A 115685-nucleotide genomic window follows, 5' to 3' on the forward strand; every position below is an offset into this window, starting at 1 on the left:
TTTCAAGACCAAACTCACCACAACATCAAGTAGAAGCAAGAACAATCACCTTTCATGGACTAATTTGGTGTAATCTTGTTAAATTCTTGATTTAATGGGCTATAAATATTTGAGGGATGTGTTAGGAGGTTTCTAAAACTCATGGAAATGTAAAAATACTGAAAAAATGGGGTTGATGGGGGGGGGGGTGTTTATACCCCTTAAAAGTCGGTGGAACCGACTTTCCCAAGTAGGACCCGCGAAAGCCATTTGGCAGTTTGGAGGGTTATCTTAAAATGGCCATAACTCCTTACTCCGATGTCATTTTGACGAGCGGTTTATTGCATTAGAAACTAGACTCGACGAACTTCATTCTAGGATTTTGAAACACCTTAAAACTCCTAATATACCTAGAGATATACCCCTCCAAATTTGACCTAAAATTAATCCAAAATTTCGCCAACTTTTTTTTTTTTAAATTTTCGACAAACTTATTTTCTTTGATTTGCTTGGTCCCGGAATCTTCTGAAACTCTCCATACATGATATTTATCATTAATCATGCTTGATATTGCTCACGTCCTTTGGTTCCAAGGTTGTCCTTCCCGGTTACGACTTACGAGGTCGTAATTCATCCTGTGCTTCATTGTTACGTACTTCCCATGGCTTGTACCTCCCAAAACTTCATGGGACGTCTCCGATACTCCATTAATACGGTGAAGTACGTGGCATGCTCATGGTCTAAAAGTTCGAGGTGTAACATTGTTCATAATTGACAGGTTCGATATTAGGCTCCTCTGGGATCCTATCATAAGATTCTCCCAAGAACGTTTATCGAACAGGTCATCGTATTACTCTCCTACTGCGACTAAGTACTACACCAGCAGGCATTGCTACACCATTATTATCTAGTGGTAGAACCACATCATTTTCAGGAACTTGAGTCTCCATGTCATCCACAAGGATATCAATGACTCCTTCCTGTAGTGTAATCTGCTCAACATAACTCCCACTACTTCGAGGCAATGGATTTTCAGGGACTTGTATTTGTGAGACTTCTTGTCTATTGACATTTATCCCACTATTATAATGTAATGGTATGTCACTTTGACTTTCAAGGTTTGTTCTCGATCGTTTTGATTTTAGATGACTCAGTTTTCATTCCTTTGCTCAATTCTTGTAAAACAAATTTACTTCTAGGAACATGATTTGTTAAATAGTCCTCTTCTAGATATCTAGCATTTGTGCTAACAATTACCTTATTTTCTTTAGGACAATAGAATAAACCACCTTTAGTTCCCTTTGGATATCCAATAGACATGCACACATTCGTTTTTTACTCTAATTCATCTGTTTTGCCCTTATAGCACATGTGTTGGACAACCCCATACCTGAACATGTCGTAGACTAGGCTTGCACCCGGTCCGTAGTTCTGTAGGCATTAAAGGTACTAAATTGGAAGGGACTAAATTCAGAACGTAATTTGTTGTTTCTAAAGCATATCCCCAAAAGGAAGAAGGCAAATTAAAATAACTCATCATTGATCTAACCATCTCCATAAGAGTTCTATTTCTTCTTCCTGCTACACCATTTTGTTGTTGTGTTGCAAGTGTAGATAATTGAAACGTAAGTCCACATTCTGATAAGAAACTAATAGACTCCACAAAAAGGTACTCACCACCACGATCAGATTGTAATATCTTGATGTATTTATTAGACGCTTCTCCATTTCTATCTTAAATTCTTTGAACTTTTCAATGCATTCCGACTTACGGGTCAACAAATAGATATATCCATATTTTGAGTAGTCATCTGTGAAAGTCACAAAATACTCAAAACCACCTCTTTCCTGGACGTTTATTGGACCACACAAATCAGAATGAATTAATTCTAATTTATCACTTGCTCTATATCCTTTTGAAGGAAAATGTCCCTTGGTCATTTTACCCTCTAAACAGGTTTCACAGGTTGATAGTGCCTCCACTTTTAATGAACCTAAAGGTCCATCTTTGACCAACCTCGAAATTCAATCTAGATTTATATAACCTAGATGCAAGTGCTATAAATAAGTTTCACTCAATTTAGAAGGACGCTTTCTCTTATGTGAAAGATTAATATTGTTCAGTTTAATTGGTTGCAGCAGTTTAGAAGAGATATCAACAATAAAAAGACCGTCAATCAATGTACCCGAAGAGATAAAATATTTGTTATAGCTAATAACACATCTGTTATTAGAAAAATTAACGCCATACTAGAAAACATACTTCCTCTTGATGTGTCATTAAGATTGATCTACAAAAAGCATACGATTCTATCGAATGGGTATACTTAGAACAAGTTCTTACAGAGCTGAAATTTCCTACCAAGTTTCTGGGTTGGGTGATGGAGTGTGTGAGGACAGTCAATTCTACGATCATGGTCAATGGGGAACCTTCTGAGCCATTCGATGCTTGCTAGAGGACTTCGGCAAGGGGACCCATTGTCCCCTTACTTATTTGCCATAGCGATGGAGTACTTAAGCAGACATCTGAATGCACTTAAGCACTGTAAAACTTTCAAATACCATCCCAGATGCTCTAAGCTTGGAATCACCCACTTAAGCTTCACTGATGATTTGTTACTATTTTCTAAGGCTGATGTGGCTTCAGCATCGCACTCCAAAGATCGTTTCAACACTTTTTCTCAAGCATCAGGACTCCAAGCTAACCTAGGGAAGAGCTCTGTATACTTTGGGGGTACTACTCAGACTGTGCAAGATGAGATACTAGCTATGCTTGGTTATTCATGTGGAGAACTTCCATTTAAATACCTCGGGGTTCCTTTATCAACCAAGAAGTTAACTATGGTGCAGTGGCTGCCACTGATTGAAAAGATAACAGCCAGGATTTCTACCTGGACAGCAAAAAAATTATCTTACGCTGGTAGAGTCCAATTGGTGCAAGCTGTAATCTTTGGAATCCGAACTGTTATTGGGCTCGACTCTTTATCGTTCCTAGCAAGGTCTTAAAAGCTATCGAATCATACTGCCGAAGCTATGTTTGGTCGGGAACAAATGTCAACACAAAAAAAGCCATTGTGGCATGGGAAAGGGTGTGTACTCCAAAGTCGGCAGGGGGACTGAATTTGATTAACCTTCAGCAATGGAACAAGGCTGCCATAGCCAAGACCTGCTGGGACTTAGAACACACGGAAGATAAGTTATTGATCAGATGGATCCATGCTTTCTACATCAAAGGAAAGCAATTTCATGAGGTAAATATACCACAGCAGGCGTGCTGGATGGTGAGGAAAATATTGGAGGCTAGAGCGTTAACTGCCCAGATCCAACATAATGCCACTGTCGGAAAATCCCTTATCCGAGCCATTTACTTGCAGCTGATTGGGTCGCAACAAAGGCCACCTTGGAAATGTTTAATGTTCAATAACCGTGCCAGACCAAAAGCTATCTTTACTATGTGGTTGCAATTGCAAGATAGACTATTAACTTCTGATAGACTACATAGATAGGGTTTGGAAGTGTAGGAGGAATGTGTCATGTGTCAGCAACATATAGAATCTAGGGACCACTTATACACAAAATGTGACTATGCACTAGCTATATAGGACAAACTACTACACTGGTCACAGAATCAATTTGGTGCTACTAATAGTTGGGGACAGTACATATAACAAGTTATACAAAAGGGGAAGGGAAAGTCAACAAATGCCCGCATTTTCAGAATGATTTATGCTGAGTTTGTATATGCTGTTTGGCTAGAAAGGAACCAACGAGTATTTGAAAAGAGACGACGGGATTGGGAGCTGGTTGCAAGGGAAGTAGCGTACATATGCAGTGGACGAGCTGGACCTGGGATTGCAGCTACTATTCATCAATTTATATTTTAAGTCTAGTAGGCATATCCTAGTATAGGTTCCTGTAGTTTCTTTTAAAGAAATAGCAAGTGAGTATAAACTTGCTATAGTTTTGTAAAAGCTTTACTGGTGATTAATAAAAAAGTTAATTACCAGAAAAAAAAAAAAATTAACACCATAACCATTTCTCAAAATTCTAGAAAGCGAAATCAAGTTCCTTCTAACGGAAGGTACATATATAAATTAATACTTTATTACTTTCAAACGATATTTTAATATTTCCTAATGCTAGAGCTGGAGCTGCCGAACCATCCGCTTGAAAACACTAACTTAACCTCCACTTAGCTGCCCCATTCCTGAAACCTCTGCAAAGAAGTGCACATATGATTAGTGGCTCCCGAATCTACAAACCATGACATGGTAGATATCACTGCTAAAAATGTTTCAACGACAAGTAATTGTGAATTAATTACCTTGTTTGTTCTTCAGCTTGGCTAGATAGATTGGGCACTGTTTCTTATAGTGCCCAGGTTGTTTCCAGTGAAACACATTTGCCCTTAGGGTTTTTCACACCAGCAGCTGCACCTCCAATACCCAAAGCCTTATGAGTCATTTTCTTCTTCTGTCCACCTTTCGGCTTAGAAGAGGAACATTTATCAAAGTTAAGTGCTACAATTGGAACTTGTTGCTTGATAATGGTTTCTGCCGCTTGCAGCTCATTCAACAATTTCGCTAAGGATAAATCCATTTTATTCATATTATAATTAAGGCGAAACTGCTGAAAACTGTCTGGCAGAGTCTGTAGTATCATTCAACTTGTGTATCCTTATCAATATTAGCTCCAAGGACCTCCAGTTCATTCAGAAGACTCAGCATCTTCAAAGCATGGCCCCTAACTGCTGAACCTTCTGCCATCTTTGAGGTTAGAAGAGCTTTCATGGCAGTCTGCTTTGCCGCACGAGTCTGGTCTCCAAACATCTCTTTGAGATTTTCTAGAATGTCGTAAGCCGACTCCATAGTTTGATGTTGATGTTGCAAAACATTTGACATAGAAGCCAGAATGTAACATCGTGTCATCTCATCTGCCTTAACCCATTTCTGGTGAGCTTTCAATTCATCATCTGTAGTATTTTCTCCCGGATTTTCTGGACACAACTCATTAAGTACAAATTTATACTCCTCAGTAGTTAGGACAATGTCAAGATTCCTTTTCCAGTCCAAATAATTCGGACCCTCAAGTTTCTTTTGATTGATAATAGCAGTAAGTGGGTTGAAAGCAGTCATAGTTAATCTGAGAGACCAGTAATTAAATAGCTCATAATTAGTCATGTAATATTAAAAGTTAAAATTTAAAACACATCACTTATATATATTTCACGCACCTTGAATAGCAAATTTCGATGGGAAAAGAACTACTCATGCAACATATATATGTAATGACAGATTATTTACTCCATAAATTTAACAGACCCAACTCAGATGGAGAGCATACTGTTAATTTAAGTCGAGTGATTATCAATATTTAAGAACCTAGTTTCATTGAACCAACATGCAAACTCAAATGGAGAGTTAATACAAGTAATCAACAACTAGCGATTAAATTGCAGTGACTGCCTGTAATAAATTGATCTGATAAGGAAGAAGTCTTACAGTCAACGTGTAAATTTATTATATCACCAATATTTAATCGTGGAGACCAGAGTGATCCCTTTCATCACTGGTGCAATAATCGCGTACTTTTTCTTCAATTTTTTTAAAAAAAATTATTTATTAGAAAATAGAAAAAGAAACAGCTAAAACACCATCTAGATGATCCCATTTTAAAAAATAATCATGGGAAAAGTGATAAGTATTGCTCATTGGGAAATTTTTTATGGGACCCACCGAATGTCAAGTTAATAGGAGTACGTCAAAATACTAACTTTTAAGGTTGTGACTAACTCAGCTATTTTATTTAAGGGAAAACTAGGTCCTAAATGCGCCCTGCTCAACACTTTAAATTACGGGCTAAAAATATCCTATGTAATTGTTATTTTGAATAGTGATTATATATATATAGACTTATATATTATTTCAAAACACGATTAATATAACATTGTAATTATCCCCCAAAATTTTATTATATTAATATTTGCTACGAATACAAAATCGGCAAATTTATTAATATTTTTTAAAAGAAGAGAGAGAGATAACCCATTTAAAAGGAAACTATTTTCCTCTCTTTGAAATAAAACCAATAGCAATATTTAAGCATCGGAGATATTTTCAATTTAATTCTTAATTTAAAGGTGTAAAATACTTATTATTTTTTTATCAAATTTTGATTTGGATAATTCTAATTCAAATTATTAAATTAATTTTACATGTTTAAAACGAAACAAAATAGAAATTGATTTTCTATTTAAATGATGAAATACTATTTTTTAATTTTTGATAAATATTCTCGGTTTAGCTATTTTACTTGTCATGTTGTCTTTTGCATGGTTTTTTAAGAAAACGTATTTTTAATTTGACTAATTTACTTTATTCAATATATGATGTCTATTTGATTTTTTTTTACGACATTAAAAATTATATCTTATTTTAAAATATAAATATTTTAAGTATATTTATATTAGTGAAAAGGCAAATAAATGACATGGCGGAATAGCAAATACAACGATTTTTCATTTAGATTAGATCTAAACGTATAAAAAATCCGTATGGTTTGACTCCGAACTAAGAAAATCGTGTCATTTGAACCCCTCAATGGTGATACGCACGTGTGAATCCATCATTATTGACTTAATAGATACCAAATTAGTGTTTTTTAAAAACAAAGTCCTTTTTTTTTTTTGCCATTAAAAATTTTTTTTTTTAAAAACTCTATTTTTTTTTTGATAATTAAATTTTGTTAAACCCAACCATTTTTTATATTGCTTGGTGTTGTTAAGTATAGCCCACCCTTTTGGACAAAATTTTAGTTTCATATTTTTATGCATATAATATAAATATATATATATATATATATATATATATATATATACACACACACTATTTAAAACACGATTAATATAACATTGTAATTTGTATCCGTATCTAAAACTTTATTATATTAGTGTTTCTTGCTCCGAATACAAAGTCCGCCGTTTTTTTACATTGTTTGTTTTTTTAATATGGGATTCACTTTTTTTTTTATATTGCTTGATTTTATTAATATGGGATCTACTTTTTTTTTCCCCGAGTTTGGAGATAGTGGGTTCCACCTTTTTTTACTTTATTTTTTTTAATGTTCAAAACACGATTAATATAACATTATAGTTTGTGATCCGTATATAAAACTTTATTATATTAATAATTTGTTAAATACAAAATTTGCACCTTTTTTTGACATTGTTTGTTTTTTAATATGGGATTCACTTTTTTTTTATGTTCTTGATTTTGTTAATATGGGGTCCACTTCAAAATTGCTAGTTTGGAACAAATCTCCTTGCACTTTTTTTTTATCTTTTTTTTTTTTTTATAATATTGGTTGGTTTGTGTTTAATATGTGGGCCCACAACTAAATTGTAGTTTATGTTCAGGGGGCTAAAACTTTATTATATTAGTGTTTGCTACGAATACAAAATGGGTACGTTTTTTTTGACATTGTTTATTTTTTTAATATTGGTTGGTTTGTGTTTAATATGGGGACCTAATTTTTTTTTTTTCAAAACACGATTAATATAACATTGTAGTTTGTGATCCGTATATAAAACATTATTATATTAGTGTAGGTCTATTTTTTGGTTAAACCAAAACCAAGTGAAAATTTAACCAAACCGAATAAAAAAAACCGCAAATTCTCCGGTACATTTGGTTTGGTTTGGTTTGGTTTGGTTTTAAATTTGAAAACTTAATATTTGGTTTGGTTATGGTTATAGTAAAAAATAACCGAATAAATAACCGAACCAAAACCGATAATTATATACATAAAATTTATAATTATTTATATGTAAATATTATTTTCATAAATAATTAAAGATATTTTATACCTTTTAATTATTAATTTAATTTTGGTCTACTTATTTTTAAGGCCCACGTCTTAAAAGAATATGTCCAAGTCCAACAATCAACATCTAATAAGTATAGCATAAGGGTAAAAAAAAAATCCTACTATCTCTTTTCATTTAACATTGCTAGTTATCTAATTAGATGTAAGTTCGCTCTTGTGGCCATTGGAAAATAGCATGCTATAAAATTTGAAGAATGTAGAGAGAGAATATTTGAATTGTCGAAGCTAGTCATAATTGAACAACCAAACCGACAATAACCAAACCGGTTATTATTTTACTTGGTTTGGTTATGGTTTTAGAACAAAAGCCGCTAAATTGGTTTGGTTATGGTTTTAACCAATAACCGACCCAAACCGAACCATGAACACCCCTATATTAGTGTTTGTTACGAATACAAAATTTGCACCTTTTTTTTGACATTGTTTGTTTTTTAATATGGAATTCTTTTTTTTTTTATGTTGCTTGATTTTGTTAATATGACCACTTTTTTTTTGCCGTGAGTTTGGAGACGGTGGGTTGCACTTTTTTTACCTTTTTTTTTTTTTTTTAATATTGGTTGGTTTGTGTTTAATATGTGGGCTCACAACTAAATTGTAGTTTATGTTAAAATGTATCTAAAATTATATTAGTCTTTTCCACGAATACAAAATAAATTTTTTTGACATTGTTTATTTTTTTAATATTGGTTGGTTTGTGTTTAATATGGGGACCTAATTTTTTTTTTTTTTTAAATATTAGTTGATTTGTGTTTAATAATATGTGGGCCACAAATTTTTTTTGGGGCTCCTTAATTCGGACGACCAAAAAGTGCACCAAATATATAGTAGTAATATACTTTAGGATTCAAAAAAAAATCTAGAATATCCCAACCACATATCATCATATATGAAAAGGCTCTCATTAAAACCTTTTTTTCGTTTAGACCCTCCAGAAAGTTGACCATACCAATCAATTAAATTAAATTTAACCCCTATTTTAAACACGTGATTAATTCAGCACTTTAAACAAAGCGTGAGAGACCAAATTTTTTGTTTTTAAAATTTTTAATCATTAAAAATTAATTTTAACAAAAACTCTATTTAAAAATCTATTTAAATAATTAAAAAAATTGAAAAACCCAATCTCTCAGACCCACCTCGCCACATGGATTCTATCAACTAACTTTGTTTTTTAAAATTTTTAATCATTAAAAATCAATTTTAACAAAATCCATTTAAAAATCTTATTTAAATAATTAAAAAAATTTGAAAAACAACACATCCTCTCATAGTAATTATATCGATTAAGAGTATAAGTATATTTAATGAACAATAGAGTTTTTTTTTTTAAATTTTTAATGATTAAAAATTATTTAACAAAAACTCTATTTTAAAATCTATTTAAATAATTAAAAAAAAATTGAAAAACCCAACCCATCCTTCCCATAATCAAGATAAATTGTATTTAATCTTGTACTACAATCATTCCCGATGTTGTCCAATTAAAATCTATTTAAACAAATCTCCTACGAAAAACGAACCATTTTTTTAATTATTTAAATAGATTTTGAAAACTCTATACACTAAATCATTTACTATATAAGTAAAGCTACACAAATGAATAAATGATTTTTAAATTATTTAAATAGATTTTTTAAATAAAATAAATTTTTTTGTTGACATTTTTTTTTTTTTTTTTTAAAGAATACTATAACAACATGCTTAGTTTTATTGGTATATTTTTTCATGTCAAATTCAAGTGAGCTTCACGCATGTGCCCGGTCAATGTTAACCAACATCTTATATACAGTCCGATGTTAACATTTCTATATAGTAAATGGAAAATCGTTGTCAAGTAAATCATCTAACGACTTTGGCCCATGAAAATGATATTCATGATTCAAGAATGCGAAAAAAATTCCGGTTCAAATTTTTCACAAAAACAGTTGTGCTAATTAGATGTAAGTAGGCTCTGATGCCAATTATTGAAAAATAGCATGCTATAAACACGGAAGCAGTTCAAGAGAAGCTTATATGTAATCTAGACAACTAGTAATACCGAGATACATAAAGCATAAACCGATATACCTGTTGAAGCTTGAACAAAAGCCGTCAGTGATATGACCCTCCAATTCTACGATCTTCTGTTGTGGTACCCGAATAATTCTTAGAATATGTAGTACTTGTGTGGGCACGTACCTTTTTATTGTCTGGAAATTCTTATGAATTAAAGATGGAAGAAAGACCCTTTGTATAGAAAAGCTTTAGGGTCTTAAGACGGTTTTACAAAACATAACGGTTTCCCAACCATAACGGTTTTCCTACCATAATCGTTTTGTCTTTTCCACCAAGAAAACTAAATTTCAGTAAATTCTAGTTATTTAGGCACAATAGGGACTACATAATTAATTAACGAGGTTCCCTATTATGACATTAATTCGTTTCTTGCTGAATTAATCCTACCATAATATATTACGAATTATTCCACTAAAAATTTGTAATTGTACTCCTCAGTTCAATTTCGAATTCTTTCATTAAAACCTTATTTGACTCTCCATGTTAAGATTACAGATACCAATCAATTAAATTAAATTACTGACATTTTAATCTATTGATTAATTCCTTTAGATTTTAGCGTAACTTATTTCATGTGTCGGATATAAAATCCACCTGCAGGGTTTACACATGAAAACTTATAAGCTTTCATAAGGGGGTATCATCAATCTCTAGACCGAGACATGGATTCTATCAACTAACTATTGTTTCAAAAACGCATATTGTCATCATCCAATGTACTAGGCATATTGATCCATGAAAGAATCTTACCTTTTAATAATCAAAATAACAAACAACATGAACTGCTCATAGTAATTATATCAAGATTAAGAGTATAAGTATATTTAATGAACAATAGAGTTTATTTTATATAGTCAGTATAAAATACTTATCTCCACTTGTTTTATTCAATACGTTCAAAATGTACTAGTACAAGAAGTTGAAACTGTACCATTCCCATAATCAAGATAAATTGTATTTAATCTTGTACTACAATCATTCCGATGGTTTGTCCAATTACCATCTTAGATTCTAAACATAAACTTTATAACTTATAAGAACTAATGATTTAATCTTCCATGTATAAGCGAAAACTCTATACACTAAATCATTTACTATATAAGTAAAGCTCACACAAATGAATAAATGATCTATTTAAAATAAAACTTTATTAAATCAAATAAATAATTAAATAATTATTCCATAAAGAATACTATAACAAAATGCATAGTTCGTAGTATATCCTAACATCAAATTCAGACGCAAGAACATATTTTTTGTCAATGTTAACCAACACCCCTAATTACAGTCCGATGTTAACATCCCTCTATATAGTAATTCTTAATGTTGTCGTAAATCATCTAACGACTACCCATGTTAACTCTTTTGTGCAATTATGTAACAAGGTGGATTTTTCCAACCTTCATTATGTGGGTGAGTGAGGTCAAAGTCTATGTCCTTCTCCGTGTAATTATTATTTTTGGTATATATAGATAGGAGACCTTAACTCCTCCGTCATAACTCAAAAGGATGGATTATTAAACTTAAAAAAAAAAAAAAAAAAAAAATTATGGCTATGAGTGCGCCTAATCTCCTGATATATTCATTGCGTGCACAAGTGAACGGGTCGTTACTGGCTGATCCGTATTTCGTAATAAATATGGTCAATCCCATATAATTACTTGAAAAAGAGTCAAATTTGATTTGGCTTCTTAGTTTAGGGCTTTAGGCACCACTTTCCTTTATTCTACTTGGCCTACAAGGTTCTCTTCTAAAATGGGTAAAGGTACAGATTGGTCTTCGACCTACCGGAGTGGATTCAAAATTTAAAATTTTATAAATTCTTATAACTAATATACAATTATAATTGTTTCATAATTAAATATTTAATAAAAATTTTAATACATATGGCATGAAAATTATTGAGTTCACGTAATGTGAAAATACCATTTGTGACACTCTAGATTAATGTCGGATTTTTTTTCTCTTTTGAAGTTCTTGGAGTCTAAAATCAGTTGCAGATTTATCCATGAGTTTGCGAGTTCAACAAAACTTAATGCTTTGAAATTGAGTTCGCATGAAAAAATAAGTAGAGATCGATATTCATTTTAAAACTCACTCTCTCTATTTATAATTCAGTAAATTCTAGATCCGCAATCGTCTAAAATTCTCTTGATCTGTCGAGTATATAATCATTTCTTATATAAGTGCCACTTTATTTCTTAGAAATAATTGCCCTCGACTGATTTAGCCGGTGAAAATGACTACACACTTTGTTTGCTGCGTCCCTTCAAGATAACCTGCAAAAAATGCCAATCTTTTTTTGTTTCCACCCCCATATTACTCAAGTTTGTAAGCATATGGTAAGTGGGCGAATCACTTCAATGAATGAACATGTGTATGCAAGTGGACTATGTGTAGTATAGAATCAACAGAGGAAAACAGATAAAGTAAGAATACGTGGCTGCTTTTGTCTGCACCAACATATGTATCAAAGAAAAAAGTCTACTGCTGACTCTTCATCACTTCTTAAAAAAGGAGTAATAATAATGACTGACCCTTTGGAATCAACAAGGACTAACACAGAGGTCCCCTCACTAACTGAAATGGCCAACTACTTATTTTCCTCGACTTAAAATACTCGTGCAATATTTGTCGCTTGATTTCTTTAATTAAACAATTCTTAAAAAGTGGAATATGGGTGATCACCTATTATGTAACATGGCCTTGCATCATTGCATTTAATTATTCATCGTGGCCTTCCATCTCTTGACTATTTTTATATACTTCTATACAATAGTTGGCTATCGCACTTAGTGGTGTACTCAAAAAGTTCGTTAAGAGTATTCACGATTTAATGTATATACGTATAAACAAGGCTACATCCATCGTAGCTTTTTTTTTGGACTTCTAAACAAATGTTTGGTCTAAATCTATATATTTTACTACCGATTGGTTTGAATTAAAAATATATCTTTTAAAAATAATTTTGTCCAGTCGCCACATCTTGACAATTCGTCAATCATTCAATTTTTTAATTAACTTATAATTAATGCCATGGACTAAGACACATCCAAGTTATACTAAAATGGCCAACTAATTTGAAAAGCTTATAAGCCAAATTTTTTTTTTTTTTTTTATATAGTTAAAATCACCCATTATGTAATAAAGCCAAAAAAAAAATTCTCTTAGTGGTGTACTCAAAAAGTTCGTTAAGAGTATTCACGATTTAATGTATATACGTATAAACAAGGCTACATCCATCGTAGCTGCCACAAATTATTGATCCTGGACTTCTAAACAGATGTTGTAACTGGTGATAGATTTATCGACAACCTGAACCTGAATTCTAAATCTATATATTTCTACTACCGATTGGTTTTGAATTAAAACAAATATATCTTTTACTGTCAATCCAATTTGGCAATTTTGTCCAGTGGCCACATCTTGACAATTCGTCAATCATTCAATTTTTTTAATAAACTTATAATTAATGTCATGGACAGTGCAAGACACATCCAAGTTCACTACATGTCTGTTAAACAAATAGGAGTATCTTTTATTATCAATCCAATTTGGCAATTTTGTCCGTTCGCCACATCTTGAAAGTTCGTCAATTGTTCAAATTTTATTTTTAATTAATTTATAACGTCATGGACAGTATAAGACACGTCCAAGTTCAATTCATATCTCTGCATCTCCCTCTTTTTAATTGTCCATTTGCATTCGATTTCTTATGAATAAATTAAATGTGCCAAAACATAGTTAATTACCAGCGGGAGTTGAACTTTTCGGGGCAATTATATAAAATAAACAAAAAGGGGAAAGAAAAGAAAATAAAATCATTATTTTAGTTGAAAATTAATCATTTTCCAGAGCATAATCTGGTTTAACGTATTTTTAAATTCTAAGCCATGGGTGTATCTTGTACTTCTATTCTTTATTTTACATTCAGGGGGTAAGTGACAAAATTATTTGCATGTTAAGGACAATGAAAAACTAACTGCTACTACCAACTAATACTCATAATTTTAATTAATTAGTCTTTTAATTATTGCTAGTGTCTCACTTTTATTTTATGTTAATAAATAGTTTATTATATATTCTCTGGCTTTGCCACCTCCATTGGTTACAATGTAAGTCAACAACGTTACATTAATTCCAAGCACATCGTAATTGGTTGGTGTAAGACAAAAAAGAGCAAGTAATTTATAATTTCCGTATTTCATTTCTCTTTGAATCATCCAGAATCTATTTTCCTTGTTTATTTTAATCAAATTAAATTATACTTATGAATTTAAGATCCATTGAGCATTGTGATTTAGCTGTAGATCTTTTTGATAGGTTCGTTTCTCTGCAACTTTATTCTATTTTAGTGGATTCCTCTCGATTATAACGAACAATTCATTTTGGGGATCTTGATAATGACGCCGTTAAAAAAGCTTAATTTTATTTTTAATACTTATCCGTCATAATTGGTGTTTATTCTCTGATAAAAAGATGAATAACAGATTCCCTTGTATGGTGAATTGGCCACGATTAATAGTTTTGGTTATATAAAATAAACAAAAAGGATAAATCATATTTTAGCTAAAATTTACTAGGTTCGGATATGGAGGCAGTTTAACGTATTTTTAAATTCTACCATCTTTCACCTCTGAATTTTATTAAGTGACAAAATTATCGTTTGGTTGAAAAACTAACTGCTACTACCAACTAATACTCATAATTTTAATTAATTAGTCTTTTAATTATTGCTAGTGTCTCACTTTTATTTTATGTTAATAAATAGTTTATTATATATTCTCTGGCTTTGCCACCTCCATTGGTTAGATGTAAGTCAAAAACATAATTCCAAGCACATCGTAATTGGTTGGTGTGTAAGAAAAAAAAGAGCAAGTAATTTATAATTTCCGTATTTCATTTCTCTTTGAATCATCCAGAATCTATTTTCCTTGTTTATTTTAATCAAATTAAATTATACTTATGAATTTAAGATCCATTGAGCATTGTGATTTAGCTGTAGATCTTTTTGATAGGTCGTTTCTCTGCAACTTTATTCTGTTTTAGTGGATTCCTCTCGATTATAACGAACAATTCATATTGGGGATCTTGATAATGACGCCGTTAAAAAAGCTTAATTTTATTTTGCTACTTCCCATAATTGGTGTTTATTGATAAAAAAGATGGGTAACAGATTCCCTTGTATGGTGAGTTGGCCACGATTAATAGTTTTGGTTCGGATAAATTACTTCGCTAAAATTTACTAGGTTCGGATATGGAGGCAGTTTCAGTTTTTACCATCTTTCACATCTGAATTTATTAAGAGTCTAATTATATCTTAATCCATCTACGTGGATACAAATATGTGTATAAAAAATATCTTGGTTGGTGTGTAGTTTAGGTACCTTACCTACCTCCATCATTACTCCATGATAATGATATATTAATAACATTTTTAGTTCTTTAAATATCTCAAATAAAATATGTGGTTAACTAATTAAGAAATTCGGCATGCAGATTCAAAGTATTTTCTGTGTGCTGCTAAATTACCAAAAAGAAAAAGTAAACAAAATAGGAATAGTTTTCAATCCTAAATAAAACAGAAAAAACGGTATATTTAAAAAATAGTAGATTTATGTACTGCTCCTCTCTCAATTTATGTGATATACTTTCTCTTTTAGTCTATCTAAAAAGAATTATACAGTTTTATATTTAGAAATAATTCAACTTAAAACTTCCCCTTATATCCTTAATGAAATGATTTAAAGCCACACAAATATCTATGACTTGTTTTAAACCATAAATTTAAAAAATCTTTCTTTCTTTCTTAAACTCCATGCCTAGTCAAACTATTAGCTTATTTGGCCAAACTTCTAAAATCAATTTATTTTAAAAAGTACTCCCTCCGTTCACTTTTACTTGTCCACTTTTAACTTTTCATGTTGTTTAAGAAATAATAAATAAAATGTGTATGTTACAATGATGCCAATATTAATTGGTATATAATGGTATTAGTTTTGAAAAATGATTTGGAATGAGTAATTAATGTTAAGCGTAAAACAGGAAAAAAGAATTTATCTTATCTTGATATGTGAGAAATGACAAGTAAAAATGAAAATCTATTTTAAGAATAGTGGACAAATAAAAGTGAACGGAGGAGTATTTTTATTTTCAAAAGTGCTTTTCAAAAAAGTACTTTTGGTGAAAAACATTGTGTTTGGCCAATTAACTTAAAAAACACTTTTGAATAGCAATTAGTATTTTGCCAAGCTTTTAAAAAGTTCTTCTAAGTGTATTTTTTCAAAAGTGTTTTTGGGCAAAAGTTATTTTTTTTAGCTTCTGAAAAACTGCTTCTTCTACTCCCCAGAAGTATTTATCTTCTTCCAAAAGCTTGGCCAAACATCTCACTTATATAAAATAAGCATTTATTGAAAGAAAAAAAATAAGCACTTTTGGAAAAAAATATGCTTGGCCAAACATGCTATATAACTCATAAATTGGACAGAGAAAACACCAAATTTAAGATTGTATATTCTTTTTAATTATAGTTGATAATTTATCAATCTGACAAAGTATAGAAGTCTTTCACTAACTAAAGTTTCATGGACGATTCTAAAAAATGTGCTACACGAGTTCTAAAGTTTCACCAACTCTTTTATATCTTAAACAATCCACTAACTAAAGTTTCATAAACTGTTCTAAAAAATGTGTTACACGAGTTCATGTAACTTTTCTTTCTTTCTAGGGGTACGGCGGAGGGGGTTTGGGGTAAAGATAAAAGAAGAAAGAAACGTGGCTCCATTATATCCAGTCAGTCAGAATTTGATTTATCGTAGTGGAGGACCCTGTTGGGGTAGTTAAAAGAATTGCAAGAAAGGAACATTTCATACCACTACTAGTACTATCTTAAAACGATTTATTTAACCGCTCCTACTTTGTTCGCTTTTATTTTATTTTCTTTCGTTTAATTAGACATGTAACTTTAAGAAAATAAGGATTTCCGTTAAATTTATAGTTTTAAATAAAAGATGTGTGTAATGTATCAAAAAGTCATTTGTATTTATGATCTTAAGCATCTCGTATAAAATATGTGAATAAAAAAGTTATTAAATATAGAAAGTGATATCTTATTTTAAACAAATGATTAAAAAAAAATACCACACATAATCTACAAGAGTGGAAGTAATGTTTATGGAAGGTGTAAAGAATTTTAGTATTATCGTATTACTTTTATTTGTTATAGCAAGCAATCCGCTTTATTTTTAAGATTACTAATCCATTTTTTACTAGTTGGATGTTAAATAAACTTTAAAAACTCTCTCTCTCTCTCTCTCTCTCTCTCTGATATATATATATATATACTGTCACGAACTATTTCACGAGTCAAGAGGGCACCCACTATCCCCTCGGTGGGCGAACCCTTCCCTTAATCACATCATTTAAAAGTAAGCCATGCAGAAATGAATACGAAAATTATATTAAAAAGACTTACTTTATATGAATAACAGTGCGGAAATATTTAAAAGTGTTACAACCCCAAAACCTGGTCTTAACTTGTATAAGAGCTTCTAAAAGGAAATACATTATCCGAATACTGAAATTACAAGTCTCTAAGTAATGGAATAAGATACTGTCTGTAAAAAGAAAATAGACAGAATAGCATAAGAAGAGATCTAGGGCTGCAGGTCCGGCTAGTAGCTCACCTTAAGTCTCTGATAGATAGCCTCGGTATCAGTCACGAGGTCTCGAACAAAACCTGGATCAACTCGGCACTCCACAAAGAGTGCATGAAGAGTAGTATGAGTACAACACTAGTACTCGCAGGCATCATAGGCCGACAACGATTAGATAACGCATATAATATGAAAAAATCAACAAGTAGAGCAAATAAGGCAATCAAGTACAGTCACGAAATCAATCTTCAGTTGCAGTTTTAGAATGAATATATATTTCATCAAATAAGCAGTCATGAATGTAATGCAATACAAATGCTATGCAATGCCGCCCAGACCACCTCCCCAATCCCGTACACACATGCTAAGGGCTATGCTTCAAAGTCATGACCCATGGGGGACCCGTGAAGTCAATGTACCAAATGCCACACAGGCTATCATTGTTCCAAGTTTCCACACAAGCTCTCATCACTTTCTCACCATCGTAACAAATCATGTATGTAAATGGACGATGTGTCATGCATGGAACCAAATTCAACAACATCGCAAATCATGGAACCAATAGATGCATATCATGAATGTCGAACACAACTCAAGTCATTATTATATAATCCTCCCCTTTAAACGAGTCTAACGATACCCATATTGTTATACTTCTATTCGAAAACCCAAAACGAACCCAAAATAGTCACACCCGAGCCCCAAGGGCAATTTCATTGCAAAATTAGGTCCAATATAGTCAAAATAGTAAACGAGTCCATTGATACCCATATTGCAATACTTTGATTCGAAATCCAAAAATGAATTAAAAAAGGTAAACCCCTGCCTGCAAGGACAAAACTGGAATTTTATTTCAACATTAGTTTACCCATAGCTTAATTAGTCTAGATCCAGAAAACCCATTCAAAAATCCATCATCTTGATCCTCAAATCCATGATTTACAACTTTTCAACTTTCGGGTTCAAAACCTCAATCTTCCCCAACCAAACACGGATAAAATGGATAACCAACGGAAATAATCTTGAGGAAACATAAAAATAAAGGTTACCCCCCCCCCCTCCCCCGGCTGAGACGAGAACAATGTCGCGAAAATCACCTCAAACGGAGCTCTAAAACTCAAGATATGCTCAAAATACTAAATGGACGAAGTATGATTTTTTTAAACACATTGATTTCTGATTTTTTTAAACACATTGATTTCCGCATCCGCGGCCAAAAGTCCTCACCTGCAGCCTGCCATGTGGCATTTTCATACCTGTAGCTTCGCAGGTGCTCCCTTTTTTCCGAAGCCGCGACCACACCAAACACAACAATTTCTCCGACACTAAAATGGGCATAACTCCTTATATGACATCGAAATTTGACGATTTTTTTTTTGCTATGGCTTCGTAATTATGATACAAATCTAATGGTTCAATAGAAATACAAAACAAAGGCCGTTTTATCAATATGGTGCCCTTTATGGCCCAAGAAACTACGTCGAAAACATTGAATACGAGTGCGACACAACCCAAATGCATCTGAAACTCATTGAAATCTCACCAAAACTTGCATACAAGTCCATAATCATTATACGAACTTGTTTGAACTTTCAAAATATAGACATGGGGTCGTCTTGACCCGATGTTGACTGTGGTCAACTCCAATTCCTTTCCTCAACTAGTTTCTCAACCGATGACCCAAATCACACTTGAACCTTCGGGAACCAAACCAACAACTCCACTAAGTCATAAATCACCTTCCGGACCTAATGAAATCGACGAAATTTCGAAAAAGACTTATTTAAAATCTAATGGAATCGGTGTTGACTTTGGTCAAACTTCTTCCTTTCTTAACTTAAGCATTTCCAAATTACCCTTTTCCTTACCCAAAACTCATCCGAAAGCCTCAGGAATGTGCCACCATTCCCTGCAAGTTATAAACATTAATACGAAACTAATGGAACCAACGTTTCTCCTATAGATAGTTGTCTTATTTCTTTACAAATGACCATCTTTCACCATAAATAGGCATCTTAAATACTAAAACCGACTAATTGTCAAAAACCAACTAAGCGAATTCTAAAATTAGCTCCGTCAATTTCTAAAGGTCATAAATAATATTTAAAATCTAATGGAATCCTCAGATAGCCAATCAGTGCACGTTTTTCCAAAATAACAGTTTATACAAATAATTGAATGGAGAAATTTCCAAAGTAAAACATTCTCTCAAAGTAAATCAAATGATATCCGTTTGACTTCAAATTTTACTCTATAAAATAAAAAAATTCAAAAAACACTTTCGACGAAAGATATTTTTTTAAAAATAAGCTGAGCTAATTATTTGGTCTATTATTCTCTTTAACTAAAGCTATAATACAGACACTGATGTTTTGGTTAATTCAGAATAGAAATCAAAGAACATGGATAAACGCAAAACAAAGTATCGGTTCTCAAAATGACCGACCGAGTCGTTACATATAAGTTAACTCTTACGCCTATAATATTAGGCAATAAGATTTCGTTTTCATCCTATAGATAGTTGTACTATATGAGTGTGATAAGTTACAAAAAAACTTACCGTTGGGTCCACCCACCTTTGAGGTTTAATTGATCTTTTAATTGCTTTGATACTTAATTAATTAATCACATAACTAAAAAGAAATAGCTACGGGAAACTCACTACTAAGTACTATAGAGGAAATTTATTAATCACCATAATGAATCCAACTCTGTTGTTCAGGCAACTATATAATGTTACAAATACTGATATACTTAGCTTCATAAAAAACTATCATGGACACTGGAGAGGCGCAAGCGTTTGAAAAAAACTGATGAATCCAGTTTTTTAAATTTTTAGAATTAGATTTATATTCAAAATAAAGTTATGTCTTGATTAAAAATAACATTTTGATTTAAGCAAATGCATATAATTATTATGTCGGATTGGACCAAACTTTTGAATAAAAGTAGAAGTTTTTTTTAATAATTATTTTTGAAACTTTGGTTGAACACAAATTGCTCCTCTAATATGGACAAATGTGTTTTTAAAATTAATTCGCCAAACACAAATTATTACTCTATAAAATAAAAAATTCAAAAAACACTTTCGACGAAAGATATTTTTTTTAAAATAAGCTGAGCTATGAAAATGCAGGCACTGATAAGTTGATGACCCTTAAAAAGAAATTTAATAGAATCCGAAAAGTAATTGGTCTATTATTCTCTTTATTGGTCATATTTGAGAGGCATAAAGCTATAATACAGACACTGATGTTTTGGTTAATTCAGAACCACATTTATCGCAATCAAAGAACATGGATAAAATTTCCCTTTTTGGATAAACATGTTGAACTTTCTACGAATTGTTTGATGTCCAGTTGTCCACAACAGTGTCTCAGCACCTTTTTACACGTCCCGCTGCAATTTGTAGTAGTTCAAAGTACCTTCCTTTTCCCTTGTTCCATATCTCATATTCCAGAATCACATGTGAACTCGATTCCTTTTTATTTATAAGTCGAATATTTAGACTTTTTTCTTTTTCTTTTGGGTAATGATGAAATTTGAACTTGTGCGGGATACTTTACAATATTAATTTGTTAATTGCTTCATTTAAAAATTTATAGCAACTGTTAGAAAATGTGCAATTTAATTACTTAGATATATTAGGTGTCAACAACTAAATGAAGTGACATTCAGAAAAACAATGTGATGGCAAGTAAGATAGTTTGGGATCTTGGATTGCTTATCAGTGATGTCCAAATTTCAAGAGCAGGGATTTTCAGTTGATAAAGATGTCTCATTTGGATTCCTGTTTGTACTTTAGGCGTTATTCTCACCATTAAGTGGAAAAACAATTGCGTAAAATCCACGCTAATTAGGTGCTGATAAGCAAGTTTTATCCCAAAGCGTATCTATAATATTCTTTAATCTAATACTTTGTTTTATCTAACTGATGAAGTGACCGTGAATCAAGGCCTCAATTATTTGTAGAAAAAGCGATTTTCACTAATAACCATGTGGCCCCAAATACAAAGTGCATAACCACAAAATAGTTATCTATCAAACTATTATTTTCATGAGAAACATGTATTCTACTACTTATTCGAAAGGTGTTCAAAATTAATTAACAAAAAGAGTACCTAGGTAGTTAAGATTGCGTTAGGTGTCGGTAGTATATCTTCGCATTATTTTCCTGATCGTGGTTAGTAAAAATATGTTAACTGCTGAAAAGTAAGAGGCGTGCGGAAAATGTTTTTAATTAATAGATTTATGAAAGATACGTCCTTCCATCAATCATCCTACCCATTTAGTACACTTCGATTTTAATGTTAAGTTAGATTTATGTCAAGTTGATATATCATAAAAATTGTGTAGCTTTTGCCCATGTATTTCTTTATATTAATTTACTCGTGAAAATCAGAAGATCAGAACAGAGGACTACTCACGGGATGAATAAAGTTAGTAGTATTCTAGAAAATAGAAATGAAGTCAAATGGCTCTAACTTTCCACAAGGAATGGGACCCCCTTAGGCTTAAGTCTTTGGACGGCTATTTTCACATAATGCAGCCATGTGAGAGGGACGGTTTGAGTACTAATGGAGTGTGTCTTATATGCCCATACACTCTCTCTAACCAATATCTAAAGTCATTGATGGAACTTGAGGGTCTAATAGTCAAAGAATTAGAAAAAATTATGGAAGATCAGACTTTAAGTATCAAATATAAAATAAAAGAGATATTTGGCAACCTTTTCTCATCTTTTTAAACTTCGGTAGCAAATTTACTCGGTATTTATGGTGAAAGATAATTGACGGCCGATGAAATACACGAAATAGGCGCAAGCAATCCAGATACCAGCATTTTAATAAAAAAATTTGATCCCGAAATTGCCTAAGATATTATATTTTATGTAGTATAATTTGGGGGAAGAACTTAAATAACATTAGATGATTTTTTTCACTGAGGCTTTTGAATTGCAGTCCTATACTATTTGGATGATTGTTATTCGTGCGCAAGGATTTTTTTTTTGTGATTGAGGGCTACGTCACATGGTGAGCTTGCTACATTTCACAGTTGAGATGGAGGGTTAGAACCTTATCAATACCAAAGTATTCCCTTTCCCCTCCCCCCTCCCCCCTTTCTCGATGTAATAAGATAGTTCAAGCTTCATTAATTTTTCCTGAAATTTGAACCGTATATTTTAATTTTTTGAAATATTTTTGAACTCTAGCACGTTGTGTTATCAATAAATTTTTTCTTATTTTAGCTAGAAATATATTTATTCAAATTTTATTTAGCGTTTAAAAGAGGCTAAACATTGTTGTTTTGGAACATTGATTAGATATTAATTAGAGGTCTGAAAGAGTTTCAATTTGCCCATTCTTCGGAAAAAGATTACTATTTTTAATCCAAAATATACGTTTCCATCATTGAAATAACATTTGAAAGTCCATTTGAAAAGGCTACTCCAAAAAGACATGTTTTGAAGCTATAATCCCATTTTTCTTTATCCATCCTAGTTTCTTCATCAAAGAAAAAGCAGCAAGAGCCGACAAGCATTGGCCACATGGACCATAAGGAGTTAAGGACCACAAAAGTGGCAAATTCAGCGGAGGTTGGGAAATATCACTTTTTCTTCTTTATCCGGTGTGAAGTATCCGTATTAAAATTACGGTAAATTTGAATTTGTGTCGTAACCATTAAAATGTGAATTGCTTTCTACCATACTTATTTATATCCAAGTCGAAATCAAAATCTTTAATTAAAGATGAAAGAATTTTATTCATCCCACACAATCTTTGATTACTAAAATGTCAATGGGAAATGTCACTACTAACTCTAGCTCGAGCTTCACAATTTACATAGACTATTTTGAGACCAAAAAGTACACACGGTCATTGTTAAACCCTTTAATTTTGTCCCTCACATCCCCGTCTTTAACACTGAAACGCCAGGACCAGTACTTGTGGATTAGATACTTGATATCTTATGCCATACTTGTATTTTGTACATCTGTAACTTCTGGCCCTCGGTAGCTTTGCTTTGCTAATTTGACGTTATGAAAAATAAAAAAAAGGACTAGAGGAAGTAACATCTATCTTCTGAGATATAATTCCACGTCATAATTTTGTTTGCAAATTTTGGTAAAGCGCTAGCAAATCAATTTTACTGTTTGTCCTCACCAAACCCAAGTTGGTTGGTGTGGGAGAGGGACATAGGACAGATACTCGGCACTCATTTCTTTCTACAGACCCCACTGTTTAGATTCCCAAACGAGAAAGTAATAAAGCAGTTTGATTAGTGAATTACCAAAAAGATTCCAAAGAGAAGAGTATTGTAAGTAAACTTTCATTGTTTTGACTTTTCAACACAGAGCTATCACTTCATACTGCCGAACGTGGAAAACAAGGCCACGAGGCCCTCCGTACTTCTCACTCTTGCCTGATAATCCCGGTGTCTTATATAAGGAGAAAATGACTAATATAATCCCGATAAGAGGTAGGTGTATACTTGTAATATAATCTTTTCAATAAATTTCTTTAAAAGTTTATCAAATTGAAAATTGTAAAAATAAAATAAAAGGAGAACTCATATTTGGAGGTGCAATTTTTTTTAAATCGATTTCTAATATCTAGTGTAATTTATATTCTCTTTAATCTATTTGTAATGCATAATGCAATTTTTATTATTGTAGTTTACTTTAGACTACTTTGAGACCCCCCCCCCCCACGCACCCACACACACTGCTAAAGCAACTGAAACAAGGGGCGGGTCTTTACCAACTTTCAAATATTCTATTTTAGGGAAGCCAAAAAAGGTGAGCGCCTAGCGCGAAAGGTTGCTTTACTAAGTAAGATAAGGCAAGAAGCAAGGGGTGAAAAAAGCCAGTGTTCGGTTTGGGCGGTATTAGTTAAAACCATATAACCAAACCAATTTAGTCGGTTTTTAAATGTCTAAAACCATAACCAAACCAAGCAAAATAATAACCACCGGTTTGGTTATTGCTCGTTTAGCGCTTTGATTTTTTAATTTATGACAGTGCGATCAAATATTCTCTCTCTACATTCTTCAAATTTCTTATGAAGCTCTTTTTTCCCCACACATAGGGATGAACTTCCGATATTTGCCCCCCCCCCCCCCCCCCCCCAGATAGTAGAATTTTTAAATTTTACCCTTATTTTACGACTTATTAGATTATTGGATTGTTGGACTTTTATTCTTTTAAGACATGGGCCTTAAAAATAAGTAGACCAAAATTAAATTAATAATTAAAAGGTATAAAATATCTTTAATTATCTTATGAAAAGTTAATATTATACATATAAATAATTATAAATTTTATGTATATAATTATCGGTTTGTTCGAGTTATTTATTCTATTTTTATATATATAACTTATTATGTTTTTTCAAATTTAAAACCAAACCAAACCAAATGATTTGAAAAATAATTATTTTTTGGTTTTAATAATAATCAAAAATTATGAATGTCTATTTATACAAGCTCGTTATATTTCTCGAAAATCATTTCATAACATTTAAAATCAATGCAAGTAACAAAAAAAAAAAAAAAAATAGAGGTATATTCTATAAAAAAAAAATCCTAAAACATTAGCTATTTATATTATAAATGAATTTTAAATTATAATTTAAATATTCCATTAATGACAACCAAAAGCAGTTTATATATTGACAATAGAGAATAAGAGAGAAGTGAAACTTAAATATACATATACAAAGGTATGTAAAAGTAACAGGTAATATGTGAGTGTGATACACACACACACGTACACGTAATGTATACTTAATGCAAAGAATATTAAAATAACAATCATAAAAATTGCATTAGATTTTGCAATAAATTCATAAAAGAATTATTCTACTTATAATGTTAATGAATTTAAATAAAAATCTATAAATATCTAGGTTAAAAAAATAAAGTTTATATAATATAAAAAGGTATTATACAGATGGAAGATTCAAGGGTAAAATAGGCATTGTATAGGATAACAGGGGAGAATATCTATTGTTCATAGTTAAAGGAGGAGTTTGATTTTTAAAAGCAAAGTTGGGGGGCGAAAATCATTTTCACCCTATTGTATTACCATTCGGTATTACTTATTAGAGATGGATTAATTTAGATTCGTATAATGTAAAGCCCATTTAAGAGGATTGCTCCAAATCAGGATTCTCTCCATTTAGAAGATTTGAATTCGAGATATCTGATTGAAGATAAAGAGATCTCATTCATTTCATTACTTCTCTGGGTGGTAGTGTAAAGATCTCATTCATTTCATTACTTCTCTAGGTGGTAGTGTCTCCATTTCTTTACACACTAATTTTAGCGTATGTGTGTTGCACGTGTGACGTGTGCATCATGTCAATCAATATAAAATATATAAAAGAAAAATAAATTATTGAAAAACAGCAATTAACTTTAAACAGATCTATTTTATCTTATTCAACAATGAAAACGAAATTCAAGACCTTTTTTTTGTAAACTAAATATAATAATTCAGAGTTGTAGATTAGCATATAATATTTTTGCAATTTTCATTTAGACTTCACCTTTAGAAGATGCATTATATGTATATATTTTAAGGTTAATGTTCACATAAGATATTTACATACATATACACACACATTAATACATATACACACACATTAGCTGATTATTGCAATAGTATTATTTGATGTACCAACCTATTATAAAGAATAAAGCAAAAGGTTTAATGCAAGACGAATATTTAATACTTGTAGAAAACGTTGAAAAGGCATTTTAATATTGACTCTATTTTTTGTTATTCGGCTTTTAAAGTTCCCTAACCTTCCTAACTTAAACAGAAAAAATATTCTTAGTGATTTCCAACATAAATAAGCCATATATTCTGGATCATATATACACTGATCCACATAATCAACACATTAACTTATTAAAAATCAGGAAAGCAATAACATATCAAAACAACATGTACCTTTAAATCTCTGACCAACCCAATCTTTCGTTGATGGTAGTCCGGGTCTTATGAACATGTAAGAATATCTAGAGAGGCTCCCAATATATACAACTCTTAGTTGCGTAATATATAGGGAGGGTGTTTTAGAATTTGATCGTAATAAGAAAAGGAATAAAACATCAGACACATTCATCTTACAGCTTTAGAATTCTAATTTCACAATTGGAGTCAATTTTTCAGAAAATATATATTGTTAGTGTTATATTCATACATTAGTTTTATGTCGGCAATTTTATTTTGTCAGAGCTCAAAAAGGCTTCTATGGTCGTTATTATTTTGCCTAAAATAATAGTTCTTACCAAAAATTGAAACCAGAAAAAAAAAAGAATAACTCCATGAGATTTATTAAAAGAGAAAAGGCAGCAAAAGAATAGGTTCATTATTCCAAAGAGCATAACAAAGATCCAAAATAAAGAGAAACATAATTCAATAATCATGATCAATAAATCCTTATAGTAAAAAAAAAAAAAGAAGAATGAAACTGATCTTAAATTATAAACAAACTAAGAGGAAAGTTGTGTATGTTCACTATAAAGCTGAATCACATTTAAATTTATGTTATTAACAGTAATATGTATAGCGACCAAAAAGTCAAGAAGGTGATGGGTTTCCCACAACTTACAATTTTCTCCCATTAAATTATAAGATTCTTAAAATTTTAGGGAAAAAGGGATATCCAGACAGATAAATATTTTAGAACAATGTTAACTTCACTCCCAAGTAAGTTGAGATCGGCTAGATAAATCCTCACTTAAGAAAAATAAAAATAAAAGATAAGCATATTAACATGCCTATAATGGCAGTAGAAAACATGAAGGAATTTTTAGCTTACCAGCTTTTTCAATTTGACTTGGACATGTTGATTACTGAACAAAGAAGATCTTGGTCCATTATAAGATACTAATTACGGACGGTCGAAGTTTCAAGCACTAAATCGGCAGAGGTTTCGTTTGATATCCCTCCATGTGCATCAACCTGAGAAAAAGAAAACGTATTAGAGCACTCTTTGATCAATTACAAATATGTTAATGCTTCAGCAAAGTTTTCCTATCCAAAAACTGTGAGAAAAGCACTATATATAAATAGGCTCCAGGCAAACATTGTATTCGCATATGACGTTGCATGTATTAGTGTTATACTCAAAGCCAAAAAAGGCTCATGGGCGTATAAATCCAAAAAAGACTCCTATGCCGATTATTATTTTGCCATAAATAAAGGTGGATTTTTTACTTTTCAAAAAATATTTGCCAAAATAAAAAAGGACTCCAAAAATAACCTATGGCAGTTATTATTTTTCCAAAAATAATTGTTTTTTTTTATTTACTTTTCCTTTTTAAGGTAATTTCATAAGAGGAATAACTTTCTAAGATATTAACCTTTAATTCACGTATAAAATTTGTTTCTTTTTTCCATGATAAAAGTTTGTTTGACATAAAAGAGTCATTGTTGATATTTTTAAAACTTCTACAAAAACTGAACTTGGGAAGATAATTAACATTACTCATCTTTCGTCATTGTCTTTTTACAATTTTTACAAAAAATAAACTTGGAAAAATAATATTACTTATTTAAAATCCTAAATATTAGGGCTTCTTACCTAGTTCAAATAAGGAAGTATTTAATAATTATAGATTTTTGCTTGTTCCAATGCCGAAGGTCTACAGGAAACAGCCTTTCTACCTTGGTAGAGGTAAGGTCTGCGTACATTCTACCCTCCCCATACCCCACTTTATGTGATTCGACTGGGTATGTTGTTGTTGTTAATAATTATAGATTAGTTGATTTACAATTCCCAAATATTAGAGAAATAATTAAATGACTATTATTTGAGAAAATTATGAAATGACTATTTTGTCTATTGTTGAGTCTTTTAATGAAGGACAAAAAGTTCAATCAATATTTCGAAGGTCCTTCATGCTTTTAATATAACATAGATAATTAAGGCTAACAAAATGTAATTCAATTCAAAACATACTTCTTCCGACCAATATTTCAGCTTTATTTTACGTGTATTTTTGAAGATTTAACTTTAATTTCCCCCTCTATTTCGGCAGATTTCACTTCTATTTTCTGTCTATTTTTTGGCAGATTTCCCTTTTTTTTTTTTTTAGCATCATCATTTGAACGAGATAATCATATTATACATATTTTTTTTTGTCTCTTTGTAAATTTAGATAATTAGCAATACTAAAAATACTTAACTGTTTAAAATCTATTACTATCTATTATCTATTATTAGAATACTTAACTGTTTAAAATCTATTACTATCTATTATCTATTATTATTATTATATATATAAAGGGAGGACATAGCCCGGTGATGTGGCGCTCTCTAACACAAGGATTCTCATTTATTTTTTTTCTCACATTTTTCAAAATTTCCCTTTTATTTAGTCTAATAAATCTGGTCTCTTTAGTTTCTAAACAAGATTTTTGACCATTCATGTCATACGTTACACCTCTTTAGCCAAATGTTGTCTGCCTAACAGTTTACAGGAATCCAAACGTTGCCTCTTTACTTCCTAAATAACTATCCCATAAATGCCTTTCATAACATAGGGATCGTTTCATCGCATTCTTTTATACCGCATGGAATCATGAGCCGTTCTTTAGCACAAATATGCAACAATATATGAATATGCTAATCAAATCATCTATATAGATTGGTAGGAAAATACAGATTTTACAGAGTTGCAGCCAATATCTTTTCAGACCAGGTTTCTTCCTTTACCCGCTGGCCCTCCTCTGTTCTTTCGCTTTTGATCAAGATGTAGAGATTAAACTTTTGGTTGACTTTGGTTTCAATGAGTCCTTCCCACAGATGGCGAAACAAGAAGAAAAAGAAAATTCATTGAAAAAGGAGGTATTCAGAGTCGTACTACTGATTATAAATCATCAATTTTGCTTTCAGAGTAAGATTTGAAATGTGATTATTCAAGTGCGGTATTTACGTTACGTAAAGGTCTAATGAATTTTGGACTTTTTAGGTTCGAAGATTCAGAATGCGCATTCAGATTAAATTTTTTTTTTCCCATTCAATGGCCATTTGAAAAGAAATAAGTTTTGAGACTTTCTGTCCTTATGGTATTTCTATCGGCTCCTTTTGCTCTCTGTCAAGATTTCTACATGTTGTCTACTTTTGATAGGTAGGTTTACTGTAATTTTAATACTGCATCAATATAAAGCAACAAAAGTAAAGAAAATATAAAGTAAATTAATAGCATTTTTTTTTGTCTTCCTGGATTTGGTTTTGGTTTTCTGTTGGGTCAATTTGACAGAGTGTTCCTTTAATTGTGACGAATTTCATAGTGCAATTCACAAATAAATGTCCGATATTTATATAAAGTTGATCTTATATAGTAAAGGTAATACGGCTCTTTCTAACTCTTTTATATTTTCCTACCTTTTTTCATTTTCCTTCAATTTAGGGTCATAATGTATAAAAGTGACTTGACACCTTGCTTAGGTCTAATTTTCCCTTTCCCTCATTATTGATATATTCACAGAGTAAAATTGGTAATACTCACAAGATCAACACTCTTTTCTTTCCACTTTCGCATAATTGGGACGGAGTAATTTGAGATTTTGGGTTATTTTCTACGTTTACTTGCTTTCTTGAATTCCTTTTGCTTGTGTATTTCTTTATTTAGATGAAGTGTTTGTTGCTTTTTTCTTAGTTATCATGATACAATAAAAAAGTATCCATCTCTTATGAACTTTTGAAACAACCAAATGTACCATTTCATCTTTTCTTTCCCTCTTAAAGTTTTTATTATTGTGCTGAAAGAGATATTTGTGACTGATAGTCATTAGTCTTAAAATAATGGATCGATAGAGTTGTTTCCAATGTTTAGAAGTGAAACTATATATTAACCTTTCAGAAAGGTGTTATAATAAAGTTTTAAATTACTACTATATTTTATTTTAGGAGTGGGTTTTCTATTTTATCATTGTATCGAATGTTGCAACTTATATTGGAGTTATATGTGTAATTAATTTCTAAATGCTGGAAAATTCTTATGCATAGAATTTTGTATTTTTCCCACCGGATACATATTACCATCCTTTAGATCATTACTTCACAAATAGAATTTATATCTTTTAGATTACTTATATGATTTGATTTTTCTTATAACATTTATTTATAACAATAATTATTTAGTCATATTTTGATTTTTTTTAATGACCGCGCAAAGCGCGGGCAAATTGACTAGTATACCATAAAACACGAATCTCACTTAATGATTTGAATATTATTCTTAATCCCGACATTATACTGCAAAGTTCTACATATATATATATATATATATATATATATATATATATATATATATACACACACACGTATATCATTTTTTTTTTTAATAGCTTGTTTCATCAAGATTCTGTGGGGAAAAATGTGTTTATTATTTTTTTTTGCTTGCGGAAATTAAAAGTGAAAATGAAATAGCTTTTCGTTAGAAGTAGAACCAGTTTCTAAATTTTTAAGACATATATATATATATATATATATATATATATATACACACACACGTATATCATTTTTTTTTTTTAATAGCTTGTTTCATCAAGGGCCAAGCTTCTGTGGGGAAAAATGTGTTTAAGTAATACGTAGAAGGAGCAATTTTTTTTTGCTATGCGGAAATTAAAAGTGAAAATGAAATAGCTTTTCGTTAGAAGTAGAACCAGTTTCTAAATTTTTAAGACAAAAATATTTTTACCGAAAGTTTATATTTACCAAATTATCAAAGACAATATGGAGACAGAATTCATAAACAAAAGACTAATCCTTTACTACCCTTCAATTTAGTTCTTCTCAGCATTAGCCTTCATAATGCAGCCCACGACCAACAAAACGCATAATAAAGAAAAGACAAATGCGAAATGAGATGTGAAAGCTACAGGCCAAATCCATCAGCATTCCTCGTGATCGTTAAGATTTTTCACTTAAACACCTCAAGATTTCACGTTCCATTTTAGACTTTAAGTCAGATGGTCCATACCATTTAAGCACTTTTTACACAATCAAACTTAATTACGTAAAATGTGTAACACACTTTATTTCGACGATAGCGACAAACGACAAATTAAATTAGGACACGTGGCGTTACGTTTGATCAAATAATAATATAAAAAATAAATTTTGAGAAAAAAAAACATATTTCAATACAAAAAAGAAAAAAAAAACATATTTTCTAAACCCTACCCACCACCCAACCACCCTCCGTCTCCTTTCCTTCTGAAAAATTAATCTTATCCCGCTTGCAAGGGAATCAAAAACAAAAACAGTCATTTCTTCACTCGACAATCACGAAGGCTTGATTCAGAGTACGATATGAGCTGGGCAAAGCCGCCGCTGCCACCAGTGTGGCGGCCAACGCCGGGGACTTTAAGCTCAGAGCTTCAGTGGCCGATGCTACTATTGTTAAACCTCAAATGGGTTTCCTAAGGATTTTGTTGAAAGGTTATTTTTGTTTTAGTAATTAACTAAATCGAAGATCTACTCCCTCCACCTTGGACTGATGATTGGAAAGGTGCTTCTAACTGTCTTGCTGGAAATAATGGAGTTATGCCAGAAAATTATTTAGAATCCAAATTTGATTTTTCCTTTTTTAATGATCTCTTTTGATTTTTCTTTTTCTTTTTAATGAGACAGAGAGAGCAAGAAAATGAAGTTGAATTAAAAGTGTAATTTTTGCTTTTTCCGGTGGAAATATCAGCGGCAACATCTTGATGATGGTAGAGAAAAAGAATGAGGAGGAAGAAGAAATAAAAAGAAAAAGAAATAATCTATTTTTTGGGCTTTGTCACGACTGAAAATCACTCAAATTGTCAAGTCAGCCAAAAGTGTTTAAATGACACACCCTATGATATGTGTCTAAATGAAACATGAAGTACTTTCAAGTGAAAAATCTTGACGAATACAACCGCTCGCCCATAGATTTGGCGAAAGCTAAAGTTGGACGAAAGTTACAAATGTGGATGTCGAGGCTCTGACTTTTTCCTGTAATAATAGTGCTCCTAATACTTGTACTAAAATCATCTAGAGTCTAATGAATCTTCGAAAATGCGTGTAATAGAAGAAACATCATCGTTTCTTTTCAACTATTGGAGAAGAAAAAAAAATTTCTTTTTAACTGTTGGCCGCATAAAACTAACGGCACTTTCTCCCTCGTGCAAACCATTGGCCGCGTCTTTATTTATTTTTTTTTTTTTTAAAACTGATTTTATTCATTTCGTCATCGAGCTCGTCACCTTTTGTCAATTACGTGTTTCTTTAAATTGTGAAAATATTTATAGTACTTATCTCACCACTAACGCAAAATTAGCAATTGCGAAATCAAATAATTTCATGGATGGTGTTCAATATTTATATTTAATACTCTCTCCGGATAAAAAAGAGTGTCCATTTAATTTTTTATTTTTGAGTAATAAAAGTGTCCACTTATCAAATCAAGAAAGAATTAATCTTATTTTTTCAGATTTATCCCAATTAAGTGTTATATTATCAAATCTCAATACCTATTTAATTAGGGAGCAGTATAGTCAAATTATCTATTTTTATCTAGGAGTCAGTATTATTATTTTCTTAAAGGGTGTGCAAATGGCTAAGTGAACACTCTTTTTGATCCTCAGGGAGTATATACATACACTTATATAAATATTTATCTCTATAAATGTGCAGTTGCATGTTATTCCCAAACAATTTCAATCATGGTAAAAATTATTAGATAATTTATTTTTAATTATATACATTTATTTTATGAGTTACAAAATATTTAACTTTAAATTTTACTCTTAATAAAATGACTTTTTTTTTCTTCTTTATACTCCGTGTCCAGTCAAAACACTATCTCATAAATTAGAATCAATGGAGTGCTATATTTCCAAGAATGAAAAATCAACGACCTAAAATTGTTAGTACCTTCAACGTACCTTAATTTCTCTAGAAGGAGTTAAAACTCGTCTATACAATTTTCTAAAGCAAAACACGTTGAAATATCACTGGCTCCTTATCATGTGTTGATATATTAGTATACCAAGCTCTCTTTAATCTGAAGTGCCTCCTCACCATGTGTTGGTGTGTTAATATACTCCGTCTGTCCCAAAAAAATTATCTTACTTTCCTAATTAGTTTGTCCTAGAAAGATAGACATATATTTATATTTAAAAACATTTAACTTTATGAGATGATTTATATCTATACAAATATCTAAGGCTTGTTTTGAACTATACATTTTAAAAGTCTTTCTTTATTTGTTAAACTCCGTGCCAAGTCAAACTAAGATAATCTTTTTGGGACAGAGAGAATTGTATTTTCTCTTTTATCAGAAGTTGCATAGGTGAAGGTTTCCTATCCTTGTGTTGTTCAGCCGTATTAGACACCAGTTATATAAGAGACTTAATTTTCAATACTTTTACGTTTTTGTACATTAACATTATAGAGATAGATAGATAGATATATACACATACATATAAGGGCTATGACTTTTTCGATGAAACGACTATAATTAGCATTAAGAAATGATTAGTCATCAAGCCATCATCGGCTGTTCCGTTTACTACTATCCAATCCCTTGATTGGCTCAAACGTATACTAGGTACCCAGCGGCTAACTTCTTTGTTTGCTCATATCTATAAATTAAAGTATGCTTTATCTTTTATGTATATCAATATCACAATTCAGAAGTGGTTAGAGATTTCTAAACTTTTCTTTTGTTTTGTTTTTACTATTATATTTGGAAGTTGCGAATTGTTATAGCCTTTCATAATTTTAGTTTTGCTTAAAGCAGATAAATAAGTATTTTCTCTAATACATTTAAATCAATTATGTGAATGTGAATTATAAAACTAATTCCCGTTGGATGTTCTTATATTGGTATAATGGAGTACGTACTGTTGATATGTTCAGTCTATGTTAAACTGAAAGTTTATTGTTCAAGCTAAAAATTGACTGATTATTAATTCAAAGCTAAAGAAACTATAATTCGTTGATCTTATTAGTAAGAACTACTGTAGAATGTAATAATTAGGAGTACCGTGCTAGACGTCCCAGATGTGGCACTTCGTACTAAAAATGAATTTTGTACAATTAAATGTTCTAGGTAGACAATAGGGTACAATCATTTCATTCTAATAATCTGATCGAAAAAAATAAAAAGTAGGAATCGATTTTTACAACTTTATCTACCAATGAAAAATCCAAAAAGAAGATGATGCAATGCTTCGTAAATGTAATTAATTAAACTAGATTAATAAATTAAGAAAACACTACCAACTTCTTTTTGGTAAGAATTTAAATGACCTAAAACCTTCCCAACGGTCCGTTGGTCAAGTCCCACGTAGAAGGTTTCAGTCATTTTCACCTGAGAAAAAACATCGGGTCCCACAAAGAGAAAAAAAAGAAGCTGAAAACATGTCGACAATCAAATAAATTACCGTGCGGAGCCACGGAGGCTTGGGACCGAGCCTAGAGGCGGCTATAAATAGCATTCTATTTTAACCCAACACCGCAAACCTCAAAGGCAAGTCGCGGGCAACGGTGAGGCCCCACCATGAGCGGTTGTCGCGTGCCGCATAGGAGGGCTCCTCTTTGAACACGTGGCAGGAAGAAGTTTGAGTAGGCGTTTGGCTGAAAATAATATTTTTTAATAATAAATGTTTTGTAAAACAATAGTATTTGTTTCTACAATTTTGTTCATTTTTCTAATTTTCAAATTGAAATTAAAAGTTTGAAGTTGAAAATCTAATTTTAAGGAGTATTTCAAGTAAATAAGATTAACTAATAAAATTATAGAAACTGATACTGTAGATAAACAAAAAATTTATCTCACCAAATTTCAATTTATGTTCAAGTGAGATTGTTTATTTCCGAACATAAAATACTTAAAGTACTAGCTTTTTATTTTTATATGATATTATCCAGACAGCCCCTACTTTTATTGGGGTAAGGATCGACAAAAATATTTTACATTCCATCTACATCAAATCATACATTAGTATCCGTAATATATTTTGAAACGTAAAAAATGAATTGATGGATACATAGTAAGTTATAAAGTTTATGGATAAAAATAATTTATATCTCTCAATTTCACTTTTAAAAATCAAAATGTCTCTACGAATAAATAGACATTCTCTTTTATATCTCAACCGACTTTCTAAATGACTATTTATGTTTTATGTTATTAACCTTTATCTTTTTCTTATTTTAACATATGTTATGAACTTGCCTATAGAGCAAATAAATATTATTTTTAGTTTAAAAAAAGGTAAGAAATACTAATCAAACGTATAAAGTTAATGACGTTCAACAATGAAAAAACAATGGAATAAAAAAAACTTGCTTGTATCAAGGATTTTTATGAACAATAATCAAACCTCAAAACTATATTTATTTAATAGAGAAAAAAAAGGCGTAAGAACTTTGTAAACATATAGTCAACGTAAGTAATACAAATAATTATATTATAAATAGAGGTAAATTTCATAGTAAATTTCAAAAAGATTCTCTCTATGTCTCTGCACACACATACACACACTTTAAATGAATTTTTAATTACACTTTCATTTTTTCATTAATGACAATTAGAAATTAAAATTCTATATACATGATAAAGAATATGAAAGAATGAATTTTAACACACACATATACACAGAGAAAAGAAAGTGAAATACATATATACGTACATTTTTTTGCATGTAATATTAAAATAACACCAGTAAGCTAATACTTATTATAATACTTTTTTCTCTTTGTAATGTTAATAAAGTTAAATTATAATAAAAATATAAAATTATTTGAAATATATCTAGGTAATGTATGATATAAAAAGACATTAATAACTAGGGATTAAAATTGTAAAAGGTAAAATAGACAATTAGAGAAAAATATCTATTATTCAATGATGGAGGAAAATTCACACTTTTTTTTTAAACGGAAGGTTGTAAGTGATTTTCATCCCAAAATTTGCACATAAGATACATATCATTCATTACTCCGCATTTCACGAGTTAAATAATAAAGTTGACGATAAGAGAAACACACTCCTCGTTTATCATCAGTGGTAGATTTGGTTTAAAACACGGAAAAACGTTTTTCTTCATATCTTCAAAAACAAAAAAACAAAAATAAAACATACTCAAGTGGGACCCATTTCAACCCGCCACCCTACTGCCAACTTAGTCCTATCTCTCATCTATAAATCCAAACACAAAGCCAACTCGCCCATCCCCCAAAACGTACAAGAGTGCAGAGCTCCGCCACCTACCCTGTGACGCTGTGGTCTCTCTCTCTCTTTTCCCCCATTTTCATCTGTGTGTTTTTTTTTTTTTTTTTGTAAAACAATCCCTTTTCCGGCTACTTCTTGAAAAGTTCGACTACCCTTTTTTATGCTATATATCCACCGCCAACCTTTTTATTTATCCGTCTATCTTTCACGTGATCTGCTAAAAAATCGACTGATTTGATCTTCCTAAACAACGGATCTGAGATTTTCCTTCACGCTTTGAGAATCTTGGTTCCATTAAAACGCTTTGTTTATTCATAAAGATCTCAACTTTTTCTTTTTTCTGGGTAAAAAAGTATCTGTACCTCTATATATAAAAAATCTATCTTAAAAGACTGGTTAAAAAACTCGAACTTGGTGTTTTAAACATGTCGATTGCTTCAAGTTCTGTACTTCAGACCAAAAACAATGGCTTGGTTATACCATCACCGGTTAAGAGTCTTGTGGGCCATCAATTGAATGCTATGCCTTTGGGCCGGGTCGGTCTTGGTATGGGCCGAACCCTGGCCGCTAGAAGCTCGGTGATTAAGAGGACGACTACCGGTTTCGAGAACAAGTTTTACGGAGCCAAACTTCGGGCTGAAAGGTTGCACCTTTGGCAATCAGACGGGCCGGGCCGGGCTCCTAAGCTAAGGGTCGTGGTGCGTTCTGCATTGTCTCAGGTTCCGGAAAAGCCTCTCGGGCTTTACGATCCGTCGTTCGATAAGGACTCTTGTGGGGTCGGTTTTGTTGCTGAACTTTCCGGTGAAAGTAGCCGTAAAACGGTAAAAAAAAAACAACTACTTTAAAGTCTCCTTTTTTGATGTTTCTGTTTAGGTCTGTAATAATGTTTATGTTTTTTGGTGATGTGTGTAGGTTACTGATGCTGTTGAGATGTTAGTGAGGATGTCTCATAGAGGCGCGTGTGGATGTGAGACTAATACTGGAGATGGTGCTGGTATTCTTGTGGCTTTGCCTCATGACTTCTACAAGGAGGTAATTTAGTTTTACTGCTCAGAATTACTGCTTTTGTTTAAGATCATTTTTACTCAATTGATCTTCTTGAAACCTGTTATGACTTATTAATTTGATGATTTTTGATGGTTGCTTCTTTGTTTTTGTACTATTCATGGTTGGTGGAATTGTCATGGTGGTCTGCTAATTATTATGTTTTTTTGGTGCTATTCTAAATATTTAATATATAAATAAATATTTCATTCTTCTTTTTAATTAATATGGGGATTTTAATTTTAAAAACTTTTTATAATTTAAATTAATACAACGAAAATAACAAGAGAGAGATTGTTAATTTTTGAGAGGCAAGGAAAGAGATTGTTAATTGAACAAGTGATAATAAGAAGGATATTCTCTTCATTATGTGTTCTTTTTGAAGGTGTTATTGATACATATTATTTTATTTGACAACCAGAAATGGAATATTAATGAGAATTGAATACTGAAAGCATTTGTAGCTTGAAATCTGAACTAACCCTTTGTTGTTGTGTGTATCTTTGCTACTTTCATCAGGTAGCTAGTGAGGCGGGATTTGAGCTACCACCAGCTGGGCAATATGCAGTTGGTATGTTCTTCCTGCCTACCTCTGACAGCAGAAGGGAGCAAAGCAAAATTGTATTTACTAAGGTGAACTCCGGCTCTATCGATGATTTAGTGAAGGACTTGGTATTTAGTTAGGTCAATTACGTTATTATGTTTTCTGATTATCTTTTTTGATTCTTTCTTCAACAGGTGGCTGAGTCGCTTGGACATACAGTTCTTGGATGGCGTCCAGTCCCTACAGATAATTCAGGACTGGGTAAGTCTGCTTTGCAGACGGAGCCCATCATTGAGCAAGTATTTCTGACACAGACTCCTCGGTCAAGGGTGGATTTTGAGCGTCAGGTAGCTGTCTGTTACTGAAGTAGTATATTTGTTAGTACTTAATATTTATTTAATCTATCAACTATCATCCACCGCCCATTCTGAACACGTTCCCTCTACAGATGTATATTTTGAGGAGGGTCTCAATGGTAGCTATCCGAGCTGCTTTAAACCTCCAACATGGTGGCGTGAAAGATTTCTATATATGCTCTCTTTCGTCAAGGTTTGTTTCGGAGACTCAGAATACATTACTCTTTGCTGTCAAGTGCTGTGGCTAATTTTTGAAATTGTATATCCTTTAATGCAGGACTGTTGTTTACAAAGGTCAGTTGAAGCCGAATCAGTTGAAGGAATACTACTATGCAGATTTGGGCAATGAAAGGTTTACGAGCTACATGGCCCTGGTAAATATTTTATCCATTCTCTTTTAATTTGTACACTGACTCCATACTTCAACAACGAACAGCATGGGATCAACCAGTAAACTGAAGAGATGCAAGGTTGAGGAATGACTTCTGAGGCATTGAAGTTTGTAATGATCTCTTAAGTTCTTCCACTCCCTTGATCACAATTTGAATTTGGATGCCCGTTTGGACTCTTTGGTGAGTTGGTAAGGAAACTCATTATGAAGTAAATAATGTGCCCTGCTCTCTGCCATATGTTGTTAACGATAAAACCTCCACTTAAATCATGTGGAGGAATTTGTGTGTGCTCAAGGTTAGACTAGGGTTCAATGTGACGTGTCCTGTCACTGCCACAATCTTCAAAGTGCCTAAGCTCAATTATGTCTGCATTCAGAAGACATATCTCGGCATCTTTGTTTTTCTTTTCTGAAAATTGGAACTTCCAAATTTAATTCTTTTGGGTGTTTCTGGTGTAGGTGCATTCTAGGTTCTCTACAAATACCTTCCCTAGTTGGGATCGTGCTCAGCCAATGCGTGTCTTGGGCCATAATGGTGAAATTAACACACTTCGAGGCAATGTGAACTGGTAAGTTCCCTGCAGAATTGCATTTTGTAGTATAGCATATACAGAGCTTAATGTATCTCATTTAAGATTGATCTCGTGAACTGCAGAGATAGTTTAGATAATTTGGTTTCACTGAAGGATGCACATGATTGATTCCTCCCTTTTGCATCAAATATCTTCTGTTGTTCCCTTTGTGTTCTGGAGTATCATATTGACTGTATATTGGCTCGCATGCCTTCCCAGGAGCTGAGGAAGAATCTTACATAGGATTTTGTTATTTTACTTATATTGCTTTGTTTCCTGTTAATTTGTCATCTGCATTGAATTTAAACTTTGTTCTGGGCTTTGGCTATTTTGTTTGACTTGTTACTTTTGTCTATTCAGGATGAGGGCTCGTGAGGGTCTTCTTAAATGCAAAGAGCTTGGCCTTTCAAAGACGGAAATGAAAAAACTCTTGCCCATTGTTGATGCCAGTTCATCTGACTCAGGTTCATATACTACCTCTCTGCACCTCAGAACAGTCAACATCTGAACCTGCTGTAGTTAATTTTCCTCGTAGCAGATATTTGTCTTGATTGTCCAATATCTGATTTTGATCTCCATTTATCAGGAGCTTTTGACGGTGTACTTGAGCTACTGCTTAGAGCTGGTAGAAGCCTCCCAGAAGCTGTAATGATGATGATTCCTGAAGCCTGGCAAAATGACAAGAACATGGATCCATCCCGGAAGGCATTGTATGAATATTTTTCAGCCCTCATGGAACCATGGGATGGACCTGCTCTTATATCATGTATGTAATAGACCTCAAGGAATTAGCAGATTTCTTATACGAATGAGGTTTTCCATTATAGTGTTTGCTTAATGTGGAAATCTGCCTTGCAGTTACTGATGGGCGCTATCTTGGAGCTACGTTAGATCGGAATGGACTGCGTCCAGGTCGCTTTTATGTCACATATAGTGGCAGGGTTATTATGGCAAGTGAAGTTGGAGTAGTTGATATTCCACCTGAAGATGTATCCAGAAAAGGTAGACTAAACCCTGGAATGATGCTTCTGGTGGACTTTGAGAACCATGTTGTTGTAGATGATGATGCTTTGAAGCAGCAGTACTCTCTTGCAAGACCTTATGGACAGTGGCTTAAAAAGCAAAAGATAGAGCTGAAAGACATTGTTGACTCTGTAAATTATTCCTACAGGGTCCCTCCACCCATTGCTGGAGTTTTGCCTGTAAGTGTTGTGTCTCATACTAATTTAGTTCTCTGGATCTCTTGTTATTGCCCCTTTCTCTGCTGTTAATTGTGCTTGTTGTTATTAGTTGTTCTTTAAGTGCCTTTTTATTTATCAATCTGTTCTTCTAAAATTTTAGGCGGCAAGTGATGATGACAATATGGAAAATATGGGTCTTCACGGTTTATTGGCTCCATTAAAGGCCTTCGGGTATGTCTCTTTTGCCAAGGACTGAAAATACCTCAGAATTTTTTTTAACGTAGAGAAAGTAGTCTAATCACTGACCTATTTATGCAGTTACACTATAGAGGCCTTAGAAATGCTGCTACTCCCAATGGCAAAAGATGGCGTTGAAGCTCTTGGTTCAATGGGGAATGATGCTCCATTGGCAGTGATGTCTAATAGAGAGAAGCTTACATTTGAGTATTTCAAGCAGATGTTTGCTCAAGTCACAAACCCTCCTATTGATCCTATCAGGGAAAAAATTGTTACCTCTATGCAATGTATGGTTGGTCCTGAAGGAGATCTGACAGAGACCACTGAAGAACAATGTCACCGCCTCTCACTCAAGGGGCCTCTTTTGTCCATAGAAGAAATGGAAGCTGTGAAGAAGATGAACTACAGAGGGTGGCGCAGTAAGGTTCTTGATATTACCTTCTCCAGAGACCGTGGTACAAAAGGTCTAGAGGAGACCTTAGACAGGATCTGCTCTGAAGCGCACAATGCAATTCAGGAGGGTTATACAGCAATTGTACTTTCTGACAGAGGTACCAATCTTTTCAGAAAGCTACTCTTATTCTTGGTTTCTTAAATCTGTCATTCCGCTGTATGTAGGTTCTTATCTCTTTTATCACATAGCATTAACATTTACTTCTTAACCTTCTTAGCATTCTCGCCGAAGCGTGTTGCTGTGAGCTCGTTATTGGCTGTTGGTGCTGTCCATCATCATTTAGTTAAAAAGCTTGAGCGAACTCGTGTTGCATTGATTGTTGAATCTGCTGAGCCACGAGAAGTACACCATTTCTGTACATTGGTAGGATTTGGTGCTGATGCTATATGCCCTTATTTGGCCGTAGAAGCTATATGGAGACTACAGGTTGATGGAAAAATCCCACCCAAGTCAACTGGTGAGTTCCATTCCAAGGATGAGCTTGTCAAGAAATACTTCAAAGCAAGTAATTATGGCATGCAGAAGGTTCTTGCAAAAATGGGCATATCAACATTGGCATCGTACAAGGGGGCTCAGATTTTTGAGGCAGTTGGCCTTTCATCAGAAGTGATGGAGCGGTGTTTCAGTGGAACTCCTAGCAGAGTGGAGGGTGCAACTTTTGACGCACTTGCCAAAGATGCACTCAAGCTGCATGAACTTGCATTTCCATCACGAGCCTTGGCTCCAGGGAGTGCAGAAGCTGTGGCACTCCCTAATCCTGGTGATTATCATTGGAGAAAAGGTGGTGAGATTCACCTTAATGATCCACTTGCCATTGCAAAATTGCAGGAGGCTGCACGATCTAATAGCGTAGCTGCCTACAAAGAATATTCTAAGCGTGTACAGGAACTAAATAGACAATGTAATTTGAGGGGACTTTTGAAATTCAAAGAGGGAGCGGTGAAAGTTCCTCTAGAAGAAGTTGAACCAGCAAGTGAGATCGTAAAACGTTTTGTCACTGGAGCCATGAGCTATGGATCAATCTCCTTGGAGACGCACGCTACTCTTGCTGTGGCAATGAACAAACTTGGGGGCAAATCTAACACAGGTATGTTGTGCTTATATGGAATGTTGACAATGATCTTTCTTTTGTGAGGGCACCAGTTCTTACCCTTGGGTAGTGGAATTTCTTTACTGTAAGATGAAAGCTGTACCTAATTTTGAACAGGCGAGGGTGGTGAGCAGCCTTCTCGGATGGAGCCTCTTCCTGATGGTTCAAGGAACCCAAAAAGAAGTGCAATTAAGCAGGTTGCAAGTGGTAGATTTGGAGTCTCAAGTTATTACCTCACAAATGCTGACGAGCTACAAATAAAAATGGCTCAGGTACACTTTACATGCGCACTGCAATATATTTCATTTACGGTTATTTTCCTTCATCGTCATGTTTGTATTATGTGTTGGTCCATTCCTATCAGATCCTGTATTCCAATTGGAATAGAGGTTTCTCTTGTTTATGAATTTATGTTCATGGACAGATGATGCTGCATCTGCAAAGCACCTATAGGTGTCTTTGCCTCTTTAACTGAAATCTGCATTTGGCATTTGGTGAGATAAATATGAACAGTAAAGTTTTCCGTGTATGTGTTACACATCTATTCACTTCTCGTTGTATTTTTCAGGGAGCCAAGCCTGGAGAAGGGGGTGAACTTCCTGGACACAAGGTCATTGGTGACATAGCTGTCACTAGGAACTCCACAGCTGGAGTTGGACTAATTAGTCCTCCTCCTCATCATGATATCTACTCGATTGAGGATCTTGCGCAGTTGATTCATGATCTTAAGGTATTAAAATCTCTCGTCTTTGTACGATGAAAGTATTTCCTGATTTATTATTCAATGATCCTGAGATATTGCCCTTTTATACCTACAGAATGCAAATCCAGGGGCACGTGTTAGTGTCAAGTTGGTTTCTGAAGCTGGTGTTGGGGTTATTGCCAGCGGTGTTGTCAAGGGACATGCTGATCATGTCTTGATCTCTGGTCATGATGGAGGGACTGGTGCCTCAAGATGGACCGGCATCAAGAGTGCCGGGCTTCCGTGGGAACTTGGTCTTGCAGAGACACATCAAACGTTAGTGGCTAATGACCTTCGTGGCCGAACAGTGCTGCAAACGGATGGCCAATTGAAAACTGGAAGAGATGTAGCTGTTGCTGCTCTTCTTGGTGCAGAGGAGTTTGGTTTCAGCACTGCTCCCCTCATAACACTTGGCTGCATAATGATGCGAAAATGCCACAAAAACACTTGCCCTGTGGGGATTGCCACTCAAGATCCAATTCTTCGAGAGAAGTTTGCTGGAGAACCAGAACATGTCATAAATTTCTTCTTCATGCTGGCAGAGGAAGTGAGAGAAATCATGTCTCAACTTGGTTTTAGAACACTTACTGAAATGGTTGGCCGTTCAGACATGCTTGAAATGGATAAAGATTTAGTCAAGGACAATGACAAACTGAAGAATATTGATCTATCCCTACTGCTTCGACCTGCTGCTGATATCCGGCCTGAAGCTGCCCAATATTGTATACAGAAACAGGATCATGGTTTGGACATGGCTTTAGATAACAACTTAATTGCCCTTTCCAAAGCTGCTTTGGAGAAAAGTCTTCCTGTATATATTGAAAGTCCAATCTGTAATGTAAATCGTGCTGTTGGAACTATGCTAAGTCATGAAGTGACCAAGCGTTATCACCTCGCAGGACTTCCTGCAGACACCATTCACGTCAAGCTTAATGGAAGTGCAGGACAGAGTCTGGGGGCTTTTCTTTGCCCTGGCATCACGTTAGAGCTTGAAGGAGACAGCAATGATTATGTTGGTAAAGGTTTATCGGGGGGCAAAGTCATTGTTTATCCTCCAAAAGGAAGCAAGTTTGACCCCAAGGAAAATATTGTGATTGGAAATGTAGCTCTTTATGGAGCAACAAGTGGGGAGGCATACTTTAGTGGGATGGCGGCAGAGAGATTTTGTGTTCGTAACTCGGGGGCCAAAGCTGTTGTAGAAGGTGTTGGTGATCATGGCTGTGAGTACATGACTGGTGGTACAGTTGTAGTACTTGGAAAAACTGGAAGAAACTTTGCTGCTGGTATGAGTGGTGGCGTTGCCTACGTTCTTGACTTGGATTCCAAGTTCCACTCTCGTTGCAATTCAGAGCTGGTTGATCTCGATAAAGTTGAAGAAGATGATGATATCATGACTTTGAAGATGATGATACAACAACACCAGCGTCACACAAACAGCCTACTGGCGAAAGAAGTTCTTGCTGACTTTGATAATCTTTTGCCTAGATTTATCAAGGTCTTCCCCAGAGATTATAAACGTGTTCTTGCAAGCATGAAAAAGGAGGAAGCTACCGAAGCAGCAAAAGAACGTAAAGAACGTGCCATCAAGGAAGCGGAGGAGCAAGAAGAGGCAGAGTTGAAGGAGAAAGATGCCTTTGAAGAGCTGAAGAAGTTAGCAGCTGCATCTAAGGATGAATCCAGTCAGGTTAGTTCATCTATGGAGTATTGGTGTTTCTAATAGAGCTGCCTTGGAATTCCCGTTGTAGTATTTCATCATATTCCAGAAAGATTCTATATTATTTTCTATAGATTGCTCATGAATGCAGATATATATTATATATTATATATATTAACGCATCTTTGCACTTTTTATTTGGGAAGAAATTTTGTGTATTGGAAACCTGACTTGTCCATTAATTACTTTATTGTCTTTAGCATCACATGTGGATATCTAGATGCTGTGAGATGCTTTACAATATGTACTGCAGCCTTATATATGTATGGTCTTTGCAGGTTGAAGAGGAGAAAACATTGAAGAGGCCCACCCAAGTTGCTGATGCAGTCAAGCATAGAGGTTTTGTCGCTTATGAGCGAGAGGGTGTGTCATACAGGGATCCAAATGTTCGGATGAAGGACTGGAAAGAGGTTATGGAAGAGTCAAAACCCAGTCCACTCCTTACGACACAGTCTGCTCGTTGCATGGACTGTGGAACCCCTTTTTGTCATCAGGTAATTTTAATGATGAAATATGGGGTGATTGATACACATAATGAAATACAAACGGCCAAAATCTGAGCTGACTATGTTATGTAAAATATTTTGCAGGAGAACTCCGGATGTCCTCTTGGAAACAAAATACCAGAATTCAATGAGTTAGTGTATCAGAATAGATGGCGTGAAGCACTGGATAGGCTTCTTGAGACAAACAACTTCCCTGAGTTCACTGGTCGGGTGTGCCCCGCACCTTGTGAAGGGTCTTGTGTGCTTGGTATCATTGAGAATCCAGTTTCTATTAAAAGCATTGAATGTGCCATTATTGACAAAGCTTTTGATGAAGGGTGGATGGTGCCACGACCTCCTTCTGAGAGAACCGGGTATGGGTTCATCACTTGCTTGCACTGTACCACACAAACACACCCCCATCCTACTTTATGCCTGAAAAAAGTTGTGCTTGTACTGTCCGATTTTTATAGTAGTTATTTGATAGCTCACATTCTAATTGTTCTCATTCTGACAGGAAAAGTGTCGCCATTGTTGGAAGTGGACCCTCAGGCCTGGCTGCTGCTGATCAGTTAAATAGATTGGGTCATACTGTCACCGTGTTTGAACGTGCTGATAGGATTGGTGGTCTGATGATGTATGGAGTGCCCAATATGAAAACTGACAAAATTGATGTCGTTCAGAGGCGGGTTGACCTTATGGAAAAGGAAGGGGTGAAATTTGTGGTCAATGCAAATGTCGGAAATGATCCTGAGTACTCCTTGGATCGCCTTCGGGAAGATCATGATGCACTTGTTTTGGCTGTTGGAGCCACAAAGCCAAGGTGAGTACCATGGATAGTATCGTATCAATTTTGGTTCAGCGTCCTATCTGAATTAGTAATTGCTCACTCAAACTACTTGTTGAATTATTGGTAGGGACCTTCCCGTTCCTGGACGAGAGCTCTCAGGAGTCCATTTCGCCATGGAGTTCCTTCATGCAAACACAAAAAGCTTGCTTGATAGCAATCTGCAGGATGGAAAATACATTTCAGCCAAGGGCAAGAAGGTGGTTGTTATTGGTGGAGGTGACACTGGAACAGATTGCATAGGAACATCTATTCGCCATGGCTGCACCAGTGTAGTTAATTTAGAGCTTCTCCCTCAGCCACCAAACACTAGGGCTCCTGGAAATCCTTGGCCACAGGTTTGATCTTGTTTTGGTTAATCTGGAGCCTCTTATTCAGTTAGACGCTTGCTTTATGATGCTTTTATACTAACTCAGGAAAGTTTCTAGAATTGGCTTTATAGTCCGAGTTAGGATTATAAAGTGTGATCATGGAACTTTCGTTCACAATTTTTTCATCAACTTCCTGAATGTCTTTGTGACACGTCCTTTGCTTTTCTTTGTTGGCAGTGGCCTCGTATCTTCCGTGTAGATTATGGGCATCAGGAAGCTGCTGCAAAGTTTGGTAAGGATCCAAGATCCTACGAGGTTTTGACCAAGCGCTTCATTGGAGATGAGAACGGAAATGTGAAAGGATTGGAGGTGATACGTGTACAATGGGAGAAAGATGCCAGTGGAAGATTCCAATTCAAGGAAGTAGAAGGCTCTGAAGAAATTATCGGGGCTGATCTGGTTCTGCTAGCCATGGGGTTCCTGGGTCCTGAATCGGTAAGTATTTAATGTGACTTCGATTTAATTTCCTCTTTCTTCGTGGTTCTCGGAGGATATTTTAGTAAATATCAACTGGTTGTTCTCGTGTTTGATTTTTGTTCAGACAATAGCAGACAAACTGGGACTAGACAAGGACAACAGGTCTAACTTCAAGGCTGATTATGGACGCTTCTCGACAAGTGTGGATGGAGTGTTTGCAGCAGGAGACTGTCGCAGGGGACAGTCTTTGGTGGTGTGGGCCATCTCCGAAGGGCGGCAAGCAGCTGCTCAAGTTGACAAGTTTCTCATGAAGGATGACGAGGACGTTGATGTGGCTAGCCAACAAGAATTGGTCAAGAAGCAGCAAACAGTCGTGACATAAGACACTTGCAAAAAAACAAATTAATAACGACATTATGGGGTAGAGGGTCTTTTGGGATTTTCCTTCAAATAATATCCCAAGAAAAGAAGCACATAGTTAAATCAAAAGCTGAGGCAAGTCAGCTGTGGAATATAGGATAGGGATTAGTTGAGAATTTCTAATTCTTTTTTTTTTGGGGGAGTTCGGGGTTGGGGGATAGTATTTTGTTTTTTGCTGCATCTTGGTTGTTGATAAACTATATTATTGCCGTTTTGGTGTTTGGAGGGTAGCTCCAGCTCAGGCTACAGGAAAAATAATATGTACAGTTCGTTTGTGCAAAATTTCCTTCTAAATTAATATAACGGGGGTTTTTAGTTATATTTTGCAAGTTTTTCAATTCTCAATTATTATTCTCTTTGAAAATTTACTTCATTTTTAGGAAAATTAGAGCTTACATACCAATAGGCAGGGTGTCAATGGTACGGTTCGGGTGGTTATTTTATAAAATTTATATCATATCAATTTTTCGGTTATTTCACTTTGTAGAACCAAAATTAGACTTTTTGAAACCGTTTCATTATCTCGGTTTTTTTTTGGTATCGGTTCGGTTCGGTTAATTTTCGATTTTTTTTAAAACAAAGCAACATCATGTCATAGTCACTAGTAAAAATTAAAGATTCGATATCATGCATACTTCAAAAGGACTTTGGCTAAAGTTCTAGACATTTTTACTGTTTAAAAAGTGATGAATCAAGAAAACATGAAAGACGACAAGAATAAAGATTGATCTCATTATTTTACGGTAGTGTAAAATAATGTTAAGCAAAGATAAAAAAATATAATTTATATTGCATGAGGGGGCAAAAATCAATCAAGATGGGAGTGAACTGGGACTACTAAGATTAAGTATCCAATAAGAGTAGCTGGTTACTATTCGAGACGCTAGAACTAATTTAATTTCAATAGGAGTAATATAATAGGTTTTAGAGTTGGAACTTTAGGTGTTAATTATTTCATCATCCCGAACTCAAGATGAAAATTTTAATATTTATTATATTTAAATCTAATATATAGAATATATTTTACACATATAAATGTATTCGGTACGGTTCGGTATTTTTTCGATTTATTTTTATAAAATTTAAAACCAACCCAATTATTCGGTACGATTATAAATTTGCATGAAAACCGTCGGTTTTATTAAAGGAAATCTAAAATCAGTTCGGTACTGTACGATTCAATCGGTTACGTCGGTTTTTTGAAAATCATTGACACCCCTCCCAATAGGAGCCTCCTACACAATAGACGTGGACTTAATTTTCACTATCCTAAGCCCTTTCCTTTTCCTAATCCCCAATATAATAAAAGAAAAAACATATTACGGCAAAGCTTTTGGAGTTCTGCTTCAGTTTATAAGGTGGGATTTTAATGAAAACAAGAAGAGGAAAATTTAACTAATTCAAATTCTTGTCACTAGTTTTTTCTTTCTTTTTAACACGACACTACATATATTTAGAAGGTGACTTCTTGCCAACCAAAGTTAATTTCTAGTCACTTCAAACCGTCAATCATTTGTTTTTTGTTTTGATAAGGATAAGAGAACAATCAATCATGAAATCTCAAGTTTAAATCTTAACGATGCAAAAAAAATTAGATAATTTCTTCCCATTTGCTTAAACTTGAATAAATAAAATTATTTATATCTATACAGATTATATACATGTGCTGGCGAAAGGTTGTAAACCACCGTCGTGGAAAAAAAAAAAAAAAACTTTGTAACTTGTTGGATAATAAACCTTTACTTCACTACACAAACTAAATAAAGAGGCTATATGGGCTCAAAATTACATTCGTTGAAATTAGGCTAAACAGCACAAGTAAGGAGTGTGGCTATTTGTGAGACACGCGGTCATCAGTATTGCAGTTAGGCCTGCGGTTAAAACCCATCACCATTTGTGTTTCCATTTCCCCAAAAAGACAAGGCGACGAATAAGATTGAAGGCGCAGCAGCATATTCAAAATCAATCGTCCAATTGGTATTTCTAAGCTTTTCTCCCTAGTTTTTTATTCGTCCAATTTCTTACAATTAAGCTTAATTACTCACCTTCTTATATGGAGATTGCTTATTGTCAGCTCTTGGGTTTTGCCTAATTATTGTTATATCTGATAGTTTACAAAATTCAAAACCATTTCGTTCTTTGTGATTTTAGGTCAAATAAACCTAAATAATCACTACTGGTCATGTGTCTTTATGTTCTTGTTGTTGATCCAATAAACATATCACCTTGTAAACATATTCGACCAATTGTGATGTATTTTCTATTTTATTCCGTATTGGTAGTAACGTAGAATGCCGTTAGACAATGTACTTAAAACCGTTAGCCAACTTTGTCTTGGACCAAGTAATTCCGTAAAGAAGGAGATTCATTGTTCTGTGACTCTTGACATCTAATCTTCGCATTTTTCATCAGTTTTAGATGGCCACTGTAAAAACTTCAAAGCGGTGAGTCAATAATTTGCGCAATTGACACTATCTTCAAATGATGCAGCACGTATTAAAAATGAGCTTTACTGTCTTCAAGCCTACTTGTTTATCTTTAATTTATGTACTTCCCTCTGTGATTTTGCTATAATTCATTTCTTTTTTTGATAATGTGCTATAATTCATTTAAAAAAAAATAAAAATATAATATACTTCAGCATTTATCATTGCTCTCGTGTTGCATTATTTGCTATGATTACAATTTGCTACTTCAATGCCAAAAGAATATTGCATTAGTTGGCACTACTATGTCGCATGCATGGGACTGTGAAATTCAATTTCTAAGATTGTGGAATAAAATATATGATTCTAATGACTAGGCTCGTAAATATATCTTAATTCTTGAAAGTTTTCATATCATCATCCTTGTAGAAAAGTTTTCATATCATTATTCATCACAGTTTAAGATTCATGGAAAAATGATTGAATTTTTACCTTGCTGGAATTTTTCTACTAAATCTAGTGCTTTCTGTAAGGAACATACTTCCATGGATATGGTTGATTCATTACTTTTGTACCCGAACTTATGATGTAATTATGGGATGAACTATTCTTGATGCTTGTTATGTCCAAAATGGGTGTCTGAAAATGAAGGGTTACGGGTTATGGATGAAAAGAAACTGAAATTTTGAAATACTTCAAAATGCATGGTGTTTGGCCTTCTATAGGGCCGTTAATTTACGAATTATATAATTAGAGCGAAAAGATATACGGCGTATTTTGCAGAATATGCGCAAAATCCTAATATTATATTACCTGTATAATTGATGAAACAAGAAATGCAACACTATTGACCACTACTTTAGACAATCCTCAGCTGGATGAGTATGATTCTACTGAGAGTAGTTAAACAATTGCTAAAATTCAGACTCGAGTGGAGAGAGATGGCTAGGTCCCCGGAGGGCTTTCAGGGACAGTTGTTAAACGCAAAAACCAAAGGATGAAAATAGAAAAGAACCTAGGTCCAACTTTATTTCCTCATGAATCATGATCTATAATATTCTTTTCGAATAATTAGGAGATCCTCATGGCTCTTGGTGACTTTTGAAGACATAATTTTTCTAGGAAAAAATTGTTTTGCCGGGATGACTAGATGATGTAGTCAAGGTGCCAGTTGTAGAACCTAAGCACCAGAGTTTGTCCGAACACCTTTCTGGTAGCACCTTTGTGCATCCATGTACTTCTAATTGTGCTTAAGCGCCAACTGATGGTGCCTAACCGGTAGTGTCTCTGAAGTTTTTGTTTCAGATTCATCTGTTAGCGCTCAAGCACTGTTATGTGGAGCCTAGACGCTATACACCTAGGATGTACTAGTTTAAGGGCAACAACTACGCCTTAGTCCCAAACAAGGTTGGGCTGGCTAGGTGAATCCTCGCTGACCATATTCCCCATGTAAATTCATCTCAGACCAACATTATACAAAATAAAAGTGAAAAAGCATCTCTATATTTCCTACTAGCATAAGAACCTCTAATAAGGTTAAAGGATTTCGAGAAAGTATAAGACCTAAAGTAAACATACTAACATGACTGAAATATATTCCCAACTAATTGGTATCATCTATATAAATTTTTTTCTAACATTGTGCCCAATCTTTCACTAACATTGAGATTGTAGGTCTTTTTGGAACAAATTCCTTCCATGTGATTTTAGGCCTGTCTCATTCCATTTTAACACCTTCACTCACTGTGGTTTCACATCCACGAACCGGTGCATTTGGAGGTCGATGCAAGACATGACCAAATTATCTCAAGCGATCTTCCCTTATTTTATTCTCATTGTGTGTTACTTGCACCTTCTAGCGAATGTGACCATTTTTTAATCTTGTCTAATCTTCTATGATTACACATCCATCTTAGCTTCTGCATAGCTACAACACTTTTAACTTTGGTAAGCATCGTCTGATCACATAATACTTCGGTAGCAGTTTTCCATTTCGACCATTCAATTTGTTTCTATGTGATAGATCTTCATCTATCATTTCTATTCTTTAGGAATAACGAACCTAGATATCGGAATTGTTTGCATTTAGGCATCACAATTCCATCCAATCTCACCTCACCTATACTCTTCCTATGGTGATTGAACTTTTAATTTGTATATTCGGTCTTGTAGCTGCTTATCCTAACCTCGCTCTCTAAGGTACTTCTCCATAGTTCAAGCTTTTGGTTGACACCCTTGTTGGTTCCGTCAGTTGGCACAATATCGTCAAGTAATAACATACATCATGAGACCTCATCTTGTATTGTGTTGGTTAGCTCGTCTATAACTAGGGTAAACAAGTATGGCTCAATGTTGAATCCTGGTATAAACTCATGGTTATGGAAAGCTCCTTTTTATCTCTTATTACTGTTTTCACGTTCCAGTGACGGCTCCTTTCTACATGTCTGTTATGACATTCATATATTTAACATAAATTTCTTTTTTCTCTAACACCCACCAAAGGACTTTTCTTGGTACTCTTGCCATATGTTTTTTAAACACCATATGTAGATCTTTCTTCCTCTAGATGTAAATTTTCATCTATCTTCTTAGCAAGAGTACAGATTTTGTTGTAGATATATTGGGTTCAAATCCAAATTGATTCTCAGCCACTCTTGTAGTGTCCCTAAGTCTACATTCTCTCACTCTTTCCTAGAGTTTTATTAAATGACTCATAAGTTTAATTCCACGATAATTTGCACAACTTTGAATATCTCCTTTGTTCTTATAAATTGGAGTTAGACTACTCCTCCTCCATTTGCCAGGCATCCTACCACTTCTTAGTATCACATTAAATAGATTGGTGAACCATACTACTCCCAAGACACTTCCAAACCTCTCCTGAGATACCATCTGGACCACATGCTATTCTGATCTTCACATTTTTCATGGCATCCTTTACCTCTGTTGGCCTAATTCTATGAGTATAGCTAAAGTTTCTATCGTGCATAGATGTATGTAGATCCAAATTGTTATTCTAATGGTTCGAGTTGAACAATCGATCAAAATAGCCTCTCCATCTCTCCTTGATCCTGTTATCTCCACATTTTCCCAACAATTATGTCATGCAGTTGGCCTTTACGGAAATGTGAACAGATATTGCTTTTTATGATTTAGGGGATGATGGAAGAGTCTGGCAGTGCGGTTCTGAATTGCATCTTCTCTATGTGAATATTGGATACATGTGTTAACTTCTCTTTTTATTTTCTTTTCTTAATTAAAGAAAACGAAGTCTTTGCCATAAGTATATATAATGTTCAACTATTTGCTTATTTTTCGCTAGTTGACCTTCTATTAACTCTTTTTTTTTTTTTTTTTTTTTTTTTTTTTTTGAGATTTTTTTCTTCAATCACAAATCTTATCCAGATTAACAGTCTTTAAAAGTTAAAACGCACTTGAGAGAGGGGGGAGAGAGAAAAACATTTCAAGCTTCCAAGTTTTACAAGAGAAAAACATTTCAAGCTTCTAAGTTTTACTTTCCACTGTGCTCTCCCTGTCTATCTCTGCCTCTGGTTCTCTTAGTTGTGCCATGGTAGGGTTACTGTATTTTGCTGTCGTCATATCTGTATGTGCTTTCTTCCCAACAAATTCCTTTTTAAATTTACTTGAACTGTTTTATTTAGGTGGCAGACAAGGTCTAATGACACAGTTAAACGATGATTTTCATATGCTTTCTTTCTTTATACAAGTTTTGTCATGATTGCCTTTTTCTCTTGTTGCTATTTATCTCATGATTTACGCTGGGAAAATTATGGAAGCAAGAACAATGATAAGAATCATTTATTGACCAACTAAATGTTGCATCTTCTTGTTGAATGTTGTTGTCATGAAGGAACTTATACTTGAAAGTTTCACTATAAACTTTCTCAAACTTTCAAATGTGAGGATAGAAATTTCTCATCCTAAGATATGTCTTAAAATTATTGCTATCAATGATCATGGAGCATCTTCTCTGCATGATAGGATAAGTCTTGCGTTCAGATGAATACAGTGTGTATTCATTTGTTTCCTTTTTGGAAGGAACTGTTGTCCTGTGAGAAGTTGTTGTGGTATGAATCTCTATTGAATTGCGACTTTGAATGTCAAAAGCATATGCTCGTGACATTTTAAGTTGGCAACATTTTCAAAATGATTTTTGGTGATAGTCAAGGAGAGAAGATGGAATTGCACTTGTAAGGAGCCAGTTTACATGTTAACTGCAATCTGATCAGGCACTATTTTTTTTTTACTGTTTCCGAAGGTTTCTGGTCTCGGTCAAGACTCGGCAAAGCAAATAGGAAATGGCAAGAAATATGGGTCATCTCTTGAGATTGATGATGGAGCTTCCAGCATCCAGAGTTGGTTTTTCTAAGCACTTAGCTAGTCGACTCATCTGCTCTACAACTCAAGGAGTGCAAGTCAAACAGGATCGTCCTGGAGAGCATGATGCTCATACCTCGGATGAGAAGGAGAAGGTTGATAACAAAAATGAAGGGAGTACTGAAGTTGAGAGCGACAATGATGAAGGGGACAATGGTTACATTAATAAAAAGACTGGTGAGATTGGAGGCCCGAGAGGTCCTGAGCCCACCCGCTATGGCGACTGGGAGAAGGGTGGCCGCTGCTCTGATTTCTGATCTTCGTTTCTGCTTTTGATTCAACTGCCCTATTATAGGTAATGGCTCACTTATTGGGTATGGGGGAGACGAATAAATAGTAATGTAGGTGCCAGTCAAAATAGTCATGTTATTTTTTCGAAGTTCTTTTTTTTCTTTTTCTTTTCTTTTCTGATAGGTTACCCCTCTAATGCTTGAATGTTGCAATGAGCATTGAATAAGAGCAGCTGTTACATGATTGTACAATGCGAAGTTTCTGATAATATGGGTACCTAATAGTCTTCTTAATTACCAATTGTTGTCTCTATGATTATAGGACTTGCTATCTGATGCAAGAATATGCATTGTCTCAATTAATGATAGCAGCTTTTAGAGGATTAGGGGTGTGTTCGGTACGTAAGAAAAATATTTTCCAATTTTTTCATGTTCATTTGGTCAAAATTTTTGGAAAACATTTTCTTTAGGAAAATAAGTTTCTAAAAAATGAGAAAAATGACTTCCCTAATTAAAGCAGGGAAAACAAGTCCACAAATGGCATTTCACCAACCACCAAACCCCAACAGTTCCTACACCCCCTCCTTTCCCCCAAAATTATTATTATTTTTTTAATAGGTTTAATTTTTTTTTTTTTTTTTTTTTGGATTTTCTACACCACCCCATCCCTCCTCGGACCCCCAATGCCCTTCAAAAAATATGTTTTTCTTAAATAAAGTTTTAAAAAGTTCTATGTTTTTTGGTTTTGTATTCCAGCCCCTCCAATTTTTATTTATTTATTTATTTTATTTTTTTGAAAAGTTTGCGTGGTTAAATTTGGTGTGGGGTGGGTTGTGGTGAGAGATAGCGGGTGGTGGGTAAGAAAAAATTTCCTATTTTCTGTAATTTTTTTATAAAAGTAAAATAAAATATATGAAATAGAAATTTGGGAGGGGGTGGGTAGGTGCGAGGGTTGGATGGAACGGTGGGGTTGGGTGGTGGTGTGGGGTGGGTGAAGATGAAATGTGTTCGAGGGTAGTGGGTGCTTGGGGTGGGTGGGTGGGTGTGTGGTATGAGGTGGTGGGGTTGGGGTTGGTGGGCTTGGGTGGATATTTTTCGAAAAATGTTTTCTACCGACTAACCGAATGAGAAAATAAGTAAGAAATTCACTTATTTTTCACTACTCAATCGAACATGAGAAAATAAGTAGAAATTTATTTATTTTTCAAGAACACATTTTTTAGGAAAATATTTTCCTCCATACCGAACGCACCCTAGATGATTCTAAGTTTTCTGATGTTTGGGATATGTTTAAGATGACTTATTCGTCTATTCGTCCAAGTAAAGGAGTTGATAAGTCTCTTGCACTTAAAATAACTGTGCCCTATCGTCTTTGATGGTGACTTGAATCATTCTGTGTAATGAAACGTTCAATTAACCTAGTTACAAAGGCATTGACCTACTCTATGACTACAAAGTCAAGATTCTATACAACAATATCTATTTCTAATTCGGACTTGGTAAATGGTGGTCATTTTCTTTATATGAATGATTTTTCTCCTTCCCTCTTCCCCTCACCCACCGCCCCCCCTCCTCCTCCCACCACCCAATTCACAATCTTAGAAAGGAGAATTTGACTCTACTAGAATAATTTCCTCCATTTTTTTTTTCTACTGGCCAGTTTTGAGTAAATACGAGCTTTTCTTTTCTCCCTTCTACCCTAGCTCTCTACCTGAAGTATTAGTTGTAAGGTTACAAGTAACTCCCCAAACCTGACTATCAAATGGAATCAGTAACGTTAGTTGTGCTTTGGCCTTTACCGTGAATTATTTGCTTTGGCCTTTACCGTGAATTTTTTTTTTAGTGGGACATAAAAGTAAAATTACTTTTCCTCTGTTCCATTTTATGCCATATATTTTCGCTTTTACTTTGTTTAAAAAAGAATGACATAGTTTTCTTTTATGAAGCTATTTAGTTTGTAGTCTTATTTTACCTTTAATAACATGACTAGGATCCACTTATATAAAAGTTCAAGAAAAATAGAAATGAAAAGACACATGAGCTTTCATCGACAATCATTTGGAAGGAGTGCATATATTTGACCTTCATGTAAGAAAAATTGGAAGTTCTAAAATTAAGTGCTCAGTTAATCACCTTCAAATAAAATGTGACTAGGAGTTATAGTTATATACAATATTACAAGTTGATACATAGTCCCAGATGGACGAAATTAGATTAGATGGAACCAAGAAAGAATTGACGAGGAATAAACTTAATTAATAAATTCGTTTACTACTAATACTTACCGAACATGAAACTAAAGTAGTAGCAATATTTATGATTAGGTAAAGAGTAGGAACGCATTCTCTTTCTGCCTTACTGTAAACCATACTAGGAGAAAAATGATCCATGAATTATTATATTTGAATAGAAAATTAACTCATATGAGCGACAAGCAACGCTATTAATAACTCTCTCATGAGTCATAACCTTGAGAAAGTTCCAAGTATATTGTTGTTGTAATACTAGTTGTAATAAACTACTATTGTTTCTTACCAAACAAAATAAATCAACTCTTGGTCCGTTAACATACGATATTGACACCCTTTATCATGACAAATAATAATGATGGTTATTTACTCCTACTATGTTTTTAAAAGTAGTATCCATTAACAATACTATAGTACTTTTTACAAACCAACACTCTGTTTCTGTTTTATCCCATGGAATTGCAGAAAACCATTGCTCTGTTTATTCTCTTCTGTTATTTAATCAGTAGCACAGTCGCAAACACAGAATTTTGCTTCACATCTGCATGTGGCAAAAATGAACCACTTATCCGATTCCCTTTTCGTTTACGAAATTTCCAATCCGTAGATTGTGGCTATCCAGGTTTCAACCTGTTGTGCGATGCATCAAATGAAACAATTCTTCGACTACCAAATAAATCAGGAGAATTCACAGTCCAAGCCATAAATTATTCGACACAAGAAATATGGCTTAACGACCCCAAAGACTGCCTTCCTCAGCTACTCCTTAAGTTAAATCTCTCTGCTTCTCCTTTTTCCGGAGTTTATTATCAAGATTACACTCTGTTCAATTGCTCCTTAGATTATACGATGATCAAGCTAAATCCAATAGCTTGTTTAAGTGGTTTGCATTATACGGTATATGCTACATCGTCTATGAGAGGAGTTAGCTTGTTGGAAAGACCAGAGTGTAAATTGATACGAACTATAGCTGTACCAGTACAATGGCCTTTTTATGAACAGGTGGTCTCGTCGGATCTTAGTGGTGATATTCTTCTGACATGGGCTAATCCATATTGTAAAATGTGTGAGTCAAGGGGTGGACGATGTGGTTTGAAGAGGACCATGTATACTCGAGAAATCATTTGTGAGAATGTTCGTGGAAGTGGTAAGATCCCTAAACATCAATCTTTTTCCTTCTCTTTGAAATTTCCTCTTATTTTCTCTGATTTTCGCTTTCCTAATCAAACGATAAGCGAGCACCCCTTCCCCCGAAGTTATAAGGGCTTGTTAGCTATTGAATTCCAACTAAAACTCTTTCAACTCTAAACTGTGCGTTTCTTAAGATTTTTTCACAGTCAAATTTAAAGGTTTGTCGATGACAAGATCGACATGCCTTCTAATTGTAGTTGACATAAAGCACACCTAAGCTACCTATAGTTGTTTATTTGCGAGTTCACACTAAGTACAATTGATTGTTTTCATGCTTTCTATTGCACACAGTTTCTGTTATTTTAATGTGACAAAATAATTTTGCGACTAAAAATAGTTCCAAGTTTTTACTAGTATAGTATTCCCTCCGTCCCACTTTATGTGAGACGATTCAGAATATGAGGGTCAAGATATTCAATTGTGTTACATAAATCGGGACAAAAGGAGTGGTAAATTTGAGTTACCTTAATGTGACGAAAAATAATTTTTTGACTTTATTATTACAATGAATAAATTTGTACAACCATACATGAAATTTATGCTTTCTTTCCTTTGAAATTTCTCTTCTTTCTTTCTTACTCTTTTATATAGATTGCACTTCTTCTTACACAACAATCTGATAACTGAATTATGAGTGCTTTCCCCGTTTTACTATTCAGAAGAAGAGTCTTTCTTCTCCCTTTCTTGCATTGACCAAACAAGGTTTCAAATATTAAACATTCCATAGGATAAAAGTTTCATGTTTCATGCCATTTAATAGGGTATTAGGCTTAAAATTCTGATTTGAAGTCTCCCATCCTTGTGATTATTCAATCTTCTCGAAGCTTGCAATTCGTAGCTCTTTTCACATGTTTAAGTCAACAGAGCCTCCCTGTTGAAGACTTTGTCCATTTTCACGTCGTTGATAGATAGTCCAATTAAAAAGTTGCTAACAATATAATGTTAAAATTGTTGAATATTAGAGAAACTAATTGGTATACTTACTGTTTCTAGTATCTGAATATACTCACCCTAGCTAGGTGTTACTATAATGTGAGAAAATTTAGTTTTAGTTTAAAACACTTGGTAGACGTTTGGACATGACTTGGTTGAGATTCTAAAAAATATTAGTAGAATTTGAAGTCGAAGTTGTATTTAGACATGAAATAACAGTTGAAACTTTGTGAGTGAAAAGTTGAAAAACTTCTAAAATTTGTTTTTCAAACTTCACATTCTATATTTCAAGTTTGGAATTGAAATAATGCGCCAATTTAATAAAGAAACACTTATTTGAAATAGTCTCCAAATATTATTTTAAATATGTGAAAATTGCTACAAGAAAAGGAAAAGGGAAAATTGACTTAAGATTGGACATTTGGTGTTACTAGCTGCAACCTGGAATTTATGGTAAGCGTGCTGAAGTAGAATTTGATGCTACCAACGATTAACTCTACTAAATCGAATACTATAAAAGACAAGTAAAGAGAAGAAGATGCAAGAAATGATTATTTGGATCAACTTCATCCGACTTTTAAAGCCATTTTCATTATTTTAGTGGCTTTTATTTTTGTGGTTTTGTATCTTTATGTTTCCTTGCACTTTATCTCTGTGCTCTGTTACTCAATAGTTGTATGGGACACTCTTTTCTTCCCTTTGCACTCAAATATTCTAAGTTTGACTTAGAAATTGGAGCATTAAAGCTTTGAGTGAGTCAATAGTCCCCACATACGCAAGCACACACTCTTTCTTCTACGCTATAAGGACATGCATAGAATGTTGCCTTACTTTTCTCTTTCCTGCATTATTTTAATAGAAAAAGTGACGAAGGAAAGATGTTGAACCAAAAAGGAAAAAAGAAAAGAGTGAAATCAAAGCAAAGGCCCCGATTATTCATACTATAATCATTTTTTGAGTCAGAGATTAAAGTTGCAACAACTCAAATCGGGCGCAAATTGAATTGAAGGGCTGAATTGAACCTTCATATATGTCAAGAGTTTTTGGCTCTTTAGAAGTGAGCACCATGTCGTATCCGGAGAGTGTGCCGTTATTAGTTACTTCCTTCGTCCCAATTTATATGACACCTTTTTATTTTTAGTTGGTCCAAAAAAGAATGACACCTTTTATATTTAGTAATAATTCATTTTTTTGCGCGGATTGTTCTTCTTTTGGGGTGGCCTTTAATTTTTGCCCCTTAAATTGGTGGTCTTTAATTTTTGCCCTTCGCCTACAATAATAGAAGATTCTGTTGAATCTTTCGGCTAAAAAAAAAAAAAATTTCGCATGTAAGTCAAATTCTGCCTTGCAATTTTTTTTTTTAATTTTTTACTGAATGGGGGTTCAAACCCGAAACCAGGGGTTCTAACGAAGGACAAAAATTAAAGACCACCCCAAAATAAAGGTATTCCTGCAAATTGCCCATAATAATTTAACTTTAAAATACACATTTTACCCTTAGTGAAATAATTTACAACCACACAAATTCTATGACTCATTTTAGACCACAAGTTTCAAAAGTCTTCATTTCTTTCTTAAACTCCGTGTCAAGTCAAACACCCTCACATAAATTAGGACGGAGGGAGTACGTTAGTACCAAAGTGATATAATTTTTTTTTTGTGGAAAAATTACTTGTTATAACGGTTTAAAATATATTGATATGATTAAAAAAAAATTACATTATCAGTATATATAGTTAAATCTTTTAAAGTAACCATTTTTCCCCGTTATACTACCCTTTCTTTAATAGACTCCTATAAGGTAGTTTTAGCTGCTCTTGCAATTTAAAATTATACCAACTTATTAACTGAAAAATGATTTGAAATTTTTTGCAGGGTTTCCTAAAGGCGCACAATACGCTATAATTGTGGGAGCTGGGGTGCCAGCAATGTTATTTTTTGTTGGGCTTTTGTGTTTCATATGTGGAAGGATAAGGTCTTATAGGAGGAGAGCCGCACCAGTACTAGAATTCAGTTCAACCGTAGCACCACAACCCATTGCATTGGTTGGTTTAGATGAGCCCACAATAGCATCCTATCCCAAAACTATATTGGGAGAGAGTCGACGTTTGCCCAAGCCAAATGATAATATCTGCCCAATATGCTTGTCTGAATATCAGCCCAAAGAGACCTTAAGGACCATACCTGAATGTCAACACTGTTTCCATGCAGACTGTATAGATGAATGGCTTCGATTAAATGCTTCTTGTCCAGTTTGCCGCAATTCTCCTAAGTGTGTTCATGGTACCGTATAATATGCTTTTCAAAATTTTGGTTCGGTATGGCTCCATTTTGGTTTGTGATGTATAGTACTGAAAGACTTTAGGTTGAATTGATACTTCTATCGATGATCATTCACAGTGATACACCATATATTTTAAATATACAGATGGGAGAGGACTTAGAGTCCTAAGAGAATTTGAAGAGTAATCTAAGCTCTATATCTACATAACTATATTTAGATATTCACCCATCGTTATCTAGGATTATTTGATATTCTAACAGGTACGTTGGTAACTACGGTTTGTTCGACTTCACTTACATACAGCGGAGAATGTGACTTTGGCAATGGTGGAAACTCTTTCATGCTTGAAATGAATGAAAACTGTCTCTAGTATATATTGGATGGAAGCGATACACATATTTATTGAGAGATTAATTTGTAATGTATATGACTATATGTAATTAGGTATTTACTTTACTAGTCATTTGGCCCGGGCTTACCGATCTCACAAAATTCAATTTATAGACATTTTGTAAATTTTTTCTGCTATTGTTTCTTTGTTTTTCTAACATCAATTTGATACTTTCAATAGACTTCTATCTGAAAGTTAAGGGAAAACATTTTTTAGTTTATATATTAGATTTTAAAAAATAAATAAACCAAACATTGGCTTTTCTAATTGCTACTTTACTTAAATATTTTTAGACTAAAATCTCCGATGATCCAAATTCGGCTTGTCATATGTTAAATTAATTTCATTTGTTTTTTGAATTAAACTTACTTATTTTTTACCAAAAAACATTATAATATTCAATTAATATCAAGAATATTTACTGCGAAAAAATATTGTTGTATGATGAAATCATTAAAGATAACTTATAAATAATTAAGACCCTTGATATTATAAGATATTTTTGTTGATGTTTTCTCAAATTGAACACAAGAAAAAATATTGAAATGTCCATAAAATTAAATTGTTCTCACTTTAAGCTTTCATTTTCCTTCCAAAAGATGGATGTTAAAAAATAACATCTATTTCTTTTTCTTAATTTAATAAATCATTTTATGAAATTCACATTGTAATAACGTTTTTATGTTGAATTTAGCTATTTTGTCTTTGATTATGCGGTATTTTGCAAAATATTTTAATATTAAAAGGTAAAAATTATTCTCCACTTTTTGCAATTGTTTAGTATTGCTACTGTTTGGTTTCTTTAACTACAGTGTTTTTATAACCATAATATTTTATAGTTCCTCTTTTAATATAGTAATTTATTAGATAAGTTTTACGTTGAAAGCGTGCGCACGTAAAATTTGCATAATTAACAAACATACTTCGGAGGATAATTTACAATTTCAATTCATTTTTAAGTATATTTAACAATGATAGTCTATTTGTATTTATTCTTTTGATTTTAAACCTAATCTTACCTTAAGTAAAATCTTTGTTAATTAATTATTTTTTCCAAAGATGTACGATACAAAATTACAGGAGAAAATAAAAAACTTTATCTATCACCGGACGAAGAAATTTTTAAATAGCAAATGATAATTGGTAATTAACATAAAAAATAATAAATAGTATTATAAAGATAATATTTTAATCCAATAATTAAGCTATATTATAGAATTTGATTGACATGATAATTATATTCTTTAAGTGTCTATAATAAATTCTTAAGGAAATATATAATTTTAAACAAATTTAATATATTTCTCATAAAAGACTCAAATATTTATAAGCATGTTTTGTAGGGACCATTAATCTTTTCCATGACATCATCATCTTTAGTGGCATAAAAAAAGCCCTTAAGATTCTCAAAATTTACCAAAATTTGTAAGAGTTTACAAAGTAATAAAAACTTTAATTAGGGGTAAAAAGCGACAAAAAATCCATGTGAGGACTACAAAAAATTGGTATTCTCCCTTATATATAGTAGTAATATTTAACCGCAAGAAGATTTCGGTCTAAAGGATTTTAGGCCTTTTATTAGTTTATATTTAGACTAATTAAAGGAAAGGGGCAAATGTACCCTTCAACTTTGTGATATAGAGCGGATTTATCCCCCTGTTAAAAAAGTGGTGTATATTTACCCTTACCGTTACACAAATGGTGCATATTTGCCCTTTTGAACGGATGGAGCTCATTTACTCAATTTAAAAATACTTTTCCTGATTTTTAATTTAATTAATGAAACAAAAATTATACCCCACCCATCTAGTTGGCCCTAAACGGACCCACCAAAATATAAGTACCTTCTCCCTCATTTTTTAAATTAAATAAAAGCTTATGAGTAACAGGAGAAACCCCATGTATTCCGATTAGTTTTCCAGCAAAGAAGAATGGTACTTATATTTTGGTGGGTCCGTTTAGGGCCAATTAGATGGGTGGGGTATAATTTTTGTTTACATTAATTAAAATTCAGGAAAAGTATTTTTAAATTAGGTAAATGAGCTCCATCCGCTGAAAAGGGCAAATATGCACCATTTTTGTAACGGTAAGGGTAAATATACCCCACTTTTTTAACGGGGTTAAATTCGCTCTATATCACAAAGTTGAGGGGTATATTTGTCTCTTTTCCCTTAATTAAATTATTATTTGTATAATAATATATATATGAATTATATATGTAATTAAGTATTTCGGTACGATATTCAATATTTATAGAAAAAAATATCAAATACCGCACCAAACACTAATTTGTTTAAAAATACATACTAAAACTGTATCAAGTACAGCAAGACCGAAATTGAAGAGCCGAAATTTTGGTTTCAATACGGTAATATGTTATTTACCAAAGTATGTATACATGACCTAATTCCCCCCGGGTCCAAGCCATTATCCATTAGTGAGGCTCCGTAATCAGACTCTCATTTGAGTGTACACTTTGTTCTTTCAATCCACGTTATCGCTACACGAGATGAACTTAGTTTAATGAATTGAAGTCGTCCTTAATAACAAAAGGAATTCCAGTTATCGCGCAATATGTATGTATGATGAAATGCTCACTCTTGGTTGGCTTTTGTTTTCCGGTGAAAGAAAACAAGTGGATCGTATCCAATCCTGAGAACTCTATAATGAGCCCGGTTCAGAGTAATAGTGAGTGCGGGTAAGGCACAAATAAGCTACAAAGATAGGTAAACAATGATTCAAGAAGCTCAAAATGAGTAAATACTAAACTCGTGTATATTGCCTCCTTGAGAAAAAAAAGTAAGGGTTATAAGAGTGTGAGCAAGATGATGTCTTCCTTCTACCTTAAGCTGTCTCTATATAAGCCAAGTTTAGACTTTTGAAACCCTAAAGTACGGGTGATGTGACCTCTCTACTACCCCAACGTGTAACACTTTGATCGAGGTCTGTGGACGTGACTTGAGTTAGTAAGAGTGGGAAACGGTTGGATGGATTCCCCAGACTTATCGAGCATCCGGTCTCATAAGCTAACCCCAGGTGCACCTTTCACCCAATACAACTTTTATTTTGCATAATATCTGGTTGAAAATCATACTCAATGTTATTGAGTAAATTAGACAGAAATATCAATAATTTTCTCTCTCTCATGGTTTTTGGAGGACAGGCTAATAGTGCAATCATCCTCATTTTACATGCCAAATGGTCATATTGCAACTTGCAAGTCTCACTTTCTGGTTTGTGAATTAAATTTTCTGTTTGAGAAATCCACTTTAGTCAAAGTTCTTTACACTTATTCATAATAACCAAATTGATACAAATATACACCAAAGACATACTAGCTAGTAGGAACTCATTCTCGTTCAGCCTTACTGTAAACCATACTAGAAGAAAAACGATCCATGAATTATTTGAATAGAAAAAGGAAAATCACAGGAGCGACAAGCAACTGAATTAGTAAGTCTCATAACTTTGAGAAAGTTCCAAGTAATTTGAAGTAGTATTACTATTCTTATTTCTGACCAGAAAATAAAAATCAACTCTTGTTCCGTTGACATACGATATTGACACTCTTTATCCTAACAATTAACAATGATGGTTATTTACTCTTACAATGTTTTAAAAATAGACTTCTTTAACATATACTACTACCATTTTACAAGCAAATACTCTGTTTTATCCCATGGAATTTCCAAAAACCATTGCTCTGTTTCTTTTCTTTTATAATTATTTCATAGGAACTATAGCTGTTCCAGTACAGCGGCCTTTTGTTGAACAGGTGGATCTTAGTGCTGATATTCGGCTCACAAGGGTTAATTCAAATTGTGGGTGGTGCGAGTCAAGGGGTGGACGATGTGTTATGATGGACACCAATTTTGGTGAAGAAATGTTCTTTTGTGACTATTTGCCTGCACCGCCTCGCGATGATAAATCCGGTAATATCCCCGAACATCAAACCTTTGAAGTTTCTTCTCTTTCTTTGCTAGATTTTCTATTATGCTTTCCTTACTTCTCCAAGAAATTGGTGTTAGATTCTATACATATTGTTATCATTTAATAGAATCTTGAATCATGAGTTTTTAGTAAACAATCTCTATCCCCCTTATATGTGTCGCTTCCTTAATCGAAAAAGCAAGAGCAGAGCTAGAGCGTCCGCTATGCGTTTTGATGAACTAATGAATAGCTTTTGCTTAGATATAGTATTTGTATCACAAAATTCATTAGTATGTATAAATATATAATCGCATTTGCTTAGATATAGTATTTGTATCAAAAAATTCATTAGTATGTTATATGTATAAATATGTAATTGCAAACTGAGTATCTAAGATGATCTATGGGTTCGTGGCAATTTCAGAATTCATAAATTTTACATTCTGGCTCTGCCTCTGCAGAAAATAGGAGAGCATCCCAGTCTTTACTGGGGATTATTACTCATTTTGTACTTGCTGTTTTATTTCCCAAATAATTTCTTCAATTAAGAAAACGAAAGACATAAATAAGATTCTCTTAGCTCATTCGGAAGGATCTCATACTTTAATTATCCATGACTGTTTTTATCTCTAGCATGACCACTTAATGATATCCGGCGGAAAGTAGGGAAATGGCATTCCTTCTCCCAAAGTTGAGGGGTCATTTTGCAGGGAGGAGTCTTATAGATTATGTCTAAATTACCTTATGTTTAATTGAGTCTTTCACAAACAAAGTCAAACATTTGTTGGTAGCAAGATCGACATACCTTCTAGTTGTAACATTAAGTACATGTAAACTACCTCATAGTCATCTATTTACCGACTTGCACTCAATAGTCAATTAATTCGTTTTTCCACTTTCTATGGTAGATTTGTTAGTTTTATCGATATTTTAACGTGATAAAAATTAATTTGTTAATTTTAATATTATATTGGTGTAGTAAATTTGAGTTTCTTTTATGTAATAAAACTAATTTTGTGACTTTACTATTTAAGTAAATAAAATTTAGCTACCATACTTGAAAGTAAGGCTTTTCTATCCTATGAAATTCCTCTTCTTCTTTCTACTAATTTTTTCCTTTGTATAGGTAGCATTTTTTATACAAAAATCATACAACTGAAATTTGAGGCTTTTCCCGCTTTTTTGTTGAGAAGAGAAAGTGTCTCTCTTCTCTCTTTCATGAATCCTGACAAAAAAAAGGTTTCAAATAATTTTCCCACAGGACAAAGTTTAATGTTTCGTCTCATTAAAAAGGGTTTTATTTGATCTCTCAGTACTACTAATTTCTGTTAATTCCAATCTTCTCTGAGCTTGCAATGCGTAGTTCTTTTCACTTGTTTAAGTCAATAGGGTCTCTTGGAGACTCTGTTCATTGCATGAGGTTCATAGTCGAAGAGAAGATGCAAGAAATGATAATTTGGATCAACTTGATGTGTAGCACCTGGCTCCATCATTTGAATATTATAAGCCATCTTCACTATTTTAGTGGCTTTTGTTTTGGTGGTTTTTTTTTTTTTTTTTTTTTTTTTTTATCTCTATGTTTCCTTGCTCTTCATCTCTAAGCATATACTCCTTCCGTCCCAATTGTTGTGACATCATTTGATTGGACATGAAGTTTTGAAACTTGTGGTTTTAGACAAACACTTTAATATATTTACGTAGTTATAAATCATCTCATTAAATGCAAAATTAAAATATTTCATAAAAAAATGATCATCTGTTTAAATAAAACTAAGAAGAAAAGTATATCAAATAAATTTTAACCAAAGGAGAGTATATAACTACCCTTTGCACTAAATGTTCTGAAAAAGTTTGACTTAGAAATTGGAGCATTATATAATATGGGTTTGGGTGAGTCGACAGTCGTACATACGCAAGCAGAGATCCATTCTTCTTCGTTATGTATAAGGACATACGTGGAATGCTAACCTACATTTCTCTTTCTTGCTTAATTTTAACAGGAAAGTGACAAAGAAAAGGGTTGAACAAGAAAAAGAGGAATAATAAATTAAAGAAAAGAAGAGTAAATTCAAAACAAAGCCCCCATATTCAATTTTTTTTTTTTTTTTAAATGGAACAGGTCTAGTTCGCGCATCACTATTCAACTTGCTATTTCTAAATAGCTTATGTATAAGAGCCCGTTTGGATGAGCTTACGACTTTTAACTTATTTTTGTTACTTTGGCTTAAAAACAAGTGCTTAAAAGCACTTTTTTATTTTACTCAAACACTGTAAAAATGCTTTAAAACAATTTTGGCTTAAACGCACCTAAAATAAGCCAATCCAAACAGGCTCTAAATAACTTTGGTTGTCAAAACTTAGGCAGATAGAAATAGATAAAAAACTAATCATCAATTATTTACTTTTCTTCTGCTCTTGTATTTTAGGTTAGACCAACTTATTAATTGAATTTGACTTAGAATATTTTGCAGAGTTTCCGAAAGGCGCAAAGTATGCCATAGCTGTGGGAGCTGGGGTACCGATAATGTTACTCCTGATCGTGCTTCTATGTTGGATAACATCTAGCAGGAGGAGAGCCCAACCAGTACTAGAACTAAGCGCTACTGTGGCACCACAACCCATTGCATTGGTGGGCCTAGATGGACCCACGATAGAATCCTATCCCAAAACTACATTGGGAGAGAGCCGACGTTTGCCCAAGCCCGATGATAAAATTTGCCCAATATGTTTGGCTGAGTATCAGCCCAACGAGACCTTAAGGACCATTCCTGAATGCCAACACTCTTTCCATACAGATTGCATAGATGAATGGCTTCCATTAAATGCTTCTTGTCCAGTTTGCCGCAAATCCCCCGGGCCCAATCCATTATCCCTTAGTGAAGCTCCTTAATCAAGTCTCATTTGAGTGTTATACTTCATCTTGTAATTTACTGAATGACTACACGAAATGAACCTTAGTTTAGTGAATTGAAGTTGGTCTTGTATAATGGGGACTCTCGGTTATTGGGCACTATATATGTACAATGAGGTGCTCCCTGCCGGTTGTTAGAGAATATCTGGTTGAAAGTCATACTCAATGTTCTAGTGAAAACTAGACTGAAATATCCATAATTTTCTCTCTTGTGGTTTTGGAGTACAAACTAGTAGTGCAATCAACCTCATTTTACATGCCAAATGGTCAAATTGGAACTTGCAAGTCTCTCTCTCTCTCTCTTTTTTTTTTTAAAAAAAAGAGGGTTGGGGATTACAAGGCCGGAAATCAAACCATCACCAACAAGGTGAAAGTTCAGGTAGACAACCAACCGAGCCACTAAGATTCCTTGAACTTGCAAGTCTCGCTTTCTGTTTTGTGAAGTAAATTTGCGGTTCGAGAAATCAACTTTATTCAAAGTTCCCTACAATCCATAGCAACCAAATTGATACAGATAAATACTAAGGCTTACTAGCTAGTAGGAACTCATTCTCTTTCAGCCTTACTGTAAACCATACTAGGAGAAAAATGATCCAGGAATTATTTCAATAGAAAAATAAATCATAGGAGTGACAGGCACGTAATTAATAGCTCTCTCATAACGTTGAGAAAGTTCCAAGTATATTGTTTTAACAGTAAATTACTACTCTTATTTCTGACTAAAAACGATTCATGATTAATTATTTGAATAGAAAAATAATCATAGGAGCAACAAGTAACGCTTTTAAGAACAATCACATATCCTTGAGAAAATTCCAAGTATATGTTGTAATAATAAATTACTACTCTTATTTCTGACCCAAAAAAAAAAGCAACTCTTGTTCCGCTGACATATATACGATATTGACATCCTTTATCATGACAATTAACAATGTCGGCTATTTACTCTTAGTCATGCATTTAAAACAAGACTTCTTTAACATATACTACTACCATTTTACAAGCCAAGACAATGTTTTATACCATGGAATTGCAAAAAATCATTTGTCTGTTTCTTTTCTTGTATAATTACTTGATAGGAACTATAGCTGTTCCAGTAGAGCGGCATTTCACCGAACAGGTGGATCTTAGTACTGATATTAGGCTCGCAAGGGTTAATCCAGTTTGTGAATGGTGCGAGTCAAGTGGTGGACGATGTGTTATGATGAACACCAATTCTGGTGGAGAAATCATTTGTGACTATTTCCGTACCCCAAACAACCGTGAACGGAAACGCGGTAATATCCCAAACATCAATTAATCCTTTTCTTTACTTTTGAAGTTTCCTCTATTTCTTTGCGAGATTTTTCTAGAGATTATGCTTTCCTCACTTCTCGTACCAATACCTAAAGAACCTTTAAACACGCCACTTTATTCAGATTTCTCTTAAGCTATAGTTGGTCCTAATTCCTCTCCGTATTTGACGTTTTACTAATTGGTATCATATCAAACAATAACTGATCCTAACTATCCTTATACTTAGTTTTTGTATAATCTCAAATGACGTTTGGCGCATGAGAGTATAAAATGATAGTCAATCGCATTAATATGATGTGTGAAAAAATAAATTAAAATATCATTTTCTTTTATATTTAGCCATTACGGTGGTTATTTCCTTATCTCCTTCCATATATCTTCTCTATTCCTCCATTAAAATACAACTATTGATTTTTTATTCTTTTAGTATTTTTCTTTTGATGGGGTAACAATCATAGAAAAATCAAGTATGAAAGGATAGTTTTGGACCAGTTACTGATTGATGGGTAACTATTATAATTAAAAAGAAAAAAAAAACAAGTACATAGAGGTAATTAGGATCAAGTATAGTTTAAAGGGATCTGAATAAAGCACACCAAAATTTAACAGGGTCTTTAAATATTCTGTCATTTTAATATAAGTCATCACTAGTCTCCTTATATATGTGTCGCTTTCCTAATTAGAAAATAGGACAATGCCCCTTCTCCCAAAGTTACAGGGTCATTTTGCCCGGAGCGGTTATAGACTATCTAAATTAGCTTGTGTTATATTGGAGTCTTTCACGAGTAAAGTTAAAGGTTTGTTGATAGCAAGATCGACATACCTTTTAGTTGTAATATTAAGCTCGCCTGAACTATCTATAGTCATCTATTTACTGACTTGCACTCAATAGTCAACTAATTAATTCATTTTTTCACTTTCTATTGTAGGCTTGTTAGTTTTGTCATTATTTTAACGAGATAAAAAATAGTTTCGTGATTTTATTATTACTCCCTCCCCCCAATTTAAGCGTCTTAGTTTGAATAAACACGGAGTTTAAGAAATGAAGAGAGACTTTTGAATCTTGTGGTCATAAATTAAAGATGTGTATAATGTACTAAACTTTCCTATGAATATTGTGGTTATAAACTTATCATGTAGAATGTTTGAATTATCAACTTACTAAAAATAGAAAGAAACACTTTTTTTCCGGACAAACCAAAAAGAAAAGTAAGACACTTAAATTGAAAAGGAGGGAGTATAATAGTAAATTTGAGTTTCTTTTAATGCCATAAATTTTTTTTTATGACTTTACTATTTAAGTAAATAAAATTCTGCGACCATACTTGAAATTAATTAGGTTTTTCTTTCCTATGAACTTGCTCTTCTTCTTTCTACTAGTAACTTTTCTTTTTATTTGTACAGGAGGCATTTTTTTATACGAAAATTGGATAACTGAAATTTGAGGCTTTCCCCTTTTTATTGTTGAGAGAGGAAGTGCCTCACTTCTCTCTTTCATGAACACTGAACCTCGAACTCTAAATTTTGAACCCTGGCCAAACAAAGGTTTCAAATGATTATCCCATAGGACAAAATTTAATGATTCGTCTCATTAAAAAAGGGATTTAGGCTTAATTAAAGGTCTGTATTTGAAAATTTTAATGTTTCGTCTCATTAAAAAAGGGATTTAGGCTTAATTAAAGGTCTGTATTTGAAATGTCTCAGTAGTCAATATTAGTGTTTTAAACAGCGTTTTCAGGGCTAGCCCGGGGCAAGGCGTACCAAAAACGCCATGAGGCGTACAAGTAGGGCGTAAGACTCGTGAGGTGTAAGCCCAAACCTTTCAAGTGTTCGTGTAGGCGTAAGCCCCAACCTTTTAGGCGTTTATTTAATTTGGGGCGTAAGCCCCAAGAACTTTTCCAAATTTGAGCTAAAATTGTTTAATATTTTTTTTTAAAAAGTTATATATTCAAAAGTTAACTCATAGTAAATTCTCAAACTAAAAATCTCAAAATGTCAAAAGTTTTTTCTAATTGTTTATCCTAATTTCATAATTCTTTTCTCCTTATTGTTTACAGAGTAACAGATACACTTTATACATTTGTATGCAAAGTGCAAACTACAAAGCAAAGAGTTTTGTACTCCAATTCTTATAGCATGTTTGGCCAAGCTTATATCCTCCCAAAAGTATTTATTTTTTCCAATAACTGCTTATTTAAAAAAACATGAGGTGTTTGGTCAAGCTTTTGGAGAAAAATAAGTACTTTTGGGGAGTAGCAAAAGCAGTTTTTTAGAAGCTAAAAAAAATAGCTTTTCCCCAAAAGCAGAAGCAATTTTTATTTTTTGTGTTGGCAATAATACCCTTAGTAAAAGAAGTTATATATATATCACAATAACCCTACTTATTTTTCCCCCAAAAGTACTTATTTTTAAAAAAATGCTTATTTTAAAAAAAGTGAGGTGTTTGGCCAAGCTTTTGAGAGAAAATAAGTGCTTTTGGGGAGTAGCAGATGAAAAGTACTTTTGAGAAAAATATACATAGAAGCACTTTTTAAAATCTTGGTAAAACACTAATTGCTACTCAAAAGTACTTTTTAAATCAATTGGCCAAACATAAACTGCTTTTAGCCGAAAGTACTTTTTTGAAAAATACTTTTGAAAAAAGTACTTTTTAAAATAAGCTGTTTTTAGAAGCTTGAGCAAACAGGCAATTAAACCTAATAATAACATGTGATTTTTGGGGTGATTCTTTTTCCATATATTTGTGGACTGACGTTTGATATATTTAATTACGTTGAATGAATTAAGTAAATTTTATTTTATTTTCATATTACTTAAATAAAAATGAAAGTTTAATCACAGTCTTTCATAATAAATATTTAACGTATTTATCAACTTAATAATACTATTATTATTAAGTAAATCTATTCATGTCCTTATTCGTAATTTGACATTTAAAAGTACTTTCTGAAAATTTTGGTCAAACACAAATTACCGTACAAAAGTGCTTTTTAGATTGATTGGGCCAAACACAAACTGCTTCTCACCAAAAGTACTTTTTTGAAAAGCACTTCTGAACAAAATACTTTTCAAAATAAGCAAATTTTAGAAGTTTGGCAAACAGGCTATTACTATGCTTCCATTCTTGCATTTTCCTTCTTTATGCTATATTTTCTTCAAGATTCTTTTAGCATTGTTCAACTTATCCTTTTTTAAGATAGTTTTCAGTTTTAGAATTTCTTTCGTATCCCTCTAGTTTAGATAATATTTTGAAGACTCTATTCTAGCTATTTGTATTTTAATGAGTATTAATTGGTTATCTAGTTTTAGTTTTTGAAACAATAACTTTATATTCTTGTCATTTTATCTTTGAATTATTAGAATATAGTATCACTTTTACGACTCTAATTATGTTTTATCATAGTCATGTTATTTGTGTGGCTATAAACACTCATTAAAAAGAAAATTAAATTTTTAAGATTACATTATTTCATAATAAATGTAACAATCTTTTTAAAACGGATTAAAAAGAAAAAAATAATACGTAAATTGGGATACTAGGAGGATATAATTCTTTCCCTTGCATTATATGTTCTGTCAAAGTTTGACTTAGGAATTGGAGCATTATATAATATGGGTTTGAGTGAGTCAGCAGTCGCACATACGCAATCACGGAGCCGTTCTTCTGCGTTATAAGGACATGCGTGGAATGTGATTTATGTTTCTTTTTAACAGGGAAAGTGACAAAGAAATAGGTTGAACAAGAAAAAAGAACAATAAAGAAAAGAAGAGTGAATTCAAAGCAAAGCCCCCATTATTCATACCCTTTAAAAAAAAAAAAAAAAAACCTATGGAATGAGGCTAGTTCGTGCGTCTCTTAATATTCAAATAAATACCTGCTACTTCTAACTAGCATATATGTATTGAATAACTTTGTGTGCCAAAACTTAGATAGATAGAAATAAATAAAAAAATTAATCATCTCTTATTTACTTTTCTTCTGCTCTTGTACTTTAGGTTAGACCAATTTATTAACTGAATTTGACTTGAATATTTTGCAGGGTTACCTAAAGGCACGCAAAGACGCCATAAATGTGGGAGCTGGGGCACCGGCAATGTTATTCCTGGTTGGGCTCTATTTTGTGTATGTAGAAGGATAACGTCTTGCAGGAGGAGAGCCCAACCAGTACTAGAACTAGGAGCCACCGTGGCACCACAGCCCATTGCATTAGTGGGTCTAGATGGGCCCACGATAGAATCCTATCCCAAAACTATATTGTAAAACTTACACAAATAACTATTTTTTAATAGCTTCTAACTAGTTATAGCTATAAGTTGAAGATTTACAATTCATAGGCTTTGGTCGTATTTCGATTGTATCTCGCATTTTTGAAATACGGTGAAATACGACAAATAAATACAAAACACGTTAGAGTAAATTTAGGCTCTATTTTTGGAACATATTTTTAAAAAAAATTATGAGAGAAAAAATAGGCTATATTTTTTTAACATAATATTCTTTTCCTTTTTAAATAGTAAGTCAAATTAAATCAACCATATTTCACACAAATCACTGAAGAGTAAAATCATGCCCTATTTATGGAACAGTTTTTAAAAAATAAATAAATTATGGGATTCAATTTAAACCTTCCCATAAATCACGCATAACGGTTGTTTTTCCATAAAAGCTTACGAATCTCTCTCAACTTTTATCACTGAAAAATATACATTGAAATATAATGAAATATGGTTAATTGTTTAAGAAATATAGAGTTATAGTATGCGTCTATACAATGGAATACAATGAAATATATTAGAAACTGTTTCATAAATTAGAAATACAAAATGCAGAAATACATTGAAATACAGCGAAATACAAAAGTCGTGAAAACAAAGTGTAGTAAAAATCGGCTCTATATTTGGAACATTCACTATATTTATACCAAAAAAAAGATAAAAACATTGAAATGCAGCGAAATAATATACTGAAAATTAAATATATTGTTTGTTAATACACAGAAATACACTGAAACATTTTATCAAATACTTGGTGGGCATGAAGCTCCACAACTCTCATCAATGGTGTTCTCATGGGAAAGAAGCGAGTTGTCTCAGATTGCTACAAAAATGACGTTATCCGGAGATAAAGACTTTCAATTGGACTAGTTAGAGGCGTGGGATGACTTGAGTGGATGTAAATTCTGATAGCTCATATCTACTATGTCCATCAACTGTTTTGAACTCAAATTTACCTCAAACTTTTCCCAACAATCTCTAGATCTTTCTATCTTTGATAGAAGTCCAGAGAACTAGAACAATAAAAAGAGGAAGGCCTTGACACTTTTCTGCAATTATGTATCCAATTTCAATTAGTTCTTCCAAAGGACAACTTTCTTTTGGGAATATCTTCAACTGGAGCAATTCCCAACATTCTTCTTTTGAGAGGAATCGAAGGAGATGAACGCCATCGCGATTAACTTGTGAAGCCACGTCTTGGAGTCTGCTTGTGAAGAGAATTCTACTTCCATAATCTCTGTGTGCGCCAACAGAGAGAGAAAGAGGGGTGAGGGAGAAAATAAATTTGGTAGGTGAGAGAAAATCAATTTAAAAGACTAGGAGATGGAACGGAGAGAAAAAGAGGGGTAAGAGAGAAAATAGATTTGATAGGTGAGAGAAAAATATTTGGAAATAAAAAGATTGCGGGGAAGTGGGAGAGAGGTACTTATTTTTAGGGAAATATACTGCAGTTACAAAAACAAGTTATAGATGGTAATTTGATAAATAATTAAGCTACCAAATATAATTAAAAAAAAAAAGATAATTATTACTAATACATAAGTCTCAGAGGTAGTTATGGGCTGTAAAATTCCTTGGGAGAGAGCCGACGTTTGCCCAAGCCCGATGATAATATCTGCCCAATATGCTTGGCCGAGTATCAGCCCAAAGAGACCTTAAGGACCATTCCTGAATGCCAACACTGTTTCCATGCGGACTGCATAGATGAATGGCTTCCATTAAACGCTTCTTGTCCAGTTTGCCGCAATTCCGCCGGGCCCAATCCATTATCCCTTAATGAAGCGCCTTAATCAAGTCTCATTTGAGTGTTATACTTCATCTTGTAATTTACTGAAGGACTACAAGAAATGCACCTTAGTTTAGTGAATTGAAGTTGGTCTTGTATAATGGGGACTCCCAGTTATTGGGCACTATGTATGTATGAGGTGCTCACTCCTGGTTGTTGGCTTTTATCCATATGTAATCATCCTCATTTTACATGCCAAATGGTCATATTGCAACTTGCAAGTCTCACCTGCTGTTTTGTGAGGTAAATTTGCTGTTTGAGAAATCAACTTTATTCAAAGTTCTATCAAGTACAGGTTACAACAACCAAATTGATACAAATATATACCAAGGGCATACTAGCTAGTAGTGTTAATTATCTTTAATCTTCAGTCTAATACTGTTCTTTGTGGTAAAAACTATTATGCATCATATCTTCTCAATTCGAACTTGCACCAGTTTCAAAACTGCTTCCAAGATCACTGCTAAATTGCCTTCCCTCTGCAGTAGTCCTCATGTTTGGCGAATTCATTGAACCGAATGGATTAGGGGGCATGATGGGAATGTCTTCTCCTTCTAGCATTTGAATCACAACTTTCATTGATGGCCTACCAGCTGGATACCATTGAATGCACCAAAGTCCTACAATTGCTAGTTTCTTGATTATGCTGCTCTCATCTTCATTCTCAATTTGGATTGTTATTTCTTCTCCTTTCTCCAGTTGTTTGTACATCCACTCCGGGTAGTAAATCTGACTGCTACTGTTCTCCTCATTTGCAGCATCATCAAATTTGTTCCTTCCACCAATCATATCAAGCAACAACATACCGAAACTATAAATATCTGCTTTATATGAAACATTTCCATAGCTCCTGGAGAAAACTTCAGGGGCAATATAGCCAATGGTGCCTCGAGCAGCAGTCATTGACACAGCACTTTGGTCCTTGGAGCACAACTTTGCCAGCCCAAAATCCGCAACTTTTGGATTGAAATCTTGGTCTAGCAAGATATTATGTGGTTTGATATCAAAGTGAACAATTCGTTGATTGCACCCTTGATGCAGATACTCGATTCCCTTCGCGATTCCTACAGCTATTTGTTGCATCTTCTCCCAACCTAGTGATGACCCTCTTCCATTCCCTGATGATATGATCTTTTGAAGTGTGTCGTTTGATAGATATTCATATACAAGAGCTCGTCTGTAACCATCAGCACAATATCCAACTAAACGCACAACGTTTACATGGTGAATTCTACCTATGCTGCTCACTTCATTGATGAAGTCTTCCCCATCACCCTTCAAATTGTTAAGGACCTTAACCGCAACAAGAATTTCATTTGATAGCTTCCCTTTATATACTTTCCCATAGCCTCCTTGACCTAGTTTATACTTGAATTGCTGTGTGATTTTCTTAATATCTGCATAACTGTATCTTGTAGGTCTCAGAGCTTTATACTCCTCCAAAAACCTCTCAATCCTTTTCTGATCCTCTTTCTTTAGTTTCAATTTTACAATCTTGTAGACTGCTAGAATGATCAACACAAAGGCAAACACGCTACCTAGTACAATTGCAACAACAATTCTCTTTGATGGCCCTGTAAAATGAGGATGATAACATTATTAGCTTGCAGTAATTGCTATTTAGAAAAAAAAAATGCTAACAATCTTGATCTCTTAAGCCAATGTTTATCACTTCTATGTTAAGTTGCTGATTCTTATTCAGAGAATAGTTTGAAAGGTAAAAGGATGTACCAATTTAGAGACTGAAAAGGGAAAATCAATTCTAAAGATGTACCTTTGCTAGGATCTTTTGGAATGTCAACACATTCGGTTTCACTACCTGAACCATTAGATTTCAACTTGCAGTACTTCCCATCATCTTCACAATTCCCACAAAATGGTTCAGACCAATGCAGATAAATCTGTGTTTGACTATATTGTGATGGCCCAAAAAGTACCTCGTTTGGAACATCTGAAATGTTGTACATCTTTGTACAAGAAGACGGAAACTGAGAGATACTATAGTAAGAGCGAAAAGCAAGGACGTCATAATGAGGTCCACTAAGGCAATTGATCCGACCAGACGATGAGTACGTTTTGTTTGAGGAACAATTGAATAAAGTGACACCACTATATGCGTTCGGATCAAAGGTAAACAGCGAAGCAGACGAGTTTATGCTTGAAATCTGCCTGGGAAGACACGAAGCATTGAGGTCTGATAATTTTATTTTCTGTGACTTGTAATCAATTTCCTGAACAGAAACATTAGTTGATATCGGAATGTCAATGTTGTTGATAGATGCCTGTACTGGAAATTGGAGCTTGAATTGAGTAACATTGTCTGAAGTACAAGATAGTTCGAAACCAGGGTAGCCGCAGTGAGTTGGCTGACGATTTTTCAGATAAAAAGGGAATCGAATAACCGGACCAAAATCGCCACATCTTGTTGGCGAGCATTGATCTTGGTTTATTACTAGTTGTCCTACAGCTACTCTCAAGAAAATTAGATGAAGAAACAATTGAATAAGCATATGAACCATTAGATGAAGAAACAATTGAATAAGCATATGAACCATTCTCCTCTTGGAAAGAGAAACAACAGTCTCTAACAATGGTTGCTGAGTTGCAAATTGCTTAGTTGCCAATTAAAAATCATTCAAAAGAGTGGTCCCTTTGCAATGAAAACTAATTGTGCTTAAAGGTCAACACGCTAGTTGTAGGATTTTTCAGTAACTTTGACTTTCAAACATGGCGACTAAAATAGCACTTCCCCTAATTTATCTTGAAAATGTCATAATTCCACTCTATCATATTGAAAGTGGCGTGGCCCGTGGGCTGATTGGGCAAAGTTTTCCAATTAATAACAAAAAATTGCGCAGATTGCCCTTCTTTTGGGGTTGTCTTTAAATATTACTCCTTATATTTGTGGTCTTTAAGTTTTATCCTTCGCTTGAAAAATGATCTTATACTTGAAGTTCTGGATTCGAACCTCCACTCATGCATAAACTAAAAAAAATCGCAAGGTAAGGCTTGGGTCTTGTGTATGCCGGTTCCGGCATACACTTGTTAAGGAATAACCAAAGTTATGCCGAATCCGGCATACTTATGCCTTATGGGCAAACTTTTAGTTAAATCTTAACTAAAAGTCTGCCCATGTTGGAATTACAGAAGGTTAAAAGGGAGTGTAACGGCCATAGTAAAGGAGGGGTTTTAAAAGTGAGAAGATGAGATGGTGTAATGGCCATATGCTGCTTTGGAACACACACAGTGACAAAGAAAAGCTGATGGAACACGTGAAAAAAAAAGCATAAAAGAACATGTCTACACAATGTGGTACTATGTGGAAAGTAAAAGCGTGAAAGCATAAAAGCACGTGACTTGCATAATGTGGCATTATGGGCTGATGTAAATATTTTATTTTTGTACCAATAGAATATTTTATTTTAGTACCGAGAGAATAGTGATGGGCACATGACTTGTACAATAGCCGCTTTGTGTAAATATACACAGCAGATTTCCTTACACTGATAAATAGCGGTAGTGTAAATAGAAAAGGACAGGCTTCGGTCCAATCTCTTTATTTATTTTTTCAAGATGGTATCAGGGCATTCAATCTGAATCCCTCTGTTGTTTTATTCCAATTTTTGTTTCCTTCTTGTTTACATTCAATCTGAATCCCTCTGTTGCTTTATTCCAATTTTTGTTTCCTTCTTGTTTTATCTGATTCATCTCTGTTACAATGACAGAAAATGCTGATGCTGCTGTTGGGACCCAAGTTTCCAATTTAGGCGCAGCAAAGATACGTAATGAACTCATTGATTCCTCTCATCCATTCTTTATTTCACCATCTGATTCTCCTGGCACACTGTTAACCAATACAGTGTTTGATGGCAGGAGTTTTGGTGGATGGAAAAGAGGAATGTGGATAGCCTTAACAGCAAAAAAATAAATGCGTTTTGTTGATGGATCTACCCGAGAACCAAGTGCAGGAACTGATCTGCACAGAGCTTGGTCTAGGGCCAACAACATGGTCATTTCTTGGTTATTAAACTCTTTATCTAGGGAAATTTCAGAAAGTGTCTTATACTATTCTACTTCTAAAGATATTTGGGCAGAATTGGAGGCAAGATTTGGCCAAAGCTCAGGTGCTAGGCTTTTTCAACTCCAAAAGGAGCTTAGTGACCTTACTCAAGGTGCATCTGATATTGCAACCTATTTTACCAAGATGAAACGACTCTGGGATGAGTTGGATACCTTGGATTCTTTTTCACCATGTCTTTGTGAATGTTCATGTGGAGCAAAAGAAAAAAATATCAAGTTTAAGCAAGATGAAAGATTACTTAAATTTCTAATGGGTTTAAATGATACTTCTTTTGTGGTGCAAGAGGAAACATTCTAATGATTTCACCTCTACCTACTGTGTCAAATGCTTATGCACTTTTAATTCAAGAAGAAAAACAAAGAGAAGTCCAGAACACACCAAAATATCCAGGGGAATCCTCCTCTTTTGTTGCTACAAATTCAAGTAATGAACAGAGGACTTTTTCTACTGATTTTAGGGGACAAAGGATTGGTTATGATAACAAAAAATCTTCTCTCATTTGCAAATATTGCAAGAAAACTGGACACTTGATTGATAAATGCTATAAGCTACATGGTTTCCCTCCTAATTTCAAGTTTACTAAGCAAAAGAATTTTCAAAACAGTGCACAAGGAAATGCAGTTTCAACAAATGATTATGGAGAGACTTTTAAAGACACGGAGGTGCAAGGAAAATTGCTTTCCAATGAGCAGCTTGCCCAGGTGATGCAGATGTTACAAAGATATAAACAAAAGTGAACAAGGTTCTGTTTCTGAGGCCACAGCTACTGCAAACTGTGCTGGTATGAATTTCAGTCCTAGTCCATTTTCTTTGAATTCTAAAGTCAATCAGAAGATCTTTTCTAGACACACCTGGATCATAGACTCAGGTGCAAGTGACCACATGAGCTATAACAAGAATTTCTTTTTTAATCTTACACCTCTACCAAAACCTATCTCTGTTAAGTTGCCAAACTCTCAACATGTTAAAGTGTCTTACTCAGGTTCCATAAAGTTGTTCTCTAATTTTGTTATACATAATGTCCTTTTTGTTCCAAGTTTCCACTTCAACCTTTTATCTGTGTATAAGCTGTGTAAACAGTTTTCTAAATTCCTTTTATTCACTACTGCTCATTGTTTTATGCAGGGCCCTTCAATGAAGAGCCCAATTCTGCTTGGTGAGAGTCAAAATGGACTTTATATTCTCAAAGATAGGATTCCAACAGCTTCCACCTTTGCCAGCCTGAATTCTAGTACAAGTTTTCATTCCAAAAAGGATGTTTTATCCAAAGTTTGTAGTATTCCTAGTTCTAGTTTCCATTCAATGAAGGATATTTCATCCACTGTTTCTTGTTATTCTGCTTGTAATGCACAAAGCCAGTTATGGCATGTAAGGTTGGGCCATATTCCTCTTTCAAATATGAGAAATATCAATGGAATCCCCTTTAATTTGTGTTCACAACTTTCTGTTCCTTGTTCTGTTTGTCCTTTGGCTAGACAACACAAACTTCCTTTTCCTAACAGTCATATTTCTACTAAACAACCTTTTGATTTAATTCATATTGATACTTGGGGACCCTATAAAACTCCTACCTATGATGGATATAAATACTTCCTTACCATAGTAGATGACTTTACAAGAGGAACTTGGACCTTCCTATTATCCACTAAAAGCAATGCTTTTCCCATTCTTAAGAGTTTTTTGGCAATGACAGAAAGACAGTTCAACAAAAGGGTCAAGATCATTAGATCCGATAATGCATGGGAGCTAGGATCCAGTTTTGAAAGCTCTAGTTTTCTTTTCTCTCAAGGAATTTTACATCAAACCTCATGTGTAGCCACTCCACAACAAAATGGTGTTGTGGAGAGGAAACACAAGCACCTCCTAGAAGTTTGTAGAGCCTTGCTTTTCCAATCAAATTTGCCTCATAAGTTTTGGGGGGATGCACTCATGACTGCAACTTACATTATTAACAGATGTCCTACTAAAGTATTGTCTTTTAAAACACCTTATGAAAAACTTTTTGGTGTCTGCCCCACTTACTCTCATTTGAAATGTTTTGGGTGTTTTGCCTTTACCTCCACTCTTTCACAAGGCAGAAATAAATTGGATCCTAGGGCAGAACCATGCATTTTCCTTGGGTATCCTTTTGGGAAGAAAGGATACAAGATGTTTAGCCTCAAAACCAAAAAGTTTATTATCTCCAGGAATGTGATTTTCTATGAATCAATTTTTCCATTTTTTTCTAACCCCATCACAGTGCCTACTTTTCCTTTAGATGAACCTAATGAACATTTAGCTCATGATCAGCTTGATACTTCTGTACCTTCTTTCACTACTGAAGATGATCCTAATCCATCTCCACCTACTGCAACTGATCAACCTCCCTCTCCTCCTAGTACCACACATTCTACTAGTCCGGCAAACACTGATTCTCATGGTCCTATGGTTCCTCCTACACCATCTACACCTATTCTGAATCCTACTACTCTTAGAAGGTCAACCAGGTCAGTCAAAACACCAGCTTACTTGAAAGATTATGTGTGTGACAGTATTCACCCTTCTAATGTCTCAGAATCCTGTTTCACCTCCTCTCTAGAAGTGTCTCCTATTGCTTTCTCTGCTTTGTCTACCTCAAACCAATCCTACATTAATTCTTTGTCACATATTCAAGAACCTACCACTTTTTCCCAGGCTGTTTTATATCCAGGTTGGCAGGATGCTATGACTAAGGAACTAGAAGCCTTGATCACTAATGACACTTGGGAAGTTGTCTCTTTACCACCCGGGAAAAAGGCTTTGCCTACAAAATGGGTTTACAAAGTGAAATTGAACTCCAATGGTAATGTGGAAAGACTCAAGGCTCGGTTAGTTGTCAGAGGTGATATACAAAAGGAAGGCATAGATTTTACTGAAACTTTCAGTCCTGTTGTTAAGATAACAACTATCAGATGTGTTCTAGCATTGGCAGTTAAGAAAGGTTGGGGCCTTTTCCAGTTGGACGTAAATAATGCGTTCTTACATGGGGAATTAGACGAAGAAGTGTATATGCAATTTCCAGCTGGTTTGAAAGTTGTTGATCCTACTCAAGTTTGTCGTCTTAAGAAATCGTTATACGGCTTAAAACAGGCATCACGACAATGGTATTCACGTCTAACTGCAGCTTTGAAGTTCAAAGGTTTTACACATTCATTGAATGATTATTCACTGTTCTACAAAGTGCACAATTCTTCTATTTCAATTTTAGCAGTTTATGTGGACGATATACTACTTACAGGAAACAACAAAGCAGAACTCGATGAATTAAAATCATTCTTAGACTCAGAAATTTAGAATCAAAGACTTGGGTGACCTACATTTCTTCTTGGGAATTGAGATCATCCGCGAGCCACGGGACTAATCCTCGATCAACGCAAATTTTTACTTGAACTCTTCTCCGAATACAAGCTGTCTCGGTTTGAAACCAGTCTCATCCCCTTTGGACCCTTACCACAAGTTACAAGCAAACATGGGTGAACCTCTTTCCGATGTTACTGCTTACCGGAGGTTAATAGGACAACTCAATTTTCTTACTCATACCCGTCCCGACATCTCATTCTCCGTTCAACACCTTAGTCAGTATATGCAAAACCCTCACAAAGCTCATCTTAACGCTGCTCACCATGTTCTCCGGTACCTTCTCAACGACCCAAGTCTGGGCATTTTCTTAAATTCTTCACCTTCTCTCTCTTTACTCGCCTTTTGCGATTCTGACTGGGCCACTTGCCCGGACTCACGCAGATCTATCAGTGGCTTTTATGTCACGCTCGGTGGATCTCCCATTTCTTGGAAATCTAAAAAACAAACCTCCCTTTCCCTTTCATCTGCCGAGGCGGAGTACCGATCCATGCGCCGAGTAGTAGCAGAACTCACATGGCTTGTTCGTCTCTTCTCCGACCTAGATCTACCCATTTCCCTTCCAATTCCTCTGTTTTCCGATAGCCAGGCGGCGATACATATCGCTAAAAATCCCGTCTTTCATGAACGGACGAAGCACGTCGATCTTGATTGCCACTTCGTCCGGCAACAGTATCTCAATGGTTTGATCTCACTCTCTTTTCTTCCATCTTCGTCTCAACCCGCCGATCTCTTTACGAAGCCTTTACCCGCTTCTTCTCATCGTTTCTTGTTAAGCAAATTGGGTGTTCGTTCCTCCCCTCCAATTTGAGGGGGGGTGTTGGAATTACAGAAGGTTAAAAGGGAGTGTAACGGCCATAGTAAAGGAGGGGTTTTAAAAGTGAGAAGATGAGATGGTGTAATGGCCATATGCTGCTTTGGAACACACACAGTGACAAAGAAAAGGCTGATGGAACACGTGAAAAAAAAAGCATAAAAGAACATGTCTACACAATGTGGTACTATGTGGAAAGTAAAAGCGTGAAAGCATAAAAGCACGTGACTTGCATAATGTGGCATTATGGGCCGATGTAAATATTTTATTTTTGTACCAATAGAATATTTTATTTTAGTACCAGTAGAATAGTGATGGGCACATGACTTGTACAATAGCTGCTGTGTAAATATACACAGCAGATTTCCTTACACTGATAAATAGCGGTAGTGTAAATAGAAAAGCAGAGGCTTCGGTCCAATCTCTTTATTTATTTTTTCAAGAGCCCATAAGGCAGACTCTTTCCTTAAGACATAGTTTAGTTATGCCTTATGGGGCAGACTTTTAGTTAAGGTATAACTAAAAGTATGTCCCATAAGGCATAACTTTTCCTTAAAACATAGATTTTGCTTTATAAGGCAAACTTTTAGTTATGCCTTAAGAAAAATTTCACCTTAACGGACATACTTTTAGTTATGCCTTAAGAAAAATTTCACCTTAACGGACATACTTTTAGTTATGCCTTATGGGGCAGACTTTTAATTAAGGCATAACTAAAAGTATGTCCCTAAAACGGAACTTTTCCTTAAGGCATAAACTTTGCCTTATAAGGCGGAACTTATAGTTATGCATGGTCCGGCATAATTTTAGTTATTTCTGATCCACGCATATTCATATACATGTTCCATAACGGGCATAATTTTAGTTATTCCTTAAAAAGTGTATGCCAGGTCCGACATACACGCGTGCGATTTTTTTTTTTTTTTAACTTATTCTTGAGTAGAGGTTCGAACCCAGAACATCGTGATTTCTACGCGAAACTCAGGATTGTAATGCGAAGGGTAAAAATTAAAGACCAACATTTTGAGGGGAAAAACTAAAGACCATCGCAAAGGAAGGGCAATTCGCATCCATTAGTAATCCACTTTTTTGTTTTCACGATGGTTCCTCTTAATTTAACAATGAATAATCCTGGGACAAACTCATACAAGTGAAATCCAGTCAAACTTCTTCATCTTTCTATAGTATTCTGTGTATTCAATTGAAGAAACTAAACTAAATAAATCATTTCACGAATATCTAGGGTCGTTCAATTTGAGTTGGTTTTACCCTAAAAAGAAATCAAACTAATTTAATTGATTTTTCAAAACAAATGATTGGTGTATATCACTAAACTAGCAATACATGCCCGTGCGATGCACATGTCGAATATGTCTATTCACTTTAATTAGCTAGTCTTTAAGGTTTGTATTTTGAAAATAACTTTTAAAAACATTCTAATTGTTATTATATATCGCAACATATACAAAATGTATTTTAGGTACCATCACTATAGATATAATTTTAATATGGAGTTTAAAAATTAAAAACATATGATGAAATTAAGTCTTTGAGATGGGGAGAGTCGGACCTTTTTCTCATTGTCATGACAATAAAAGTTGTTCATCGATGTGAAAAAGAAAATTAGTAATAATATGAGGGAAAATTAATATTTTGATTCTAGATTTTTTCTTTTAAATTCTTTAATATCTTTAATATTTCTATTTGTTGTATATATTGGATTTTTTAATAGCAAAACTAATAAAATATTTTTCTTGAATTAATTAAAAATATATTATAATGTTTTATTAACAATTATAGATAAAAAGAATTGTTACAAAGAAATTAAAATTAGAAAGATATATGTTATATCATAAATCACCAAATTTTAAATCTAAAATGAAAATATAAAGTAATACATTTTATAAATGTAAAGAAACAATAATCAGAGAATGCAAAGGAGAGTAAAATAAGTAAAATATTGACAAAGAAGGAAAACTGTCACGACCCAACCCCGTAGGCCGTGACTAGTGCCCGAGCTGGGCACCCATACGCGCTCATTAACCAGATTCGGCACACAAACGACTCATACATTTACGAGTTTCAAACGTGGCCCCAAACTGACGCATACAAACCAATATACTGTACAAAAGCCGGCAAGGCTATCATAATATACATAACATATCAAAGCATACATACGTACGTGCACTCGATAAGGTCGCTTACGGCGGATGGGCCGCCCAAACACAGCTCACACAATGCGTCCGAACAAAACTGTACATAACCCACATCTATGTCTACAGACCTCTAATATAGAACAACAGAATCAGATGACGGGACAGGGCCCCGCCGTACCCTGAATAAACATAATCATATACATCGGAAGAGTATATACCCAAAATATTGGCTCCAGAACAAAGGGAGCACTGCGAACGACGGAGAATGGGAATCCTACGCCGGTGGATCACCAAAACGCGTATCCGTACCTCGCGGGCATGAAACGCGACCCCGAAGAAAGGGGGGTCGATACGGAATATGTGCCGAGTATGCAAAGCGTAAGATATAGTAGCAAATCGAGTCATGATCGAAACGGAGGTACGGAAAGTACACATAATAACCGAGAATACCAAAATGCGTCATCGACACGCGAAGTCATGCAACGAGAGGCACAGAAGACAATTATAATAATCAGAATGCCAACACGCTTACTCCTGAAATACAGATCATGCATATACATACCGAAGCGCATCATAACATCATACCTTATCATATGAGATGCCATTAGCCGATGTGGGATTGGCCTAAATCAATGTGGGATTGGCCTAAACCAATGTGGGATTGGCCTAAACCAATGTGGAATGTTACCTCACTACTGGGTTTGCCCCACCATTAGGTTTGCCCCACCACCGGCTCTGATTCCAACTGAGTATATTCCAGAACCCATATATATAACATATAACGTAGCACATATACGCTGTACCAGGCCGAAAGGGGCTCGGCGTACCAAACACATCAGAACAACATAATATATACACGGTTCCGGCCGAAAAGGGGCTCGGCGAACCGGACACATCATACTTCGAGAATACGGCATAGTGCGCATAATAACATAACCGACCGGGACTTGGCGAAAAATGTAACAACAAAACACACGAACGAGTTATGAGTGACCAAATACAGTTTAAAACAATTTCAAAGACTTAATATGGTAATCACAACGAACCAGCATTTACAAGTCAAAACAGTAGTCAAATCAGATTTTTCTTCCGAATATCACTCGGGAACATATCAAACCGAACTTCAGAAATCATAGTCACGTATCAAAATCACGTACATAAAAATCCTTGTTTCAGACTCGACCAATAAATAAGTAATCATATTCGGGGGTCGGAAGATAGTCGTACTGAATTCTTTCAAAAGCCATCAGAACTACACAGAAGAAAGTCGCGGGACCCACGGACGAGCGTCAACCCAATCCGGGCCCGCCTACGAAAATCATAGTCATCATATATTATCGAATCATTATTACAAACTCAAAAGATAAGTAAACTGATCGTACTTGAAATCGGAATACTAGTCATGTCATATCCTTTCAAAAGTCATCAGAAGTACATAAGGAAAGTTGCGGGACCCACGAACGGGTGTCGACCCGAGCCGGGCCCGCCTATGGAAAACATAGTCATCATACATCATGGAATCATTTTTGAGCATATCGAAGCGATCCGGTTACGCCGTGAAAGTTACGGACTTTCGTAGTTTTCGGAATCATTTAGGAACAAAATTCTCTTAAAAATCAAACTTTTAGGCAACTTTTGAAACTTAGTCATACAAAAGACATAAGGGCCAATATTTCATCTTATCAAGCATACGAAGACCAATAAATAAATAAGAATCACAGACATGGTCGGATCGCGAGAGTAAAATTTCCTCGAGGCTCGTGTCATAGCCTATTTACGATTAAGGCATGCCAAAAGAAGGAAAGGCCAAGCTTTACATACCTCGTCTGCTCTCCAAGCTAATCCAAACTCCAACCTATGTCTCGGACTCCCCGAGGTCTACATAACATCAATAAATGCCAATGTCAACTATAAGTATTTAAGAGTTCATTTCCAAACTAAGACATAATTCTACGGAAATTTGGGCAGCATTTCCCCTGTAAATAGGCCAACCCCGAGAATTTAACTCGGCCAAATCAACAATAACAATAACAACAACCAACCTAGCAACATCAATAATCAATCCGAAAGGCAACATAACATTAATAACCCTCTTATATATCATTCAACGACATTCATAATATTCAATTCAACGGCTTACCTTCAAGCCAACATCAACGCTTATACATCCAAATACTAACCCGAACCCATACCAACAATATTCAAAGACGTTTTAAGCAATTCATACAACATTTCAAACATCCCAAATAATACTCCAACTCACCCGAAAACAGTCCCCACCCGAGAACACAACTACGATCCATCCTCACTTCCAAATCATGATTTGCACCAACAATCCACATTCTAACAATGTCATTCTCTTAAATATAAAAATTACATCAAATGCATAATAATCTCCAATTCAGCCCACAACGCTTACGATATCAATTTGAGTCATTCAACTACTATCGTCAACATAGGACTCATAACGACAACAACTAAAATACTAATTAACATTAATCCATTCATTGTCATATAATATGACCCATTTTAAAACCTAACACATACACATACTAACGATTCTCATCCATTTCTTCACTCTACAACAATCAAAACATGCTAACTAGACTTTAATTCACTACTTCAACACAACACAACACAACAAAACACACACACACCTACACGGCCACACTTCCAACATACCATATTTCATGATTTTCATCCAATTTAACATACTACAACATGCATACAACCTTTATAACACACAAAACATAATTAAATCTCACCTTTCTTCTTGACTCGAGAATTTGCCTAGGGTTTGCAATCGACACAACGAGTGGTTGGATGACCCGAACAACACTTCCACATTACTTAGGGACCTCAACTTAGTGGGTTTGCATCAAAGAAATAATTTTTGGATGGCTAAAATTGGACTTGAAATTTCCAAGGGTTGGCCGAGAGCCTCTCTTGTGCTCTTCAACTTCTTGTCTTTTTTTTTCTAAGTGTTGGATGATGAAGAATGAGCTAGTAGTCATCTTTTGCATACTAGTAATACTTATACATGTGTCCATGGCCCACACACATGTGTTGGAGCAATTAAAATTGGACACAAAATGTGTGGGACCATTTAACAATCCACACGGCCAAGGGCCAATTTTTGCATGATTTTCAACTTCCAAATATTCTACTTTTGGTCCCAAATTTTCCTAAATGTTCCATGCCAACAAATTCATGAACAACTTATGTCTCAAAATCAAATCGAAGGTCAAAAGTCTCGACTTTGCATCCCGGAATGGTTTTGTCTCCAACCTATCATAATGTGCAAAAAAAAATGCGGGACATAACAAAAACGGGGATAAAACTCACTCCCTCTCTTCACTTTTACTTGTCCACGTTAAGATATCAAGGGACAGAAATTTTTCGTCTTCTTATTTTACCCTTCACATTAATTACTCATTTTCAATTCATTTTTACGAGGCTATTGAGACTATACCTCAATAAATATGGAAATTATGATAAAATATATACTTCATTTATTAATTCTTAAAGAACGTGAAAAGTCAAAAGTGGATAAGTGAAAGTGCACGGAGGGAATAAATATGTGTAGGAGAATTAAAATTGAAGTGCATACGTGTGTACATGAGAAAGGAATAAATACTCAATACTATTACATATGTCCAAGCGGGATAAAAAGTAGTTAGTTAAAGTGTACAATTTATATAACTTTTATTACAAATTTGCATTCGTCTTCTCTTCACGTTTAAAGTATTGACAAAGAAGAAAAATGGGGATAAAAGTCACTCCCTCCGTTTACTTTTACTTGTCCACGTTAACATATTAAGAGAGAGAAATTTTTGTTCTTATTGTTAATTTTAACCTTCATATTAATTACTCATTTTCCAAGGCTATTGAGACTTACACCAATAAATATGAATATTACGGTAAAATATATACTCCCTCCGTCCCATATTACTTGCCACTTTCTTTTTTCACGCTCCTTAAGAAATCATAAATAAAAGATATATTTTACTATCTTACCCCTATCTATATCCAATAAATATATTCTAATCAAAATTGACTATTTTTAAGAACATTTACTACTAAGGGAAGATGGAAAAGATTTAATTAATTTTATTTTGGTTTTGTAAATGAACAAGTAATTTGGACATATATTTTTAGTAATGTGGCTAAGTAATATGGGACGGAGAGGGTAAGATGAAAAAGATTTAATTAATTGTTATACCCCATTTAAACGGGTTAAACTAGGTACAACATATTGGAGATTCCTATTTTTGCTTATTTTAAGGAGTCGCCACCTAATGATTTTAAGGTGAATTAGGGCACCTATTTTATTAACTAAGGTAAAGCTTAATTAAGCCTCCGTTAATAGTCTGCTTAATCTTAATTCTAGGTAAGGGTTCTAGATTATCCTAAAGGGAAGGGGTTAGGCATCCTCTAGGATCCGCTAACTACGGTTTACCGGTCAAACTTAGGTTAATTAATTAAAGTTAAATATGATGCTTAAATTTAAGAAAATAACTTATAATATTACTAAAGTTTGAAGGAAAATATAGTAATGCTTATTTAAAATAAGACTTAAAAGTGTAAACAAAAAAATGCTATTTTTAATCAAGACTTGGAGGATAATTTGCATAAAAGAGAGAGTTCAAATGCTATTTAAAATAAGCTATAAATATTGCTAAACTTTAATAAAAGAAGCTTGCAAAAATATAATTATTAGCCAATTTAAACTTGACATAAAATTATATTATATGTAGAAAATCTAGACTTGATATAAAGATATTAAAGATAATGCAAATGAAGCTTTAAAAATCTATTGATTAGATATGCTTTGTTTAATCTGAACTTTTTCTTTTTTATAAATAGAGTGCAAAGGGCAATGAATTTACTTCTATTTTTCTAACTTTATTTACTAGGTTTGTATAAAATATGTTTAGTTGGATGGACTTTGAAAGAAACAACGTTTATAAAATATACTTATTATTATCTATATTAATGATGGTTCGAAATCTTTTAAGATAGTCGATATGAATTATGATTCCTTATAGCTTAAATATATAATTATGCCATTTTATAAATCAATCATTTTAAGAAATATAAATATTATAGGTATTATAAATAATCTTAATGTAATGAAAGAGAATGGGACTCGGGAATTAGTTATTAGTTTTCCTAACTACCCATTACTAAAACTAAATCTCATTAATTCTTCTAAGGTTTTATCTAAACTAATAAAACAAACTAAACAAAAGAGTTAGTTGCATGATACAAATTAATATGCACAAAACTAGATAGAGGAATAGATAATTTAAAACGGGTTCAACCCATTTTAAAATAGAGCTGTTGCAATCGGGCATGAGCTCAGCCCCCATTTAAAAATGCTAAGGTCTGTTTGCTGCTGATGGGCCTCGGCCCAGCAGAAATTTAACAAATTGCTGCGGATAGTTTGGACTCGGACAGAGTTGATTCGAGCGAGATTATGTTGGGCTTTCAGCCCAACACCAAGTGCGGAGGAAGAACGAGTCCCTCGGACTCGTATACGATGGGAATGCAAAAGAAAGATAAGGAAAAGGATTAGTATACACTCAACGAACAAGGTAAAATATATAAAACATGAACTAATCACAACTGAGTCATGGAAAACTAATTTCTAAAAAAAAGCAAAAATCACATGTACGTAGGTTGATGTCAACAAACTAATCTATATTACTGCTTAAATAAAAAAAACTGAGATGAGGAGGGAAATGAACATGAAAGCTGTACCAGACAGAACATCATAAGAGAAGGTTCGAGCAAGAATTCAATTAACACTCAAGCTTCAGATTTTGATTCCCCAAAAAAAAAAAAACACAAGTATCATCTAACTAACACCAATGACATAGAGCAGGACTAAGTACTTTCAACACTTAACCAAGCTGCCAGATCATACAATGAATGAAAGGAACCAAACTGAGTTAATTCGGATGATATTATTGCTTAGCTACTATCAAACATAAATGGGTAGTTAGGTGAATTCAAAACCAATATTCAAGAATATATGATCCTGTCACAGTTAAACCTGTCATACACCATTTTTAACTAGTAAAGATTTAACCTTAATCTCGAATCAAACAAGAACTTCCCTTTAGTCATACTATGTCACATTAGATTAACAATTCAATCAACATAACAATCCTCATACTAATTGCAGATGACCTATAGTCCATTTGACTAACATTATCCAATTAATCATACCTCTGTAAGCTCACTAGCAAATAGATTCATTAATAAGTTAAGCATAAACACGTAATTAGAGCACACAGACTTATCCATAGCACAAGTTAAACTCAAATAGGATGAACAATGTCTAGACATGGCCTAAGACTGAGTTTATACTTAAAACAGACTAGTCTAACATGGCAAGGATTAACCACTAACTTGAAGAGCAATCAAAGCTAAATAGAGTACTGACATTTGTAACATGCTTTAATAGTGTTTGAACATGGAAATATAACAGAGACCAACACATTGATTAAGAATATGAGCAGAACTTAAGCAGGACAAGTGAGATCTAAACATGGCCTAGACATGAACTGATGTTTTGATCCTACTTAACAGCATAGGCTTGATTCATTAGAAACCAGCAGAAATATGGCTGAACAGGATCTAAGATTAACAACAGACCAAACAGGAGTTAAACAAATTCATGATCGCGCACACACAGACCAGCAGATTTTTAACTTCATACGCAGCCTATGGCAGTCCTAAATCAATTAGCGAACGCATGATGTTCATAGAGTAAGCTTATACCTAATCCTAATCGAATAGATTAGCCTTTAATAATGCTAATGGATCAACAAGTATCCGATCGGAAACAGGGGGTTTTAGACAGTATTCAGGCCTAAATAAAAGCGATAGACATCTTAATGAGAGAAAAAGAAAAAATTTGATTTAACTCATGTTCAATTGGGACAGGAACTAAACTGGACTAAAATGAGATCACAAACTGGTAAAAACAAAACAAGATTAACACGATTTTGAGACTGATCAGTGCACATGAGCCTAATAAACAGGGAATAGATTGGACTATGAAATGCCACCATACCAAAATCACACTTAACTGATGAGGCAGAAAACAAGCTAAATAAATTCATACGATGTATAAATGATTAAACTAAACTAACAGGCAGCTACACTAACGCTACTACTAACTAACAACAATAAAAGAAAACATGACACATAAACATGCTTATACAAACGAATGACTAAACTCATCTAACTAAGCATGTGCAAATGCGTTAAACTAGATATGAACATACTAACATCTATTAACGCATAACTAAACTAAACTAACGAACATGCAAACAAATCAGAAATTAAGGAAAGTAGTTAAAAGGAAGAACAATTACCTTTTCCAAGTGCAGCGAACTGAGGCGTCGGGTCCCGAATCTACACTCTAACGCGACGAACTCCAAACCCACTCGAGTCTCAAATCAGAAGAATAGAATAATTTATTTTCTTAATTTATTTTTGTTTTCTTTTATAAGGCTACGGCTACGAGCTTCCTTTTGTATCTAATTTTAATCTCTATTTCCTCTCCTCTCCCCCTTTTTTTTTTAATCTGGTTTCCTTCCCTCTTTCAATCTCTTCTTTTCTTTTGTAAAACTATAACTATTTTATGGAATCAGACCTCGCCGTCCAAAAAAGACCCCCTTTTCCTCAAACCAAAACAACATATTTATAGGACAAGCTTTGGGTTTTCTAGGGTTTTCGACTTTTGGGCGGGATTTTAAGTCAACAATGTTCAAATCAAAACGAAGGCCTTCTGCTGTTGAATCAGAAATCAGGAAGAAAGAAAACAAAACCCATGAAGGGCCTTCAGATTGTCACAGAAAAAAGGAGGAAGAAAACAAACCTTCCGTCCTTGACCACTGACCGAGGGTACAAAATATTAATGGCCTTCCCCGAAATGGCTATGCAAGGCCTGGGGAAGGTGAAAGGCATCTGAGCTTTTGCCATTCTTGGCGTTGGAAGAAAGACGAGGGAGAGAGAGAAAGAGGGAGAAGAGAGGAGATGGGGGTAGGCGGTGAATGAGGAAAAGGAAAGAACCCTAGTGGTTCATTTGAAAAAGAAAGCGGGTCGGGTCAGACGGGTAATGGGCTGGGTTGGTCAATTTGAAATGGGTTAATGAATTGAAAACATGGACTGGGCATTGCTGGCCTGGTCCGAAAATAATTATAAGTTGGTTGGGCTAAAATATATTCTTCTTGTGCTATTTTGGGCTTCTAAATTTGCATAAATGACCTCCGTGTGCGAAAACACGAAAATATGTATTTATTAGTGCTCAGATAAAATTATATTGCCTCGTAAGCCATGTAATAATATTTTAAAAGTCAATAGTAAATAAATGCTGTTATTTAATTATGCGAAGATAATTGCGATGCGTGTGCATAAGATGGCAAAAAATGCTGAAATGATAAAATGCGAATAATAATAATACTGGTAGTAATAATAATAACAAAATAATAATAATAATAATAATAATAATAATAATAATAATAATAATAATAATAGTGATAAGAATAATGACCTCTGGTGATTGTAATAGAACAATGAAACGCTGTTAAAATCTAATAAAAGTCAATAATTATAGCAAAATATAAATAATTATTTGCCAAAAAATACTAAAATGTAAATAAATATTTGGGAAAGGCGGGACAAAATTGGGTGTCAACATTAATTTTATCTTGGTTTAGTAAATGAACAAGTAATTTGGACATATATTTTTAGTAATGTGGAGTGCTTCATTTATTAATTTTTAAAGAACGTGAAAAGTTAAAAGTGAACAAGTAAAAGTGCACGGAGAAAATAAATATGTGTCGGAGAATTAAAATTGAAGTGCATATTTGTTTACATGAGGAGAGAATAAATATTCAGTACTATGACATATGTCCACATGGGATATAAAAATAGTTTAGTAATGTGGCCAAGTAATATAGGACGGAGGGAGTACTTCATTTATTAATTCTTAAAGAACTTGAAAAGTCAAAAGTCAACAAGTATAAGTGCACGGAGAAAATAAATGTGTCGGAGAATTAAAAGTAAAGTGCATACGTGTATAAATGAGAAGAGATAAATATTCAGTACTATGACATATGTCCATTGGGATAAAAAAATAGTTGGTTAAACCGTACAATTTAACTTGAAAAGTCAAAAGTCAACAAGTATAAGTGCACGGAGGAAATAAATGCGTCGGAAAATTAAAATTGAAGTGCATACGTGTATACATGAGAAGAGATAAATATTCAGTACTATGACATATGTCCACATGGGATAAAAAATAATTGGTTAAACTGTACAATTTATATAACTTATGATATAAATTTGCATTGCTGTGTTGGTCCTCTCTTCACGTTTATATATATATATATATTAATTAAAGAAGCATAATTTGTATCATATTTTTTTATTGCATAATTAATATAATCCGATAACATGTTAAGCATGCATTGTTGATAAGTCTTCATAATTATAAAAAAATAATTAATAAACTAAATAGATAATTTATATACAAAAAATTATTTATGAGAAGAAAGTTAAGCAGGAGAACTATCAAATACCAAAGAGATACAAGAGACTCGACATTCTGTAAAGTAACATGAGCTAAACTATATAAATAATTACAACTCACATAATCATAAACCATATGGACAATTTTGTGAATTTGTGAGTATATAATTTCTTTATTTTTATATAAAAATAGATTTTTGGTATTTATTAAGTTTTAATTTCACCCATGATATTTTATGCTACAAGAGTTTATGTTAGTTCATTTTCTTATTTAGCTTAATTTTAGACGAAATTAAGAAAAAATTAAATTCATTAAATGAACCTCAAGAATAAATTTAGTTCTTCATATATAGTCTATGCTTAAAAATATCAACCATCAGTTAAAATTGTACTTAATTTATACTACTTTAATTTTAATTTAAAATATTAAGTTGATTTAATATAATTTAGCTTCAAAGTTTAGTAAAATTAACTCTTCAAAAATGAAAAATGCCACATAAATTGAAATGAAGGGAGAGTAATTAGTAAGACCTAATAAATCCAGTTAAAAACGAAACCGTGGCCCCACAATTGTCTAAATTTTATCAAAATGTATAATAAAAATAATGTAAAGGGTAATGTAATACTCCCTCCGGTTCATATTACATGGTATTTTTAGGTCGGGCACACTCCTTAAAAGATTACTTACCCTACAGAGTAAGAAACATTTTCACTAAATAACCCTTAATTAAATAGTACCAATTTAATATAATTTCTTGATTATGAAAAACTAATTTATCATAAAAGGATAAATTTGAAAGAATAAACAAAAAAGCTACTCTAATATCTTTTTCATTATGTGAAAACTATTTATTTTGAATTTAAGTACAAAAGCCATACCATAAATGTGATAGAGTAAGGGGCAAAAAGAAGATTAACAAAAACTTGCAGGGGCCCACATCTAATGGAAAGAAGAAAAAAAACTGTGTATTAAAAGTGGGATTGTTAGGCAATGAAATAGCAGTGTAGCAGCCACGTGTATATAATCAACCAATCAAATTCTAGAAATGCAATGTGAGGACGACAAATTTTGGAGATTGCCCCTTATATATAGTTAAGCTTCGTCAACTTGTACCATGAGCTTGACAACTTGTACACGCAATGAATACTTGTACCATAAGCTATATAACTTGTACACTTTGTCCAACTATTTTTTTATCTCACGTGGACATATGTCATAATACTTAATATTTATTTCCTTCTCATGTATAGACGTGTGCGCTTCAATTTTAATTTTTCGACACATTTATTTCCTCCATGCACTTTTACTTGTTCACTTTTGAGTTTTTACGTTCTTGCTGAATATTTATTCTCTTCTCATGTATAGACATATGCAGTTCAATTTTAATTCTCCTACACAAATTTATTTCCTCCGTGCACTGTTACTTGTTCACTTTTGACTTTTTACGTTCTTTAAGAATTAATAAATCCCACGTGGATATAGGCCATAGTACTGAATATTTATTCTCTTCTCATGTATACATGTGTGCACTTCAATTTTAATTCTCCGACACATATTTATTTCCTCTGTGCACTTTTACTTGTTCACTTTTGACTTTTCACGTTTTTGCTAAATATTTATTTTCTTCTCATGTATTTCTAGCCATAGTACTGAATATTTATTCTCTTCTCATATATACACGTGTGCACTTCAATTTTAATTCTCCTATACATATTTATTTCCTCCGTGCACTTTTACTTGTTCACTTTTGACTTTTCACGTTTTTAAATATTTATTTTCTTCCCATGTATTTCTACTTCTATTTCTTCTATTTTTATATATTATACATAAGTGCCAAAGGAGGACCAACATAGCATTAACAAATTGTACATAGAGCATTCCATGTTGTACCCATCTATATCTCCGACCCATTTATTTCCTCTATGTACTTATACTTGTTGACTTTTGACTTTTCAAGTTTTTTAAGAATCAGTAAATAAATGAAATATAAGTGTGAAGAGAGGACTAACACAAAGAATACAAATTTGTACCACAAGCTATATAAATTGTACAGTTTAACCAACTACTTTTTTATCCCACGTGGATATATGTCATAGTACTGAATATTTATCTCTTTTTATGTATACACGTATGCATTTTAAATTTAATTCTCCGACACATTTATTTTCTCCATGCACTAAGACTTGTTGACTTGTTGACTTTTCACGTTCTTTAAAACTTAATAAATGCAGTACTCCCTCTGTCTCATATTACTTGGCCACATTATTAAAAATATATATCCAAATTACTTGTTCATTTACAAAATCAAGATAAAATTAATTAAATCTTTCCCATCTTACCCTCTCCGTCCCATATTACCTAGCTATATGTTCAAATTACTTGTTCATTTACAAAACCAAGATAAAATTAATCAAATCTTTTCCATCTTACCCTTAGCAATAAATGTTCTTGAAAATAGTCAATTTTGATTAGAATGTATTTATTGGAGAGAGATAGGGGTAAGCTAGTAAAATACATCTTTTATTTATGATTTCTTAAGGGGCATGCAAAAGGAAAAGTGACAAGTAATATGGGACGGAGGGAGTATATATTTTACCATAATATTCATATTTATTGGTGTAAGTCTCAATGGCCTTAGAAAATGATTTGAAAATGAGTAATTAATGTGAAGGGTAAAATTAATAATAAGAACACAAATTTCTTTCTCTCGATATGTTAGCATAGACAGTAAAAGTGAATGGAGGGAGTGACTTTTATCTCCATTTTTCTTCTTTGACAATACTTTAAACGTGAAGAGAGGACAGAAAATAGCAATGCAAATTTGTCCAAAAGTTATATAAATTATACACTTTAACCAACTATTTTTTTATCCCACTTGGACATATATTGTAGTACTTGGATATTTATTCTCTTTTCATGTATACACATATGTACTTCAATTTTAATTCTCCTACACATAACTTGTCCACTTTTGACTTTTTACATTCTTTAAGAATTAATAAATGAAGTATATATTTTATCATAATATCCATATTTATTGGTGTATAGCCTCAATAGCCTCAGAAAATGATTTGAAAATGAGTAATTAATGTAAAGAGTAAAATAAGAAGAAGAAAATTTTCTTTTTCTTGATATGTTAATGTGGACAAGTAAAAGTGAAGGGAGCAAGTGACTTTTATCCTTGTTTTCCTTCTTTGTCAATACTTTACTTATTTTACTCTCCTTTACAGTCTCTGATTATTGTTTCTTTACATTTATAAAATGTATTACTTTATATTTTCATTTCGGAATTAAAATTTGGTGATTTACGATATAACATATATCTTTGTAATTTTGATTCTTTGTAACAATTTTTTTTCTCGATAATTGTTAACATAAAAAATTATAAAATATTTTTTAAATTAATTTAATAAAATATTTTATTAGTTTTGCTTTTAAAAAATTCAATATATACAACAATGGTTCTTATGTTTGGATCTGAATAGTTAGCTAATTAATGGATAGCAACCTGTCGGTATACATATAGGATATTAAAGAATTTAAAAGAAAAAATTTAGAATCAAATTATTAATTTTCCCTAATATTCTTAGTAATTTTCTTTTTCACATCGATGAACAACTTTCATTGTCATGATAACGAGAAAAAAGTTCGACTCTTTCCATCTCAAAGACTTAATGCCATCATATGTTCTTAATTTTTAAACTCCATTTTTTAATTATAAATAAAGTGATGGTATATAAAATACATTTTCTATATGTTGCTATATATAATAACAATTAAAATATTTTTAAAAATTATTTTTAAAATACAAACCTTAAATACCGGCTAATTAAAGTGAATAGACATGTGGGCATATATGGCTAGTAGTAGAAATAAGCATGAAAGATGGATGAACACAGCTTTTCCAACTTGTACCGGAAGCTTTACAAATTGTACACGCAATGAATGCTTGTACCATAAGCTATATAACTTGTACATTTTAATCAATTATTTTTTCATCCCATGTGGACATATGTCATAGTACTTAATATTTATTCCCTTCTCATGTATAGACGTATGCACTTCAATTTTAACTCTCCGACACATTTGTTTCCTCCGTGCACTTTTACTTGTTCACTTTTGACTTTTCACGTTCTTGCTGAATATTTATTCTCTTCTCATGTATAGACATATGCAGTTCAATTTTAATTCTCCTACACAAATTTATTTCCTCCGTGACTTTTACTTGTTCATTTTTGACTTGTCACGTTCTTTAAGAATTAATAAATCCCACGTGAATATATGTCATGGTACTGAATGTTTTATTTCATAGTACTGAATGTTTATTCTCTTCTCATGTATACACGTGTGCACTTCAATTTTAATTCTCCGACACATATTTATTTCCTCCGTAAACTTTTACTTGTTCACTTTTAACTTTTCACATTTTTGCTAAATGTTTATTTTTTTCTCATGTATACATGTACGCACTTCAATTTTAATTATCCGACACATATTTATTTCCTCCGTGCACTTTTACTTTTTCACTTTTGACTTTTCACGTTATTTAAGGATTAATAAATGAAGTACTCCCTCTGCCCCATATTTCTTGGCCACGTTGCTTGATTTTTCATATTCTTTAAGAATTAATAAATGAAGTACTCCCTTCGTCCCATATTGTTTTGCCACATTACTATACTCGACTTTTCACGTTCTTTAAGGATTAATAAAAATGAAGTACTCCCTTCGTCCCATATTACTTGGCCACATTACTAAAAATATATGTCTAATTTTCTATTCTATATTTTTTTTCTTCTTATATATAAACGCCCAAGGTGGACGAACACAACAACAATAAGTTATACAAAAAGCAACTGAAATTGTATTCTAAGCATGGGCTAATATGTGTACATTTCAGAAGTTGAACATTAATTTTACCTCTTGTGTATTTACTTTTTAAGTCCCACAGGTCCGCCGTGTCTTAATTATCCTTTCATTTTCTTCATTTGGCATGTACTCCCTCTGTCTCAATTTAAGTGTCTATGTTTGACTAGACATTGAGTTTAGGAAATAAAGATAGACTTTCAAATCTTGTGGTTTTAAATTAAAAATGTGTATAATATAATAAAATATTCTTTAAATCTTGTGATTATAAATTTGACATGTAAGATATTTGAATTGTCAACTTACTAAATGTAAAAGAGGCGGACATAACCAAAATAAAATAATTTTTTTTAACAACAAACGCCCAAGTGGACGAACACAACAATAATAAGTTGTATAAAAGGCAATTGAAATTGTACTCTAAGCCAGGACTAACATGTGTACATTTTAGAAGTTTAACATTAATACTACCTCTTGTGTGTTTACTTTTAAGTTCCCATGTGTCCGCAGTGTCTCAATTGTCCTTTCATTTCCTTATTTTGGCATATACTCCCCCTGTCTCAATTTAAGTGTCTACGTTTGACTAGATACGGAATTTAAGAAATAAAGATAAATTATCTTGTGGTCCTAAATTAAAAATTTGTATAATATAATAAAATATCCTTTTAATCTTGTGATTATAAACTTGACATGTAGGATATTTAAATCGTCAACTTACTAAATATAAAAAGAGGCGGACATAACCAAAAAAAGATAAATTTTAACAACAATTGAGAAATTAAGGGGAAAAATAAGACTAAAAGAAAAAAAAATATAGAGACTCACTAAGGAGAATCGCGGTATCCTTTACATATAGAGACTCACTATGGAGAATCGTGGTATCCTTTGCATATAAAGACTAACTAAATTAAGTAATCAAATTAATCATGTTGAGCCCCGTGCATCGCGTGGGCATAGTTTGCTAGTATATAGAAAAGATGTGACCTAGGGTGTGTTCGGTATAGAGGAAAACATTTTCTGGAAAATATTTTTCAATTTCCCATATTCGTTTGGTCAAAATTTTTGGAAAACATTTTAACTTTTAGGAAAATAAGTTAAAAAATGGAGAAAATAGGCTTCCCACAATAAAAGTAGGAAAACAAGTCTAAGTGCATTCCACCAACCACCCTACCCACCCCAACCACTCCTACCGGCCACCACCTCACCCCTTCGCCCACCCCAGCCCTACGCCTTCCCACCCACCCACCCCCGCCCCACCCCCCCCGACAAAAAAAAATTAATTTTGTTTTTAAAAAAAATGTTTTGAATTTTTTTTTATTTTTTGCACCACCCCACCCCACCCCCACGCGCAATCAAACCCCACCCCTGTCCCACCCCCCACGCATCCTCACCCTACCCACCCCTGCCCCACCCCCTCCTAAAAAAATTAATTTTGTTTTGAAAAAAAATTTTTGATTTTTTTTTTGATTTTTTGCATCACCCCACCCCTACCCCACTCACCCTGCCCCCACCCCACCCCCACTCCCCTCCTAAAAAAATTAATTTTTTTTTTAAAAAAAAGTTTTGAATTTATTTTTTTTGGTTTTTTGCACCACTCCACCCCCTGCCCCACCCCAACCACCCCTGCCCCACCCCCGGGCAAAAAAAATTAATTTTATTTTGAAAAAAAAGTTCTGATTTTTTTTTTTGATTTTTTGCCCCACCCCCACGCCCCTTTCCCGACACCGCACCACCCCCTCCAAAAAAATTGAGGGTGGGGGGTGGGTTGTTGTGGGGGTTGGTGTGGTATGGGTCCACATCGGGGGAGGGGGGGAGGGGGAGTAGTGGTGGTTTAGAAAATCCAGAAAAAAATTAAATACTTCAAAAAAAAAAATTAGGGGTGGGGGTGGGGGTGGGGTTGGGCTTGGGGGGTGGGGTTGGGGTGGAGTTGTGGGGCTTGGGTGGGTATTTTCCAGAAAATGTTTTTTTACCAACCAAACGAACATGAGAAAATAAGTTAAAAATTCACTAATTTTTCGCTACCCAAATGAATATGAGAAAATAAGTAGAAATTTGCTTATTTTCGAAGAACACATTTTCGTTGGAAAACATTTTCCTGCATACCGAACACCACCCTAGTTGGCAATAAAATAAGTCACAGAATTATGAGATTTTGGCTTCAATTCAACCATTGACGATTTCTATCTCACGTGCGTGCCAGATAGCGCCAAAACCACTGCTATAAAACAATAGGTAAGTGTATTATCCTAGTCAAAGCACTCGGTCGAAAAATAAACCAAACAGTACGTTTAATTATAGACAAACTTTTGACTTTTAGCCTTAATTCTACCAACAATTGATTCAAGAAAGCAACCTCCGATGAACAAACTCACCATAGTCGACTTGCAGATAAGATGTTTGTAAGAATGCTCTGGTTTGCTACTATTATACTAGTAATCTGCACAGCCATATCCGAAGCCCAAAACATTACTCTGTGTACTTCTTTTTGTGGTGATATTCAAAACATCAAGTTTCCTTTTCGATTGAGAGCTGATCCTGGGAACTGTGGAGATTCAAGGTTCCAGCTAGATTGCCAGAACAATCGTACTATCATAAGTTTGAATTCAAGAAAGTACAACGTACTGGAAATCAACTATGAAAAATACTTGATAAGAGCAATTGACCCTGGTTTGGAGAATCAGAGCAGGAATTGTACTTCTTTTCCCAATTATTTCACCACAACTGATCCTAGCTCCTCAACTTTTAGTTATGCGTATCCGATTATTCCCGTTATATATGTCAATTGTTTAGCCACTGTAAATTCTTCGCGCTATGTGGAGACTACTTTCTGTGGATCACAGAACAAGACTTCTTCAAAAAGTCTTAGGTATGTGGCCATAGGACAGGGCATGTCGATTTCGGATTTGGCAGAGAATTGCACTGTGGAAATGGTGGCCTGGGCCTCGGCACGTGGGCTTTTGGGGGACAATGCTTCTCTATCGAGCATTGTGGGTGCCTTGAGTTATGGATTTGAGCTTTCTTGGAAGCGTACCTTCTTGTGTAGAGAATGTGAAGCAAGTCAAGGCTCCTGTTTTGCTGAAGGCGACGGCTTTACTTGCAGCCACCGCTGCTACGATGACACCGGGATGGATCTTCCCCTCCCTTGTAAGTCAAGATTCATTTTTACTATGTTGTATTTAACTGATTACTAGTTAGGAGACTTACTGGTTTCTCCTTAATGGAATCGAATCTGCAGCAGCCACAACTCCTGTCACCAGTAGAATTATCACAAGATGTATGAATTCCTTTGTTTCTACAAACTTGATATCCTGTAGGAGATGCAAAACATATTTTGTGTAAACATTAGCCGTCATATTATAATGGAAAAACTGTCTTCTTCCAACACCCATATTGGTGTATTTATACATTATAGTCTAAGGTTTAGGAAGAGGACAAGCTAATGGGCTAACGGGCTAATTTGCATCCCTTATGGGTGGACCCGACCCAATAGCTATTTACAACGTTACATTTCACCATGTTCAACTAACAATCCCTTTTCGTAACAATCTCTTTTCGAATTATCTGTTTTATAAAAGGCCCCATATCTGAGGCTGAATATTTGGTTTGTTCATAGTCTAATTGGTGGTAACTGGTAATGAATTAACTTCTATGGTATTTGAGGATAGAAATATCTCCTACAATGATGCAACTAGCATCTGAGCAATTTAACTGTACTTTCAAGTTTCAAATTTATTGCGTCATTCTTTACCAAAGATGCTGTCAAGTTTCATTCATTTACTATATCCACTCTTTGTGAGGTCTGTTGTTTGAAGTTATAAGAAAATTTGAATCTTTTTTGCTTTCAGTTCTGCACTCTTTTTATGCTTGTCAGTTACCCTCTTTATTATAAGTTTCAATTCTCAGCAACTTATTTTAGGATGTAGCATCTGTATTTCACTCATATTCCTATACTTGGATAATGCAGGCAGCATTCACTACTATGGCGGTACGTATGTGAGTTACTGAAGTACTATAACTTCATTCCACTCAGCATTCCTTTGAAAAGAGACCATTAAAGCAATATGTCTTCCAATTATAATCCCTCTTCAAGTCTTTATACAATTTTTTTCCTCTAACATAATTTCCTTTGTGATTTGCCTATTTTGACAGTTCTTACTATATTGTACGGTGGAATAGTTGTAGGTGAGCCTTCTTATCTTGTTAGACAAAGATAAGCATTCTTGGTTTTCTTTTGAAAAAAAAAAAAATAGCTTTGAAGCTTTTACTCATGCCCCTTTATTCTGGGAAAATGGATGTGGTTTTCTTACTAATGCCTTCCATTTTCTTTTTCAAATTATGCAGTTTCACTTCTGTCCTTCCGATTTTTCTGTGGATTTATTTTCCTGATTGCATTAATAGTGTATAAATGGAGAAGACGACATTTATCTATGTATCAATCAATTGAAGACTTCCTGCAAATCCAGAGCAATCTCTTGCCAATTAAGTACTCTTACTCTGAGATTAAGAAGATGACTAATAAATTCAAGGAGAAACTAGGAGAAGGAGCCTATGGAACTGTCTTTAAAGGAAAGCTGCGAAGTGGTCCTTTTGTTGCAGTGAAGATGATGCACAAATATATGGCTAGTGGGCAAGAATTTATCAGTGAAGTTTCCACAATTGGAAGGATTCACCATGTTAATGTTGTGCAGCTTGTTGGATTCTGTGTTGAGGGCTCAAAACGTGCTCTGGTATATGAGTTCATGCTCAACGGTTCCTTAGACAAGTACATTGTTCCGCAAGAAGGAACTGTTTCCTTGACTTACAAGCAAATGTTCGACATATCTCTTGGAGTGGCCCGTGGAATTGACTACCTACATCGAGGCTGTGACATGCAGATCTTACATTTTGATATTAAGCCTCACAACATTCTTCTTGATGAAAATTTCAATCCCAAAATATCTGACTTTGGGCTTGCAAAATTGTACCCGACAGATGATAGTATCGTCAGTATAACTGCAGCAAGAGGCACAGTGGGTTACATGGCTCCAGAGTTGTTCTATAAAAATATCGGAGGAGTGTCATACAAAGCCGATGTATATAGTTATGGCATGCTTTTGATGGAAATGGCCGGCAGAAGGAAGAACATGAACCCATTTGCTGACCACTTAAGCCAAATTTACTTTCCTACATGGGTTTACGACCAATTTAATGCAGGAAATGATATAGAGATTCAGGATGCGAGTGAGGAAGATAGGTGGTTTGTCAAGAAGATGATGATTGTGGCTTTGTGGTGCATACAAATGAAGCCTGCTGATCGCCCTGCCATGAACAAAGTTGTTGAAATGCTTGAAGGAGATGTTGAACTCCTGCATATGCCCCCAAGACCTTTTATAGCTCCACGTGATATTAATGTTGGGGATGTTATTGAGACAATAACAATATCAAGTGACGTCTAGATGTCTAACTCACCATGTTGTGCAAGCCATGTTGTAAGCATTGTTGTAACTTTATCTAGAACATGAACCAATCTTGATTTCTAAGGACAAGAAATTAAATTAATCAAATTGATTTGTCAAATACACTAGTGATTTCATTAGTGCTGTATAGGCAATAAAGTAAGTTGAAAATTGATAACTGAGCTTCAAATCAACACTTATCATTTCTTTTGATGTGTGTGCAAGATAGCTCGAAAACCACTGCAATAAATGCTTAGGCGTATATGTTGATGGAAGAGCAAAAATAAATGGCCATTTCCTATCACGCCCAATTCCCAATCAAAGCACTAAAACTTCCATAAAACCCAGTCGACAAATAAAACAACAAAAAAAACCACTGAACGACTACTCATAGACAAACTTTTGATTTTTAGCCTTGATTCTATCTAATTCCTGACAAAATCAAACATCAGTTGTGGATAATTAGCTTGTTTAACCGCGGCCTTGCTCCTCCTCCAACTATTGATTCAAGAAAGCAACCTGATGAATCTTCTCTGACAAACGGGTTGCTCCAAAGTGTTCATTATTCTCCACTTTAACTTTTTGTGTGTGTTGTTGTTGTTGTTGTTGTTTTTTTTTTTTTTTTTTTTTTTTTTTTTTTCAGATTTGGGTTTAAATTTGATCTGGGTTTAGAGTTGCGAATTCGGGTCGGGATTACTGATTTAGAAGTTGGGTGAAATATTTTTAGGCATAATACATAAACAGTCCCTCAATTTGTGTTTACGTGTTCAACGTTATATCAGTTGATGGAACAGGAAGAAAAGGTATTGGAGGAGGGTGGTGAGGTGGCACGTGGGTTTTATTGGCCATGGTGGAAGGGGTAAATGGCCGAAGGCATATTTTTTACAACTTTCTTGACCGAAGGATAATGTAAACTATTTTTGAAAGTACCATTACAGAATAAATTAGTATAGAACTGACTTCTGACTTTCCTGATATATCCTGCTGTTATAACCAGAACAAACATCAGCTTTGCATAATTAGGCAGTTGACATTGCCATGCTGAATGTTCAAATATTGATGATGAATCTTCTCGGAAGAAATGGCTGCTCCATGGTATAGAAAAAATGACAGAACAATTGCACCATAGTCGATTTGCAGATAAGATGTTTGTAAGAAAAGAAAGCTCTGGATTGCTACTCTTTTACTACTTGTAATCTGCACAAACATATCCGAAGCCCAAAACATTACTCCGTGTTCTTCTTGTGGTGATCATAACATCAATTTCCCGTTTCGATTGAGAGCTGATCCCGGGAGTTGTGGAGATTCGAGGTTCCAGCTCGATTGCCAGAACAATCTTAGTATCATAAGTTTGAATTCAAGAAAATACAACATGCTCGAAATCAACTATGATAATTTCTTAATAAGGGCAATTGACCCTGGTTTGGAGAATCAGAGCAGGAACTGAACTTCTTTTCCCAATTATTTCACCACAAGTTATCCTAGCTCCTCAACTTTTAGTGATTCCGATCCGATTATTCCCGTTATATATGTCAATTGTTTAGCCACTGTAAATTCTTCGCGCCATGGGGAGACTACTTTCTGTGGATCACAGAACAAGACTTCTTCCTCAAATTATTCACAAAGTCATAGCTATGTGGCCGTTGGACAGGACATGTCGATTTCGGATTTGGCAGAGAACTGCAGAGTGGAAATGGTGGCCTCCGCCTCAGCTCATGGGCTCTCGGGGGACAATACTTCTCTATCGAGCATTGAGGGTGCCCTGAGTTATGGATTTGAGCTTTCTTGGAAGCATACCTTCTTGTGCAGAGAATGTGACGCAAGGCTAGATACCTGCTTTGCTGAAGGCGATGGCTTTGGTTGCAGGGACAGCTGCTACGATGACACGGGGATGGTTCTTCCCCTCCCCTGTAAGTCAAGATGCATTTTACATTTCACCATGTTCAACTTGGAATCCCTTTTTGACTTATTTGTTTTATAGAAATCCCCATATCTCAGGTTGAATATTGTTAGAAAAAAATCAGAATGGTATCTCAAAAGGAAAAAGTGTTCAGATTCCTCCTCTGGATATTAGTATGAAGGAAATGTCCACATTCACACCAATCAGAAAATTAATGTGTCACAATACCATATAAATGAGCCTTTATACCTAGCCGTTATTAGAGTTATGACAGTTATTCACTCATTATAACAGTGCTGATTATTTAAGCAATATAAACACAAATCATTTCCTTTTAGATGTAGGGACCAGAATAGAAAAGCTATTCCGCCTTCCTTTCTAACCTTAGTTGGGTTCTCTTCTTGAGTTACTCTTTTTGTTTTTGCTCCTAGTTTATACTAGAAGAGTCTGTTGAATCCCGAGGATACACCTTTACCGGTGAATATCCTTAAGGAAAGGTGTCCTTGACAGGCCTCAAGTTATACTCTTTCTAATCTCCAAAATACTATTCTGAAATTTTCCCAACAATCTTGAGGTTTGTTCAGAGTCCAATTGGTGGTAATGAATGTAGAACTTATATGGTATTTGAGGATAGAAAAATCTCCTTAAATGATGCAACTAGCATCCGAGCAATTTAACTGTACTTTCAAGTTTCAAATCTAACGTGTTGTTCTTACCAAAGATGTGATCAAGTTTCATTCGTTACTAGATCCACTCTCTGTGTTGTCTGTTGTTTGAAGTTATGAGAAAATTTGGATCTCTTTTGCGTTCATTTCTCCACTCTTTTTATGCTTATCAGTTACAGTCTTTAATTCAAGTGTCAATTCTCAGCAACTTGTTTTAAGATGTAGTATCTGTATTTCACTCATATTCCTATAGTTGGACAATGCAGGCAGCATATACATCTATGGCAGTACGTATGCGAGATACTGAAGTGCTATAACTCCATTATACTAAGCATTCCTTTGAAGGAGGGCCGTTAAAGCAATATGTTTTCCAATTATAATCCCCCTTCCAAGTCTTTATACATTTTTTTTTGCCTTAACGTAATGTTTCTTTGCCATTTGCCTATTCTGACAGTTCTTACTATATTTTACGGTGGAATAGTTATAGGTGAGTCTTCTTATCTTACTCAACGAGGATAAGCATTCTTCGCGCACTTTTCAATTCTGAAAAAGGATTTGCTTTTGAAGCTTTTACTCAAACCCATTTGATGTGGTTTTCTTACTAATGCCTTCCATTTTTTTTTCCTTCAAATTATGCAGTTTCACTACTGTCATTCCGATTTTCCTGTGGATTCATTCCTGATTGCATTAATAGTGTATAAATGGAGAAGATGACAGTTGTCTATATATCAATCAATTGAAGACTTCCTGCAAGTCCAGAGCAACCTCTTGCCAATTAAATACTCCTACTCTGAGATTAGGAAGGTGACTAATAAGTTCAAGGAAAACTAGGAGAAGGAGCCTATGGAACCGTCTTTAAAGAGAAAGCTGCGTAGTGGTAGTGGTCCTTTTGTTGCAGTGAAGATGACGCACACACCTAAGGCTAGTGGGCAAGAATTTGTCAGTGAAGTTTCCATAATTGGAAGGATTCACCATGTTAATGTCGTGCGACTGATTGGATTCTGTGTCGAGGGCTCAAAACATTCTTTGGTATTTGAGTTCATGCTCAATGGTTCCTTAGATAAGTACATTTTTCCACAAGAAAGAACTGTTTCCCTGAGTTACAAACATATGTTTGATGGAATGGCTCGTGGCATAGACTACTTACATCGTGGCTGTAACATGCAGATCTTACATTTTGATATTAAGCCTCACAACATTCTTCTTGACGAATATTTCAACCCAAACATATCCGACTTTGGGCTTGCGAAATTGTATCCAACAGATGATAGTATTGTTGGTCTAACTGCAGCAGGAGGGACAATGGGTCACATGGCTCCAGAGTTGTTCTATAAAAATATTGGAGAGGTGTCATACAAAACCGATGTATATAGCTATGGCATATTATTGATGGAAATGGCAGGCAGAAGGAAGAACATGAGCCCGTTCGCACACCACTTAAGCCAAATTTACTTTCCTACATGGGTTTACAACCAACTTAATGAAGGGAACGATATAGAGATGGAGGATGCGAGCAAGGAAGATAGGAGGTTTGTCAAGAAGATGATCGTGGCTTCGTGGTGCATTCAGATGAATACTGTTGATCGTCCTGCCATGAACAAAGTTGTTGAAATGCTTGAAGGAGATATTGAACTCTTGCATAATCCCCCAAGACCTTTTATAGCTCCACGTGAGATTAATGCTGGAGATGCTATTGAGACAATAAGAATATTCAGTGATATCTAGGTGGCCAACTCACCATGTTGTACAAACCATGTTCATAATTAACTTAAGCTCTTTCTCTTGAGCTGGTGATTAACCTTTTCGAGGATAACAACATTGCTTTTATTTTGTTAGAGAAAATGAACCAATCTTGATTTCTAAGCATTGTGTAATTGTATCAAGAAAATTAGGAACCATATTGGTTTCTAAAGGATAAGAAGCATCTGTTTGGCCCTGTGAATTTAAGATAATGATTGTGAGCTTATGTACATTATATTGCTGACTGCTGAGTGCTGATTGTTATTCAAAAAAATTATTTTTAGGAAAATGTTTTGTCAATTTAGAGCACTTAAAAGGGAAGGTCATAGCTACCGCCGCATATAGAAGACTATGGACTGAAACATACTATTATATCAGAGAAAAAACAAGCAAAACAACCCTAACTTTTATCAGTGATTTGAAATCACAAATGAGGGAAACAAGAACTAACATGATTGAAAATGCTAATACTAATCAAGACTAAAAAATTGGAATCATCAACGATCAACCTTTTCAAACTATCTGGATTAATATCCTAGTCTACATAATATCATCTTCTTATGGTTGTAATGAGCAAAGTTTTAAGGCTAATTAGTGCTTCCACCCTCTTCTCAGCACCAACAATTTTCACAAGCTTAATGACTTTATCTTTCCCATGCTGTACCGTCACAGGCACTGGAATTGTATCCCTCCCTACCACAACTTCACCAGTAGAAGTCCCTGGATCGTCATAGCAATTTTCGCGAACCACGATCAACTTCAGTTTCTGATCAACAGGATAGCTATTGAAACATATCTCAATAGTCTCATTCCACGCTGGCACTGATGTCCATATTTTCCTACTTGTGCTGAACTCTCTCCCGCTCTCGTCGCTCACGGTCACGCGATAAATCCTGTCCGAAGAATATGGGAAAGTGTCATTCAATAGGTTAATATTTGAAGCTTTTGCAACTAAAAGCTTAATCACATACTCTTCTTCGCAAATATAGTTGTGGTCATCGTGGTGAAACTTATTGTTGTATCTTCTTCGTATAGTTGTTATATCATCGTGATCGAATGTCCTCGGATGGTAAAAACTTCTTCGTGAAAAATCCATAAGGAATTATAATTAATGGAAAGAGTACAAAGAAAGAGATAGAGAGACTTTCCATAGGTATTTGGTGGCACCACACCAATTTGACCCAATTTTGACCACACTTATGTAAAAATCACCATAACCTCTATTATACAATTTTAAATTAAGATAAACCTTGAGAAGAAAAGATAGAAATGACATTAAGTAAGCATAAATTATTAAATTTGACCTAAATAATCATATGAATTTATCCCATTTGGGTCATTGTGGCCAAAATAGTGTGGCCAAAAGAACTTTTTCATGCACTAGACTTTTATACAGGAAAGGTTTTAGTAGTTATTCAAATTAAGGTAATTTAGGGCATCTCCAACCCATTGCACCATTTTTTGCACCAAAATGGTGCAAACACTAAAATGGTGCAAATTAACTCCAACCCATTGCACTATTTTTTACACCAAAAAAGAATATTCCTTTTATATTCTTCTATCTCTTCTATATTATATTATTTTCTTTTACTTAAATTTTCTTTTTTAATTTCATAAAACAAATCCTTTCTTTTTTTTCTTTTTTACATATCCATCCCATGTAATTCATAATCCTTTGTTATATAACCATTTAATATAAAATTATTTTATACCATAAATTTTTAAATAATATAAATTGTAAGCAAATATTATACGTTATACATATTAATGGATAATTCAAATAAAAGTGAAATCATTGATAAAATATAATTAAATAAATATTACATTAAGGTAGAATTTATTTTAATTTCTACATAAATATTCAACTTCCATGATTAGTACGTTGCTCCCATAAATGCTCTATTAATGCATTACGAAGTGCAAAATGAGCACCTTTGTTCTTAATTTTTTTGTGTCGAGCTAAAAATTATTCAAATCGGTAATTTTCATCTACTACCATTTCTATTGTTGGAGTTGGACCTTCCCAAGCATTTTGAATTGGTGCATTAAGATCACGCTCATCCTCGATTATCATGTTGTGCACTATAAAACATGTAGTTAATATATCATGTAGTACTTCTTTTCTCCAAAAACGCGATGGCATATTATTAACAACATATTATATTTTATATTTGCACTTTTCATTTTTGTGATGGTTATATTTTTTTATACAATTATAACTTATAATAAAATTAACTCACAATTTTATATAAAAAATAATATATACGAAAATTAATTTATAAAACTTACACTCCAAAATTAAGATGTAAAATTAATATTAAAAGATATTACATAAAAAATAATTAGGTATATTAAGAATCTAAATGTAAAAATTAAAATTTATAATATGTTAAATTAAAAGTGTTATATAATTAAAAAAAAAATATTAATGAATAGTAATGGTGTAGATGAACAGGTATATTAGGAATCTAAATGTAAAAATTATAATTTATAATATGTTAAATTAAAAGTGTTTTATAATAAGAAAATAATAATAAAATATTAATGAATAGTAATGGTGTAGATAGATATAGTGTTGTTAGCTTTAATTTGGTGCAGCTTACTATTCACATCACCATTGAAATGGTGCAAAAAATAGTGTAAGGTTGAAGCTCCAAAACACCATTTTTATATCAAAATAGCATTTAATGCAAAAAATGATGCAAGGTTGGAGATGGCCTAAGTGTCCCTTAAAAGTCCGTACACATCATAATGTTTCTCTATTTTATTTGTATCCGAAGTCTTCAAATCAAATGCCAAAAGTTTCTGGGCAAAATACATCAAAACACCCCTAAACTATACCCAAAATGTCGATATCACACCTAAACTATACGAGCGATTTATTACACACCTTAACATCTTAAAAGTGAATTTAATTCCCCCTACAAGCTGACGAAGGGGTACAAAATAAAAAAATAATTAATAAGTGGCGTTTTTTATGTGTAAAAATTTATTTTTTTATTCCATTTTTTATTAAAATAGATATTTTTGCATCAAATGGGAAATTTTAAATTTTAAATTCTTTTTCTTTTCTTTTAGTTAAAATTTTATTTATTTTTTCTTTTTCTTTTTCTTTATTATAAAATATATATTTTATATCCGCTCAACCTCCTCCTTCTTCGTCATCTTCTCAATCTACCACCGTAACGCCACCACCATCCCTCCTCCAATAATCACCATATCCCCCACCGCGAGAAGCGAATGTGCGTTCCATCTATTGAAATGAAAATAACTCCAACAAGAACACACACTCGGTGCAAGAACCCAGGCCGAGCATTTTTTCAACCATTTCCGGAGAGATGCTTTCCAAAAAATCTCCTCTTATCTTACAAATTAATGGTTAATGTATATTCCCTTGTGGGAATAGCATCCGCCACTCGCTCCTTGGCTCTTATCTACGTCCCTCTCGCCCCTCGAGAAAGAAAAATCAAGAAAAGGGAGATTTCGTGAACTATTAATGGTAGGCCTTTTGGGGTACTAGTAATACGATTTTTTTTTCATTCTCTCTCCTCCCTTCACGCACGCCGCTGCCCTTCTCTCCTCTTCCATACCCAGTAGAACTCTTTTTTTTTTTTTGCCTTACAATTTTTAAATTTTTCTTGAAGAGCTATGATGAGATCTGAAGAAAGTCATGCACCACTCTTACAAAAATTAATTTTTTGATTGATGACAAATTTCTCATACCATTTTGCTTCTGAGCTCTTATACATGCTTTTCAATTTTATCATAATTTTTTTTTCATAGAAAGTGATTATCGGAGGAGCCGTGATTATCGGAGGAGCAATGAAGAATTGCACGAATCGCCGCTTCAAATGGGCAACAATTAAGAAATACGAACGTCCTTTGGGGGTGGTGGAAGGTGGTGAAATGGGGCGGTGGCAAATTTGGTGAGTAATTATGTATCGGATATGAAATAATTAGTATTTAATGGAGGTGGTGAGGTTTTGTGCAAGATAGAAGAAAAGGAAAAAGAAAATAGTACAAATTAAAAAGAAAAAAGAAAAAGTATTGAAAATAATAAAATTTATTTTATTTTCATGTGGCGCTGACGTGGCATGCGCGTGTGGATTTTATTTCCACGTGGCGCGCGTGTATGCGCGTGTGCGTCTCCATGTATTTGTGAAAATGGTATAATACCTGTGTGGTGGTCTTAAATTCACTTTTAAGATGTTAAAATGTATATAGGTATTTCGTATAGTTTAGAGTTACATATCGATATTTTATATATAATTTAAGGGTAAGTTTGATGTATTTTGCCAAAGTTTCTGTCTCTTTACTTTTCCAAGGAAATACTTAAATGACAAACATTTAATTGTGAACGTGTGCGCGCTCGTGTGCTGTCGTATATGATTGTGTTTGTGTCCCTTAAGATTACGTCAAATTATATAGCACTTTCTTGCAAAACTATTAACTCAGTCCCATTTTCACTGGTTTTAGCTGGAAAAATTTATCATTCAATAATTGTTACTTTAGGAATTCAAGACAAAAGTTGATACTCTCTTTGTCCCATATTAGTTAGCCGCATTATTAAAATTATATGTCCCAAATTATTTGTTCATTTACAAAATGAAGATAAAATTAATTAAATTTTTTCCCTCTTACCCTTAGTATTAAATGTTCTTGAAAATAGTTAATATTGATTACTCCTTCCGTTCACTTTTACTTGTCCAGTATTCTAAAAATAGATTTTCACTTTTACTTGTCACTTTTAGCATATCAAGACAAGACAATTTCTTTTTTCCTATTTTACCCATAATATTAAATGCTCACTTCAAATCATTTTTTAAATTCAATAAAAATATGCACCAATTAATATGGGTACATTGGTAAATTATGCACTTCATTTATTATTTCTTAAGGGATGTGCATAGTCAAAAGTGGACAAATAAAAGTGAACGGGGGGAGTAGAATGTATTTATTGGATAGAGATAGGGGTAAGATAGTAAAATATATTTTTTGTTTATGATTTCTTAAAGAGTGTGCAAAAGGAAAACTGATCAAGTAATATGGGACGGAGGGAGTAATTTTTTCCAATTATTTCCTTAACATTAAAGAAGTGTGCACAATATTTAGGAGGAACAAATTAGTCTACCTTTATT

General features: G+C 33.8%; 9 protein-coding genes, 1 long non-coding RNA gene, 1 other non-coding gene and 2 pseudogenes across 15 annotated transcripts; 10 read left to right on the forward strand and 3 right to left on the reverse strand.

Annotated features, from left to right (window-relative positions):
• Window positions 1-719: 719 nt before the first annotated feature.
• On the reverse strand, window positions 720-1920 carry LOC132057639 (uncharacterized; annotated as a pseudogene).
• Window positions 1921-4137: 2217 nt separating this feature from the next.
• LOC132058290 (uncharacterized) lies at window positions 4138-5114 on the reverse strand (annotated as a pseudogene).
• Window positions 5115-36990: 31876 nt separating this feature from the next.
• Window positions 36991-47962, forward strand: LOC132056441 (glutamate synthase 1 [NADH], chloroplastic). 3 transcript variants are annotated; one of them, XM_059448649.1, is made up of 22 exons: window positions 36991-37624; window positions 37716-37835; window positions 38367-38480; window positions 38586-38738; window positions 38840-38940; window positions 39025-39121; window positions 39598-39707; window positions 40071-40174; window positions 40297-40476; window positions 40569-40912; window positions 41052-41122; window positions 41210-41679; window positions 41800-42669; window positions 42790-42944; window positions 43241-43402; window positions 43491-45098; window positions 45407-45622; window positions 45719-45987; window positions 46131-46436; window positions 46531-46798; window positions 47009-47266; window positions 47373-47962. In XM_059448649.1, exons 1-22 carry the CDS (start codon window positions 37229-37231, stop codon window positions 47628-47630), a joined length of 6630 nt encoding a protein of 2209 aa, XP_059304632.1. In that variant the 5' UTR covers window positions 36991-37228; the 3' UTR covers window positions 47631-47962. The 3 variants fall into 3 exon arrangements, with proteins under 3 accessions (XP_059304632.1, XP_059304633.1, XP_059304634.1); XM_059448650.1 differs by lacking the exons at window positions 36991-37624; window positions 37716-37835; window positions 38367-38480; ... (1 more) ...; window positions 38840-38940; window positions 39025-39121 and adding an exon at window positions 39188-39327; XM_059448651.1 differs by lacking the exons at window positions 36991-37624; window positions 37716-37835; window positions 38367-38480; ... (1 more) ...; window positions 38840-38940; window positions 39025-39121 and adding an exon at window positions 39295-39319.
• Window positions 47963-49470: 1508 nt separating this feature from the next.
• Window positions 49471-55019, forward strand: LOC132056442 (uncharacterized). Its single transcript, XM_059448652.1, has 2 exons — window positions 49471-49645; window positions 54374-55019. Exon 2 carries the CDS (start codon window positions 54414-54416, stop codon window positions 54747-54749), a length of 336 nt encoding a protein of 111 aa, XP_059304635.1. The 5' UTR covers window positions 49471-49645; window positions 54374-54413; the 3' UTR covers window positions 54750-55019.
• Window positions 55020-57269: 2250 nt separating this feature from the next.
• LOC132056443 (putative RING-H2 finger protein ATL21B) lies at window positions 57270-61477 on the forward strand. The gene is made up of 2 exons (XM_059448653.1): window positions 57270-58118; window positions 60971-61477. Exons 1-2 carry the CDS (start codon window positions 57425-57427, stop codon window positions 61387-61389), a joined length of 1113 nt encoding a protein of 370 aa, XP_059304636.1. The 5' UTR covers window positions 57270-57424; the 3' UTR covers window positions 61390-61477.
• Window positions 61478-64757: 3280 nt separating this feature from the next.
• Window positions 64758-68864, forward strand: LOC132058291 (putative RING-H2 finger protein ATL69). Of its 2 annotated transcripts, XM_059450841.1 has the most exons (3): window positions 64758-65223; window positions 65514-65702; window positions 68172-68863. In XM_059450841.1, exons 2-3 carry the CDS (start codon window positions 65627-65629, stop codon window positions 68588-68590), a joined length of 495 nt encoding a protein of 164 aa, XP_059306824.1. In that variant the 5' UTR covers window positions 64758-65223; window positions 65514-65626; the 3' UTR covers window positions 68591-68863. The 2 variants fall into 2 exon arrangements, with proteins under 2 accessions (XP_059306824.1, XP_059306823.1); XM_059450840.1 differs by lacking the exon at window positions 64758-65223 and having other exon boundaries at window positions 65265-65702; window positions 68172-68864.
• A 696-nt stretch (window positions 68865-69560) lies between these two features.
• Window positions 69561-74168, forward strand: LOC132057640 (uncharacterized). Its single transcript, XM_059450264.1, has 2 exons — window positions 69561-69888; window positions 73948-74168. The coding sequence occupies exons 1-2, from the start codon at window positions 69624-69626 to the stop codon at window positions 74166-74168; spliced, it is 486 nt and encodes a 161-aa protein (XP_059306247.1). The 5' UTR covers window positions 69561-69623.
• Window positions 74169-74340: 172 nt separating this feature from the next.
• On the forward strand, window positions 74341-75255 carry LOC132056445 (uncharacterized). The gene is made up of 2 exons (XR_009414773.1): window positions 74341-74670; window positions 74756-75255. It is a non-coding gene; the product is annotated as an uncharacterized LOC132056445 (long non-coding RNA).
• Window positions 75256-76216: 961 nt separating this feature from the next.
• On the reverse strand, window positions 76217-78482 carry LOC132056444 (rust resistance kinase Lr10-like). The gene is made up of 2 exons (XM_059448654.1): window positions 77743-78482; window positions 76217-77542 (listed from the first exon to the last, which is right to left on the reverse strand). The coding sequence occupies exons 1-2, from the start codon at window positions 78476-78478 to the stop codon at window positions 76386-76388; spliced, it is 1893 nt and encodes a 630-aa protein (XP_059304637.1). The 5' UTR covers window positions 78479-78482; the 3' UTR covers window positions 76217-76385.
• A 1414-nt stretch (window positions 78483-79896) lies between these two features.
• On the forward strand, window positions 79897-80346 carry LOC132057641 (uncharacterized). The gene has a single exon (XM_059450265.1). It carries the CDS (start codon window positions 79897-79899, stop codon window positions 80344-80346), a length of 450 nt encoding a protein of 149 aa, XP_059306248.1.
• A 22674-nt stretch (window positions 80347-103020) lies between these two features.
• On the forward strand, window positions 103021-106363 carry LOC132056446 (rust resistance kinase Lr10-like). Of its 2 annotated transcripts, XM_059448657.1 has the most exons (5): window positions 103021-103951; window positions 104772-104792; window positions 104957-104989; window positions 105149-105667; window positions 105779-106363. In XM_059448657.1, exons 1-5 carry the CDS (start codon window positions 103201-103203, stop codon window positions 106240-106242), a joined length of 1788 nt encoding a protein of 595 aa, XP_059304640.1. In that variant the 5' UTR covers window positions 103021-103200; the 3' UTR covers window positions 106243-106363. The 2 variants fall into 2 exon arrangements, with proteins under 2 accessions (XP_059304640.1, XP_059304639.1); XM_059448656.1 differs by having other exon boundaries at window positions 103025-103951; window positions 105149-106363.
• Window positions 106364-106999: 636 nt separating this feature from the next.
• LOC132056447 (rust resistance kinase Lr10-like) lies at window positions 107000-110670 on the forward strand. The gene is made up of 3 exons (XM_059448658.1): window positions 107000-108152; window positions 109074-109294; window positions 109447-110670. Exon 3 carries the CDS (start codon window positions 109651-109653, stop codon window positions 110530-110532), a length of 882 nt encoding a protein of 293 aa, XP_059304641.1. The 5' UTR covers window positions 107000-108152; window positions 109074-109294; window positions 109447-109650; the 3' UTR covers window positions 110533-110670.
• A 3520-nt stretch (window positions 110671-114190) lies between these two features.
• On the forward strand, window positions 114191-114288 carry LOC132058666 (small nucleolar RNA Z221/R21b). The gene has a single exon (XR_009415386.1). It is a non-coding gene; the product is annotated as a small nucleolar RNA Z221/R21b (small nucleolar RNA).
• The last annotated feature ends 1397 nt before the right edge of the window (window positions 114289-115685 follow it).

This window comes from Lycium ferocissimum, chromosome 5, assembly GCF_029784015.1.
Source record: "Lycium ferocissimum isolate CSIRO_LF1 chromosome 5, AGI_CSIRO_Lferr_CH_V1, whole genome shotgun sequence".
NCBI lineage: Eukaryota > Viridiplantae > Streptophyta > Magnoliopsida > Solanales > Solanaceae > Lycium > Lycium ferocissimum.

What these genes read in the sequence shown, in the direction of transcription:
- LOC132058291 (XM_059450840.1), top strand. Translation starts at nt 65,450, where the DNA reads ATGGAATTTCCAAAAACCATTGCTCTGTTTCTTTTCTTTTATAATTAT. An exon ending in GCCTCGCGATGATAAATCCG is followed by an intron (nt 65,703 to 68,171) that starts GTAATATCCCCG and finishes AATATTTTGCAG; the next exon opens with AGTTTCCGAAAGGCGCAAAG.
- LOC132057640 (XM_059450264.1), top strand. Translation starts at nt 69,624, where the DNA reads ATGTTTTATACCATGGAATTGCAAAAAATCATTTGTCTGTTTCTTTTC. An exon ending in CAACCGTGAACGGAAACGCG is followed by an intron (nt 69,889 to 73,947) that starts GTAATATCCCAA and finishes AATATTTTGCAG; the next exon opens with GGTTACCTAAAGGCACGCAA.
- LOC132056443 (XM_059448653.1), top strand. Translation starts at nt 57,425, where the DNA reads ATGGAATTGCAGAAAACCATTGCTCTGTTTATTCTCTTCTGTTATTTA. An exon ending in TGAGAATGTTCGTGGAAGTG is followed by an intron (nt 58,119 to 60,970) that starts GTAAGATCCCTA and finishes AATTTTTTGCAG; the next exon opens with GGTTTCCTAAAGGCGCACAA.
- LOC132056441 (XM_059448649.1), top strand. Translation starts at nt 37,229, where the DNA reads ATGTCGATTGCTTCAAGTTCTGTACTTCAGACCAAAAACAATGGCTTG. An exon ending in TTACGAGCTACATGGCCCTG is followed by an intron (nt 39,122 to 39,597) that starts GTAAATATTTTA and finishes TTTCTGGTGTAG; the next exon opens with GTGCATTCTAGGTTCTCTAC. An exon ending in TACAAATAAAAATGGCTCAG is followed by an intron (nt 42,945 to 43,240) that starts GTACACTTTACA and finishes TGTATTTTTCAG; the next exon opens with GGAGCCAAGCCTGGAGAAGG.
- LOC132057641 (XM_059450265.1), top strand. Translation starts at nt 79,897, where the DNA reads ATGCGTTTTGTTGATGGATCTACCCGAGAACCAAGTGCAGGAACTGAT.
- LOC132056446 (XM_059448656.1), top strand. Translation starts at nt 103,201, where the DNA reads ATGTTTGTAAGAATGCTCTGGTTTGCTACTATTATACTAGTAATCTGC. An exon ending in CAGCATTCACTACTATGGCG is followed by an intron (nt 104,793 to 104,956) that starts GTACGTATGTGA and finishes CTATTTTGACAG; the next exon opens with TTCTTACTATATTGTACGGT. An exon ending in GTACGGTGGAATAGTTGTAG is followed by an intron (nt 104,990 to 105,148) that starts GTGAGCCTTCTT and finishes CAAATTATGCAG; the next exon opens with TTTCACTTCTGTCCTTCCGA.
- LOC132056447 (XM_059448658.1), top strand. Translation starts at nt 109,651, where the DNA reads ATGGAACCGTCTTTAAAGAGAAAGCTGCGTAGTGGTAGTGGTCCTTTT.
- LOC132056444 (XM_059448654.1), bottom strand. Translation starts at nt 78,478, where the DNA reads ATGCTTATTCAATTGTTTCTTCATCTAATTTTCTTGAGAGTAGCTGTA. An exon ending in TCCAAAAGATCCTAGCAAAG is followed by an intron (nt 77,543 to 77,742) that starts GTACATCTTTAG and finishes CTCATTTTACAG; the next exon opens with GGCCATCAAAGAGAATTGTT.
- LOC132056442 (XM_059448652.1), top strand. Translation starts at nt 54,414, where the DNA reads ATGGCAAGAAATATGGGTCATCTCTTGAGATTGATGATGGAGCTTCCA.